The following is a 121,896-nucleotide window of genomic DNA, read 5'->3' as shown; positions in this document are numbered from 1 at the left end:
GGGAATTTATACATCTTTGCGCACTCGTCATAGCGCTAGTCTTTCGGTGTCAATGACGCAGGTGTATTGGTGTAGATGTTCAGTGCTCTCTCAGAAGCACTGGAAGACCTGAGTTGTCGTTGAGGCACGTGTCTCAGGCCTTGATTTTCCAGTTATCTTAAGGCCCTGGGAGACCGTGGTCTCCAGGGCCTTTGGAATGGATGAGGCAGCCCAAACTGCTACCACCAAGGGGGCGGATGGAGTGTAGTACACCGTGCGTGGACCCTGTAGACTCAGGAAACTGGTGTGGCGCTGCCCACTGCCGCGTCGCACTAGCACGGCTTAATTGAGGTAAGTGCCCTATCCTTTCTCTGGCTTCATGAAATGAGATCTTTTTTTTTTACGATGATTGCGATCATTTCTTTTTCTCTCTTCCAGCAAGGGCAATTCCGTACAGGAGCGTTGCCGTTGCCAGATTGATGGTATTGGCACTACATTTCGCACATGTTTCTTTTTCTCTGCATGATTGAGATGCGTGTCTGAACTGTGGCACTTGAAGCACCGCGTCGGCTTCGGTATGAATGGTCGGAACTTTATTTTCAAGTATCATGCGTTCAGTGAACTGGGCACAGTCCTGTACCAAATGGAGTATCACCTGTTTCGAGGTGATCCGTTGGTAGTTTTGCGGCACCGTTATTCACTGCAGCTTTATCAAATTTTGCTTTTCAAATCCCTCAAACAGCTCTTCGTCACTGAGGTTTATGAAATCCTCTTCCGATATTACTCCCCTGCTTGTGTTGAGCGAGCGATGTGCATAGATTGACATAATTATCACAGACACGTGTGAGTTCAGCGATCTTTTCAATCGGATCTTTCTTTGTCAGTTCAGGGAGGAGGTCTCTGCTTCACATCTTTGAGGTTTTGTAGCCTTGTCCAATCTTGTCTGCTAGGCATTTTGACCCAGACACGGCTAAGCTGCGCACTGCTCCCCGCTAGAGGGCTCAGCCTTGATGTGCCCGGATGCGTGGTGTCACAACACACCAAACGCTTGCTGCCGCAGACGTCCCTATGGGGCAGGTATTGTCCCTCGTTATAAAAAATGTCTGTATGACGAGTAGAGGCAGCAGGCGCACACACTGCAATAGAGTTGCAGGCATTCAGGGGTGTTGAAGACATATTATGCTGGCGAGTACATCAGCTGAATTTTGTACTTAGAGTAGTTTTTGAAAGCTGCATTGATTGGATGCGGTCAAGGCATATTTTGTCTTGCCTATGGAGGCTTCTGTCCAGAGCAACTGCCGTACACGCTAAGCGTGTGTGAATTCCAAACATGACCAAGTGATCATGATCATTAACAAGCATGATCAAGTGAAATCGACATTTAGAGTTCGATGCATTTGCGGAACATGACAAGGACGAAAGAATGATACACCGCATTACAACCAGGACAGGAATCCGAGGGCCTGCCTAAAATAGAAGACGTTATCTGGTATTTTTTCTCCTGCATTTTAAACTTTATCTTGACCGACTCATATCGAATATCAGAGGAGGCGCGATCTTCCATGGGGGCTCTTCGCGTGCTATTGAGAGTCAAGCGACCCATACACAAATGTTGACTCTTGTTTTGTGACTCTATTCGCGCAAAAACGGGTCTTCGGAAGAAAAAAAGAGAGTCAAGGTGCCGTGACTCACTTTTTACTCTCTTTTTTCTTAGAGTGCGGAGGTAGAGTGGCACTTACATCGTCCGTCACCTGTGCTTGGGTATCTACAAAACATGACCAATAAAGGTTCCCGAAGTGCTCGGCTTCCGCAACGAAGTCATATGCTCGAAAGCTTTTTTGAATGTGCCCTGAAAAGTATGCGATCACAAATGAAGAACTTATAGAAATACTGTAGTTAAGCCACACCTACCTGAAAACTATGACCATTGGGTGATAGATAAAAAGTTTGCATAGAAACTCGTCGAGTTTCTTGTGCGGCGCAGAATTCGTTGCCTTTGTTTACCTATATTTATTCTATATGTTTTGCAAAAATTTTCCCAAGTCAAAAGAAAGGATTGATGTCAAACTCGTGGTTTTGTATATGGTGGCAATGCCCCAGCTAATGACACCATTGTGAAATGGCAAACAAGATTTCACTATGGTCGTAAAAACTAGAACGACGAATACTCGTCTAGTCAACCAAAGCTCAATGATAAACCACAATTGCATATCCAGCTTGAGATCCCCATGCTTCATGACCACCGAGTACCTGTCGAACAGTAGTACAGAAGGTTAACCTGAGTGCGGTCTCATATTTGGCATCCACCCTCATCCTATTGCTTATAAAGTATTACTTCAGGGCATTAAGTTTACGAGCTCTCCTCATATGCGTCATGCGACTCTTGACCTATTTGCATAGTGGGTATGTATGAAGACTGAAAATAAAACTATACATAATTTTCTATACTCTATCAAAAGAAACTCCCACCAGTATTTGCTTCTCTTTATGTGACTGAAAGAAATTCCGCACCATGTTACACTCCTGTAGCACGTGAATCCTAAAGCCTGCTGCAGACTTAATAATCAGCCGTCTCGAATAATCGCGTTGCTGCTTTCGCAGCTAGAGACGCTATAACGTAAAACTATTCCAAATTTTTCTATTCCAACTCTGCAATCAGCTCACCGCGATTGGTCAAACACTTTTTTGGACAACCCCCACTTCACCTCTTTGTCACGCGACGTCACGACAACCGCGATAGCTCCCCATCTGATGTGACGTGTACACACCGATTATGCGTAATGATTTCAATGAATGTATGCACCCTTCTCTTCCTTTTGCCCAACGCATGTAGCCTTAGTTTTCCGGGGGTATGAGCCATTGCATTTTATGCTTGCTTATGGTGTAATATTCCTTGGTGATGATGGTAGACTGTCTACCAATGCACCGGACGCCGTGTATTTTAAAAGCCTACCGGGGTATGAGTTACTCAACGCTTTAGCCTTAATATGTATTGCAGCGTTCATTTGACGGGCAAATTGTGTGTCGCTGTTGAGTATCCTCCGCACGGTTGAGAAACATCCGCTTCTTTCTTTTCGTTAATTTCTTCAGCGCTATTCGCAAGGTTAACGAATCTTTAGACACGCGCAGCGAGCGCAAGCAGAAGAAGACGACTCCTCTTCGCGCTATGAATAGCGTTCGACCTGCACTGCTTTATATTTTGCGGCAGTTAAGCGACGCCAGTGTCATGTCCATGAAAATACCGAGGGAGACCGAACGCAGCCCTGTCATTGGTGCAACGGACAAACACAGCCGTGATGAGCCACCGATTTTTGTTGCTCCAAGTGCGCGCTGCGATGACCGAGACCCCAAGGCGCTCATCCAAGCCCAGGGTGAGAAACACGTGGCCAAAGGTGATCGTGGTGAGCCCCGCCGTCGTCCAAGGCATCGAAAGTCTAAGATAGATCCAGGGCACGAAATTTCATCTGTGCCGACTGGTGCCTCGAGAATCACTCCTGCAGGCGGAGCGAGCACGACGACTCAGCCGACTACGCTCACTGGCACCACGCCTACCGGCGCCACGTCCATCGGCGCTACCGTCAAAAAAAACCTCACCTACCCGGCCATACCGGCGCCAGTGGACTCATCCGCCACTTCACCAAAAGCGGTATGACGCTATAGCAGCGTGTTTTCATTTATTTTCGGGAAGCACGGCTTAAGTATGGTGAGCAAAGTGCTAAAGCCTCCTCATAGCTTGGACAACGAGGCATCAGTCTTAATAGACAGTTTGTCTGAGACGTGGTACATAACCTTTATGTGGGAAACCTTAGACCCACTGTGCATGTGCGTCAAATGCCACCGATAACCGTAAAATGTTATCGTAGTTCAGTACTCACCCAATTCGCTCAAAATTCGCCCTTGGTAGTTACCTGTTGTTGAGACTACAAACTTCATGATAAGTGAGCCATACATTAGTGCTATCTCACACTGACGACAAAATATTTGCGTTGTTTTGGAAACGTACAGAACTGCTATTACATATGAAGCTGCAAGCCTACTGCTAAGTCACCGAGCCGGGAAATGGAAGGCTCCACTTATTAGAAGGCTCCACAGCTGTATCATTAAAGATGCGTTGAGGATGCTGAACTACCTTAAAGATTGTTTGAACATAGTCATAATGGCGCATTTTGAGGACAGGACAGAGAAATTTAGCACAGAGGACAGTCGCCGAACTTTAACTGCCCATTTTCCCATTCTTTATGTGCCCCGTCATCAAAATGCGCCATTCTAACCATGTTTTATCAAGCCAGCAACCAACTAGCCCATCTCAGTTTCTTAATCTCTGAAAGCCTCGTTTTCACAGCATCAATAACTTGATACTGCACGCTTTAGGAAGTGCCAATGATGGCGGTATTACATTCTAAAGTGTTTATCTGTCGACATCTCAGTCATGCTTCTGCGGAGAAGCGCGGCATGCACAGTTGGCCCAATATATTCCACTAACGTTTCAGGCAACGCTAAAACAGCTCTACGTGTCAGACATGAATCGAACTCATTGCAATAACTGCCTGCACATATGAAATTATGGCAGTGCACAGAAATCGGCATAATCTCGACTTTCTTTGTCATTTTCCACTAGGACGACGTTTTTGTCAACGTGCGCTCTTTTTTTTTGACTCAGTATCACATACCGTTATAGCAATTAAATGTTCAGCATAACCCAACCAATCGCAGGCACAGAAAGGCCAAGGACTTCTGCATGAAGACGAAGCAGACGAACCCTCTCCTCGGCCGACCCAGAATCTGCCCGCTGACGATGATCGGGGTGGCCAGGCTGGCCAGAAATCTCCGTCGTCCCCACGCCCAGTTGTAAAACAAGGCGAATCAGGTGGCAAATCTCTGAAGAGAAAGGGAGCGGCCCCTGGCGGCAACCGGCGCACTCATGCAGGCCAGCAGTCTCCGTCGTCGCCACGTGCCAAGGTCCACTCGTGGAAGGCGCCCTCCCCTAAACACCAACAGAAAAAGGGGGATGCAATGGCCGGCCTGAACGCGCTTCTCGCAAGCGCCAGTGTGGAAGCACGTTCGGCGTCGGTGAGTGCAGCAGAAATTGCGCGGATAGAAATTACGATTCTAAATACCAGTGTATTAGAAATTTCATGAAGCCTTCACTGCCTGCGAAAAAAAGTTTTTGCAGATGAGTCATGGTATATGTAATAAAGTAATTTTACGGAGATAGACCAAATATATTTCCCTAGACCGGCTGCAGCAGTGCGCGCTGGGCGTGCAGTAGTGCTTATGAATGTTTTTTTTTTTTTTTTCAAACCATTGTACAGTCGATTTTAAATGAGCGCTAGCACTAAAATTTAGTGCCATATTATTTTGCTTTTAAGGGTTTTACCATAACGGCAGCCATTATCATCACCAGGAGCAACAGCAGCAGCGCGCGTTTATGTCCACTGCAGGAATAAGCTCGCCCAGCGATGTTCAATCGCCCCTACTTAGCGCTAACTGATTCTAAATTGTGCTTGTAAATTTCATAATTCTATCACGCCGCCTACTACTTTGCCGTCCTCAACTACGCTATCCTAATCTTGGCACCCACTCGGTTGATCTAATATCACTTTTTCTCACACTGTAAACTAGAAGCTTAGCTACCCCAATTTCCTCTCTAATCCACACCGTTGTATTTATTTCTCTTAATGTTACGCCTCTCAATATTCGTTCTATCGCACATTCTTTTCGATCTTCGCTCCTAAACTCAAAATTTCTAATCCATATGTGAGTACTGGCAGAATGTACTAAATGTACATTTTTTATTTGCAAGGATAACAGTAACCTGACAGTTATTATTTCGTAGTTATTGGGTCCCTGATACATTTTTATTATTCTGTTGTGATATTTGTTATTCTGCTAGTAGTTGGCCTAAGTCAGTATACTCGTGCACATATTCTAGAGCCTTACCGACAATCATGCATTCTACTTTCTTACTAGGATATTACACTTGTCTCCTGCATATTATTCGCCAACCCGAACGACCTTTCTCGGCAAAGGTCCTCACTCATTGCTTTCAATTCATCCTCAGTGTTAGTCAACAAGACCTTCTCGTGCGCAAGCTGTAAGTTGCTTAGATATCGGCAGTTGATAAGCGCTCCTAATCCTTTCAACTATCCTATTTCAATCCTTTCAGCGTGTTTACAGGAGGTATTCAGAGACCTGGATTGGGAAAAATTCGGGATAAGAGTTAACGGAGAATACCTTAGTAATTTGCGATTCGCTGATGACATTCTCTTGCTTAGTAACTCAGGGGACCAATTGCAGTGCATGCTCACTGACCTGGAGAGGCAACGCCGAAGGGTGGGTCTAAAAATTAATCTGCAGAAAACTAAAGTAATGTTTAACAGTCTCGGAAGAGAACAGCAGTTTACGATAGGTAGTGAGGCACTGGAAGTGGTAAGGGAATACATCTACTTAGGACAGGTAGTGACTGCGGATCCGGATCATGAGACTGAAATAATCAGAAGAATAAGAATGGGCTGGGGTGCGTTTGGCAGGCATTCTCAGATCATGAACTGCAGGTTGCCATTATCCCTCAAGAGAAAAGTATATAACAGCTGTGTCTTACCAGTACTCACGTACGGAGCAGAAACCTGGAGGCTTACGAAAAGGGTTCTACTTGAATTGAGGACGACGCAACGAGCTATGGAAAGAAGAATGACAGGTGTAACGTTAAGGTATAAGAAAAGAGCAGATTGGGTGAGAGAACAAACGCGAGTTTCTGATATCTTAGTTGAAATCAAGAAAAATAAATGGGCATGGGCTGGACATGTAATGAGGAGGGAAGATAACCGATGGTCATTAAGGGTTACGGACTGGATTCCAAGGGAAGGGAAGCGTAGCAGAGGGCGGCAGAAAGTTAGGTGGGCGGATGAGATTAAGAAGTTTGCAGGGACAACATGGCCACAATTAGTACATGACCGGGGTAGTTGGAGAAGTATGGGAGAGGCCTTTGCCCTGCATGGGCGTAATCAGGCTGATGATGATGATGATAGTATTGGGCTCCAGCTACACGTAACAATATCATATAACAGATTGTAACATATGTTCTGACACTCACAGCAAATGTACCATATGCGTGGTATATAGTCATCTGACGCTGCGTTGAGACACGTGCAGCATAAAGCGAGGTGGAGGGGACGGAAGGACAGCACAATTCCTAAATTCTTGTCGCCTTTTATTTGTTATTGATGCAGTCTGCCACTCCGGTGGCTCCCCCTTGGATGGAATGGAAAATTCCACTGCACGTCAAGGTGCTCGCCGCTATTGTGCTTCTTGGAGTTGTTGCCAGCTTGGTCATGCGGCTCTTCCCTAGCTCGAAGAAGGCGTTGAGAAGGTTCTGCATTACAGAAGACTGCGCGAAACACAGGTGACTGAACTTTCTCCTCTTGATTGGTTAACAGCGAAGCTGTGTACGGCTATGTTTTGATGAAAAATGAGTCCGTGGGCAACAGCCATGTAGATTAATAATTTATCCCCATTCGTGGGCCGATCACGTAGATTGTGCAATACCGGGCTGACCTGCCGCGGAGGTGAAGCAGGCTTTAAGCACTCCATTAACTTGCAGAAATAAGTGTAATATTTCAGGTCCAAGTAAAACCCTTATTAGATATGCGGCTGATAAGAACATATAGTACACACTGACCCGCGTGGGCCTTGTCTATTTTCGCACCGCCTTCTCACTGTCGGCGTTTTAAATGGTTAGGTATCCCCTTTCCTTTCCTTCCGCTCCCCCATGGTAGTGGTTCCGTAAGCCCGCTACAAGCCAGGACCACGAGGTGGAAAGAAATGAGAACCGTGCATGTGGCCCCGATCCCTCATACTTGGAACTTTTCACCGGAGCAATGTTCAGGTTTGAGAGGGAGTTCGTGGGCAACGAACTTTGTACGGCCTGCGTCGTGTGTGACTGATTATGATTTTCGAGTGACTTCACCACCATTACTGCACTGCGGGACATCGACCCATGCGCGATCACTTTAGCTACGGTGAAGCAGTGCGTGCTCTCGGAGTGCGTTAACGTGCCCGTGATTTCTACCTACCGGGATTTGTTAGTAAAAGCTGTCGTGCCGCGTTTTGCAGCATTTCATGGGTATGTGTACCGCCCTGTGCCCCATCGTCTTCCGATGTTCAACATCGTGGAGGAGCGACTGGTCGCGCCTCGCCTTCCATTTTGTGCATGTGGCGTTTGACTCCCTGCAATGAACATTTTGCCATTAAGGGGCCTCGCTGGTTATCCACCTTCACAGAGTGGAATGGCACTGAATTTTTTTTTAGCTGCAGGCGTGTTCTCTTTAGGGCTAGGCGCCATGGTTAGCTTTCTGCGCGACTGGTCGCTTCCACAAACAAGTGCGAGGTACCGACATCATTGAAATAACGAATTCTCAGCGTGGGTATTCGAGCTTGCTTGTGCCTGTAGGCACATCATCATTTCGTCCTTTACAAACCTCATGCGCTGGAGTTTTCAAAGCATCGTGGCACAACTTAGTGATTAGTGACGAAGTTGCGTGCCTAGTAGACGCTGCAGCGCGTCGCTTTCAGTTACGTGGTCACCAAAAGGTCTAACCAATCTCCATTGCTGTGTTTACGCGTCGAGGTTTTATTTCTGGCACTCGTTGAGTGTTCAGTCAGTTGAAAAAGTCCACGCGTCGAATCGCTGGCCAATGGACGGACGGACGGACCGACGGACGGAGTGTTTCGAATAATGGCGCTGCTAGAAAGTCAGTGTATTTGTTGTTTTTTTACATGGCTAGAAATGTATGACATAGTAGTTCTGCGGAAACCCGCAGAAATGTACCACTGCCTGGCGCTTAGTTGTTTATATGGATTCTCGTCTCGAAAGGGGGCCCTTGAATGATTTCCGAAGTTCTCCTATCACAGCTTTGGTAAAATAGTGTAGTATATCTCACTGCTGCCGGAGGCGGACAAATGCTACCGGAGATAACTTACCGTTAAAATAGGCACAAGCGTGCTCCAAGCATAGTGTACAGCAACTACGAAAGTTGCAGACGCTTGCAAGGACACCCACCTATTGGGGAGTAGGTAGCATATGGGACCGCCAGGCTCCTTTTAATGGACGTACGAAGGGGCGGACGGATGAACGGTTGCATGGATGCATAGTGACATCCTAGAAACAGCGTAAAGTATCCTAAGAATATAAACATCATTAAACCTGTCTCAAAATTTGTGCATGTCATGCTGCGAAGAGAAGGCGAATGAAGAACTAGATTTTTTTTTTGTAAGCATCAACTGAAAGCGTCAAAAAATGAAAGCGAAAACATAGAAAGAAATATGCCATTCATCTTTAAGTGAACTATAGAAATAACAATAAAAGATCAATTAAAGTGCTCGACGAGAGAGCTTGCCGCAAGCACGGGTAAAACCCCTGTCTTAGCATTGCGCGTCCGATGGCCCGCAGATGAGCACCAAGGCTGATCGAGTTAAATCTAGGTTTTCATTCCACGATGAGAATTTCATTTTCACGATCTCGATCTAAAAAACAAGCAACTCGAATACAGCCCAAGTAGGGTTCTATAAGCACATAACACATATTTGTGTGTTGATACCACTTAGGTGCACTTTGTTATATCGCTGTCCCACGGGCACTCGCGAGCTCCGTTGACATGAAACTCCCTGATGGATATTTACGGCAACGGAGTTGCGGCCGTGCTACACGGCACATTGCGAGTTTTCGACGGGCACCGCATGGGAGAGGAACGGCGCTGCTGCGCTTACTTTCGCGTGGAACTGCTCATATATACAGTCGCCAGTAAAGGTAGCTTTTTTTAATGAAATATTTATTCTAAATAAAGTCACAGCGAGAGAGTTTGCTGTATGTTACCGCAAGGCTTGTTTCCCAAGCATAGCTAAGTTGAAATCAACGCTGGCATTCTTGCTTTCTTGCACTGCGTTCTTGCTTACGCGCGTGGGTAGCGTGGAACACGTTTTTCGATGAGTGCGCTTTGAGTTGCTGTGCTGTGCTGTGTAATCGTGCGTGTAGGTGTGTTGGCCGCGAGCTCACCTGCTTCCAAATGAGTGACGAAGTGAATAAACAAACAAAATGGCGGAACGACATTTCCCAATGCAGCATGGCGAAACATTGGAGAAGAAGATACCTGCGTTATGTTCTTAAAACCAAGAAGAGTAACTCCCATTCCGCGGCCTGTTAACCAAGGCCATAAAAATAATAATGGTAAAATGTCTAAACGAGCCAGTTACGTTGATATTATTAACGGGGTATTCATCGCAGCTGTAGGTATCTGGGAACGAGAGTGATCCATCCAGTTGTAATGGTCATTGCGGAAATCCTCTCGTGAAAATCTCTGTTTAACTTCCTTAGCGGAAGGGAGATCGTGTGATACGGAGCCCAACCCCCTTGACGTAAATACGAAAGAGCTAAATGGAGTTCGCGGGTGCCCGTGTGACACGGGTATTACATTTTAAAGGGAAGCTTAGATTAGGTAATCTACAGCGTTTGCTAAGTGTTGGTCTGGGTCATCTCGAGTTATGCAGAAACAACGCTAACAATGTGTACACCGCATGAAACAAAAATTCAAGGGTCATCGCATCGATCACGCCGAGTGACCCCTCCAACGCAAGTCTCGCGTCTCCCGGCCACCAACAACAGAACTAATACAACGTAGACGAGAACATTGCGAAAAACAAGGTTCTCAAACATCAACACATGGATACAGCCAAGCCACGCGGGCGTACAGAAGTGTTCGTTGTCAGTCGTGTCGTATAAATGCGAGTGGTGGTGGAACCAGGCCACCAGATAGGTTGAGGCAGATCTCCGGATGAGCTAAATGGAAAGGACCGAAAGAACGTCAGTACCATGCAGCACACAACGTGAGTCATGATCTTGAAGCAAAAACGTGCGCGTAAATTCATCCAGGTCTTCCCACGGTTGCGACAAGTTTGTACGCGCGCGATTTTTGCTGTGCAACTCTTAGGCGCACGTTCCTGCGTTGAACGTCTGCTTTCTCGGTGTAACCGAGGAAACAAGCACAGCGTAGGATGAAAGAGCGAACGTGGAGCTCAGCGGTGATGAAAGACGGCGAGAGCAAGGAGAGCGCGAGGAGGAAAACAGAGGAGGAGGTTGCAGTGGAACCATGATGCGGAAAGCGGAGGAGGACGGTATGGCGAAAGCATGAGAAGAAGAGCGCAGTTCCACGCAATAATGGCTCTACGGCGACTACCGCTACGAGATGGCGCCAGAGTAGCGCGCCGTCGTTTCTTCACCTATGACGCCATCAATATCAATCATACCATCAGTACCGCAAGCGGCGAGTGCGACCACCGATACCATATACCGTACATACTCGACTAAGGGCCTCTCTCCCATAAGGACTGCACCCCCTCTTTAGAGGGCGAATTCGTGGTAAACTATTCGAAGCGTTCCTCCGGAAAGCGAAGGTAGTTGCACTGCCACTACAAGACGCTAGCTGCTTTTCCGTCATGGCTGCTCAGGTCGGTGACGCCGCTCCATTACTGCTTTGAGTGGCGCGTTATCTCGGCTGTAGGGTGCCCTGTTTGGGTCAGTAGAATAAATTATAAAACCGTTTATAACATGTCATTTGTGCCTGTCTTACCCTCTGCTACAGCTGCGGAAACAGCACGGACATTTAGCGGGCCGTCATCGGCCTGATGCGCGTATGGGCCGCACCTAGCGAGGATTTCGGAAAAAAAGTGGGGCCCTTAGACGAGCACATACAACGTGGAAATAAAGCGCTGCATGAGCCCCCGAAGCGCGAATAGTCGTCCTTGTAGTGGTCATTCGGTTGTTGGGTACACTGACAGTAACACTACGCCGTCGTTCGCTACAGCCTTGACGCTTCTTTGGTGCTTAAGCGGCGAGCGATGTCAACGTAACGTGAGATGCTTCGGTACGTTACCTGAATGACATAACACAGACTCGATTGCGTCACACCTGAACTTTGGCTACCATCACAGTGGGCGTTTCCCATGCCTACCACGTCCGCCTAGTCCGAAATCCCCGCAGCGGATGCAAGCAAAGCGAGCGGACTAGAATGTACCGCTTCTCTCTGGCTCACTTCACCTTATATTCTTTGACTAGGGATCAAAATGGTCACGTCATATTCTGTTGGACATAAACAACAATTCTCAAACGTGTTTTCATTGCATGTAGTTTTAGAAAAACACGTGCCGTGACCGATTTTAAAAGGCTTTCACACAAGAAGTTGTGTGTAATTAAGAAATACCTTAAAAAGTACAACTGATTTACGCGACACGAGATAGTGGATATTATGGTTTTAAATATAGTGATCCATTTCAATGCACGCGCTAGAAGAAAAAATTTAAACGTACAGCAGAAAAAGATTACAACGGATTATAAAAAAATATGTTGACCGACGAATGCAATACTCCCTAATGCGAAACTTGATACCAGCTCTATACGAGAAAGAAATATGCGTTTCAATATTTTGTGTTATGATTATATAGATACATGGTTCATATTAGAAAGAGAACGCTTGAGTAACGTGGCTAGCGCGGACGATTCGTCTCGTGGGGCACATTGCAAACGCTGCGAAGTGTGGCGCAACTGCCTGGCTAATCTGGAGATGCGTCCCTGATGCAGCCTACTAAACTGTTTTGTGATTTCTTTCCGCTGCGCCGCTCAACGTTTATGGCGCAGCCCTCTTTTGTCTCGCGCGAAAGTATGTCATATTGACATCGCTTTTGCATGGTTCTCAAGTTTCCATTATCCGTTACTTGTGTTATTTCCGCTAAAGTTAAGCAAGAAATCCAGCACACTTTGAATGTTTCATTTCTAAATGCGAGCATTTCTAGTGTCTTCATGGTCTCGCAAAAATAAGGCGAAGATACTGTATAGCCACCTAACTTGAACAACTTTTTCAACGATATTTCTACCAATTCTAATTTCCAATTTGTGCTACTGCGCCTGCAAAATTCAACCCCTCACATTGAAATTTGAAATCATGTTGTCCGTCACCAAAATGTTTTGATTAACCAGTACCTGGGCAACGTAATAGTGTATCGATCGGATTATATTCCAAACCCGGCATTAGCCTTCTGCGATCGGTCCAAATGGATCGGGCACCGACCATATTCTCATGCTAGGATCTAGAACGATATACCACGCTTACATGTTACCAAAAGGAACAAAGTCACTCTATTAATGACGGCAGCCTAATAACGAGATGGATGGTCGGGCTGGGCCTTAGCCACTTTGACCAACCACAGAGGGACATATTGTCGTTATTTCGACTAAAATGATATTTAGAATAGCGTTATATTGTCCCTGCCCTGGCTCAGAATAATGGTCATCTCCGTGCTAATGCAAAGGTCCTCTCTGAAGTGATTTTATTTATTTTCTGAATAATTTATTGCGGTATTAATTCGCTCTTTTATTGGGATTAGCATGCCAGAGTAACACATGGTCTACCATTGACGCTGGAATAATTTTGACCACCTGGTATCTCTTAACGCGCACCTAAATCTACAGAAAGAAGCGTTTTTGACATGTTACCTCCGAATAAATGCGGCTGCTGCGCATGGTTAAACGAAACATGGACCTAGCGCTCAGCACCACGAACGCCACGGCGACTGCGCTACCGCCGAGGGTATAAATTGCTTCAAGGTTAATATAGGTTTGAACAAAATCGAGCTTTATATTTGCAGGCTTCTCATTCGTCATTCATGGTGACCTTACACACAGAGTGGGCAATTTTCTTTTTCTGGGTTTGGTTACTCACTATGTTGCTGGCATGCTCACTCAGAACTCTGGAATGACCAATGATGGTAATTGTTAGGACGTCCTTCTGTCTCCTTTCTTTTAATGCGTAACACAAATATTTGATATCGAAGACCTTGTGCGATCGCTTAATGGCAGTTTCCCGCAAAATTGTTAACAAGGAGATACCTTCTTGTCCTTGACTCTAATAAAGCTCATAATGGGCTTTGACTTGGTTAGATTTGCACAGCTGATCAAAATCAAATAGCTGCTTCGCGTTCTTTCACAGGCAAGTACTTGAATATCAGCTTGACAAAGCCACTGACCCTTGTGAAGATTTCGGCGCCTACGTGTGCCGGAAGTGGTCACCGCGACGGGAGTTCGCCGGTTTGTCCCGCAGCATGATGTCGGACATGATCTTGTCCTGGCTCAGCAGGCTTCCAGACACGCTGACCAAAAGCGCCGCTCGGCTTCCCGTGGGAAGAAAGGCGGCTGCCATGTTCAACAGCTGCGTCACGCAGGATCGCTCTGGGGTCAAAGTCATCAAGGACTTCATGTATGAGCACGGCCTCGCGTGGCCCGAAAATCAGAACGGGCCCACAAAACCACTCGAGGCGCTGTTCGACCTTTCCTTCAACTGGAGGGTGCACCTTTGGCTGAGGCTCAATGTGCTCGCCATTTCTCGAAACTACAATCGGAGGCTCATAACTGTTTCTCCTAACGATATACTAGCCCTGTGGTGGCAAGTGTTTAGGCAGATACCGGAAGAGCGCTTCAAGACTGTTTATACAGCATTCTATGCTATGTTTGCCAAAGACACCACGATTCGCCCGCGCGACCAGGAGATCAGTAAGACGCAAAAAGGACTGAAAATTATTTTCAATACCTTCCTTCCTTCAGGAAGGTGGAACGCTCGCACGCCAAGTCTCTCCTCGCTGCGAGAACTCGACAGCCACTCTTTTAAGCCCATGGGCGAGGAATTTATGCGCAGCCTGAACTCGGCACTGCGAATCGACCCGCCGGTAACCATGGACGACTTGGTGCTTATGAGCGACGACGCCATCCTCGAGGGCACATTCGCGCTCATCGCCAACCACAGCGAACGCGCCGTTATCAATCATCTGTCGTGGCTGTTTATGCAGGCTTGCGCGGTAGTGGCTGACCCAGCGAGGGTTCTTGTCGTCCTGCACGGAGACAAGCGCCACGCGGTGGAGCAGCGGCCGCGCTTCTGCGCCAGGCAGGTTGAAGACAGCTACAAGCTGATGGTGTCTGCTATGGCGTCCGTGGCCCATTTCAATGATGATGAGCGCCGGCGCATCGACGCGTTCCTGGCCGAAATCAGGCAGGTGAGTAAACAGCTTTGCATTACGTGCTAGTTGTTCAGCTTTCCCTGACACGTATCACACACGGCATAAGAAAGGGATACACACAGCGTCACACAAGGGATAAGAAAAGAGCAGATTGGGTGAGGGAACAAAAGCGAGTTAATGATATCTTAGTTGAAATCAAGAAGAAGAAATGGGCATGAGCAGGACACGTAATGAGGAGGGAAGATAACCGATGGTCATTAAGAGTTACGGAATGGATTCCAAGGGAAGGAAAGCGTAGCAGAGGGCAGCAGAAAGTTAGGTGGGCGGATGAGATTAAGAAGTTTGCAGGGACAACATGGCCACGATTAGTACATGACCGGGGTAGTTGGAGAAGTATGGGAGAGGCCTTTGCCCTGCAGTGGGCATAACCAGGCTGATGATGATGATGATTCAGCTTTTCCTGACATGTATCACACACGGCATACACGTTGGCCAAGCTACCACAGGATTGGATGCGACCTGTGTAGTCTGATGTGGGTTGACGTTATTGCCGTGATGTCGCGAGGAATGAGCGCGTCTAGAATGTGCTAATTGACCAGCGTGAAAATTTGCATGCAGTTTGTATCGTGAAAGGACTTTCAGAAAGCCCTTCAGGCACGAGCTCTACTGACTGTCCTTTTTGAAGAAGTAAAATTCAACGCACTTACGCATTTCGTTTATAAGTGCTCTGATAAGCTGAGATGTGACAATGGAGCATTATGTTGCAGTAAAAAGAGTACAATGCGGAAAGAAAAGAAGAACATATTACACAAAACGCAAATGTACTGGTACAGGGTAAAAAATTTGTGAAAGATTTTTGACTGGTTAACAGCTCCCTCCTCCTCAAAAAACACAACGCTCAGGTTTACCTATAGCGTGAAAACGTGCATTGTAGAGCAGTAAGGACTTATCAACACAATGTTTCTTTTTTATTTGAGCCAAGCAACAACTGAAATATTCGAAACATGTCCCTAGTAATGTCGACATCCCCTTTGCAGGAAGCGCTCGTTATCGCGCTTGGGCTTTATAGGGAACACAGAGACGCTGACGCAGCCTCCGAAAATACTTCTAGAGTTGCCATACAATCACTACCGTAATAAATTGATTGAAAGTGTAGCAAATAGTAATAATAACGTCATTGATGATCTTGTCACTAACGAGCCGTAAGAAGAATAAAGACTGGAGGTATAAAGAACACTTAAAGTACCATATCGCTGCCCATGCCATGCCTAGTATTCCTACGGCAGTTTTAGAACACCTGTCATGATCACCATTAACGTCCAACCTTTCTCAACTAGATACATGCACTTCACCTGTATAATATAGCACCTGTATTTTCCCGTTTTGCTAGGAAGGAGCAATTATTTAGTTTTTCAGCCTAATTACCCAACGTCAAGAGCATTCCAGTGTTTAATGGCGACTGACGTGCGTTTTTTAGCGCACAACGGTCCCCCCTATCCTTAACTGAAACAATGCGTCAACGCACCTAATCGGGGCCAGTTGTGATGTCTTCAACAAGGCCCATGCCGCGCGTAGCTTTCATACGTGGGAGTACTTGATACCTTCACTGGCATTCTGTTTTGTGAACTTTTAAAATTGTGAATATAACGCCACAATTAAGAAAAAATTTTACCGGGCTTCGTAATAAACTGTGAATTCTTAGCAACACAGCGAAGAAAGATGTTATCATAGCCGCAAATGAGAGCTTGTCTCTTTCTTTTTTTGAATTTTGTCCCCAGAGCAATGCGCCCGAAGAGGTAGCTCAGGGACAGTAGCGTTGCACTGCTGAGCTTGAGGTGGCGTGTGAGTTGTTGAGTGCTTCAGCTGCATTTCGATGGGGGTTAAGTGCAAAAAACAAAGCTATCGCATACTTCGATTAGGACTGCACTTTTAGGAACGCCAGCTGGTCAAACCTAATCCGCAGTCTTCTATAACGGCGTGCCATGTGATCACTTCGCAGGTTATCGCACGTGAAACACCCGAATTTATTTGTATTTTTGAAGTCATCGCTTTGGGAGAAGCGACGATAATTGTAGAGCAGTCCTGCCACATGGTCAACGTCTTGACCTTGATCTAGGATAACGTATGTGTGTCAGACCTTAGAACTGTGAGCGAGCACAAAAAATACGAAAAAGGAAAGTCGTCTGCGAAGAGTCGATCCTGCGCCTGTGGGATAGTAAGTACCTTGATGCTACTCTAACATTTGACGAGCGCTGCGGCATTTTACATATCGTACTTCAGCATGGCCCATCGAGCCATGATAACCTCGATTACAACAGATGAAGTTGGCTGCAATATAATGGTTTAATAAAGTGCACATGTGTGGGATGTACGAATGCTGTATAATACCTGACAATCGTCGTACATTAGTTCTGCCAGAACTTTTGTTTATTGGTCATCTGCCCGCACCTCAGTTGCTTGCATTCTGAAACGTGGCGTGTGCGGCAGTTTAGGCCCTTAATTTGAGTCTGATTTAAACCACTAGCACCTACAAACTTAGAGTCGTGGAATGTTCGTGAAACACTTATATATGGGCGAATACCAACAGTTTCGAATATGAATAGTATGTATCGATAATGAAATATATTCGCAAGAAGAATACTTATTTCAGTGCAATTAGGTAACACGCCTTTGCTGGCTGCAGCAAGAAGATTCCTAATTACCAGAGAGAAACGATCAGTTTTAAAGAGCACATCGCTAATTGTCATGAAAAACGGCACGTATAGCCTCTCAACATCTTTGAACCTTCTAGCAAGGAAGCTTTTCAAACCTGACAAGTTCTCAAAAACAATCACTTAGAAGCGAGTCGAGCCACGCAAAACATGTTTAAAAGCGTGTTTTAAAACTTGTTGCAGTAGCTTTACTTTAATTTCCTTCCCCTCATATCTGAAGCCAGGGTAGTCTTCAATGAAGACTGATTTTATTTTGCGCATGTACTATTAATTGAAACCACAACGTAATCGTGCGTAGAAAAAAATCAGATTCCCTGTACGCTTGCCTCAGTACAAGGAGACATACTGCTTACGGGACACGCAACTCAGCTGAATGCGAGCTGATAATTTGCGGAGTCTTGTTGTCCCGCAGATGGCCCTCAACAAGACCTTGGCTGTCACGTGGCTCGACAATGCGACCTCTCAGCTCGCTGCCAAGAAGCTGAAGAACGTGGAAGCCGTGCTGTGGCCGGCCGAGAAATTCCTCACCGCGAGAGGCCTCCACAACGCCTACGCGCAGTTTCCCGAGAGCGGCGCATCGTTCGCCAATTTCTGGGTCGAGTCCCGCCGCCGCCAACGTAGTCTGTTCGGCACCGAGGCCGGAGTGGAGGAGCAGCGTATCAGCGACAGCATGGCACCACCGTACGTGGAGTACGTGCACGGGCTGAACAAGCTCTCGCTCTCTATCGGAGCGCTGGCACCGCCGCTGTACTACCCGCATGGCACTAAAGCCATGCTTTACGGAGGCCTCGGGTACTTCTACGCGAAGGGACTTGTCGAGGCGATCGACGACGATGGCATTAGGGTGAGCATGACTTGCTCTTCCAGGCAGATACTCATGCTATTTTATTTATTTGTTTTGTGATGCAGCATTACCGCAAATAAAAACAAACGCAACATATAAAGCGCAACAAGGTTCTAACAAGCCTGACAAAAACCCCCGCAATGATTGCATAGAAAGAAAAAAGTTCATACCGAGCTCAATAATTCGATCATCAGTTAGATTATTAACCTCGTTAACAACTCCCATTAGAAGTGCTTGAAATGCAGTTATCTTAAGTGTGAAAGTCGCTACTACCCGAGCAATCTTTTTTCTGGTGGCGCATGCCAAAAGAAGAAATTTCGCTGTATCGTCCTTGTAGTGTCCTTTTGAAGCCTGATAGCTCACTTCAGCAAAGAAGAGGTTGGATTAGTCATAAATTCAGCACAATCTAGGATAAAGCAGCAAGAACGCGAGTGGCGGTAAGCTTACTCAATTGTTGGTCACTTCTCGTTAATGCAGGTTTTTCGTCAACTCATTTCGCAAGTGCAACTTATGCCATCATTCATTCTAGTATGTTGCAAATAACGAGTGTGACAACACCTAGGCTACCATTGTGATTACAATGAGCAGAGCAGGATGATAAAATCGTGGTATTTTGCAGCACGCTTATGATTGTTTTCAAGCGGCTGACATGGAGCTGTAGCTCAGGTCGAGCTGAAAATTATGTAAATGCAAAGAGAACAGTGCAGGCTTCAAATGGTGGCAATAGAGCAGGTGCAAGGCGGGAACGATAGCCAGCAGCGTGTATTGAATTTTTTTCAGGCAAGTAAGAAGAAAAATTGGGCACTCGGTGTGCTTTCTTTCCCCCCTATCACCTAATGCATTAAAGAAAGTTAAGGATTTCACAGAGCAATAGAACTTTACTTCAGCTCATCCGCTACTCGGTGCTTGTCAAGGCTTGTCACCCGTTCCCCGTCGGCGCGAAGTCCTCGACGGGGCATACAAGTCGGTTGGTTGTTCTGTATCAAAGCGAACACAGCGAAGTAGTCAGAGTCGGGAGAAAGAAATAAAAAAGTATTAATAGACTGACAACGACACACAATTTAAATGAAACATAAGAACACTAACACATATGCACCTAATCTGTATCAATGATGAAGACAGAAGAGATACAACGAACAGTTAACAGTAAATATAGGAATTAAGACTACACACAACATACTCAATGGTGGTCAACTAAGCAGAATTCAAAATAACACAAATGATGGCATACGCGTGGCCAGGCAGCAGCAGCAAGTCCATAAAGCGTGGAGTCGACGGCAGAGCGTTCCCTAAGAACGCTGGAAAGCCGATCTCGTTGTGGTGGGTGCGATTGCTGGGCTGGGTTTCTCGGGAGTCTAGGTGTGACGTCTTCTATCGAACAGGTTGAGCTAACTTGAGGGGAACTATAGTGAGCTTCGTTACAGACGTTGGTTTGTCGTCTCTTACATCAACTAATAACTCGCAGTTCAGACGTGGCTAGGCGGCCCAGGCGATACTGAACTGCACGAGCTCCTTGACGCTTGTCATCAGAATATAGGCTCAGCTTTTAGACTGCTTAGCTCGGTCTAAAATCTGCGCTTCAAGAACTTCTCCTTTCCCGAGTTCCATGTGTTGTGGAACGGCGGATATTGGTGACCATTCAATCAAGTTCACCAAATTGTATCCCAGCTCCTCCCGAGGTCTTGGACGCGCCCCTTTTAGTTAGGGGCCAGCGAACGATTCATTCCCCCTGCAGTTAGAGGTCGCGCACTTGTATTGCACCACACACGCACACGCTTGATTCCGTGTCGGGCTTCTATTCGTTCACAAACACAGGAGAAACGACGGCATCTGGCCATATGGTGCTATCGCCACGCATACAATGTCAGCAATTCGTGGACACTGGATTGCACAGAGACGCCACATATTTCGGAGTATTCGCACCCCTGCCTTCTTAGCAAGCTTCTCAACGCACGTTTGGGGCAGAGAATAGACAGGGGTTTCTACAAAAAGCCGTCGGGGCGTTACGGTCGCGCCAACGACAAACATTCAATAATCTCTAAGCCTGCCTTCGACTTATTTCGGCCGCTTGCCTGACTGGCCGGCAATAACCGTCTTTCTCGCCGGTTCCTATTCCTACGACATGTTGGCGCCCGTCGATCGGTTATTCGCTGAATAGGATAATGCCGCACCCTGACAGTGCTCTTACGGCGCCTTCCAACAAAAAAAGAAGAAATTGTAAAGGAAGTATCGAGGCTAAAGCAGACAACGTCGACGTACTTGGATGTTCAAATAATTGGATGATGAAATGCTGATTAAATGTCTATACTTCGTCTCTTTTCTATATATAATAGTCATGCAATTTGTATCGTAATCGTGTCGTATTTCATGTGTAATTAGAAAGATTGTCATTCGATCTCCTTGGCCATCCTGCAACGGAGGCGGATCCTTCAGAAATTCCGGCAGCCAGGCATCTGTGTAGGGCTATCCTCTTCCGCTAGGGAACCCCTTACGCTTTCCTGCAGCTGCTGTTGGGCACGATACCAATCATGCATTTGAGGAAGATTTGCCTCGCGAAGTTAGGCGTGGCTGGCGGGTTCGCCATGGCGTGACTGGCGCTTCGTGACTTGGTTAGCACGTGCTCAGCGCTGTTCCAGCCTTTGTTTCGCCCGTCCAACGCGTGAATCCTCGGCGCGATTTAGTTTTCTTTCTTCAGCGTGGACAGCTGTTTTTCGACGTAGTGACATCTTGTGGCTACAAAAGTCTCACACGCAATTTCAGAGGCCTGTTCATAGGTTCAGAAACCTGTAAACATTCGCTTGCTAACCAATGTGTAAGCGCGACATAACACGGATGCAGAAAGAAACAGACACACAGAGACAGCGCTGTCGCTTTGTGACGAAACAAGGACGTAGAAACAAACACAGACAGAAAGACAGCGCTGCCTCTGTCTGTTTCTTTCTACATCCTCGTTCAGTCGCGCTTACACATCATGGATTCTAACCAAATAGCCCGCCAACATGCTTTAACTAAATGAAGAAGCACGGTGCCATGCGCGCACAGCTATACATGAACGCATCTCACTCGGTGAGCGCGCAAACTCTGCCAAAATGCTGGAGTGAGGAATCGTGGTAGCAGCAGTGATCAAATTTACTTTCTTGCACCTACGCTTCAACGCGAACGAAACATCCAAACAAAGTCCATACGAAGCTACCGGCACTGCAAGCATCGCAGATCGCGTTGACGATGCGGCCCGCGCGGGAGCGCACTTTCGCCACAGGGGTGAATCTCCGCATGGCTGCCATTGGCTGTTTTCGAGCAGACGCTCTTTCGACGCTAGCGCGAAGGTCCCCTTCAGTTACTGCCCTAACAGCAGGACGACGCAGAAGGAAAATACCGACGCACATGATTATCTACGTTGTCATGGCAACAGGAACAGCAGTGTGCACCGCCTCCTCTCCCAAACGTTTTTCTTTTCTTTTAGTTTTTATTGTGCCGACTCGTTCTGTTTCGCCCTTTCTCCATGCGGCGCGCGCCGCTTACTCTTTTTTACCTTTACGCGGCGCGTTTTATTTTATCGCGCGTGCTACAGCCCACCACGCGCCAGTTCGCAAGCAACGCGCGCTCTACGCAGCGCATTGGCATTGCTTGCGAGCTGGCGCGTGGTGCGCCCTGGGCTATGCGTTGGCACGCACGCAGTCTTTCCCATACTTATATTACACCAGCATGTGCCGTGACATAAAAAGAATTCCCCTTCCAACACAACAGATCTTTGGTCTCGCTTTATTGACTTCGTTTCCGAAAACAAATATTTTTCTTATAACGTGGTGTGATACACGCTCGAAAAATGAGCAATAGTGAAAGGTGCATGACATATACAATAGTACTAAACAAAAAAGTTCACAGACGGTGAAATAGCAAAAAAGCGCTAGAAAAAGCGAAGACCATTTCATGTATACACACATATAAAAAAAGAAGATTTTTTTTTATGCCGCTCTCAAGACCGAAATGTAGACGAGCTTCTGATATATGCACTAAGATATTGCACAAAACTCGACGACATGTATGACATAGTCATGGCAATTATAGAAAGGGAAAACTCACTGGTAATGGCAAAAACAATGACACCCAAATTACCTAAAATTAGAGTAAAATGCTAACATTGTTTGATTGACAGCCATACAAAGAAAGTTTACTTATAAACCTGCACGAAAGTATATCAAATGCGTGACATGTTCATTACTACTGAACAAATTGAAAAAAAACATGGCAGAACAAGAATACCTATGTACTAAAAACTGAAATACACATTATCACATTATTTTTCACTTGGCCACAACTTGAGTAACGGTGGCAAGGGTACAGAAAGTAGTCGGCTTTTGCAGCACCACATAGAAAACATTCGCAGAAAGGCCTATTCTTCAATCAGAGACCAGGCAAAATAAGCCAACGACACAACCTTTCCTTCGCCCCGAATGAAACGCTTAGCAATAAAATTAAATCACTTAAGGCACTTAGTCGTACCTACTGGGCATTCATTTGTATAATAATCACGAGCTGCAATAAGGACACTTGCGATGCTCATGCTTTCCAGAACAAAAAAAAAAAAAATAGCGTACCATGCCTACACATGAAGGTTGTTCGCGCCGTTTTCCCATCGGCGATTACTGACATAATACACAAACACGAAAAGTAATTTTACAGCTGTTAGTACGTTTGTAGAACATGACACGCAGAAAAAGCACTGAGGGCGGTATGGAAAGCTGGGCAAGTTACTTAAGTAGCAGAATGAGACTTGCCACAGGAAAACACAGGTCATAGAACAGGTCACAATGAGGAGAAACATCTGTCAGCTTTCCCTACCGGTAAAAGGGGAGTGTAGCACAATCAAGACGCAAGGACGTGACTCATGGAGCATACACATGCACAGGGCCGTGCTTGTGTATTGTACGCGCGCCATCTGATGTCTTTGGGTATGCGCGCTCACCTGTTGTCTTTAGGAACCACCAAGAACCTTGCAGGGCTTTTTTGTAGGTATTCATGCACCACTGCACGATGCACGAGCGGTGCGATTCGTGGAACGGGTGAAACATCGCGGAGCGCAAGCACGCAGCCATCGAGGACCCCGAAACTGTCCATGCCAGTCAACGCACAGCAGCGCCCACTAACGAAAGATAACGAAACATGAAACTTCACGCAACGGGCTAAGTGACGCCGGGCCGGCGGGTGCGCGCGGAGACAGTCTATGGCAATTCAGTGAAGAGGGAGGGCAAGGGGAGAGGAGTTGTGAGGAGGAGCGAGAGGGCACGGCCTCTTGGATCGGCGCGCGCGCGCGCGTGCTGTTCCAGGAGGCCGTGCACGGAAAGCGGATTTGCTTTGCCGCCCTCCTGCTGGATAGCGCCAATTACCCCTGCCACCGAAGCAGAATAGTTGCCCAGGCCGGCTTACACAGTCTATCGTGGATTCAGACCAACTAGCCCGCCAACGTCTTTTAACCATGCACTGTGTATCACTTTCTTCCTACGTCATCGTTCAGTCGCACTTTCACACTCTATCGTGGAACAAGGAGCGTGAGATGAAACATGCGAGCCACAAATGTCGTAGATCAATGACAGCGGCCCCTTCAGTGACATGCGCGCAGGAAACTCGTGTCTTGCGGACCCGCGCGACCGCTCAATGCGTACTCGTATCTGGTCTCATACTATCGTCAGCTCTCGCTCGCACTTGTTTGATTTGCTTGGCTGCTCTCGTTCGCACTTGTTTCGAATATCACGCTTTCTGGTTGTTTTTTTTACAATGACGATTTCAGACAGAGACGTCCTCATAAAAAGGTTTTCGGAGACAACACGCCATATTCGGTTCTGTATGACCAAACGGTACCTAAATACAAGGGTGCGGAGGTGACACGCAGTACCTCATTCTTCTTGATTTCAGAATGCGGCGACGTCGCAACGGAAGAGAGGGCACCAATACGTTATGGTCAGTGGAAACGACGTCGTCATCTTTGTATAACATGTGGGGTTCTCACACTCGTGCTCTTCGGACGGAGGAACGACAACGCAGTAGTGCAAACAATCACAAGGGCATTTATGGCACCTTTCATAGATCAATGCCTGCTAGCCGAGTTGCTAGCCACAAAAAATGCCGATGGGCGCGACAAATCTAAGAAGTCCGACTCACCGCGACCGGATAACGAGCGAATATGTTCGCCCCATGCTCGATCCCTGCGTCTGGTCGTTCGCGCATACCGTCACGCGAACGGTAGTGCGTTCGAACGAGGCCTCACGAGACGGCATCGCAGAACATGAATCGGCGCACGCACGGAACGTCCGCGCCGCTTGACGACGTCGAACCAAAGAGTAAGAGCTTTCTCCTTTTCGCGCCCAAGTAACCCCGCCGGTAGGCAGCGTTAGCAGCGCAACACTCGCGCCATCTCTCGTACTGCGCTTCAACCACACCACCGCCGCGGGCCCCAGGCCACGCGGCGAAGCCGCACTGCAGGAGACGGCAGCTATGAGGGAAAAACAACATATCAGGGGACGCGTGAGAGTCGCGCATCCCCACATACATAACTCGCGTTAAGAACGAAAGACGACGAACGTAAACGCACGGCCGGCCTGTCAGCAGACAAAGGAAAAAGCAGGCGACATCTCCCACCTACAGAAACGAGGCGATATTTTTTTTGCTGTCACGTGACTGCCGCAGCTGCTCGCCGATAGCTGGTGTGGCTGCTCGGCCGCAGCTGCGCTTTAACGCCGGCGGTGTGCCGTGCGCGTTTTACCACTACAGTGTATGGGACTTTCTGCAGCGACGACCGTTCCGAGATAGCACTAGAGAAACCCGCGCTGTCAGTTCACTGATGATGTCATCGATAACGCATACAGCGACAGCCGCGACAGCGTCAAAGCGAAGCGCTGCATGAGCGGATTTCTGCCTGCAGCGCCTGCTCTGAAACGCACCCGCGCATCACCCGCACGCTGCCTCTTGCGTTTTCCTGATTAACCAGCCAATATATCGCGAAATACATACATACACTTGCCTTAAAAATTTGCATTAGGGAGTACCGTAATCGTCGTTGATATATTTTTTTTTTCGTCTGGCGAACGAAAAAACTCAGCTCGGTCTCTTTAGTGAACCCGAACTGTAGGCCAGCATTGTGCTGGCCAACCAGGTAGCGCGTGATGCATTCTGGGCTAGCTGCTTCGGCATGAGATAGAAGTTCTGTTCCTGTGCCGGCCCCGGCAAAGCTTACCGAACGCCACCAGTCAAGCTGACTGTGTCAGATGCTGATCTGTACGGGCGCCTGGTTTTTTACCGACGTAGCCGAACTGCTCCGCTCATGGCGCGCGTCCGCGCTCCAGTGGAGTATGCTTGCTCTATATGGCCTCTGAGATAGCGCAAAATCGCATCGCACTAGGGCTTCGTCAAGGCCGTCCACTGAATAGGGATCACTGAGGCCTGCGTGCGATCTGGCACCCGCGCGAGCTCAAGGATGGTGAGTACGCGCACTCCGACGGGCTTCTCCGGCCGAAAGCTCCTCCCTCTCGAAGTCTAAGACGCCTCGATGCTCACGCACCGCTAGACACAGTGTCGAGCTCTAGAGTTGCTGCTATATTCGACGACGATAACGATTTATTGATCGCCCTTTTGAAACGGCCTGTGAGAGATAGTCACCTAACTTGCTCGAGTTAATAAGCTATGCTATACTTGATTTTCATGCTAACATTTTAGTATGCATCTCCTCCTTTTTTATTTTCCTTAGAAGTTTCCTGTCGACCTCGCACAGATACCTAAGCCTTAGCGAATCTGGTCGTATGAACCTCTTTCCTACATTTTTTTTTTTCACCAATACTCAACACGTCTCTTACTTATCGAGTCTGCTGACTGGTTGTGATTTTGTCCATTTCTTGTCTAAGAGCTTCTGGAAAATGGACGTAATTTATTTATTGATTCATTTATTTATTTATAATACCCTTCGTGCCTATTGAAAAGCCTTCAGCAAGATTGGTAACAGTTTCTACAGAACATAAATAAAAGTCAGGATCAACTAAAAATGTAACAAAACAAAGGTTACAAATACTACATTAGAATGCCATTAGAGAATGATATTAAACTATCATTCAGGGTATCACGATACATTTCACAGCTTGACATAAAAGCCATGCGGTCCGGATGATTGCCTCAATGCGCAATTGCGTCAGGCAGTGATGATCAGTTAAATGCCGGCGTTTGCCCGTGCCTGCGCATGAAACTAAAGTTTTTTAGGAGGCTTTGTGACGTGCCCGCAGGTGCCAGAATCGGCAGTCGGTGATATTTATTGATATAAATGTAGCTGCGAAACAGACATGGAAGAGTCATTAATCGGCAAGTATCTAATGACGGAAATGAAACGTATTTTGTTATTCCGGTAATGGTAGAAATGTGATGGCACTTACGCGCAATAAATTTGCCTGGTCTATTCTGTACAGCTTACAAGATACTTATATTTATTTGTTTATAATAAAATTATTTGTTTATCTATTCAGTTAATATCAAGGCGGTGAAGCGTTACGGAAAGGAGTGGTAGTGTGAACAATGACAGTGACAAGAACTTTATTGGATTGTCTTGAGGGACTTGATTCGGCTCCCTATCAAGTTGGTGGCTCCGCCCACGACGGGACAGGGAAGTGGTGACCCTCTGTGGACGGCCTGCAGTTGGTGCGTGAATTCCGAGCTCTTCAGCAAGGGTCCCACTTGCAGTTCTATGGAAGGTCGGAGCCCGCGTTTCATGGGCACAGACAGAGCATGTGATCGAAGGAGCAGCTTGCGTGACCGCATTCGGACGACGACTGCGGGAAGTTGGGGTCTATCCAACTAAGCGCTTTGGGGGGGGGCGGTGATGTAGGATATCGTCTGTATGGGCCCTAAAGTAACGGCCAGAGCCCTGTTAAGTTTCGGGCTGGGGTGAGGGAATTTCATCCTGCTGTGTGTGTAATGCAACATAATTTCGTGACAGGTGGTAGGAGTATCTTTGAAGGTCACGTGGGAGAGCTGCACCGTTAACTCGGGCGTGGTTCGTGAATTCAAGCGCCAGGCAGTTGGCCCGCTCTTTAGCGTTGCAACCCGCTTAGCTGGTTATATCGATCGCGTGGGCCGGGAACCGCGCTATGCTATGACCTCCAATTTCTTCGCCCGTAGTAATACGAAAGGATCTGTTCACCATGCCGGCTGTGCGTTTAGAAACTATAGTGGACGAGAAAGCCCTGATCCCCGTGCGTGAGTTGGGGAAAACTACCGTCGGGTCTTTTGCGGCTTGAAGAATCACGGCTGTAGCGGTTTCCTCCGCCTCGTTCGTGTGTTTAGTACACATTGCCGCGGCGCTGCTAAGTGTTCCGCGCGCGTCAACGACCGAGATTGCAAGCCTGTCTTCACCGCCATATTTGGCGGCGTCGATGAAGAATGCATCTACCCCGTAAGGATTGATTCGTTGACGTACTGTTCCAGACCGCGCTCTTCTGCGACCTTCGTTGTATATCGGGTGGATGTTGCTCGGTACGGTCTCAACCTTTATACCTTCCCGCGCTAAGTTAGACAGGGGGTGTCTGTCGAGAGGTGCGCCTGTATAAGGAGTATACCACCTTCATCAAGAATCTTAATGCCCGGCTTAGTTAACGAAAGCCTAGAGATCTGTACAATAACCTGTGCTTCGATTAATTCGTCTGTGGTATTGGGAACTCTGAGGTCGAGTAGTTTCACCATGCTAGCGAATTGTGGAATACGGAGTAATCCTTTGGACGCCAGACCTGATGGGCGTGTCGAGTTTGTTCTTTTCGATTTTGCTCCATTTGACGTACGGTGCCGTGTAAGTAATATGACTGATGAATAAAGCTTAGAAGACCATGCGTAGGTTGTCCTCCTTGAGTTTTCCCCTTTTGCTTGTGATTCTAGTGATGAGCCTTAGTATATTTTTCGCCTGCGTGTCTAGCTTGTTTAAAGCTTTGGTATTACATCCTTAGGCGTTTATTAAAAGTCCTAAAGTCTTTATGGAGTTCACCCTCAGAATGGGGTGCCCTTGTCGTGTCGTAATTTCGACTGGCAGCGCTTCCAGAGGCTCGAGGTTCATAACGCCCTGCCTGGACTGTCTGTAGAGGAGGAGTTCAGATTTGGTAGGTGAAAGCTTGAGAGCCTTGCATGTAAGACATTCTTCCATTACATCTATGGCCGCCTGGAGAGATTGCTCTAGATCGGCCAGAGATCGCTTCGGGGGACCAGATTGTGATATCGTCAGCATAGGTTGCGTTGCCTATTTTTGGGAGTTCGGCCAGCCTTTCGGAGAGTTTATGCGCGCATAGGTCTGAGCCCTGAGGGGTTCCGCAGTTGCGCAGTTCGTAATGACCGTCCGACATCGTTCCCAGTCGAAGGAGCGCTTTCCTTTCCAATAGGAACGAGAGAGTAAACTTGAAAATTACCGCCCTGGGTTGAGATAGGAAATTTCGTTTAAGATGTGTTCATGAGCCACCTTATCAAAGGCCTTAGCGAGGTCGAGTGCAATGATTCATCCTACGTCCCGCGTCTCGTTCTCGAATGTGGTTCTTTTCAGGAAGAGCATTGCGTCCTCTGTGGAGAGTCCCTTTTTAAAACCTATTAGCTATGCCTAAATAGTTCGTGGTTTTCTGTGTTCGAGGATTCTATTGTGTACTGTACGTTCGGCCGCTTTGCAAATGCACTATGTTAGAGAGATGGTAAGCAGGTTATTTATGTGCGGAGGTTTGCTTAGTTTAGGATTGAGCAACACCTTGGCGGTGCGGCATTCCGTCAGGACCTGCCCCGATCTCCACACATCTCTGCGTTGATCTCTGCCGCTCGGATTTCGATGGCCTTGTCGTCCAGGTCCAGGTCAAGAGCAGATGCACGTGATTGCAAATTTCGTTCAGTTGCAGATTTGAAGGATACAGGGGTTGCGAGGGAAACACCAGTCTTCGTGCACAGTAAGTCGGGTCCCTTTTTGAGTAGATTTCTCAGAATGTACTGAATCTTAGTTTAAGAAAATAAAATTGCACAATTAGCCGATAGTTTTTGTTTGAAAGATAAGTGTCTAAATGACGTGCGCATGCGATAGCTTTAGTGGGGAGTTGCAGCGAAAAATTTTCCTGGAAACCTCTGCGCAAAATTTCCCCCAATCTCTCTCATATATTCTTCGGATTGTTAGCTATAGCTCAGAAAACTAAGTTATTTCTGCGTGACTGATCTTCACAGTGTCTGCACCTAATTGGAAGGTGGTATTTCCGCCTTTGATATCGTCTGAAACGACACGGTGTTGGTAAGCATTGTCAAGAAGTTCCTCTGTTGCTCTAACTTTTTCTCCGACAGCTCACAGTCTAGCACAGAGATCGGTAACGCTGTCTTCTAGAACCTTCAGTCTAGCTTTGACCTCGTTAAGCGTGTCCATTGTTTTGGCGTGATTTGATACCATAGTGTTTGTGAGAGCAGCTATTGTAGCTAGTACGTCTCCGTTGATGTTTGAGTCTAATTTAGGAGGCCCAGGATTAAGTTCGTTGTCGCCGGAACAAACAAGCAACTTTGCAACAGAAACGCTGTCAACAACAATCACGAAGAAAGTTTGTCGGCATGGTACGAGTGGCATATCGCTTACTGTTTCGTTGTGAATAAAGACAACCTGTACAAAAAACCAAATTGGCTTGAGCGTCCTCATTCTTGCATCCGCTCGTCCATGCCCACTGAAGTGCGTATGAGATGGCGCACTGCTTATATTCCATAAGCATGGCGCAGTCGGTGTCGATGTGGGTACCTGAAAGAACGGAGTTCCGTCGAGGCCAGACCATAATAATACCAAGCCAGTCTCGGCATGGAGAGAAGCGCGAGTGGTAGTGAAATGTTTGAAGAAGCTCCTGGTTGTAACCACGTGGGGGGGGGGGGGAGGGGGGGGGCGTGTTCCGGCGGCACCGGTGGCGTGGCCCACGCACCAGAGGCACACAGCATCTGTACATAAAGTTACGTACAAAAAATACGCCTAATATGGTGACCACGGGAATGAGGCAAATTATAGTTGCGAACGGACAAAGGTTAAATATGCTCATTTTCTTAGATTAGAAGATGGGCTACGCAAGTTTTTACTCACATAAGCGAGAGACTTCGAACATCTATAATAGGTGGCTGCTACATGTGTAGCCCAGGAAAAAAACAGCATTTAGAGGTATAAAGTGACATCTCCTAAGATTTGCATCAAGCATAGCTTAGTTAAAGGTGATTTTGGAGAGTAGACAGGTTACCAAAACATTCCATTGTGCGGTGCATAATGAAGTCGTCAGCGAGGATATGTTGGCGGGTAACTCACTAATGTATATTGAAATGAGGAAACGACCAAGCACACTGCATTGGGTGACACCGGATCGGACATCGCAAAGGCTACACGAAAAGTTATTCACTACTGCAAGTTGCTGACGCGAATACAAGAAGTTACGAAGCAAGGATACTCTTACTGAACCTAAACAAAAGGCACACGACGTGGAAATCAAACAACAATAAGGTACAACATTGAAAGCTTCAGAGAAATCAGAAGGCCGTCAATTTGGTTGTTAGCGTTCATGTTGAAGTGAAGGTCAATCTTCAATTGAAATCACTGCGTGTCAAAGGAGTACCTTTTCCTGAAACCATGCTTGTTAGAGAAGAAACAGTTATTGGATTGAAGGTGACAGTAGATATGAGAAGCTATAACATGCTAAAAAGATTTGCAGCACGTGGACGTTGGTGCAATAAGTCGATAATTAATAGGTAAACGACTTAGCCTTCTTCCAGTCCTTAGGCATTTCACCAGATGATAACGCTGGTTAAAAATATACACAATGTGTGACTGGGCATGTCGGTAATATTATTTATCATTTTTTAGTGTATATCATTATCAGATGAAGTAGAAACATTTAGGACTGGTAATTATGTTAGATATTCCTTGGGCAGCGACACTGGTTCGTGCCACGAATGCAAAGTTTTGCTCTAGAACAAACAGCACATTGGAACAATCTTCCTGCGTAAAAACAGATGATAAATATGCTATAAAAGAAACTGGACAGTCTTCATCTGCAAGCGGATTTCGTTTTGTAGCGTGTATCGTAATTTATTTAGTAGAATTGTTAGGCCACATTAATTTCCATATTTTTTAGGATTACTGCTGTTCAGTGAGGGCAAAATGTGAGAGTAATATTAGTGTAGTTGTGCCAAAAGCTTTCGCATAAGCTTGCGGGCTTTCGTTGTATCTATTCAAAGAAAATGCAGTGTTGATACGTCTCGGTTTTTTGTACAAGCGTTTATTTTTATATCGTAGTGATCAAAGCTGTTTACTAAACTAAGGGTTAGCTTTACCATTCCACATAAAGAATAATGGCAAATATTTGTCAACTAACTCGAATATCTCGTGTTTAACATGTCTGAAGTTCCCATTCATGGACCGTGAAGCAAAGCTCAGCAAGAAAGGCCATTAAAACTTTTATTTACATGTTAATGACATCATATTTAACTTGATTATATTTCCGGATAGCTATATCCGTTAGACCTGAAAGTGGTAATAGTAGCATAATTGTGAGGTTAAGGAGCTCATGGGTACTAAAGTCTTCGACATAAGAAACCTGTCCAACCGTGTCCGATGCAGTTAAAACCAAATCGAAAATGTTAGTGCCACGAGAGCATTGGTCAAGAACTTGTGATAAGCTGTAGTCAAGTATTGCAGCGAGAAAATCTACTGAGGAGCGACACATGGTAATGATAGCAGACAAATCAATGGGAAAATAATTGAATTTATCAAAAAGGTGTATTACCTGACCTGCACAGAGGCGTGTAACGGGCGCAGTATATCATACAGTTCTCTAGTTAAAGAAGCATCGGCACTTTGTGGGTGATAACATAATCCTACAATTTAGCTGATAATGTGATGGATGCAGCCCAAATTATTACTGTCTTAAGGTTAGTATAGAAAGGAAACTATGAGGCGGTTTTGATTGTTAATAACGTGCCACCTCCCCTTCAATACGGCGTTTTCCAGCCCATTTCCTCCGAGGATAACCTGGCCCCCCAAAGCGCTAGCGCGTCTCTGTGCACAATCTGTAAAAGACGGAACCACAATGGCCAAGTCTCCGGCAGCACCTGGCAGTTCAGCCGTGGTGGTATTCAACCAGGGCGTCTGTAACTGGTTCGCATTTTCTAAGTCGCCCCGAGGTCAGGTGATGGAATGTCCCCTTGGAGATTCCCAAACCCGTCTTGGCATCGTCCAACTGTTTACCTTGAATTATCGCGGTTGTAGGCGGCTCTGACGAGGACGTTGGCTCGTCTACCATTTTCGTGTTCTGCCTGAGCGAATGGTTTTGCTAGGTACACCGGGCGTTTGTGCTGCCAAAGCCAGAGTCTGTCAATATTCTCTGTGAATCTTTTGTTAACTCGTAACCACGACAATATATCCAATTTTGAGCACAGAACAGCATTTGCGAATGTCAATGCTGGCACACTTACCCCTCTCCTAATTCCACGTACTATCTAATATCTATACTGGCGCCGAAGCGCTCTGTTTTATTACTGCTTCATTCCGCTTCCAAGCTTATCTTAACGGGTGCTTGAGTAAGTCTTTCATTCGTTTATTTAGAGGCCAGGATAATTATGCTCCTTTACTATGGGTACGAATTGCTGTTGTATTTATACCATGTAGTTACCCGTCGCTTCAGTAAAGATAATTCCTCATTACTCTGTGCTAAACTTTAGGCCTACATTTGTTGCCACGCTGGCAAACATATTCGCAGGCGTCTGTAAATATCTTGCATTGGCTTTTAATATAGCACTATGTCGTCCGCATACATCAGTCTACGGACCTTGTGTTGTACCATTTGCCCATTACGCATGTACGATAAATCAAACCATAATTTACCGTCATGATATTGTTGCGTTTAGTTTTATACTGGCAAAAGAAACGAAGAAAACAAGGCCCTGGCAGACGAAGCGCAGCATGTTGAGCTTCGTCGTCAGCGCCCTTGTTCCCTTATTTGTTACTTAAGTTTTGCCAGCAGAAATCTCAGTGCAACGTAATTAGGAACGTGTACCGACTAGTCCCTTTGAATGATTTACCTAATTCAATGTTTTCCCCTGGATTATTTATGGCCTCAGCATAAAGTGCGATAAACAACGGAGACAGAGGACACATCCTTGCTTCAATCCTTCTCAAATTTTCACCACTGCATTACATTTTCGGCCCTCGCATACAATGTGTCACTTTGTCTCCCTTAGTAGCGCTATGAAATCGTCACCTATGTCTTCGCGCTTGCAAATATCTCACAACAATTACATGTGTGCATTGTCGTAGGTTCCTTTCACAGATAGAAATGCTTTCCATAAATGTTTATTCTGAGCTACTGAAATCTGTACGCACTGAGTTAGTACAACCATAGCCTCTAAGCGTTTGTCTGGTTTGAACCCATCGAGAAGTTCCTGCAGTGCATCATCTTATCCACCCAATTCGAGGAATATAATTGATTTGCTTCTATTACAATTCTATATATCACCGAGGTTACTGTAACCGGCCGATACGAGCACGTAAAATCCTTATCGCCTTTGCCTTTGTAGATGAGGTTCAGCTTGCTTGCACGCTATCCAATCAGATTTCTTGTTATATTATCAGTTTCAATGTCAACAGCTTCTATGAAGGCTGTGATGAAAGATTTGGTGATTCGGGAATAAAAGCCATCTGAACGAGCAAGTTTCTCTCCAGCTCTGAAATGGATAGACCACGCGACCTGCATACTCTTGGGGAGCAGGCAGCCTTCGATGAGCAACACAGTGAGCAGAACCACGAGTGAACTCGTCTAGGCCGTGCCGACGCAGCAGCCGGGGCACAAGAACAGGCTCATGCAGCCGAGCGCAAGCAGCAACTGCGTACCGAGGATCCAGCAGCTTACCATCATCATTATCATCATCAGCCTGGCTACGCCCACTGCAGGGCAAAGGCCTCTCCCATACTTCTCCAACTACCCCGGTCATGTACTAATTGTGGCCATGTTGTCCCTGAAAACTTCTTAATTTCATCCACCCACCAAACTTTCTTCCGTTCCTTGCTACGCTTCCCTTCCCTTGAAATCCAGTCCGTAACTCTTAATGACCATCGGTTATTTTCCTTCCTTATTACATGTCCTGCCCATGCTCATTTCTTTTTCTTGATTTCAACTAAGATGTCCATAACCCGCATTTTTTCCCTCATCCAATCTGCTCTTTTCTTATCCCTTAATGTTACACCTATCATTATTCTTTCCATAGCTCGTTGCGTCGTCCGCAATTTAAGTATAACCCTTTTCGTACGCTTCCAGGTTTCTACCCCGTACATGAGTACTGGTAAGAAACAGCAGTTACACACTTTTCTCTTGAGAGATAGTGGCAACCTGCTGTTCATGATTTGAGAATGCCTGCCAAACGCACTCGAACCCATCCTTATTCTTCTGGTTATTTCAGTCTCATTATCCGGATCCGTGGTCACTACCTGCCCTAAGTAGATGTATTTCCTTACCACTTCCAGTGCCTCGCTACCTATCGTAAACTGCTGTTCTCTACCGAGACTGTTAAACATAACATTAGTTTTATGCACAATAATTTTTGGACCCACCCTTCTGCTTTGCCTCTCCAGGTCAGTGAGCATGCATTGCGATTGGTCCCCTGAGTTACTAAGCAAGGCAGCATCATCAGCGAATCGCAAGTTACTAAGGTATTCTGCATTAACTCTTATCCCCAATTCTTCCCAATCGAAATCTCTGAATACTTCCTGTAAACACGCTGTGAATAGCATAGGAGAGTTCGTATCTCCCTGCCTGACGTCTTTCTTTATTGGGAATTTGTTGCTTTCTTTAAGCAGCACTACGGTGGCTGTGGAGCCGCTATAGATATATTTAAGTAATGTTACATACGGCTCGTCTACGCCCTGATTCCGTAATGCATCCATGACTGCTGAGCTTTCGGCTGAATCAAACGCTCTATCGTAATCAATGAAAGCTATATATAAGAGTTGGTTATATTCCGCACATTTCTCTATCACCTGATTGACAGCGTGAATATGGTCTATTGTTGAGTAGCCTTTAAGGATTCCTGTCTGGTCCTTTGGTGGACCGAAGTATAATGTGTGCCTGATTGTATTTGCGATAACCTTAGTAAATACTTTGTAGGCAAAGGACAGTAAGCTGATCGGTCTATAATTTCTCATGTCTTTGGTGCCCCATTTCTTATGGATTAAGGTTATGTTTGCGTTCTTCCAAGATTCTGGTACGCACGAGGTCATGAGGCGTTGCATATACAGGGTGGCCAGTTTTTCTAGAACTATCTGCCCACCATCCTTCAGCCAATCTGCTGTAACCTTGATCCTCCCCAGCTGGCTTCCCGATTTGCATAGCTCCCAAGACTTTCTTTACTTCTGCCCGCCTTACATGTGGGGTGTCAAATTCCTCTAGACTATTCCCTCTTCCTTTATCCTCGTGGGTATCACTGGTAATGTATAAATCTCTATAGAGTTCCTCAGCCACTTGAACTATCTCATCCATGTTAGTAATGGTATTGCCTGCTTTGTCTCTTAACGCATACATCTGATTGTTGCCTATTCCTAGTTTCTTCTTCACTGCTTTTAGGCTTCCTCCGTTCCTGAGAGCATGCTCAATTCTATCCATATTATACTTCATTATATCAGCTGTCTTATGCTTGTTGATTAACTTCAAATTTCCGTCAGTTCTATCTAGCTGCACGGTTAGAGGCTTTCATACATTGGCGTTTCTTAATCAGATCATTCGTCTCCTGCGATAGCTTTTCGGTATCCTGTCGACACTCCAAGAAATGTTTACACCCTTTGGACTGCCCTATCTGCCACACAAAAATAATAATCTGCCTTGATGCGTTTCCTTTCTTTAACACTGCGAGCCCGGTACTTTCCAGTAATGAACGGCATACGCGTTATCAGCATGATAGCATTCCCGACAGGAAAGTAGTGGCCGTGGCGTTTTCAAGAAAGGAAACGCATCAAGGCAGATGAAGATTATCGTTGTATGGCAGAAGGGGCAATCCAAAGGGTGTAAACCTTTCTTAGAGGGTAACGAAGTTACCACCTACTTCTTTTGCACACTCCCTAATGATGCACCTAAGATTGTCATTCATTGCTTCCACATTAAGCATCCCCTTCCTGATTTAAAGCCAAATACCTGCTCTACAGCTTGATCCGGAATTCCTCTATTTTCCGTCTTACCGCTAACTCATTGATCGGCTTCTTATGTACCGGTTTCTTTTGTTCCCTTCTCAAGTCTAGGCTAATTCGAGTTCTTACCATCCTATGGTCACTGCAGCGCACCTTGCCGAGCACGTCCACATGTTGTATGATGCCAGGGTTAGCGCAGAGTAGGAAGTCTATTTCCTGTCTAGTCTTGTCATTCGGGCTCCTTCACGTCCCCTTTCGGCTATCCCGCTTGCGGAAGAAGGTATTTATTATCCGCATATTATTCCGTTCTGCATACTCTGCTAACAACTCTCCCCTGCTATTCGTAGAACCCATGCCATATTCCCCCACTTTCTTGTCTCCAGCCTGCTTCTTGCCTACCCTAGCATTGAAGTCGCCCATCAGTATAGTGTATTTTGTTTTGACGTTACGGATCGCTGATTTCACGTCTTCATAGAAGCTTTCGAAGTCCTGGTCATCATGACTGCATGTAGGGGCGTAGACCTGTACGACCTTGAATTTGTACCTCTTATTAAGTTTCACAGGAAGACCTGCCACCCTCTCGTTACTGCTATAGAATTCCTGTTTGTTACGAGCTATATCCTTATTAATCAGGAATTTCACGAATTAATCAGGAGCACGTCTCTCCGCTAAGCCCCGGTAGCCCAAGACGTGCCCTTTTTTTAGCACTGTATATGCTTCTTTTGTCCTCCTAACCTCACTGAGCCCTATTATATCCCATTTACTGCCCGCTAATTCATTAAATAGCACTGCTAGACTCGCCTCCCTAGATAACGATCTGGCGTTAAACATGGCTAGGTTCAAATTCCAATGGCGGCTTTTACGGACCCAGAGATTCTTAGCACCCTCTGCTGCTAAATAGGTCTGACCGCCGCCATGGTCAGTTGCTTCGCAGCTGCTGGGGACTGATTGCTGGGGACTGAGTGACTTCGCAGCAGCTGGGGACAGCTTACCACGCTGTCGTTAAATGAACCGTCGGGATTAGTCCACTGCTAAACACCGGGGCCACACGTTTCAGCTGAGCTGGTGAACCATCTGTACGGAGTGCTTCGGCGGTGGTGCTTTAACACTAAATTTCAATCCCAGATTCCAACCTTCCTGTCTACAGATATTAGCCAGATGTTGTATATGACATTGCTTATTAGTAAGCACCACAATGTCGTCCACATAAAAGAAACCTGGAAGCTGTGGCACTACTATTCTGCCTGCATATTTGTATGAAAGATTAAGCTCCATATTGATTCCTTCTAGCACCCTTTCCACCTTCATACGTCTTCTTGTTGCCTGCGAGTTGGTACGAGCGCATTTATCCAAGTAATTCCTTTATTAATGTCAGCCTAGCCTGCACCCTGCGCTTGGAATAGATGCTGAGAAAGACCTTTCCTTGCAGGTGGACCCGGCAGGCAAGATTGGGTCCTCGTGGTTAGGCGAGGCTGCAGAAGCCGCCTTCATGCAGCGTACGTTTGGTTGTTTGCCGGGGAACGCCAGAGTGTTTCCCCAGATACCGGCGATCGAGCTGGCCTTCGCCGCGTTCAAGCGTCACCCCGCTGAGAACAACATGCAAATTTCAGAGGTTCGCGGTGGCTGATGCCATTTTTCGTGTATGAATGCTTTTCCTCAAAGCGGCACTTCATAAGTTTCCATACTACGTAAGGCAAAGGCAGTCCTTAATCTAGTCTGCTTCAGCAGTGAGTCCCGAGAGGGAACAATGAGTAGCGCATTGGCCACTTCGAACTTTGTCCTTGTGACCATCAGCTGCAATGTGCTTTCCCATACGGTTACATCACGAGGGATGGATATATTTTTTAAAAACAGTTGCCTTATAGGGTATCATAGAGCTCTTTGCCTTCTTTCTCTACCATTGGAGAGTATTATATACGTAAATGTTTATTATGATTATAAAAATATTTACGCGTAATGAGTGATATCTACGAAACATCTATCTTATACCCAGACAACAGCGCACTGAATATAATTATTGGTGAATCTAAACAACTCAGGTGCACAAGGACACGTTGAGGAAAATATCCCGCAATACTCTATCTCATGATGTGCGCGTCTCATGTCATACTTTCCATTCGCTATAGAGCTGCGGCCAGCCAAGCCCCACAGTTAAATCAGCTCCATTCTTTCTGGTTTATCGCATCGCGTTTTCACCAGCAATGCTGCGTCTTTCTCACTGCGCCAATATCACCACATAATTCCGAGTGCTTCGTGTTTTGCTCGTTTAAGCCGTCAGAACAAGCGCGGGCTAATTCAAGGCGCTCAGTGAACAATTTTCTACGAACGGAGGTCGATACCCTGTCAACGCAGCGCCAGCTAGGCGCCTCCACACGGAGAGCAGCACCCGAAACAGCAAGCTTCCTGCGAGCTCGGGCTTTCAGTTGGGTGGCTGTGCGTTAGGTTCTCAGAAAAGCGTATTGAGGGCCACGATCTTTTAAAACGAATGGATTCCTTGGCTCTTTCGTGCATTTTCGTGGGCCACGGCGGTCGGACTTTCGCCGTCGACACAAGCCCGCATGCTGTCTTGCAACCTGTACTCTATCTCAAAAGTAACCTGCGGCACTGTCATAAGGTATGAGGTGTACCTAGACAACACATTTGCGCAGCGCAACGTGGTACCGGGAGTAACAGCCTCATTTTTGGCGGGATTAGACGGTTTTACGAAACATGAAATGCTTTTAGCACACGCTGTCGGTGACCATCCAGTGACCTTGAGCCTAAAGCCAGAGTCGTTATCCGGGCACCCCAACGAGAACGTCTGGGCAAGTTGCGAAAACGAACCGAGATCATCTGGGCAACCTGACAAGACCACATTACATAAGCTAGTTACTTCCCAAACAAGTTCCAAAAATATTGCTTCCGAGTACTTCTTAATGTTTATTCACAGGGTCACTCTAGCTGTAACTTCTAGTATGCTGAAGTATTATTTGCAATTTCCAATAGTGATGTTCCAAAGCATATACAAGACACTGTGCACTCTGCTGTCAACTTTTGGTGCTCCGTGCTCTTTTCAACACCAGCGGTCCGTGAGCCCCGCGGCGCGTCCGGAGCGCTGGCAGGAACCTATTGCCTCGATATGGACCAGTGCACAGTGCGGCGTGGTGCGGTTTGGTGGGGTAGAAGGCGCCGCTGCAAACATGCACTACACCCATTTTAAGAATGGTCCTGCATGGTACATCAAACGTTGCAGCGCTGTGTTACCAGTTATGCCTTTTCCGCATGCACGTCGATCACCACAAATTACTGCGTCGGCTACCGCCGGTGACCATAATAGCCATCCTAATCGTGAATGCTCTTCTGGTTGAACTCCCTGCCTTTACCGTCCTTGCTTTCTCTCTCTCTATCCCTCTAATCGTGAATATGTAGCACCATGGCCTCGTCAAAGTAGCCTAGACCACCCGCTTCGATTCGAATCACCGCTTCTTTCGGGCTCTCTTCCCTGAAAAGAATTAAATAGTAAAATACATCATCTCTTTGTCTCATGTTACACTGATGGCAACGCATTAGGTATGTTTTGATGCTGTTGTGCGGGACGTGAGCGCGGCTGGAAATCAGTAGAAAGATGCCAGCAATGCGTCCCTGAAGAACAAGCCACAACTGACTTTATTTGTGTGTTCGTCCAGCCTCTACGGCTCGGTTGCACACCCTCGCACCTCTTCCCTTTCCCGCACACTCCGGGATAAGATTTTACGGAGTCAAAAAGTGAAAGGGTGTCTGGTTGCTGCAGTGTGACCGTAAGGCCGCCACATCACCTGCCCTGCTAGTGAGTTAGCGAACGTTCATAGGACGCTTTAAATTGTTCACAAAGCGCCCTGGAGACTCGCCACTACGTGTCCTTGTGACTTGGCGTGTTTCGATGAGTAGAGCTTTGGAGGGTGGTGTCAGAGATGACCGTGCATGAGAAACGGTGTCTGCTTCTTCAGTGTGCGCTGGCTTCAGCCGAGTGAGTGACAACACTCGGCTGACAACACAGTGAGTGCGTAGGCTGCGGTGGCTGTACAACCGTCTTGCGGGATGCCCGTGAAGAATTCTCCTGGAAGGCATAATGTCGTTCCGTAGACCAGTGCGGCCGCGCTGCAGCCGATGTCTCTCTTTACCGCTGTCCGGATTCCCAAGAGGATGACTGGTAATGCCTCCATCGAGCTGCGCTCTTCTGCTGTGGTGAGACCCGCCGTGGTTGCTCAGTGGCTATAGTGTTGGGCCGCTGAGCGCTAGGTCGCGGGATCGAATCCTGGCCACGGCTGCCGCATTTCAATGGGGGCCAAATGCGAGAACACCCGTGTACTTAGATTTAGGTGCACGTTAAAGAACGTCAGGTGGTCTAAATTTCTGGCGTCCTCCACTATGGCATGCCTCATAAGCAGAAAGTGGTTTTCGCGCGTAAAACCCCATAATTTTTGTTGTGGCGAGCGCAGACTTGAGCTGGCGCTGGATACGCTCCACCATGCCGTTGCTAATCGGGTGGTAGGCGGTTGTGCTGATGCGAGAAGCACCAATGAAACGTGTAATGCTGGCGAAACGTGATACTTCAAACTGCCTTCCACGGTCCGTTGTTATTGTATATGGTGCACCGAAACGAGCAACCCAGTGGTGCAAGAAGGCGCGGGCAACCGTGTCAGCAGCGATATCGACTGTCGGTATGGCCTCCGCCCCGCGGGTGAATCTGTCAATGCTTGTCTTGCCAAGAGCATGCCTAAATAGGCATGCTCTTGGCAAGACGGCAGAGATCCGACAATGTCGAGGTGTACGTGGTTGAAACGCGCGTCTGGAGGCGCGAACGTTGCCAACGGGGTCACAGTATGTCGAATTTCGGCACAGTGACACCGTATGCATCCTCTTGCGTAGCAACGCACGCCTCGGCGGATACCTGGCCAGATGAACCTTGCTGTGAGCAACTTCTGGGTAGCTAGGATTCCAGTATGCGATAGCTTGTGAACAGAAAGGAAAATGCGGAGACGTAAATTCGCAGGCACGAAGGGGCGTGGGTTGCCCGTGGTGGTGTCGCAGCAAATCTGTATCCACTGTAGCTTGAGGGCCGTTTTTGTTGTTAGGAGGCTTCTCTTTGGGCGGCCGCCAGTGCGTCAAAGTTAACTCCTTCTGGGGCATTGACGACGTTTATAGCGCTCCGCGACAGGGCGTCAGCAACGACGTTGTCGCTCCCTTTTACGTGGCGGTTGACTGCCGTGAACTCGAAGATGTGTGCCAGTTGTCGAAATTCACGGGCCGTGTGCGTGCCACCGTCCGAACGCATAGAACGGAGAGCATAGGTAAGCGTCTTATGGTCGGTTAAAATGAACTCGACGCTTTCCAACAAATGCCGGAAGTGGTGTATACTCGAGTAGATGGCGAGCAGTTCACGCCCGAAGGTGCTATAGCGGCGCTCAGTAGGTGTCAGCTTCCTGCAACAGTTGCAACACGGCGTCGATGGCTATGTCTGAGGATTCGACATTAAACACTGGGGAATTCGTGGCCGTGGGTATACCAGGAGAGCCGCATTTGCCAAGGCCTGCTTGCTTTGGTTGAAAGCCCTTTTCGCTTCTTCGCACCAAGGCAGGTTATTCGAATATATTTGCGCTGCCTTGAGCAGTCGGTGAAGCGGTTGTATGATGAGCGCCGGCAGAAATTTAACAATCCGATAAATTTACGTAGTTGGCGCTTCGTGATTGGCAGTGGAAAATCTTGTATGGCCTGCACTTTAGATGCGTGTGGCCGTACTCCCGATCTCGAAATGATGTGGCCCAGAAATAACTCAGGCACGTTGACTTGAGTCTTGGACGCGTTGACGATAACGCCGTACCCAGAGAGGTGCCGAAAAACAACCCGCAGGTGTTGTTCATGTTCTTCTGTGGTGGTGCTCGCAATAAACATGTCGTCCAGGTAGGCGTGACAAAAATTTAGGCCCCGTAGAAGACCCTCGATAAACCTTTGGTACGTTTGACCCACGTTGCCAAGGCGGAATTGCATGCGCAGGAATACGAATAGACCAGAGGGCACATTGATAGCAGTCTTGGGGACGTCTTCCAGTGACACAGGTATCTGGTGGTATGTCCGCACGAGATCAAGTTTTGAAAAAAGTTTGGCCCCATGAAGACCTGCCAATATGTCGTGAATATGTGGCACGCGGTACCTGTGGGTTGTTGTGACACTGTTCAGTGCTCGATAGTCCCCGCAAGAATGCGTCACCCAATGATCGCTTAGGAACGATGTGAACGGGAAATGCCCAAGGACTGGAAGAAGATTGGATTTCACCCAATTGCAACATATGGTTGAATTCCTGTTGTGCCACCACCAGTTTGTCAGGCGACAATCGACGTAGTCGAGAGTGAACCGGTGGTCCAGTAGTAGTGATGTGGGGAAACACGTCGTGTTTTACTTGGGATCCCACTTGGCGCTGGTGTGTCCGGTCAGAAAATTCGCTCAGTATGGAAGTGAAACGAAGGGGGCCTGCTCACTTGATCAGCGCAGGGCTGAGCGGCGTATGTCTTGAAGGCTTGCCTTTTACAGCGCTTTGTGGCATTGGGTGCTGTAACCTCAGGTTACGCACGTTGACAAACAGTCCCAAGTGGCGCAGAAAATGCGCCCCGAGAATGGCGAATTTCCCGTCGGCCACTGTGAAAATCCATCGTAACGTTCTCTGCAGACCCAGACTGACTGTTAGTGAGCGGTTTCCATACATGGCGATGTCCGTGTTGTTGACTGCTTGCAAAGACGATCTGTTCAGGCGCTTGCGGTCCGTGGGTGATGCTGGAAGTACGCTCACTTCGGCGCCTGTGTCCACGAAGAAGCGGAAACCGCTGTTGCGGTTGGTTAGCAAAAATGCCGATGAGCCACGTTCTTGCATGGCAGAAACACTGGTCGCCCTCAGCGCCTGCCCGGGGTGTTTCCCGAGAGCTCGCAGTGTGGTACGGATTTGTGCGCAGCATTGTCGAACTTGCGATGGTACCAACATAGTTTTTGGCGTTTCACAGGCGACGGCGGAGCAGTCTGACTGGTTGACCGTGACGCGGTAGGGTGAGTGGCCACGGAATCCACGAGACACGAGATTTTGTTCATCTCTTGAAGATGCTCATGTGGAAACTGTTCGCTTGTAACGGCAGCAACAGGTGTGGGAGCTACCGCCATGAGCTTGTCGGCTAACTCGGCCAGCCTGGATAGATTGTTCTCATTTGAGGCAGTCATCACCATTCTGACGTTAGGGGGGAGTTACTGTAAAAATATTTCTCAGAGCAGCATGCTGTCAAGATTATCTACTTTGCTGCCCAATAATTGCTGCATATGACGCAGCCGCTGGCTGCGTCATAGCAGCGCAACAAAGCAGCGCAAAGCAGCGCAACAGCTTACGAGGAAGGACGAGGAAGGACAGCTACATACCGAGCTACATACGGTATTGTGCCCACTCACTATAGGGACTGAGCCATCTCCTCGGAAATTATGAAATTGGGTGCATATGGAGACGCGCGCCATGAAATGAAAGCAAACTTCAAGCAGTGCTTACATAAAAGCCCATTCGACATATGGAACTCAAATGCAGCATGTCACCTGAGTGCAGCCTTGCACAAACCTTGACTCCCTAGGCAAGAACTTTCTCGGAGAATATCGGCATCAAAGCCCTAAAATGCGCAGCTTTCAGATTCAAGCGACTCACTACAAATGTTCTCGCTACACCGTAGTGTAAACTCACCATAACAGTCGAACGCATCGAGCACATATGCCTGCACGTAAAACACCGCAAGGACTTTATGACTTGAATTTCCTACCAACACCTTAAAAATTATGGGGTTTTACGTGCCAAAACCACTTTCTGATTTTGAGGCACGCCGTAGTGGAGGACTCCGGAATTTTAGACCACCTGGGGTTCTTTAACGTGCACCTAAATCTAAGTACATGGTTGTTTTCGCATTTCGCCCCCATCGAAATGCGGCCACCGTGGCCGGGATTCGATCCCGCGACCTCGTGCTCAGCAGCCCAACACCATAGCCACTGCGCAACCACGGCGGGTACCAACACCTTAGAGGAGTAATTCTTGGGGATATCAGGGATTTAGTATAGCGTACGCAATGAACTTTATTGGTCAGGCTATGATAGGGCAATTTAGTTTGTCGGTAAAGCACTATCTATTCCACAACACCGGGTTATCGGAGACATGAATATGAGCGGCAGGGTTGGTGGCGCCACCTGGTGGCAAACATTTTACCCAAAGATGACAAACAATTTTTATCTAGCAGTTGGCCTTGTTTTACTTGGTTGATGGTATAAAATGTCAACAGTTATGGAATTTTGAACGTGCAACCCCTTTTTATTCTCCTTTAAAAATACAACTACTGCAACGGGACAAATTGTCTAGAGCTTTCTAATTTAAATAACCGTAACAAAACGTCAGTACCTCCATATTCTGTTTACTACGGCACCTGAGAGAGTGACGCCGAAGGGAACAGACTTGCCTATTTGCAGGGCATTTTCAGCGCAGCTGGATCGGTGCGTCCAAGCGATGCGATTAAGGACCAATCGACACATATAATATTGTTCATGCTTTTTAATATCATGGTAAATATGGTTAGATATAAGTAGCTAACCAATAATTGTATGCTACTTTTTCTACAAAAAGGCTAATTTCGTTACTACGCCTTGTTACTGCAACATATTGACTGGTACTAGGAGATGATCACGATAAAAACTATTATTCAGTTTGTAAGACGGTCTGGGAGATCCTACACTCTAAAAAAAGTTTACACACGGTGGGGTCTATATTTGCCACACAACAATAATCGTCATCTGCCTTGCGACAGGAAAGTAACGAGCTGCGCTCGTTACTTTCCTGTCGAGAATGCTCTGTCATTCTGTTAACGCGCATACCGTATGTGACTTGGAAGTACCGGGCTCGCCGCGCTAAAGAAAAGAAATGCGGACAAGACAGATGATGATTATTGTTGTGTGGCAAATAAGGGCGCAACAGTTTTTAGAGTGCATGGGTGGGGCCACAGGTCCTGGCTCCATTGGCCTCGGCTGCCCGCCAGATTTTGTTCTGAAGCGCTTTTTGCATTTCCGAGTCTGAGCTAGTGATCTGCACGTCCCATTGCTCGATACTGGTGGTAATGGTTTACCTAGGTAATTATCTAGACTTCCGAGTTTCCTCTCAAACTCCCACGAAATGGGGTAGACTGTGCGCCTACCTCTGTTCCAAGGAAACGCCATTTGGGTATAACGTCGGATCTAGTGTGAGTAGCTTTAGCCAAATGCGCATAGACGTCCACCTGTACATTTCCAAGATCAACAGCATCGTCCCCCCCTCCTCCCCCCGGAAGGGCCTTGAGGAGTCCCGTATTTCTGACACTCGAAGCGTTCGTTTTCCTGAATTTATGTAGGGTGAAATGGGATATTAATCGCAAACGATGGGTGAGGTACCATCCGCCGTTGCTAGGTTACAAATTTCGCTAGTTAGCGTTTCGGTCCTCTGGTTACCCTCTAGTCCGGCGTGGCCCGGGCACCACACCAAGCGGTAGTAGTGGGTTGGCGTTGGTGTTGGTATTAATAGTGGCGCCGCCGCTGTACACGGCCCGCCGTGTACAGCGGCGCACGCATCCTTCGAGTCTGAAAATTTTACGGGCGAGCTTCCCTAGCTCTCCCGTTCTGTGATGGCCACGTCAATGGCCACGGCCTCTGCCCCCCCCCCCCCCCCGGCGAACTCGTACGCGTCTAGAAGCTCGTTTGCAATAGGAAATTTTGGCCCTATAACCGTCAAGGCGTCGCCTCGGCCACCTTTGTGGTACCTGGCCGCCTCTACGTACGTGGTACTAATGTCCGATTCCATCTGCTTACGGAGCCGGTATACCCTCGCGATTCGTCTTTCTGTGTGCCTTTCGGGATGCATGTTTTCAGTAACGGAGCAAACAAAATGTGGTTCCTGGTTTCTCACGGAAAGTCCCCCCGCGACTCGTCTAGGTCCTGCGGATGTGCCGGGATGCTTGCCCTGCTTAGGAGTTTCCGCTACAGATTTTCGCTGCAGACTGGCAGATCTGCAGACCTCCTCATTTTCCGCTGAAGTGATCCCTGTGCGAAATCAATACCGCCGCTTTTAGCTAGGTGTACGTGTTGTGTATGCCGAGGGCTAGCACTGTCTCTGTCGGCGTGTAACGTGGCAGCCCTATGACAGCTTTGTACGCGTTTCTGATGATGGTATCCATCTATCTCTCCTCGGTCCTGCTGAGCGTGTGATAGGGTAAGCTGTAAGTTACCCTGAACATGACCAATGCTTAGATGAATCTGACGATGTTGCCCTCCCTCATGCCTTCCCTATATTGATACGTGTACTTATCTTTATCGGGCGACCACGTTTCGCCGCTTAACAAATGCAATCGCACAGCGCGGGACGCGCCTGCATGTATCCGACGTTTCGGGAAAGTTATCGATGCTTCTACCCGGCTGTCTGTTGTCGCCGAACCTTGTGTTATCTGATTTCATCGCGTAGCGCGAATGGTGTAGAACTTTGTGGAAAGCACGCGGGTCCAAACGATTAGTCTGGAACATTCGACGACTGCTCTATAACAGCCGACGCGCTTGACCCGCTGAGCAGATTTTCGACGATCGCCGAGCGTGTTCGCCGCTATCGTTGCGCTATAAGTGTAGCCTGTTTTGTGGGCACAGGTTCGCCCAATAAAAGTTAGTTTTCTTGTTCACAGTATTGCTACTGTGTTCTTTCTTCAACGTCACCACCACGTGACATCTGGTGGAGGTGCTTGTGCGTTCATGTACCGAACGCCCCCGCAAAGCCGCGATCCAAGCCCGAAGCCCGAGGACAAAACCGACACCGCCCAAGACCAGCGTGCTAGCAGCAGACTGCAAGGCCTGCCCCCAGAGCACGGACTTCTACCTGAGGCGACAAAGAAGATCGTGGTCAAGACAACCTCAATGGCTGCCCCAGCGTCCCCCGTTATCCTACAACAACCCCGGGACCCACCGACCTTCCATGGAGCAGCGACTGAAGACCCGGAATCTTGGCTGGAGACCTACGAGCGAATCGCGACATTCAACAACTGGGACTCCGACGACAAGCTGCGGCATGTCTACTTCGCCTTAGAAGACGCCGCCAGAACGTGGTTTGAGAACAGGGAGTCGACCTTGACTACGTGGGACCTGTTCCGTAGCGGCTTCCTGTGCACCTTTACAAGTGTCGTGCGCAAGGAAAGGGCCGAAGCTATGCTGGACGCCCGAGTGCAGCTACCAAACGAGAACGTTGCCATCTTTACGGAAGAAATGACCCGTCTGTTCCGCCACGCCGACCCGGATGTGGCCGAGGAAAAGAAAGTTCGCCTACTCATGCGTGGTGTGAAGGAGGAACTTTTCGCCGGGATGGTAAGAAGCCCACCGAAGACCGTCGAAGAGTTTCTTCGTGAGGCGACGAACATCGAGAAGACACTCGAAATGCGGAACCGGCAATTCAACCGCCGTACAAGCTCTACCCCCTACGCAGGAATTCAATCACTGGCCACGGACGATCTGCGCGAGACCATCAGGGCCATTGTGCGCGAAGAACTGCGCAAGGTCTTGCCTTCGTCGCAGCCTCAAGTGGCTTCGATCGCCGACATCGTAAAAGAAGAGGTGCACCGATCGCTTGGAGTTCCTGAGGTGCAACCAGAACCACCGCAGCCTCAGCCGCAAGCGATGAGCTACGCCGCCGTCGCCCGCCGTCAAGGTCCCTTTCCACTACCGCGCCAGGGCCCCGTAACGCCGCAATTCCGTCGACCACCACCGCCGCCGCCAGCACGCCCACCCGTCGCCCAGCGCAGCTACCCGAGGAAGACTGACGTTTGGCGCGCTCCTGACCACCGCCCGCTCTGCTACCACTGCGGAGAGGCAGGTCACGTCTACCGACGATGCCCATACCGAGAGATGGGACTGCGAGGTTTCGCCGTTAACGCGCCGCGTCCACAGCTTGGAGAGCGCCCATGTGACATCGCCGACTACCTCGCCGCTACTCAATGGAGCTCTCGACGACCGTCGCGTTCGCCATCACCAGGCCGCTACCTGTCGCCGCAGCGCCGACCATACAGTGGCCCAGCCCGGGGCCGGTCAGCGAGCCCATATCCGGAAAACTAAAAGCAGCAACCGATGGAGGTGCGGTTGCTGTTCGTCGAACTGACGAAGATCCTCCGCCGCCGACGAAAGCGCCGAAGAAACCATCTCGACGACATAATGACGACGCGCCACCGTCCCGAGGAAGTCAGGAAGCCAAGACTGCACCGACGAAAGACGACTTCACGACGCGACGTACTAGCTTCAATTCAACACGACGCAGCCGTGATCCGACGCCAAGACCCAACTGCAACGCAAGACAAAGAACCACCGACCTCGACGTGCTTCTCGACGGCCACGCAGTCACCGCCTTACTAGACACAGGAGCCGATTACTCCGTTATGAGTAGACCCATCGCCGCACAGTTGAGGAAAGTTAAGACTGCATGGGAAGGCCCTCAAATTCGGACCGCTGGAGGACACCTGATTACGCCGACTGGGATCTGCACGGCAAGAATTACCGTTCATGACCGGATTTACCCTGCCACCTTCGTTATCCTCCAACAGTGTTCACGAGACGTCATTCTCGGCATGGACTTCCGAATCAACATGGCGCAGTCATCGACCTGAAGTCGAAATCGATAACGCTGTCGCAAGATCAAGCGATACCGCCGGAGAGCTGTCGTAGTCACCACGCCTTGAGTGTGCTCGAAGATTAAGTGAGCATCCCGCCGCGCTCCAGCATTATTATTTCCGTCGGCACTGAAACACCCGCTGACGTAGAAGGCGTCATCGAGGGCGACCAACATCTACTGCTCGACCATGACATTTGCGTCGCCAGAGGGATCGCTCGACTCCACGTAGGGCAAGTGGAAGTTATGCTAACCAACTTCAGCCAGGAGTTCAAGCACCTCAACAAGGGCACGACGATCGCGTACATCGAGGAAATTCTGGAAACAAGTAATGCGTTTGTCCTCTCGGATTCCGCCGCATCTACCCCGACGACCATGGTTCCCGAACCAGACTACGACATTAATCCAAGTCTCCCAGTGATTAAGCAACAGCAGCTCAGAAGTCTGCTCCGACGATACAAAAGCTGCTTTTCGACGACATCGAGGATTCGACAAACACCAGTCGCCAAGCATCGCATAATCACCGAGGAGTACGCTCGACCACTCCGCCAAAGCCCTTACCGAGTTTCGCCGCGAGAACGCGAAGCTATAAGAGAACAAGTCGACGAAATGCTGCGCGACGACATCATCCAGCCGTCGAAAAGCCCATGGGCATCCCCTGTTGTCCTGGTGAAGAAAAAGGACGGAACCCTACGTTTCTGCGTCGATTATCGTCGTCTGAACAAGATCACGAAGAAGGACGTATACCCCCTTCCACGGATAGACGACGCATTGGATCGGCTCTGCAACGCTAAGTACTTCTCCTCGATGGACCTCAAGTCTGGCTATTGGCAAATAGAAGTCGACGAAAGAGATCGCGAAAAGACCGCCTTCATCACCCCAGACGGCCTCTACGAGTTCAAGGTTATGCCATTTGGACTGTGCTCGGCGCCTGCAACGTTCCAGCGCGTGATGGACACGGTTTTAGCGGGATTGAAATGGCAGACCTGTCTCGTTTACTTGGATGACGTCGTTGTATTCGCCGGAAATTTCGACGATCACCTTAGGCGGCTTGCCACAGTACTAGAGGCCATCAAGTCATCAGGGCTCACTCTGAAGCCAGAAAAATGCCGCTTCGCTTACGACGAGCTTCTGTTCCTAGGCCACGTCATCAGTAAATCCGGAGTACGCCCCGACCCCCAGAAAACAGCTGCCATCGCAAAGTTCCCGCAGCCCACCGACAAGAAGGCAGTGCGTAGATTCCTTGGCATGTGTGCCTACTACAGGCGCTTTGTCAAGGACTTTTCACGCATCGCCGAGCCGTTGACACGTCTAACTAAATGTGATGTTGAGTTCAAGTGGGAAACGCCGCAGGCCGACGCATTTGAAGAACTCAAACGACGCATGCAGTCGCCGCCGGTACTTGCGCACTTCGACGAGTACGCCGATACAGAAATCCATACTGACGCCAGTAGCCTAGGCCTCGGTGCCGTTCTAGTCCAGAGGAGAAACGGAGTCGAACAGGTGATAGCTTACGCTAGCCGGTCGCTGTCAAAAGCGGAAGGCAACTATTCTACAACCGAAAAGGAATGCCTCGCCATCGTTTGGGCTACAGCTAAATTTCGCCCTTATCTTTATGGCAGGCCATTCAAAGTCGTCAGTGACCATCACGCGTTGTGTTGGCTAGCGAGTATAAAGGATCCTTCAGGACGACTGGCACGGTGGAGCCTCAGACTACAAGAATACGACATCACTGTAACCTACAAGTCAGGACGAAAACACTCCGATGCCGATTGCCTATCACGCGCCCCCATTGACCCGCCGCCGCAAGATGACGAAGATGACGCCTTCCTTGGCATGATAAGCGCGGAAGACTTCGCTGAACAGCAACGGGCAGACCCGGAGCTAAAAGGCCTGGTGGAATATTTGGAAGGGCACACCGACGTTGTCCCCAGGGCATTTAAGCGCGGATTATCTTCCTTCACGCTTCAAAACAATCTCCTCGTGAAGAAGAACTTTTCACCAGCCCGCGCCAACTACCTTCTTGTTGTCCCGTCAGGACTTCGTCCAGAAGTATTGCACGCCCTACATGACGATTTGACCGCTGGACACCTCGGTATTTCCCGGACACTATCGAGGATACAAGAAAAGTATTATTGGCCGCGCCTGACCGCCGACGTCGCCCGTTATGTCAGAACATGCCGAGACTGTCAGCGACGCAAGACACCGCCGACAAGGCCAGCCGGATTACTACAGCCAATCGAGCCTCCTTGCCGACCATTCCAGCAGATCGGGATGGACTTGCTGGGACCCTTTCCGACGTCAACAACCGGAAATAAGTGGATCGTCGTGGCGACGGACTACCTCACCCGCTTCGCTGAAACTAAAGCACTGCCGAAAGGTAGCGCAGCCGAAGTGGCGAAATTCTTTGTCGAAAACATCCTGCTTCGACATGGAGCCCCAGAAGTCCTCATCACCGACAGAGGAACGGCCTTTACAGCGGAGCTCACCCAAGCCATTCTGAAATACAGTCAGACAAGGCACAGGAGAACCACGGCGTACCACCCGCAGACGAATGGTCTTACGGAGCGGCTGAATAAGACCCTCGCCGACATGCTAGCGATGTACGTCGACGTCGAACACAAGACCTGGGATGCCGTCCTGCCGTACGTAACATTCGCTTACAACACGGCGGTGCAAGAAACAACACAGATCACGCCGTTTAAGCTGGTTTACGGCAGGAACCCGACGACGACGCTCGACGCCATGCTGCCCCACGTCACTGACGAAGAGAATGTTGACGTCGCTAGCTATCTCCAGCGAGCCGAAGAAGCCCGACAGCTCGCCCGCCTACGGATCAAGAACCAACAGAGGACCGACAGCCGACACTACAACCTGCGACGACGCTTTGTTGAGTACCAGCCCGGCGACCGTGTTTGGGTTTGGACCCCGATACGCCGACGAGGACTCAGTGAGAAACTACTCCGACGCTATTTCGGACCCTACAAGGTCATCCGACGTATTGGCGCTCTGGACTATGAGGTCGTGCCAGACGGCATTTCGCATTCACAGCGGCGCCGCGCACGATCTGAAGTGGTCCACGTGGTGCGCCTTAAACCCTTTTACGGACGCTGACGAACTTCGTCATTTTGTTCTTTTCTTTGCTACGAGTGCTTTTGTTTATTACCTTCGTTTGTTTGCAGCATCGGGTCGATGCTTTTTAAGAGGGGGGTATTGATACGTGTACTTATCTTTATCGGGCGACCACGTTTCGCCGCTTAACAAATGCAATCGCACAGCGCGGGACGCGCCTGCATGTATCCGACGTTTCGGGAAAGTTATCGATGCTTCTACCCGGCTGTCTGTTGTCGCCGAACCTTGTGTTATCTGATTTCATCGCGTAGCGCGAATGGTGTAGAACTTTGTGGAAAGCACGCGGGTCCAAACGATTAGTCTGGAACATTCGACGACTGCTCTATAAAAGCCGACGCGCTTGACCCGCTGAGCAGATTTTCGACGATCGCCGAGCGTGTTCGCCGCTATCGTTGCGCTATAAGTGTAGCCTGTTTTGTGGGCACAGGTTCGCCCAATAAAAGTTAGTTTTCTTGTTCACAGTATTGCTACTGTGTTCTTTCTTCAACGTCACCACCACGTGACAATATGTAATTACAATCATTCGGGCTATCTGCTTGGAGACGGTATTTAGTGTGGCGATTGTGTGTGTGACCCTGTCATTGCTCTGAATCCACTATCCCAAGATTCAGGCTTTTGAGACTTCCGCAATTGCGTCGCCGTCAACGCTTACATTTATCTCTCCCTTACTTCTGTACAGCGCTGGGAAAGGATACCTTGCAAATGTATCGTGAAACGATACAAGATACCCGGGCCACAAGTATTTGAGACAAGTACCGCTGAGGGGTTTTAGCTTGTCCGCAAACGTATTAAACGTATTACCGTTTACTGAATGCTGGATCACCAGAAAGGTATACAGCTCCAACAACGCTGGTAGCGACATTTTTTCGCGACGCATAGTGCATACAAAGAGTACATAAAGCTGCAATGGCCTTAGGAATTCTACATTTCTGCCTTACCCCTTACTGCATTAATTTTTTTTCACGTGAGAGAATTTCAGTAGGCTTGACTTGTAACACAAACACCCAAAGTAAACTTATTTTTTAAAAATAATGAGCGAATTAGAAATATTACAGCTTTTTCTTCGCGTATCACATATGATACGCCATGCAGTTAGGGTAATTTTTTTGGACGTGGAGAAAAAGACAGGACACGAAGGGAAAAAGGAAGCTGCATTGAAAAACGAATAGAAAATTGGTGAAATAACATTTATTGCACATTGGTGTTGCAGCTTCCCTGAAATGGCATCACTAAAGCAAGGGTGATGATATCATTTGCTTGCATAATTAGTACATCTTGCCTTCCTAGTGAAACGATGCGAAGCAGTTTCGCTCCCTGTTGAAACAGAGGGCCGCATTGCACTTTTTGAATGTTACATTTGTGAGGTGGTTGCAAGAGGGCAGCCTGCAGCGCACTCGCTTGACAAGCCAATACGGCATGTGGTCCATTTTGTGAAGGCGAACATCAGCAGTTGGCAGTGGCGCCAGCGTGGTCCTCTTCTTTGCTTGGATGAGTGACTCGCTATCAGTACTGGGTCTCCCTGCGCGCTTCCTTTCTTGTAACTTCCCTGCGCTGCAAAGTCCTTCTGCGACAGAAGACTTGAACTCAAGCAGGGGGGTCTTGGCACTTTTTTGCCTTCGCCAGAAAAGCCAGGCATTCACCACAGTGAGATCCATCAGGTGAAAAAATATGCGGGGATACCATTTCTTTGACCGAATCTTGATTCGATAGAAGCCTAGCATTGAGTCAAGGAGATGCACACCACCCATATGTGTGTTATAGATCAACACAACATTTGGGCAGGGAATGATTTTGTGTGCTTTTTCTTTTGCGAAGTACCGTTTTACTTCGCCCGCTGATTCACTACCGGCAAACGTGGAAAGCAATGTGACTGTCTTATTGTCGTGCCACGCTACTGCAGACAGCTTGGTCCCCGACAACTCGCACACCCTTTCTTTATATGTTCCTCTCTCTTTCTTTTTCGTTTCTTTCGGGAGCGTGCAGCAAGGTAGACGGTTTCGCCGCCATTGCTAAGGCACTGAATCCCTTCGTTCTCTAAAAATACTTGCAGAGGAATAAAGTAAACCAGTTGTCGAAAAACAACTGGTGACTGTTTTGCCTGGTAATGGTGCGAGACAACCTCACGACAACATTGCTGCTTGCGCCTAGGTCAGGCTCACCTGGCAGCTGCTTGTTTTCCGCGGCACCGCTGAAGACCTCAAAAACGTAGCAGAAACCCGACACCCCACTTAGAGCAAAAATTTTGTAGCCCCAACGGTGTGCTTTCTCCCGATTGTATTGCTTCAGTGAGCTTCGTTCCTTGAAAGGAGCAATTTGCTCGTCGATACACAGTTTCTCTTCTCGCGGAATTATCCTCAGCTGCTCAAGCAATTTATTCAAGAGGAGTCTGACCTTGTGCAGCTTGTCGTGGCCAATTTCTGCCGTCCCTTCTATGCAATCGTACCAATTGAGCCGGAACGCCGGGGATGAGCGCTTCTCGATGAAACAGAGCGGTCGAAAAGGAACACCAGCTACTACAGTAGCTCATAGATCGTGAGGCGATGCTTGAGGGAGTGTTCATCGATTCGGTGCCATGCCACTCTCGCTGACGCTCTGGCAAGGCTGTGCTATGCGCCTGTTCGTTGTCCATTCGAGCTCTGGAGTACGTTCTGACTGCGCCTAAATAAGACCCAACGAAAACGCGCCAAGCGTCTCGACGCGCTCGGTTGCTGACGAGGTGTTCCACAGCTCGAACGAAGCTCACCAGTGTTCAGCTGAACATTGGGCCACCCTAAATTGTCAAGTTGGATGACCCCGAAGTTTAAATTCACCCACCCCCGACTTCAACCTGGCCCATCCTCAAGCTTGCGTTGCCCACCAGCAAAAAAAAAAAGAAGCACGTTAGGTTACCCCACATCAAAATCTAAATTTTCTCCGCGTGCACGTTTAACTTGCCCTCCTCCCCTATTTCAAGTTGGCCCATCCCCAAATTTCAATCAGCTTACCCCCAAATTTCAAGTTGGTCCATCCCCAAATTTCAATCAGCTTACCCCCAAATTTCAAGTTGGCCACGCTTACTAAAAGCTTCCTCATACATATTCTAAGGAGCGCTATCGGTAGTCATTTCTTTTTTTTTTTCAATAGTTTGTTTGTTATCGCTTAAAAGGTACCAGTCATCTACATTTACACTATCATAACGATTAAGTGTCTTTGCAGATTACGTATTTCTGTGCAGATACAAGACATTACACTTTTCGCGTTACAGGGCTGAGCATCTCGCCAAAGAATACTTACGCATTAAAAAGTCGGCTGCGCGCCGACATTCGCCCTTGTTTGCGGGGCCCCTTGTCACAGAAAATTTGGTACCGGCATAGGTGTCGGCGTCCGCAGCCGAGAAAATCTTCCCGAACCAAGTGTAATCTATACGGCACTAAACTTCCTCACATTAGTCTTATGTGCTTTTTAAATGTATTGCTCGGAATTATGAGAATGGCAGCTCCATAAACAAATGCCGTGAAAGAAACACCGACAATGCATGTCTTTTATCGTAAATCTTATCAACATAAAATATCAAAAGTGCGAAGCAATACCACAAGGTTACCCCAAGCAAGAGGCCGTGTTTCTGCCAGAATGTTCGCCTTCGTGCATCGCTTTCGCCGCCAGCGTTTCTCAGTAAGCATTATGGTTACCTACAGGTTACGTTATGAAAGTAATCTGCATTTTCTGGGAAAAAATAGATTTATTGACCGGACCTGAAGAAATGATTAAAATTCTTCAAAATACTCCCCCCCCCCCCCCTCAGCATCAATTTATTGTTGTACGTGTATGCCACGCCTGGAAGGCACCCTGAATGTCCTCGATGAGAATGTTTCTCAGGAACGCTTTAACGTGCTTTTGGATGTCTTCAACGGTCTCCCAACGCTTTCCTTTCAGCGCTCTCTTCATTCGGGGAAACAGAAAAAAAGTCGCAGGGAGCCATGTCGGGACTGTAAGAGGGATGAGGGACCACCGAGGTCTTGCTCCGGGCCAGGAAGTTGGTAACGATGAAGGACGTGTGGCTGGGTGCATTGCTATGCTGGAGCTTCACCAAGTCTTTGATGTCATCCCTCACGCAGGCGACCCAGTGTTTCAATCTCTTCAGCACCTCCAGGTAAAAGGCTGAGTTGACAGTTTCCTCCTGTGGCGCAAACTCAAAATGGACAATTCCTCGGGCGTCAAAGAAGACAATGAGCATAGTTTTATGCGAGACTTGCTCATTCACGCTTTCTTAAACCGGAGGGATGGTTTTTTATACCACTCGTTACTCTGCCTTTCCTACTCTGGGTCGTACTCCAACATCCAGGATTCGTCTCTGGTTACGAAAGAGTTGAGAAAGTCAGGCTCATTTTGAATCAAATCCAACAATTCTTGACAGCGCAAAGCTCGAAGTTCTTTCTGATTCGGCACAAGCTTCGTGCAGACTTTGCGCATTTGCAGATCCTCGGTCCCTGTCTCATGTACCGCACACGTGGACATGTGTAGCGTTAGCAGGACAGAACTCTCACCACATTTCCCGACTAGTTTTACCGCGCTGCCAGGGATATAGGCGCAATAACAATCATGCGCATTACTTTCAAAATGAACGCTTTACTAGCTGCAGCTACGAGGAAGCGTGAGAAGTCAGGAGTCTTTGACTGCTATCACGTCCCTCTCTTAAAGTGAAACTTAAGCGTTCTCGAAGGTTTTTATCGAGACGGCGCGATCGCCCCCACGGGGCTCTGCTCCACCTACAGGGACGCGTAGACCTCATCGCCTGTCCTCGCTGAAGGGCTCTAACGAAAAAAATAAAAGAATGTCGCTGTCTTTAGTTTTATTCTAGTGGCTTAGTGGCAGCAGTATCAGCTGGATAAGCGGAGTTCAGCCCATGTTTATAGTTTCCCAGCGTGTGGTTGCGATAGCCCCCCCCCCCCCCCCCCCAATGTCTAGTGCAGCTCTAGTGCAGATCTAGTGCAGCTGCTTTTCATATTCCCGCTTTAAAGTATGATTGGTCGGTTCGCTTCACTACAGTCGTGTCCTCCACAACGGCCGAAAGCGTTGCCATTGAGGCAGCCCTAAAAAAGCTACGGCTTTGTACGCCTCAACCCGTAGTCATTCTTACAGATTCGAAATCCGCCCTTCAAAGGTTAGAGTATGGGTTCCCTACTGATGCTTTATGTCTAAGCTCCCTACGCTCGGTGCACACTCTCCTTATCAAAGGCTTCTCCATACGATTCCAATGGGTGCCCTCGCACATAGGTATCATAGGCAACGAGATGGCGGACAGCCTTGCCCATAGAGCGCTGTCTGGGAATCCTTTGAGAAAAGTGCCTCAAGAGGACAAGAGACTCTTCAGAGAAGCGGTGTCGTGCCACTTCCACTCTTTGTGGAGCTCACCTCACAAGCCATGTGTGACTAAGGGTCTCAAAAGAAACCAAGCCACTTTACTGCTCCGCATTCGCACGGGCTCTGCTCGTACCCCTGCGTGGATGTGTAAGACTGGCCTGGCGTTGTCACCATTATGTTCAACGTGTGGTGTGTGCGGTGACATAGAACATTACCTTATGTGCTGTACTCTGTATGACGCGGAAAGGAGCGTGTTATTCGGGTCCCTCAAGAGGACAGGAATTCCCCACAGTTCTATACAGGACATTGTTTTCCCGCGCGGGAACCGGTTAGATAGGAAGGAGGTTTCTCGCCTTCTTTTAAATTACCTGCAGGACACGGATTTGGCCTCCACATGGTGACCTTAGGTGTGACTATGTGTAGTGTAGTTGTGAGGTCTGTGTCTGATTTATATGATTTATGTCTTTTAAGTGTCGCTACGGTGGAGCAATTGCCGGCAGCTACTGCAAGGCTAATCCCACCAGTAGCCTACAACCACTCAACTCAACTCAACTCAACTCTTGTATCCTAAGATACACGATACATTCTTTCATGTGTCGGAAATGCAGATACTGATACACGTCTTGCCATACGTATCATGATACATATACAAGATACCGAAATAATATCTAAGATAATAGCTAAGATACATGTATCTTCGAAACTGCCCAGCTACTGTAGTATCGACTCTGCACGCGAATGACCTGCGCCTTTTCCGGCGCGCAGCAGAGGCCGCTGCTCCCGAGAAACTCAAGACCGGCGTCGCAGCTCTCTGCAGCTTTTCTTCCTTTTGTACTAGCGATTCTTTTCACGTCCAAGGCACAATGTCGTCTGTGCACAGCGTGTAGCCCAGCTGTGGGATCTCATATAGAGCACGAGCTCGCCTGCACATCGCGACGTTGAAAAGTAGCAGTGATACAATTGATCCCTGCGACGTGCCATCGTTGGGCATGAAGAAAGTGTGCGACCTCGTCTGTCAAATAGTAATGGTCGCCATCCCACCGGAAAAGAAGGATTTAACGTAGTTGAAGATCCGTTCGCCGCAGCCCATTTCGCTCAGTTCCGAGAGGATGGCCTCGTGTGAAATTTTGTGCAAGGCCGACTTGAGGTCTAAGGCCAGTATGAGGTTTTCACTTCCCACGAAGACTCGACCCAGAACCTGCTCCCTCAGCAAGAGAAAGGCCTCCGGGGTAGAGAGCCTGGGTAGAAATCCAGTCATTGTGGTGGAAATAAATTATCGCGGTCAATGTGCCGCTGGAGCCGGATGTCCACCACCCTCTCGAAACGTTTTCCCATACAAGGGTCGCGAGTCCCGATGGCTGGAAACTTGCCTGGTTTGCCTGGATATTGGCCTCTTTTCAATTTGAAGGGACGAGGCCTCGTGACCAGCACTTGTAGTTAAATAGGGTCGCGATCCGATCTGGAATCTCGTCACCGAGTTTCCTAATCATTAACTTAGTTGCGCGGTCTGATCCCGGGGTCATGTTTCGCTCGGCCACCTGTGCCTCTTCGCAAACTTCGTGCAGCGTTATCGGAGGATCGAGTGCGACGCTCGCCGGACCCGTGTAATTTAAGGTGCAAAGCGGGATCACCACACTGCCGACGTAGCAGTCCATGAGTGCCTGTCGCAATTCTCCATCCATCCCAGGAAAAAAATCTACAGTCTATTGAACAGTTCTCCTCATGGCTGATTTTCCCTTGCCAGCTTCCAGCATGCTGCTGAATAACGTCCAAGTCTGGGCGGCACCCAGAGTACGTCTGAAGAACCCGCAAAACTGTACCCAATCGTGTGCAGCAAGTTTTGCCGCGTACTCGCTTGCCTGTTCCGACACAGAGGTTATGCGCTATTACAGTCATCGGTTGAGCCGCTGCCTCGACCATCTTCTTAGTATGCTTCGTCTGCTCTCCCAGAGGTGGAAAAATTATGGAGACTTACCTGCCAAAATAACGATCTGGTTATGATGCACGCCGTTGTGGGGGACTCCGTAAATATGGACCACCTGGGCTTCTTTAACGTGCACCTAAATCTAAATACACGGGTGCTTTCACATTTCACCCCCATGGAAATAAGGGCACCGAGGGCGGGATTCGATCCCATGACCTCATGCTTAGGAGGCCAACACCATAGCCACTAAGGAACCACGGCGGGTCACAGAGGTGAAGCAGGTGCGGGTCAACCGCGGGCGCCTTGATCATGCGCCTAGTGTTTATAGAGTTTGCTTTGTGCAAGTCGCGAATCGAGTCTGCCCATCCTTTGAAATAGCCCTGTGGGTGTCGCTGTGGATTGCTTGGCGAACCTTTGTGCAATCTATTGAAACGCTAATATTGTTGTGATTCCCGCCCATAGTTTTGTTAGGTTCATCCAAGTCGCGCGCCTGACGTTTAGTGTAAACGTGAAGTGGGGGCTCGTGTCTCTGGGAATGCTGTTCCCGACTCTGGTGGGCGCCAATGACAGCGTAATGAGCGGGTAGCCAAGGCCTGCCGCGCCGCGCTCAGGTGAGAGTCCCTTGAAAATGCTTTGGATGTATCCCTAAGTCATGCTGGGAGTGGTAAAGTCTCCCACCAACAATGCCTGATTTTAGGCGCCCGCCATCCTCTTAACCTCTGCTAAGATTTTGGCAAAAGTTTCACGCCTGTTTTGGGTGAGCTGTAGACCTTCCATACGAGAGTGTGTTTCTTTTCACGCTTTTGCGGTATAATTTTATATAACTGTAATAACTTGACGCTTCGTTTTTATGGGGGCATAATGAATTAGCGTGGCCGTGAGGGCCTTGGAAACTAGCGTCGCGACGCGAGGAAGTTTTTGGTTGTATAGGGTGTAATCTCCCTGCCTTGGAAACTAGCGTTGCAACGCGAGGAAGTTTTTAGTTGTATAGGGTGTAATCTCCCTGCACTCCGGCCTGCTTGGAACCGACTACCTGCAAGCAAATTACATTCGGTGCTTATATGGTTGTGTTTATGAAATTGTGAAGTGCAGCCACTCCTTTGTGAAATGTACGGCATTACTTTCGCCAAATTTCTGTGTGTCCTGGTGGTCTCTTATTACATGACTGAGCCATGTTGTCTAGAGTTGTCGTTGTCGGTACCGTCCGATTCGTCCTGTACGCGATGGCATGCCTTCGGGCGACCTCCCGTGGAGTTCTTGCGCATGTGCGTGTTCAAGGTCTAGCCACTGCCGCTATGGTCTCGTCCGTATAGTATTTTTGTTTGGCGAATTCAGTCGCCATTTGCGGCGGAAATTTGGTAAACTTGCCTAGTACGTAACCACTAAGGTATTTGGTAACCGTACCGACGCTTTTCGTGAAGGCTTCCCCGCTAACCGCGATCCCTGACGGGACCCGGTGAAGCCCCGCGGGATTCTAGAGCATTAAGTCTGCCCTCTAGGGCTGCTATGGCTTTTTGAGAGATTGTGCGCTCCTATTTAATCTGTTCTCTCATCTATTTGTTTTCGGGACTAGCCGTTTATGCTGTCCTATAAATTCTTATACTGGGGATTTTCACTTATTGAAGCATTGGTAGATCCTCGGCCAGCTCTGCTGACTCTGGCGAGTGCCAATGTTGCTCCTCTTGTTGTCACCGTTAGTCACCAGGGCAGCAGGGCTGCTTGTAGCTCTTGAAGACAAGCTGTTTCCTGTCGCCGCTGCTGGCTCGGCATCTCGAATGGGATCTTCTTGCGCTCGTTGTCGACCTCAATCTCGAACGAAGCTGTAGCAGGGGGAGTACTCGTCGTCTTCGGTGTCTGCGTGTAACCACCTCGGACGAGGCGGCTGCTGGGGTGGCATCTTGTTGAGCTCGTGTAGAAGCTTTTTTGAGGCGGTGGAGCCCTGAGGCCCTTCCGGCATTCCTTTGCTTCGGTCAAATCTTGTTCCCCACACGTGCTGCACTTGGAGGTGCAGTCGTGTTCCCGCTGCGGCTCCTTGGCACCGCATAGCTGGCAGACTGGCAGGTACAGCACAGGCAAACGTCCGTGCAGTGTCTCCTCTGGTTGTACATACTGAACTGTACAGTGCTCCTATAAGGATGACAGGCCGGTTCGTCGTCAACGTAGTTTAAGCGGCTACTCCGTGCAGCATGCCACCAACTTTGAGCCGGGTTATGCGGCTAATGGCGTCCACCGACTCTTGGCTGGATGATGAAACAATAATGATGTTAGATCCCGGCTTCGGGCGCAGCAGAAATTGATTTCCGCTAACCGAAGGCTCCGGTTAGAACTTCATAGAGCTGTGGCGCAGTCACGTCTTTGATGGATAGGCCTTGGCGCGGCCGGGCAACAATATTGAAGTCTTCTTTTAGAAGAAGGGCAAAGCGCTTCCACCTCCTCTTCGTCTTTGGCTGGCGTCGACTGCCACAAGGTGGAAGCGGCTCGGGAAGGCAGCTGCTGCTTCAATGCCAACTCCGTTTTTCGATACTAGCACCTTCCTCTGTCGGAACGAAAGGACGGCTTGCCAATCTCCCTCATCTTTTTCCTTATTTGGGGCACTCGAGTTCAATAGAGGGGACCTTTGAATATCCGTGGCTTCGGCAGTTTCGACTACCATGCCGGCGCACGGGCGGCTAAGGCTGACCACATCTACGCTCAGGGCATCCTTTGCGCTTTTATAGGTTTCTGCTTCTGTGCTTTAGGGATAGCGCGGCCGCCTCCGCTTCGGAATTTCGAACTGTTGCCAAAAGATAAAAGTTGCACTCATTGCTTCCAACTTGGTGTTAGCGTGAAGCATTCGTCGGCTTCTTCCGCCTTGTGTCGTCGAAGTTGTGCCAAGTTAGAAGAACCGTGGGAAATGATTGTTGAAAGCGTAACCTATGAGACGGGCGTTCACACGCTCAGGTTCCCTAGCGTTCCTCGCGCTCTAGGAGGAATCCAGACGTACTTTGTTCTGAGTACGAGCGTTTTTGTGCGTCTCTTCTTGCTGCTCTCGAGGCATCGCCTCATCAGTCACTTCCGCGTTCTTTTACGCCAGCTATTGCTAGTGACCTTACGCTGACACAGCGCGACGAACTTCTTCACTTGCTTCAAGAATTCTCTTCTTGTTTTGACTGCCAAACAATATCGCTCGGTTGCAGAACCACTGCTTCGCTCCCTATCGACACTGGGAGCCGTGCACGCAATCGATAGGGTCCCTACCGAGTAGCGGCAACCTTAAGACACGTTATCATTAACCAGGTGAACGATATATTGAAACGCGGTGTCATTCAGGCTTCTAGCAGTCCCTGGGCATCACCAGTAGTCCTAGTCTAAAAATAAAGACGGCTCCATACGATTTTGCGTTGATTATCGAAGGCTTGACAAGATTACCCGAAAGATGTGTACCCGTTGCCACGCATCGACGACTCACTTAACTGTTCACAAGGAGCGGATTTTCTTTTCCCTGAGATCTCCACTCTGGCTACTAGCAGGGGCGCGTGCTTGACGCTGACTCACCAAAACCACGTATGTAACACCAAACGGCTTGTGCGAATTCATTGTAGTGTCGTTCGGTCTTATCAACGCGCCGGTCACCATTGGACGCATGTTGGATGGCATATTGCGCGGCCTGAACTGGCACATTTGTCTCCGCTACCTCGATGACGTTGTCGTATTTTGCCCAGATTTTACGACCCATCTTGGCCGTTTACATCAAGTTTCGACCTGTCTCAGGAATGCTGGTCTCCTGCTTAACTTGAAAATGCACATCTTAGCGGCTCTAAAACTGGCTATATTAAACCACGTTGTCTCCAAAGAAGGCGCTCTTCCTAATCCTGCTTAACCTCGTGCTGCATCCAAATTTCGGAAGCCCACTAACTTGAAAGCACTACGTAGCTTCACTAGCCTATGCTCCTATTTTCGGTGATTCGTTCAAAATGTCGCTACTGTGATGGCACCCCTAAACCAACTTCTCCAAAGCGACAACGAACTTTCTACTTCGTTCGACTGATGATGCCTTTACGACTCTTCGCCGCCCACTTACGTATCCGCCAATTTCGCGCCATCTTGATCCAAACGCACGCACATAATTTTACATTGACGCCAGTTGTGTCGGCCTTGGTGCCGTGCTCGCATAACATAAGACCACTAATGCCGAATACGTGATCGCTTAGGCCAGTTGTGCCCTCAAGAAACATGAGGCCAATTAGTCAGAGAAAAAGAGTGTCTTACCATCGTATGGGCTCTTCAGAAATTTGGCTCATATATCTACGGTCAACTCTTTGACGTGTTGACGGATCATCACGCTCTTTGCGGGTTGCCTAACCTCAAAGACCCACCGGGCCGCCTGGGTCGGTGGGCCCACCGAATGCAAGAATATGACATCCGTGCAGCCTATCTCTCTGGACGCAGATGCTCTGACGTCGATGCCCTCTCGCGCTTCCCAGTTCCTTCGGACCCCAGTACTGCTACCTACAGTCATGATATCGCATCACTTGATATCCTCGACATGGCCTTAGAGCAACAAAAATACACATGGATCGTGTATGATATTTGATGTTTTCTCAAATCCCCCGGCAGCTTTGGCACGTCGCTTGTTACGCCGACAGGCGCAGCATTTCACCATTCGCGACGGACTCTTATGCACCCGAAACTACCCCAAAGACGGCCGCACATAGTTCATAGTAGTGCCCCGCCACCTTCGAGAAGATTTATGCTTCGTTTTTCACTCTGACCTGCAGTGTGGTCACGACGGAGTGTCGAAGACCCACACATGGCTTCGCCTACGATATGACTGGTGCGGGATGTACAACTTTGTCCACAAATGCGTACGCTCCTGCATTGCCTGCCAATAACGCAAATGTGTCCAGCATCTCTCCACCGCACCTTTCCAGTCGCTTCCCTGGCCAGCTCATGTCGTGTCGGCTGTGATTTATACGGACCTCTTTCATCTACGGGCACTGGCAACCGATGGATTTTTGTCGCCGTAGATCCCATGACACGATATGCTGAAACCGTCGCTTTGCCTGCCGCGTCAGCAAAAGACGTCGCCTCGTTCATTCTAAACAACTTTGCTTTCCTCCATGGCGCACCTCGTGAACTGCTGAGCGATCGGGGTCTCGTATTCCTCTCGGACGTTCTGCAGTTACTCCTATCTGAATGCGAAATCATTTACCGCGCCACTACGGCTTATCACCCACACACCAATGACTTAACAGAAGGATTCAACAGAACTTTGGGTGGCTTGCTATCGATGTATGTTGCGTCTGACCATTCCAACTGAGATCTTGTACTTTCCTTCCTTCATCACGTACGCATATAACACTGCCTCTCAAGCCACTGCCGGATTCTCACAATTATTTCTGCTTTGAGGCCGCAATCCATCCAGCACCATTGATACGTTTCTCCCATACCGCCGCACCTAGCTGACTGCTCACCTGTTTCTACGATCGCTCAGCACGCCGAGAAATGCCGACAATTGGCCCGTTCTTTTACGTCTGCTCAACAGTGTCGCCAAAAACAGCGTCATGACCTCAACCCACCCCCTTCGCCCTTCCCCATCCACTCACTCGTGTGGCTTTGGGTCTCACTTGTTGCTGCTCCTTGCCTTTCGTTCAAGCCCATCCTGAAATACCACGTGAATGCTCAACAATCTCCAGTTAATTACGCGGCCCAACCGGTATCGCTATCTTCCGAACTCCGTCGTCGCGGACGAGAGACTGCACATTGACCGGCTTAAGCCGTATTACAATCCACTCACCTCTTCGTAGGTTGCCAGGATGGCTACTCCTTTATTCCGGAGGTGATCGCGAGAAAGACGGTCGGCATGCTGAAAAGCCCTGTTGCCTCCCCCTCCCCCCCCCAATCGCGTGTTTGGTACTCAATTCGCTCTCTGGCGGGCGCCCTACCTGCTGGTGCTGAGTGTGGCGCTGCTGCTCTACGACCCAAATAAACTCCCTTTATGTAAATTAAACACGAACGTGGCCATCACCTTACGCTTGCTCCAGACGTACACCTACCTAAGCCCCGTCGTCTTACATCCCTGCTATCCGGGTTTACGCCCAAATGATGTGTGTAACGTTTGTGGACAGAGAGCAACGCTGCGACACATGCTCTGGGAATGCGCCGGCAACAACGGTACTGAAAATACCTCCGTTCACGACACGTCCACAATCACGGCCGTTGCCAGAGTACGCGAAGGCTCGAGCTCACTTCTTCTCGACGCTGCCCCGGCCGCGGGAGCCACCGGCAACCTTCTCCATCGGCGTCGTCGCTGCTGGGAGGCAGCTCTCAAATGTTGAGTTGGCAGACCAGCTCTGGGCCGTCCGGCAAGCCGTAGATGCTGCCCGAGTCCAAGGACTTCGAGCCGCCACCTGAGGCTACCACAACAAAAACTGCCGCACCATTCTTTAATAAAGTTTCTCCTTCTTCTTCCACAATATATATATATATATATATATATATATATATATATATGTATATATATATATATATATATATATATATATATACATATATATATATGAGGGAGAGAGAGAGATTGAAAGCATGCTTACGCACTATCCGTGAAGTCCCACTAGGCAGTTCCTGCAGCAACTTTTTTACCACGATGAGGTAGTAGTGTGGTATTACAGGCCATGCGTACAGTATCAAACACTAGTTTCCTGACGCGCACATTGAAAAGCACGAACATATGTGACTTGCCGATTGAGAGCATTCCCTGTCACAACGCTGGCGTGCGGAGGAGCACCGGCGGCGGGGACTGCATGTGCTCACACAAATCTTGCGTTTGGTGCGGCCGCTCGTTTTACCATTTTAAGTAAGTCGTGTCTCCAAAGCGCAGTGTACGGAAGCTCGGGGTGCAGGTAACAGCGTGCATAAAGGGAGCAGCATGGCGGACACCATACCTCTCGGCTCGCGCTCGCATGCACGCTCTTCTCCCTGGCACAGGCAGCGGATGCACTCCAATACAAGGCACACCAGTGGCGTTATGCACTCTACTGCGCATGCAGCCACGGCCGGTCTAGAGAAACAGACGTACACTCTCTTCTAACCGAGCCGTAGAGCCATATAGGCCTTACCACGTGACCTACAACATTGGTGGTGCAGGAAACGGCACGCAAAAAAAAGCAAGCACATTTATTTTGTTAAAACCAGCGCACGTGCACAGCTGCACATATTCAGTTTTTAATCAAGAAGACGTACAAGTTTATTACTTAAAATTCGTGTTTTGGGCGACTTGCGTACTGAGTCTTTGGCGTTACCCCATGTTCGCACTGTATAAAACATGCTGCATTCGTGCGTACCGTTAAGTAACCCGGCTTCTGGTACACTTCGCACAATGGGATTTATGTTCCCAAGCAGAAAACCTATCGTTACAACACTGAATAACCTTGATCGAGGGTATACTACAACAAAAAATACAGCCACATGAGTCGCTGTTTGGCTAACTGCTTGAACAATGAGGTGCTGCATAATTTGTTTTAAGAATCGGTCCTTCTGCTTTGTCAGCGTATTTTCTTCTGCTATGAAGAACCAAGTTGCACATTCAAAGATAACCACAGGGCAAGTGGTTGTCTTTTTTGAATGCGCAACTTGGTTCTTCAAAGCAATGTCCCAACTAGCCCAGCAAAAAGTTCTAAATTACTTCTGTTATATAATTTTATTAAAGGACAATTGTCGTGTCTGAGTCGCAGAAAATTCGCCACCTAGCGCCGTCATCGTTTGCGCCACCTGTCCCATAGACGTCAATCATAATGCTAGCTTTGATCGAGACGCTTTTGTGAGTGGAGAGAAGATGGTGAAATTAGCTTTGCACAGCCTATCAACCAATTCTCGAAGAAACGAGTGTAGGTGCTATTATAATAAAATTTCCTCATTTTCCTGAGGACAGTTGATCAGCTAGGCTCAGCTAAGAAATATGCCGATTGACGTACCAAAACCACACAGATCCGACTTGCCTTTTCGACTAGTGCGAAACCATGGACTACAGGCTTGTGCAAATTAAAATTTTGAATGCTTATAAAAACGTTTTTTTATACATTGCAGCGTCTGCTGTTTTATTCTTGTCTATCTCAACTGCTGAACAAATATTACGTGTGTAGATTTGCAGCAACTTATTGATATGCGAATGTTCCAATCCAGTGTGGTCTTTTGTACGCAGGAATTGACGGAAGAGAAGGTATTCTTCATCAGCGTCTGCCTCCTTTCGTGCAGGAGCACGTCCCCGGATGGTCCGTTTGGCAGCGACTGCAACAAGGCGGTCATGAATTTCGCCCCGTTTGCAGAAGCCTTCAGTTGTCCACCGGGTTCAAGGATGAATCTGCCAAAGACGTGCACATTTTTCGATAGATAATTTGACATTCTTCTCCAATTATCTGGCGCACTTTTTGCAAAATGATGCATGTCAGTTCCAAGTCTTGCTGTGATTATTTTTTGCAAGTATTTGTTACCCTGTAACTTTTGTTTTAAGGCTACCAAACAGCGATAACCTGCGTCGTTGCCGTAAGGCAAGTTTCCTTTTGCCCACTGTGGATTTCAACTTGCCTATTTGCACTTCTCTTTTATAACACTTTGCATAACTCTCTCACCCGCTTTGCCTATTTTCAGTGAAACGTAACACAATTTAAATGACATCATTTTAAAATCGCACTGTCATATTTACTATAGTTTGTGTTAACAATAATGCCTGGCTCTGAAAATGGTGCTTAATTATTTCTACTGAAAATGAAGAAACAGAAATATTATAAACCTTATTTACAAACACTGTTTTCTTCGAACTGTGACGCTGTTGCTCATGATCTGTTAGCAGGAGAAGCCACTCTGTAAATTCATACCATCACCGCAACCCTGGTCCACACCGGCTGCGTGTCGCAAAATAATAAATCAAAAGCTTTCTCTGCCAATTATTCCATGGTGTGGCCTGAATCCATCAGTAGTCTGTCAGTGATTCGCTGGTTGGGCTTTCGCTGAGTAGATTCAACCCCACTTGAATAGAATGCGCATCCTCCGCAACCAATCAAACCTGGGCCTGCTAGCGAAGCAGCCCGATACTCCCCATGGTATTAGATATACGGTATCTATTACGATTATTTATTTATTTATTTATTTATTGGCACCTCAAGTGCTCCGTTTGGGGTTTTACATGAGGGGTGGGCATATTTAGGGTATATTTTCAATGAATGCCTTGAACGATGAATTACTGGAGTGGTGCACCGCTTCAGCAGGTAGATGATTCCAGCCTTTCGCTGTTTGAACGAAGAAAGAGTTAAGATGAGCGATGGTGCGAGCTGGAGGGGGATAAACAGCCTTTGAATGGCTATGACGGGATGAAGTTGTATGCGCAGGCGTGATGTCGGTCTTGGGAAGCAGCGAGGGATAAAGTTTGCAAATAGGTACAGTCTTGCTGTTTTGCGGCGGTGCTCGAGGGTTGGAGGGTTCAGAAGTGACTTAAGTTTAGTAACGCTAGTGGGGTAAGAGTAGTCAGAATAAATGAACCTTGCGACACGATTCTGTTTGGATTCCAGTGCTGCTGCCAGGTTAGATTGGTGTGGGTCCCGCACTGAGCATGCGTCCCGCACTGAGCATCAGCAAATAAACAAATCTTAGAAGAACAACCTATCGGTAAGTCGTTAATGTATATTAAGAAGAGCAGTGGCCCCAGGACTGCGCCTTGTGACATGCTGGAGATAACGGGTGATAAATTATACAAGCATTGGCTAGCATAAACGACCTGTTGACGGTTAGCCAGAAAGTTGCGTATTCATTGGAGAACACAAGGGTTAAGATTAAGACGCGATAGTTTTAGGAAGAGCCGTTTATGATGAACCTTGTCGAAAGCCTATTGGAAATCTAAGAAGAGGACATCTATTGGTATGTTTTGGTCAAGGCGCGAGCTTATGTCATTAACGAAGAGAGCAAGTTGAGTCTCGCAGGACGTGCCTTTCTGAAAACCATGTTGATTAGGATTAATGAAATGAGCGGATGTTAGGTAGCTTACAATATGAGAATATATTATATGCTGCATTAGTTTGAACAAATACTCATGAGGGAAATTGGACGGTAATTGTGGCACGATGACGATGAACCTTTTTTTGGTACTGGAATTATCTTACCTAATTTCTAGTCTAGCGGCACCACTCCAGATGATGATTCCTGAAAGCTGTGGCATAAAAACACACTAGAGATGTGCGCAGTGTTCTTAAACATTTTGGAATTGATCCCATCGATGCCGGCCGAGGATACTAATTTGAGGCATTCAATAAGTTTGGTGACACCATATGCCTCGATTGCAATATGCAATCGTAATAATAAAGAAGTAAGACAAGAAAATACAGTAGTAAGAAACATTTCAGAAATTAGGTACATTTTGCTAACAATTTTCTTTTTTTACCTTATCGAAAACGTCGGCACAGGAAAAGGAAAGTGGGGACGTGTGCAAGCATGTGCAGTGTTAAGCGATGTCAATAAGTGAGTGCTTTACTTATGCCGCTTTCTTTACCGTCGCTAGGACATGACATCTGGTAGATGTGTTTTGCGTTCTTGCACCGGATTCCTCCAACAAGCCCTGATCCAAACCTGAACTCCGAAGACAACACCAACTTCGCCAAGGAACAGTGAGGCAGTCGCAGGCTGCAATAATGGCCCCGGAGTATTGAGTTATGCCTATGACGACAAGGAAGATTGTGGCCAAGACAACAACCACAATGGCAGCCCCAGCGTCCTTCATCGCGCTTAAACAATCCAGGAAGCCACCTACCTTTCGTGGAGTTTCGTCGGACGATCCGGAAATTTGGCTCGTTGCTTTCGAAAAAATCTGAGCCTTCAACAATTCGACCTCTGAAGATAAGCTACGCCATGCGTACTTATCCTTGGATAATGTCGCGAGGCAGCAGAACTGGCAGTCCACCATTACAACGGATACCTGTTCCGCAGTAACTTGCTGAGGACCCTCACGAGCGTCGTTCGGAAAGAAAGGTCCAAAGATATTTTGAAATTCCGAGTGCAGCTACCTGACAAGAACCTTGCCATCGTTAATAAAGATATGTGCCCTCTATTGCGACACGCCGACCCTGATATCTCCGAGAGCAAACTCCACCTACTCATGCATGGTGTGAAGCAAAACATTTTCGCTGCAATGACACGAAACCGACCAGAAACCGTCGAACAGTTTCTTGGTGAGGCCACAAGTACCGCAAATACACAGGAAATGTGCAACCGACAATTCAACCATCTCACGCGCTTAGCACATTACGGCGAGCGAAGTTCAATGAATGGGCGCCAAAAACGTACGCGAGACTATCAGAGTGGTCATGCGGAGGAGCACCACAAGTTGTGCCTTTCGACGCAGCCTCAAGTAGCGTCCATTGCTGACATCGCCGGAGAGGAGATTCAGCAGCGCTTACGAGTCCCCGAATGACCGCGTACTCAGCCGGAACTGGTGATCTACGTCGCCGAGCCCCACTGTCACGCTCCCACTGCACTCTCACGACAGGGCCCAGTGACGCCGCAGTTCTCTGGTCCACTACTGCTGCCATCACGCGAATCCGTCGTCACGATCAGCATTCCAAGAAGGACAGACGCGTCGGACGCCCCACGCGTCTGAGGAGAGGTAGGTCACATCTACTGCTGATGCCCGTACCATAGAGAAAAAAATTTCAACAAGAGCGGACACTCTCATAGAGCCCAGTGGCCGAATCGACTGTAGCACACCAAGCGGATGTTGTTGACTCCTTCCGGTTTCGGGCGCGCGCGTTTTGTACACCAGTTGGTACACGCCGCGCCGGCTCCGCTGCTCGACGCGGCATTCATTTCTTTTTTTTTTTTTCGCTTCCGCTGAACCTCGGGTGGCCTTGGCGTGGAATCGTTTCATTATTAAGTAGAAATGATTGCGATTGACCTTTACAAGACTGCGCCGAATCTGTCAGGTGCAATTTCATAAAGAAAACGAAAGACGTCTTCTGAAATGATGAAATGTTTAATTTGCTCTATATAAATGCTCGTTCCGGCTTCTGCATTCATCCAAAGTTGTGGCACCAGGTAAGCAGCAGTCGTTACCGTACGATGCTCCACCGGATGCCATCAGCTGAAAGAAAGTAAATTATAAGCATGTATAATTTCGGTATATTGACCTAACAAGAGTATTGCATGTAGAGGCGAAACGTGCGTAAGTGGTGAATGAGCGGCATTACAGATAAATTCACTTTTACGTACATTTCGCAGCAAAGACTCCTCCCAAACAATGCCATAAAATCTGAACATCCGATTTTCAAGCACCCCTCCTTTCCCGGGCATTATTTCCTGCACTTTGACTGCACATATACACGGGTGACTGCGCGTTTCCAAAACAACTTGGCCTCAGTCGACACGATGGTACGCCAAGCACACAAAGGTGGCTACAACAAAGGCTCAGCCAGACTATGTTACACGCTCGCAGAATGCCTTCTAATCGCACTCAAGTCAGACTCGTGGGTGCAAAGCCTGTTTTCAGTCGCTCAGAATACATAAATGTCATGTTCTTTAGCTCCTCCGTGTTATCTTTTACGCGTCCAGTCGGCGCACGCAACACTCCCGTGTTATCACTCTCGGCAATCACTGGTCGCGTTTTCGAGAAGCGTGAGTGCCGAAATAAGGTATATGTTGTTGCAGGGCTATAAAATGCGTCACAAACTTGTCCCACTAAAATTCAGTACACGCAAAACTAACTCACTATGGCCGGCTTGCTTTTTTTCTAACAGCTTCACAACCCCAGGCGCGGCGAGCAAGCCTCAAGATATCCCAAAAAGTTACCAAATAAATTACAATACTTTTTCGGGTCAGAGGATGCGTCACGAACTTCTACCAGTAAGATTCAGTACACGCGAAACTAACTGCGGCACACAGCCGAGCTGCTTTTCGCTAACAGCGTCAATAAGCCGGGCGCGGCAACCGTGCTTCTAAACTACCCCAAATATAACGACGTTAGTTACAATAATGTTGGGGGCCACGGAATGCGCGAAAACTTGTCTGTCTTAGGCGCTACGACGTAGTACACGCATGTACACGCGCAAATGAGTCACATGGCCGAGCCGGTTTTCGCTTACTGCGTCAATAAGCCGGGTGCGGCAAGCGTGCCCAAAAACTACCGAAGTAAGTTGCAGTAATGTTGGGGCTCATAGAAAGCGTCGCAAACATCTCCCAGGACGAGGCATTAACTCAAATTAACTGCACCAGGAAGGCGGAGCTGTTTTTCGCTAACTGCACCACTCGAACTAAGCCTAAATGTGCTTAAAATGCGCCGCACACTGTCAAACACAATTTCTCACCTTGCCGTAGTCCAGTAGTGCAGTGGTGCCGTGTCGAAATGCAGACGATACGCAAGAGAAGCATAGAGAAGGCCGGGAGCCCCAAAAAAATGGGCTATATTCAAAATAGACGGGTCGCCGAGCACGCGAGCTTCGCACGTACGACCGGCCCCGCTCACTCCTGCGGCTTGTCTAGCGCATGACCTATGCGCGCGCGTCTGGCGTGCCGCTAGCTTGTTGCTAGGCAACGCAACAAAAAGTTGCAAAGCATAAGTTCATTTACACGCAAAACTTTTTCACTTTTAGTGGGAAGGAATAAAAAAAATAAAACGTGGTCTGGAAGTTTATTTCACATTCTTTTTTTCTGATGCTCGCGTCAACTAATGGATGATGTTGAAACTAGGCATGACGTGTTTCCTGTTGCCAGTTTTTGAAGAGTGTCCCCTCTTGTTGAATTTCTTTCTCTATGCCCGTACCGCGAGATGTGCCTACCAGGCCACGCGCCATGTCCGCAATGCGCCACGTCCGCAATTGGTTAGCGTTCACGTGACGTCGCCGACTAATCGCAGCAACTCAGTGGAAACGCCGACGACCTTCGCGTTCGCCGTCGCCAGGACGCTACCTGTCGCTGCTGCGCCAACCATGCAGTGGCCCAGCTCGGGGAGATGTCTGTGGGTCCATATCCGGAAACCTAAAATCAGCAACGGATGCATGTGCCGTTGCTGTGCGTCAAAATGCCGAAGATCCTCTGCCGCCGACGACCACTTTTCGAGATCTTTCTCGACGACACTGCAACGACACGCCGCCGTCTCGATGAAACATTTGAGCCCGGAATACAGCGACGAAAGTAGACCTGACGACGCCACCTCCAGGCCGCAGTCAATGCAATACAGCCGTGATCCGACGACAAGAGGTAACTGCTACAGGCGACTTCGACGTGCTTTTTGAATGAGGTGAAATTTTCGCTCTTGTAGACACTGGAGCCGGCTGCTGTGTCTTCAATGGATTATTCGCCGCCAAATCGAAGAAACTCAAGACTGCACGGGATGGCCGTCAAATTAGGACAGCAGGGGGGCCCCTGATAACGCCGACTGGAATCTTCACGGCATGAATGGCTGTTGATAACCGGACTTACCCTGCCACATTCGGTGTTCTCCAACAGTGCTCCGGAGACGAAATTCTTGGCATACACTTCCTGAACCAACACGGCGCAAGCGCCGACCTGAGGTCGAACAAGCGCTATCGACGGAGATCCCTTACAATCAGCGTTATGGGGAACCAGCGCTGGAGTTTTCACGACGCCTGCAGTGCCACCCTGGCGGTCAGAACATGCACAATGCAGCCGCTCCCGCGGACGAAAATTGCTACTGGTAGCGGCGTTGCGTTTGCTCAAAGTCGAAAAAAAAAGGACACCGACGGTACTGTTGCGTATACAAGTGTCACAACTGCGTCGGAATGAGGGAGGATGTATCCTTCTGCGTCTTTCCATCCAAACCCTACGCACAAGATCGGAGGCGACGTTGGATCCAAGCAATCAGGCGAGCGGAGTAAGTTCCCGTCTTGTCGCCCTGTCAAGCCGTGTCGGGCTGGTTTCTAAATTGAATTTCGCGTGTGTGCATGGTTTATTCAATAGTGAAGACTGTCAGCCGTGGCAGCCAGTACCAAACAGCAGAATCTGCTGTCGGCATTGGTCGGTACATATGCCCCATCCGGCATATATACGAACCATTTATCTTCGCAATACCACCGCCAAGCTCCTTCCAATGCCACCGCACCAAGCGAACGATACAAAAGATAAACAGCTTCAATTCATGACCAATAAGTATGTGGCAGGGAAGCTGCCTTGTAATACGAGTTGTGTGCGCATACTGCCGGCGCACGCGCGACTAAGCCACCTATGCGTTTTTTTAAACATGGGCATGGAGATGAGGACTCGGCGCTGAGATGCATCCGGTAAATTTATGTAATTAGTGCTAAATGTAGCCAGGGTTGTTACGGATCAAGCAGCGGCGCACTCGAACCTTTGCTTCCCCGAGTCAGCTGATGCGATAAAGCTTTCTTCTCCATTGATTTCTGCGGCGAAGTAACATCAGAATTTCTGATGTCTAGCCAGAGAAGTTTGTAATGTCTTCAGGCCAACTAATACTTCCAAAAACATAGAGCAGCAAGACCGGCGCCGTATCTGCTAGATTCGCGAGGCAGGCTGCCACACAAGCATGGGAACGGCACACGGCGCAACCGTTAAATAAACGCATGTGCTCGCCGCGACACAGTGAAAAATATATAAAGCTTAAAAAGCTTCTTTCGTTATTTCTTCACGTGATGGCGCTAGCTTCTTTACGAAAACTGTCCACTTGAAGCGGCGCGAAAACTGAAACATGCGAACTATGAAACGGCCACAGACGTGTCGTCTGGTCGAGCACCTGGAATATGCCGCGTTTCGTCGCCAGGGCGGCGTGCAACGCACTCTTTTCGACGCGCCGCCTATCCGGCGCTGGTTCCCCATAGACGTCAGACTGGAGTTTTGCAAGACGCGTAGCGCCACCTGCCGGTGCGAAGAGGCAGTAGTTGAGTAGTGCGAAGCCACACTCCCATACTAAGTTGCCCATGCAGGTAGCGACTGCGAAACAACGACTTAACCAGATTTTGGTCCATATTGCGAGTGTTTTGCTCATTTAACACCCGGACAGAGAGCTATGAATTTCTCCGCTAGTCGGACGCGCCGCCGAACTGCCATAAAGCGCTTGCTGGCTCACTTGGTTCATTTGTCAGACTGACGGCAGAAACGACGGCAACCTCGATAGCTCCGCGCGCTACGAAGAAACGCCGCCATCGACGCTACGTTGTGTTGTAAATTGCCATGAACGTGAAGGACTGAATAACAACGTTCAGTTTTACCTATTTCCATCGCAATCGTATGAAGGGGGAAGGCGAGAGCGTTGGATACGGGCCGTTCAACCTGTTGGGTAATCGAATTACTTGCATTCCGCACAACGCAGCGGCTCGCATGAGAAAGTGCGACAATTTTCTTCTGCTGTAATTGTGTTGCGTAGCCCTGACGGAGCACCGCGGTAACCAAGCGAAAACTTAAGAATCTGCAGCCGCCACTTCGTTGGTAAGAGAAAAAATAACGTTGCGAAGCATCCTGCGTATGTGTCTTCGATATTTCCACCTTTTAACAGGCGTCCGCCTCCGCTTGACTCAACAAGTGGAACAGAGAGATTTGGCAGGTCAGTTTAACCAAACATGTTGGTTCGTTTATGAATTCAAAATCCTGTTCTAGAGCATCGTTGTATCGCGAGCTCATTTCTAGTTTCGGTATTTTGCATGTCCTGTGCCGATACAACAAGCACGCTTCGCAATGTGCTGAGCCTGGTTGCGTTTTACAAATGTCAGCAATAAAGTTGCTGTAGGGGCACTGGATGACTAAGTGCGATGTAACGCACGTGTGTAAAGAAAAGAATTTGCGTTTATTCACATTTATTTGTGCGCGCTTGTCTCTCGAGGCGTCTGCGAAATGTTCAAAGCTACTGAGCGAGGCTGTAGCTCCTGCGAGAAAGAAAGATTCGGCGCGTAGGCACTGTAGGTAGCTTACTTTCGTTATGTTCGCACGTTGTCTGCTGCCTTAGAAGACGTTTCCAGTTCGCTGCCCTGAAAAAGGCGACGGAAGGATTTACTCTCTGTAAATAATTGCGAGAAAAATATTACGACAAAATGCATAAAAATATAGGAGATACTTAAGGCTTGTGTTCAGGACATTTCAATATGAACCAATTTTAAATGCTTACATTTTTATGCTGATATACCTATAAAGAAACCTGATGCTCTCTGAACTTGCGAGTTGCAGCACGCCGAAATAACACCTGAGACTTCTTTTATATTGTACACGTACTTCGCCTTGCTGAGCTTCCTGCCTCTCCGAAGCATGGACGGGCGGAAGAAGCTTTTCAGCTCCTTAATGTTTGGGAAACGGTGCCTCAACACAACCGAAAGCGGAGGGTCCATTGTGCCCTATTCACCTTCGCTTGCGGACTGCTCTTTTTGCACTACCCAGTTCGCGCCAAGTCTGCGATGGGGGTGCTGGTTACGGGTTTTTCCGTAGCGCCGCCTGGGCAGAGTCTGAGGTCTATTTGAGTGAACTAGAGGACCAAGTAAGCGTCCTGCCTCGATCGAGCGCTGTTTTTTGCGTCGGCAGCGAAACACCCACAGACGCAGAAGGCGTCACCCAGGGAAAATAACGACTACGGCTAGACCGTGAGATTTGCTTACCAAGACGGATCGCTCTACTGCACTAAGGGAAAGCGAAAATGATGTTAACGAATTTCCGCCAGTAGTCCAAACACATAGACAAGAGCACGAGGATCGTATATATCGCGAAATTCTGGAAACCAGCAATATATTTGCCCTCTCGGATTCCACCGCATCTACCCGGACTGTTTCCGAACCAGCCTTCGACATAAATCGAAGTCTCCCAACAAGTAAGCAGCAAACGCTCAGAAATCTCCGATGAAACAAAGACTGCTTTTCGACGTCATGAAGGATTTACCAAGCACCAGTTGCAAAACATCGCATAATAACCGAAGCGTGGGCTCGAGCGCTGCGCAAGGGCCCTTACCAAGTTTCCACGCGAGAACTTGAAGCTACAAGGCAACAAGTCGACGGGATTTTGCGCGAAGACATCATCCAGCCGTTGCAAAGCATCTTGTGCAGTGTTGGTGAAGAAAAAGCACGTGTGCTTCTGCGTCGACTTCATCGACTGGACAACATCACCAAGAAGGACGTGCACCCAGTCTCATCGATAGACAACGCATTGAATCGATTCTGCAACTCTAGATACTTGTCGTCCATGGATCTCAAGACTGGTTACTGGCAAATAAAAGTCGACTAGAGGTATCCCAAGAAGACCACCTTCAACACGCCAGACGGCCTCTATGACTTAAGGTCATGCCATTCGGACTACGCTCGGCGCCTGCAACATTCCAGCGGGTGATGTACGTAGAGTTAGCAGGATTGAACTGGCAGATCTTTCTTGTTTACTTGGATGGAGTCGTCATCTTCGCTGTAAATTTCGAGCATCGCCTTCGGTGGGTTGTGACAGTACTATACACTGTCAAGTCATCAGGGCTAAATCTGAAACAGGAAAAGTGCCGCTTCGCTTACGATAAGCTTCTCTTCCTGGGCCACGTTGTCATGAAATCTGGAGTCTACCCCGGCCCAAAGAAGACAGCTGCCATGGTAAAGTTCCAGCAGTCTATCGACAAGAAGACAGTGCGCAGATTCTTTGGCATTTGTGCCTACTACAGGCAGTTTGTCCAGTTATTTTTACGCGCTCGCTCAGCCACTGACTCATCTAACTAAATTGATGTCGAGTTGAAGTGGTATCTGCCGCAGGCCGACGCATTTCAACAACTCAAATGACGCATAGAATCGCCAAAAGTACTTGCGCCCTTCAACGAGGACGCCGATACAGAAATACGGAATAATGCCAGTAACGTAGGCCGCGATGCCGTCCTAGTACAGAGGAAAGAAGGACTGGAATTGTTGATAGCTCACGCTAGCTGGTCGCTATCAAATGCGGAAAGCAATTAGTCTACGAATGAAAGAAATGCCTCGCCATCATTTGGACTTCAGCAAAATTCCGGACTCACCTATGTGACGTGTCGTACAAAGGCATCAGTGACCACCCCGCCTTGTGTAGGCTAGCGAATTTAGAGGCCCCATCAAAGCCACAGCCGCGGTGGAGCCTCAGACTGCAAGAATATGACATCATTGTAATCGACAAGGCCGGACAAAGACACTCTGGTGCTTAATGCCTATCTTGCGCAATGCACACAGGCAACGCCGCGGGATTACTACAGCTCACTGTTTCAGCAGATTCGGCGGATTTGTTGGGACCCTTTCCTGCATTAACATCTAGAAACGAGGTGATCATCGTGGCCGCCGGCTGCCTTACCCGCTACAGTCCCTTTGTTATTTTGATGTTCTTGCTTTCATTTATTATGCCTAGTTTTTTTTTTTTTTTTTTGCTTCCGTGGCCTCAGTTGCAGTGCAAGGTAATTAACACTTACTCCATCCCTGATCGGTGGGAAAAAACGGAGCGAGGCCTTCCGTTGCGCGTTCACCAGCCCGAGCGCCTCACAATGTACGTGGAGGAAATGACGCGCCTTCTTCAGTGTGCCCGTTAGAGCATGTCGGAAGACAAGAAGGTACGTCGTCTAATGAGATGTGCGAAGGAACAGCTCTTAGCGGCCTTGTTCGGAATTTTTCAATGACTGTTTCGGAGTGCCTTAGTGACGCCACCGCTATGGAAAAGACACCACTTCAGCAAGGTGCAACATGTACAACTAACAAATTCCGCCTCCACTCCAAATACGCCCGTATGTTTTGGGTGCGTCGCTTTGCTTTGCGAACTGATCCGCTCACTGGCTCGCGATGAGCGGCAGAAGCAACACAGAATGTCGCCGCCTCCAGTCAGCTCCCTCGCTACCGTCATACGCGGCTAATTACGGCAGGACCTTGAGGCATCACATTACAGGCAGTGGAGCACTGCCTCTGCAAAGCGAGTGCTGTCACAAGGCTTATAGAGAAACATTGCTCCTCCGCTCCTGAGCTTTTTCAATGGCTTATGTTGCCTCACCAGCCGCGTTGAAACCGGCGCAAGCCGCTCTAGGAATTTTGCTATCGTACTTCGACGACAGCCGAACACCTTCAAGAAAATCGGAGATTTGGCAAGAACCCGATCGGCGACCGCTGTGATACTACTGCAACGAAGCTGGTTATGTGTATCCTGAGTGGCCCTACAGACGACTTGGGCTGCGAGGTTATTTCAGTAGATTCGTCACGACCCAGGTTCGGCCAGAGGCCTCCCGACATCGCCGAATTCCTCGACCAGTAGCGCAGGTCGGGCACATGGCAGCGGCACTCACGCTTACCCTCACCGCGACGTTTCCCTGCTAGTGATGCTGCCTTGAGGACGGCGCACAGGCGGCCAAGTCCAGTAAAACACGTCAGAGAATTTTTTCGATCAGGCCGCTAATATTCGACGCGAGCTGAAAACGTCGTATCCACCCGACTGCAGCACAACGAAAGTACGACGACGTCCGAACCCGTTCCTATAAGGAATATATCACTGGACATGCCTGTCTTAATCGACGCTAGAAAAATGAGCGCACTTGTAGGTACCGGTGCAGATTACTTGATTCTTATTGGTGAACTGGCGACGGCTCTGAAAAAAAGTTGCATGGCCCTTGATTAGGGAGTCAGTTCTCATGGTAGGTAGCCACAACTCCACACCTCTTCACTTATACAACGGTAGAGTAGAAATTCGCGGTGCCGCTTTTCTCGCCACTTGCCGGGTTGTGCGCGAGTATTATCGAGATTTATTCCTATGATGTACTTGCATCAGTAATATAGCGCAATTATTCAGTGCCACGAGCACTGCCTCACTTTCGCGACGAAGAAGGCAGGAGCACAAAGCCACGCCATCGGACGCAGATCGACACATCGCGCTTGGGACGATGGTGTGACCATACCACTGCGTACAAGTGTGACAGATCTGGCCAAGTCCGGCGAGCTACGAGACCGTCAAGCTATTGTAGCAAGCAACAGTTCTCTGCTGCAGACATGACGTATTTGCGTAACGCGAAGCCTTCGTTAAATTCGTGCCAGCCAGACAGCGGTCCTTCCTACCAACTTTACCTTTGAGCATCGGCCCCTTTATTTGTAGAGCTGCCTTTGCCTTTGACGATCCATCAATGGCCGTGGTCGAGTCCTTCTGAATTGGGCACAGACGGCGGTTCACTCAAGGGCATCGATGTAAACTCTGAGCTTCGGCAAGGCCACAAGAGTGCACTGCAGGAACTCTTAAACGAGTTTCATGCGTGCTTCACCCGGTCTACTAAGTTAGGCAAACACCTAATCACCAATCACCAAATAACGAAATTAGACCACGCACACCCTTTCAAAAAATCGCGCTATTGCATCTCGCCGAAAGAATGTGAGGTAATTCAAGCCCAAGTCAAGGAGATGCTACATGATCGCGTCATTCTGTCTTCGCTTAGTTCGTGGTCCCCTCCGGTCGTTCTTGTCAAGAAAAAAAGACGACACTTCGTTTCTGTGTTGATTATAGGCGCCTTAACGACGTTGCCAAGAAGGAATAATAATAATATTTGGGGTTTTACGTGCCAAAACCACTTTCTGATTATGAGGCACGCCGTAGTGGAGGACTCCGGAAATTTTGACCACCTGGGGTTCTTTAACGTGCACCTAAATCTAAGCACACGAGTGTTTTCGCATTTCGCCCCCATCGAAATGCGGCCGCCGTGGCCGGGATTCGATCCCGCGACCTCGTGCTCAGCAGCCCAACACCATAGCCACTGAGCAACCACGGCGGGTGCCAAGAAGGAAATATACCTACTACCACGTATCGATAACTGCTTAGACAGGTTGCCGCAAGGTAAGCAATTTTCGTCTCTTGATCTACAGAGCGGTTACTGGCAAATTGAGATAGAAGAACGAGACTGCGCAACAACTGCTTCCGTCACTCCTAATGGCCTTTACGAATTCAAAATATTTCCTGTCCGCCTGTGTTCTGCAGCAGCAACTTTCTATCGAACGATAGGCACCCTTCTGGTTGGTCTGAATTGTGCAAAGCTGCTTTTTCTACCTCGATGTCATGGTTGCTTTTGAGATGAGACTTGAATGGCACGCGACATGACAGTGGCAAGTTCTGGAAGCCATCAGACCTGCTAACCTCACCGTTAAGCTCAAAAGTGTCACTTCGGCTTGAAGGAGCTCTGGTGTTCGTGTTCAGCGCGGGAGGCGTGAGCCCCAATCCCGAGGAAATAGCCGCTGTAGGCAGGTTTTCAACGCTGATCGTCAAATAGGACGCCCTACGCTCATTGGGTTTCTCGTCATAGCACCAGAGTTCTAGTTTTTCGAATATTTCGGAACCGCAAACTTGCCTCACCAAGGACGGTGTATCGTTCAACAGGAATTCAGCGCAAGAGAGTGCTTTCACCGTGCTTCGACAGCGCTTGATGTCAGCAGCAGTTCTCGCACAGTTCTCGCACAGTAACGTTGGTAGTGGCGCAGCCTTGTAGAGCGGCAGGAAGGCATTCAACTCATTTTAAGTTTATAACATACTTCAGGAGTGATACATAGATGTACATATACAGAAGGAAGTTATACAGAACGAGTGACTGCCTAGGCATGTCGCAGACTATGGGCTTCCCAGACCAAATACACCGCCACAAAGAAACAGTGTTTTGCTGGCTAAATTTGGACCATACCTATACGGCCCCCAACTCAATGTTGTGACAGATTATTAGTTTGTATGCTGACTTGCAAACCTGCAGTGCCCTGCTGGACTACTGGCACGGTGGAAGCTGCATTTGTAGAAATCTATGTTACGACTGTAACCAGTCGGGTCGCATACATGAAGACGCTGAGGCACTCTCCTGCGTCCCCGTCGACATTATCGACCAATACACTCAGGACGACGGCGCTTTCCTTGGTGCCGTAAACAAGAACCATTTGTCCACACAGCAGTGTGTAGCCGACACACTAGGACCTATATTTGAACACCTAGAAGAAATAAACCAATAATACCCCTGCATATCGCTAGAGGATTGTGGTCTTGTTTGTGGCGTGGCGTCTTGCACAAGAATTCTGCTGCCAATAAGAACTACTTCTCGGTCGTTCCATCAGACTTCCTTGACAAAGATTTGTTTACCTGTCATGAGAAGCCTCCGTCTGGCTATTTGAGTGTTACGCCAACTTAGCTAAGAGTGCGCAAGTCCTAATACTGGCTGACACTTTCAGCGTGTGTTAGGTGGTACTTCCAAGCCTGCCGTGAGTTCCAATTGGAACTCACGCAGGCTTCACAGCTGACGACTTCTGACATTAATGTCAGAAGTCGTCAGCTGTGAAGCCTGCGTGATTGCGGAATATGATTGACCCACCGGGTAAACTTTTCGACCAGCTCGGCATGGATCTTTTAGGCCTGATTGCACTGCCATCTTAAGGAAACAAGTGGCTAATCGTTGCCACTTGTTTCTGTGGCTTCAGTGACTTGATTCCAGGGCTTCTGTGGCGCCTCATCGCATCACATCATGAACGAGGCAAGTCCTTTACAGCACAGCTCATAAAGATGTTTTAAACTCAGCTATACGACTCATTAGAAGACGTACTACCTATTATCCGCAGACAAATGGATTGACCTATTGACTGAACAAAATCATGACTGACACGCCGTCTAGGTACATGGATGTACAGCAGAACACGTGGCACCAGATACTCCCTTACGTAACGTTTGCGTACAACACTGCTGCGCTAGAAACAACGCGCTTCACGCTGTTTTACCTCGTTTATGGCCGTGAAGCGCTGACTATGCTAGAAGCAATGGTAGCTTTCGACAACAGCGATCAACTTGATCTCGCGTAAAATGTCATATTTTTTGTACAACGCGTGGCAGAAGCGCGACGGCTAGTGCGAGCGAATATAACTTCTTAACTACAGACCATCGATACGCGCCGTTACATTCTGCGCCTTTGACCTTTTGAGTTAAAACCTGCTGCTCAAGTTTTGGTCTGGATTCCCGTCCGCTGAAAAAGACTATTCCAGAAAGGACTGAAGAAGAGAAGAACGCGGTTCATCGTTCCGCAAAGTAGTTAATTAGGAAGGTAAATATGCCATTTTCAATAATGATTTGGACATGTGTTTTGCTGTTAAGTGAGCATCCGCCTCTGAGTAATCCAGCACAAGGACTAGAACTATGTTATCTACAAGAGGCGGTTTATATATGTTCCAGAAAACGTAAAATTCATCATCCCGTGGAGTAAGTACTGCTAAAATGGGAGAGAAAGTGTTAGAATGAAAATGGTATTGCCAGACATAATAAATTACGTACAAACAAAAGGAGAATATGCAAATTTGACCCACGCTTCCGTCGGATCCTATAAGAAATTCTCGATTTGAAGAGTGGCCATCCGTGTGCCTGAATCTCAGAGTAGAGGCCCCGAAGGAAAGAGTTCCAACACCATGTAACACCTTGCTACCTCAGTCACTTATTCGGTTTTCCCGTGAAATTGCCCCCTTTCATCCGCTTTGCGAAGATGTCTTTGTGAAAGCATATTTAGCGCCAGAAAACAGGGACGGAAGGGAGACAACACCACATTGCGTAATCCTGGCATTGCCAATGCGTAATCCTGGCAATGCGCAAGACCTGGCATTGTGGTGTCGTCTCCCTTCCGTCCCTGTTTGATGGCGCTAAATATGCTTTAAATTACCAACACACCCAACAAATGGCAATGTCTTTGTGCTTGACTTCAACTGTTGTTCCAGTAGTGCCTTTACAACAAGAAATGGAAAGTTTTTGTACATATAAAACATTTATATTAATCGATGGTCCATTTTTATGTCGTGTGATGTAATGTGCTTGTAATTTTTATCTCGCTAGAGATATCCAGTACAGTTTGCTTTTTCTTCTTGAATTTGATACAGTCTCTTCAAAGTGTTAATGAGCTTTGATGAAGCGGAATGCACGTTGGGGGTAAACAGACTTGGCGATATGCCGCAGCGAAAATATTTACACAGTCAAATGTGGAGTATGCGGAACACTAATGAAATACACACACTCTCTCCATTTCCCACACTCTTAGCAATTCCTCGCTGGATGGGTGCCTCTTACTTCTGTCGTCACGTTTCTGCGTAATTTCTCCGCAGGCCCACCTTCATGGAATACCAGAAGTGGCACGCGCACTAGTGATTAACAAACACTCCGTCAAAGGAGCGTTCTCGTCGAATATAAAGTGTCACAATGCTCGCCTCTATGAGCTTATGATGACTTGACTGTTCTTCAGTTGAGGAATTCTTAGCAGCGTCTTTGCGCAGGTCGTACGCGGTGTGAAAAATACTTTACGTTGTGGGTCCTTAGTCGTAGGCATTTAGACCTGGCAAAAGGCGATGTGATATCATTGCTCACCCCCCCCCCCCCCTTTCTTTGCTGACGGTTTACCGATCCCACACTCATGGCTCCCCACTCCCCATTAATCCCCACTCAATAGCTTCATGCGCTGTCAATTACCGCACAGAAAGAGAGTCGCGAAATCGCTTGTATACTTCATGCCTAATGCCTCCTCTTTTGCATGTTTCAGAGATGAGTGGCTTAACAGCTTCCCTCTTAGAAATACATAGGACTGATTTTTGCTTAGTGATACGATAAACCAATAACCCGATTGCCTCATCGAACTTTCAAATTACAAAATGAGATAATTACATTACCAATAAACATGAAACCTGCCAAGAAACAACAAAAGAAAAAAAAAAACTTACGCACAGAATTTGTTGTGGAAGTTATCTAAATGGCACAGAAGCATTGGCTTATGGACCATTTACGTTATGTTTTGTCGTTTTATGCTCCTGTATATCGTTTAATTGCGACAAACGCTGCAAAAGACTATTGAAATAGAGAAACGTAGTTGCAACACCAAAATTTTTATTGAGACCACCAGGACAGGACGAAGAAGAAGCGAGTAGAAGCCATCAGACAAGCCCCGGTCTTCTCCGATGTTCTCTGTCGGCTTTTTCAGAGTTGTCTCTCGCGCGTGTGGTCTTGACCAAGGATTGAGTAGCTGCTTTCTTTATCGATGGTCAACTCTTTTTGTAGTATCATTATTATTTAGCTAATGTTTATCGGACCAGGCAGATGCCCTTTTCATCACCGGGGCAGGGGCTTTCGTGTGGTTCACTTCTGTTGCTCCGCAGTTGTTTCCTGTGGAACTGTTTCTACTCAACGGTGTCTGTTCAGTTAATCTCCAACCAATAACAGCATCATAGGGATCAAGAATGCAAAAGCGATTCAGGCGTATTGCGATCGACGATGCCCCGTTTCCAGAACATCACTGAGGTGCACCAAATTAGAAGAGGATGTATTCTCTGCTTTTCTATGAACCAGCCCAATGTACAAGACCTTCTAAAGTGTTCGCTGTCTGCAGTCAATCCGGTGAGCCCATTTATTCCTCCCCACTTGGCAAGAGTGAAAAGTGTTGTCCGTGGCGTCGGTCAAACATCACAGCCTCTGAAGTACTGAAAATGTTTTCACCGGTGGGTACAATTTCGCTTTATCTTTGTGGACGTGTGATTTACAAAATCAGGATCTCTATTCAGTCTGTCATGCTCTCAATAGCTGGGACGATTTGACTATCAGAAATTAAGGCAGGGCCCCTTATCTACAGAGTGGAATCTCTGTCCCTTCATCCCCTCCGATTTGTCAAGTACTGGCGTCATGGACGCACCTTCAAACGCTGTAGGTCTGGTCCCATGTGCCCAGTCTGTGGTGAGGAAGAAAGCAAGAAAAAAAGTTCTGCCTCTGCGATGACGCGCACTCTACTGAATCTTTTAATTGTCGAGCAGAGGCAGATTAAATGGAAATCCTAGAAATCGTTGAACTCAGACGTCGTTCCCGGAGAGAAGTCAAGTTTCTTACAACATCTGTGGAAAGTTTTTTAGAACTTTCATCTCTTTATTTATGCTTTATGTTTCTTGAATGGAGGGGTAGCACATTCTTAGAGAAGTCGGGAGTTTGTATATCGCCGAGGGTGGCCTCCTTCTTAAGCGATATTTTCTTAGTCGAATTCATGATTGGATTGCCGTTAATTTAGGAATTTGGGCCTTTCGACCTTCGGACGTTGATGATTACTTGATCATCACGGAAAGACAGAATCTAAATAGTCAAGTAGCTGGTATTTTCAACATCTTCAAGGAATACGGTCGTCATCATCATCATCACCCGCCTGGTTACGCCCACTGCAGGGCAAAGGCCTCTCCCACACTTCTCCAACTACCCCGGTCATGTACTAATTGTGGCCATGTTGTCCCTGCAAACTTCTTAATGTCATCTGCCCACCCTAACTTTCTGCCGCCCCCTGCTACGCTTCCCTTCCCTTAGAGACAAGTCCATAACCCTTAATGACCATCGGTCATCTTCCCTCCTCATTGAATGTCCTGCCCATGCCCATTTCGTTTTCTTGATTTCAACTAAGTCGTCATTAACTGGCGCTTGTTCCCTCATCCAATCTCTTTTCTTATCCCTTAACGTTACACCCATCATTCTTTTTTCCATAGCTCGTTGCGCCGTCCACAATTTAAGTAGAACCCTTTTCGTAAGCCTCCAGGTTTCTGCCCCGTACGTGAGTACTGCTAAGACACAGCTGTTATGCACTTTTCCCTTGAGGGATAATGGCAACTTTGTGTTCATGATCTGAGAAAGCCTGCCGAACGCACCCCAGCCCATTATTATTCTTCTAATTATTTCAGTCTCATGATTCGGATCCGCAATCATTACCTGTACTTAGTAGATGTATTCCCTTACCACTTCCAGTGTCTCGCTACCAATCGTAAACTGCTGTACTTTTCTGAGACTGTAAACCATTACTTCAGTTTTCTGCAGATTAATTTTTAGACCCACCCTTCTGCTTTGCCTCTCCAGGTCAGTGAGCATGCATTGCAATTTGTCCCCTGAGTTACTAAGCAGGCAATATCATCAGCGAATCGCAAGTTACTAAGGTATTCTCTATCAACTCTTATCCCCAATTCTTCCAAATGCAGGTCTGTGAATATGTCCTGTAAACATGCTGTGAATAGCATTGGAGAGATCGTATCTCTCTGTCTGACGACTTTCTTTATTGGGATTTTGTTGCTTTCTTTATGGAGGACTACGGTGGCTGTGGAGCCGCTATAGATGTCTTTCCGCATTTTTACATACGGCTCGTCTACACCCAAATTCCTTAATGCCTCCATGACTGCTGAGGTTTCGACTGAATCAAACGCTTTCTCGTAATCAATGAAAACTATGTATAAGGGTTGGTTATATTCCGCACATTTCTCTATGACTTGATCGATAGTGTGAATATGGTCTATTGTTGAGTAGCCATTATAGAATCCTGCCTGGTCCTTTGGTTGACTGAAGTCTAAGGTGTTCCTTATTCTATTTGCGATTACCTTAGTAAATACTTTGTAGGCAACGGACAGTAAGCTGATCGCTGTATAATTTTTCAAGTCTTTGGCGTCCCCTTTTTTATGGATTAGGATTATGTTAGCGTTCTTCCAAGATTCCGGTGTGCTTGAGGCCATGATGCATTGCGTGTAAACGTCGGCCAGTTTTTCTAGAACAATCTGCCCGCTATCTTTCAACAAATCTGCTGTTACCTGATCCGCCCCAGCTGCCTTCCCCCTATGCATAGCTCCCTAGGCTTTGTTTACTTCTTCCGGCGTCACTAGTGGGATTTCAAATTTCTCTAGACTATTCTCTCTGCCATCGTTGTCGTGGGTGCCACTGGCACTGTATAAATGTCTATAGAACTCCTCAGCCACTTGAACTATCGCTTCCATATCAGTAAATATATTGCCGGCTTTGGCTCTTAACGCATACATCTGATTCTTGCCTATTCCTAGTTTTTCTTCACTGCTTTTAGGCTGCCTCCGTTCCTTAGAGCATGTTCAGTTCTATCCATATTATACTTCCTTATGTCAGCTGTCTTACGCTTGTTGATCAACTTCGAAAGTTCTGCCATTTCTATTCTAGCTGTACGGTTAGAGGCTTTCATACATTGGCGTTTCTTGATCACATCTTTCGTCTCCTGCGATAGCTTACTGCCATGCTGTCTAACGGAGTTACTACTGACTTCTATTGCACACTCCTTAATGATGCCCATAAAGAATACGGTAAAGGTTTAAAGTTTATTTTTGAGTTACCTGCCGTAGATGAGCGTCAGTTTCTGGATTTTAGGCTGAAGATTCAGGAGGGCAATTTGAGTTGGACATATGAGTCTCGTTAAACAAAGGCACTTCTAAATTTTTGCTCAGGACAATCTTCAATAGTAAAAACGGGTTTTGTTTAAGTTGCGCTGCGCGCGGAGGTACAGTAGACAAGCGAGCATTCCTTGATGGAGAGCTTCTTTGGCCACATTCAGAGATTGCAAAACGCGAGTTACCCAAAAAAGTGAAATCTTGAGAGCCTGACATAACCCGATTAGGTGGTTATAGGGCACTCGTAAGCTAAAGAGACAACCAAGAGATTCCGCGCACAATGACAATGAAAAAAGACCGGCAGTGGTGCCATATCTGCATAAATTTCGCATTGCTTAACAGCGTGGCTAGTACGTATGGAGTGCGTGTGCTCAACCGAAGGTGTTCCTGACTTCGGCCTCCTCCAATGCGCTACATCTGCAGGCTTGGAGAGACGCCTGACACCGGCAATAGATGCCGAGAGCGAGTGGGGCTATACTAATCCAGGTACAACCAAATTTTAAAGGCCCAATAAGCTTCAACAAAGACACTCCCTCACCAGAACAGGAATTGGCGTCCCTGGTGCAGTATTGGGCCACTCCCTCCCTCATGATTCCTACAATTAACCCACGGCCCTCAGTCCCCAGCTGCTGCGGAGCACCTGACCAAAGCGGCGGTCCGACCTGCAACGCAGCAGATGATGCGAGGCATCTCTGGACCCGCACAGGCCGCGAATGGGAAATGACACTGGCTACCTTAGACAGCAGAACACTGTCGAGTGGGGCTAGCTTAGAAAGACTCTTTGAAGAACTATCATATATTTTGGGATATGACTAGCATGAACAAGGTTAGAATAACTCGTGAGGCTTACACATTGTTGACTAACGGCCATGTCCTCTCCTATAGGTGCCTTCCAGATAAGAAGCAATATGGGGAAGGATTCCTAATCCCTAACAACTCAGCGGGCAATATTGACGAATTCTGCAGCAATAAGGAGAGGGTAGCAGTAACCGTAATCAAACGCAATAAGAGATAGAGATTAAAGGTAGTACAAGCCTACGCTCCAAGGTTCAGCCACGATGATGACAAAGTAGATCAGTTTTATGAAGGGTTGAATGAGCCACGAGAAAAGTGCAAACTGTAGTAAAGGGCGCCTTCAATGCAAAAGTGGGGAAAAGGAGGACTGGTGAACAAGCAATTGGCAACTATTGCGTCGATTCTAGGAACGCTAGAGGAGAAATGCTGGTAGAATTCCCTTAAAGGAATAAGCTGAGAATAACGATCACCTTTTTGAGTAAGCGTAGCAACGGAAAGTGGACCTGGAAAAGCTTTAAAGAATGGCTGCAGATATTCGCATCAAATTTCACGCGCTTTCAAAAGATGCTCTTGGCTACAACGTGAGATACTTTCTTGCGTCTATATGATTTGCCTTTTCTGTGGCCCACTCCCACATTTTCTGGTGTGTTTATTTATTGAATATACTTTTTCTATGCAAACATGCAGAGGAACGTGATGATATTACATAGCGTTATTTTCAATACCCATAAGCCACATCGGAACTAAAGAAATGTGATATCCTCTTTGAAGACTGTAAACAAAAAAATAATATCACTGTATGCACAGAACAACTGTGTAATTTTTTCCAACGTGATCAATATTGTCATCAGAGATTTTTTTTAGTTCAGAGTATTTATGACTGGTTGTAGTTAATGTGTAAAAAGATTCACTGGTATGGGATTAATACTTTCTGATGAAAGGTACATTGAATTTGAGAAATTCACAAAGAACGCTAATTGAGAGAGAGAGAGAGAGCGTAAACTTTTATTTCAAATCAACAAGATTTGAGTACGGCGTCTTTTTAGTGGGTCTGGGCACCCGCCGCGGACGCGGTTCCGAGACCTTGTCTCGAAGCGGCATCCTCGGCTCGCTGGACGGCCCAGAGTAGTGCTGTCAGGTCAGAGCTGAGCAGTGCGGTCATCCACCGTGACCGGAGGCTGGCGTTGGAAGAGACGGAGGGGTCGGCACTGCCCGACTTGTTTGTTAGGTCCCGACATTCCCATAACATGTGATTTAGTGTGGCAACCTCGCCACACGATGTGCATCTGTTTGTAGTGTACATTGAGAAATTGAGAAAAATAATGTTTTATGTTCGGATACTGCTTGTGGATGCGCAAAATGCCCCACGAGAATATAGTTCACTGCTGCCTTTCTTGCAGGTGTCTCCAAAGCCTTTCCTAGTGTTCTTTTTTATCTGTAGTCCATCCTTGCTCTTGGCAGTCATAGAATTCTGCCCTGCACTCTCTTTGTCCATACTGTCGAGGGCAATATTACAAAAACATCTGGGACAATTCTAAGGGCCTCCAGAGCAGCTTTTCGTGCCGAATTACCGTCATTGTAGTAGACTAGAGCATTGTTAGTTGCTGGCTTGAATGTTTAAGCACTGACAAATTTTGTCTTAGGGCAGTGTGCACCAGATGAGTTGGTTTAGCGACTCATTGGTGTACTGTGTTGGTCCATGAAGACAATCGCTCAGAAGACCGATTACCATTGAAATTTCGCTTTCTGTTCTATTTTCTGGATGATCGTGCGAACTTGTGCGGGAGGAATACGTTCGAAACTCGAATCAGAGGCGACCACGACCGTAATAGTTGGAACAATAACAAAGACGAAACACGCTACAACAGTACCACTAGCGGCACATCTGCTATAGAAGGAAATATTTCTAATGATATATGGCCTTGACGTAATAGTTGTGCAGAACCACGCAAGGTGGAGAGAAGTAATTAATCAAGAGAAAAAGAGACATCCACACCATTGTAGCAGTTACTGCAAGGGAAGCCCATACGGGTTCCTCGAAAGAAAGGCCTCGCAGTTTAAGAAAAATTCGTCCCGGACACGAACCCAGGACCGCCGCCGTTCCGGGACAACCACTCTGCCATATGGGCTAAGCAGGCAGCAAGCAGATGGCACGGCGAAGTCGAATTTATCAACAAGTCGAAGCGAAGGCAAGAGTTTGACGTAATAGTTCTTTGCTACAAAGGACTAGTACGTCAAACTATGGCCTTTGCTGCGAGTTGTTGACAAATTCCAATTTTCTTTAAGTAAATATATGATCTTTCAGCACAAATAATTTACTTGCCACAAAAAGAAACCGCGGACGACAACGATAAGCAAACCGGCCTCGGAACTCCGCCCGCCCTTTTTAAACGCCAGGGCGCGCGGCACACATCAGCACGACTTTTTAATCACTTTGAGTGGGTGGTCGAGGTTGCGCTTCCGCACGTTTCTTCCTCATAATGCAGTCGATATTTCTTTGACAAAACTGCAAATTCAATTTTTTGGGGAGTTTACCCCACCATATCCCCTTAATGGCGAAATAAGAAGCGAAATTGATTTCACGCTTCCTGCCGATCCCAGCATAGCGCAGGATGGAGAAGTGATAGGTAGGGTAAAGTGCAGTGATATTAGGCTAGTGAGGACCAGGATTCCCCGCAATTTGAAAGGAGAAAGAGTAAAATTGCTCAAGAAGTAAGGGTAAAAGCAGAAAAATTCAGGCTGGTGCTTGCAAACAAATATGCAGAATTAGAAGAGAGAGGTGAAGATGGCATAGACGAAATGAATGAAGCTATGCTTGTTTCAGAGGCAGCAATACGAGTGAGAGGCCAGGCACCAAGGCAACCAGTAGGCAAGCGCTCCCAATTTAGAAAGGGCCTAATAAAGAAAAGACAAAGAATGAAAGTGTCCAACTCAAGAGATAACATAGCATTCGTGGAGCTGTCAAAACTGATCAACGTGGCGAAAATAGGTGATATTAGAAATTATAAATTGACAAATACTGAATAAGCCGTAAGGAATGGATGCAGCCTGAAATCTATGAGCAAGATATTTGCACAGGACAAACTGAGGTGTTTGGCAGTACCAGGTCAGTATGTTTTTATATTAAACTAAATGGTCAACACACTAGGACACGTCCACAGAAGTAGACGTGTTCAGTCTACTTCTGCTTGTCACCGCGGCTAGATATATAAAATTCTCTCCTTGAAAGTGTAGTGCAGGAAAAGATATTCCAAATACCAGAATAAACCGTTTGCTTTTTCTTTAGCACAATAAATGGTGTGCAGCACGTAAATCGGCAATCGCCCCCACAAAATAACGATGCCGTGTTCCACAATTAAATTTTATTTACACAGCTCTTGCTTAGCGCTGTCCCCTCGATGCCCATCTGCAATGAAATTCAAACCATTGATCAGTTTTAATTTACCGGCCTTCAATTCGCAATCCAGAGAAGAAGTGCTGAGAATTTCGTTTTGTCAACACTGAAAACGTCCTTTCGTTTGAGGCATTTTCTTCGGGCTTTACGGACAGAAACGTATCCATGGCTGTCTGCGAGTATCATTGTGACGCAATGAGAATACCCTGATAACTTACTGATTTATTATATATTATTGTACTACATTCGAATTTAAACTCAATAAAATTTATTGCCCTCTAGTTCGCTGTCCTTTCGAAAACTTGACGTCTTGCTCTAAGAGGAAAAATGTCTCTAATATCAGTTTGTCTACATAATTTCATTGTGCAACTTCAACTGTTCCATCACATATAAATTTCCCTCAGAAACTTGATACCCCAACGCACCCGTCTAACCTCCGGATTCATGGCCAATCCACATTGTGAACACGCACGTTTTTAAAGGAGGCAAACATACAAGCAAGCGAGATCAAGCGAAACAGATGGACAGTCAAAACGGAGAGACCTTCCGCCCAGCACAAGTAGAACCTGCTCTGCCTTATTAATGCGTATCCCAATAAAACTTGTTCAGGAAAATGTACTTGCTTCGGTAGTTTGGATGCTTATCCCAATAAAACTTGTTCTGGAAACAAGTACTTGCTTCGGTGGTTTTGCACAAACGTTAAGCAGTAGTACAGTTCTTCGTCAACAACTATTTTATTCTATGAAGTATTCATGTACACATGCATCCTTACGTCTCATTGAATTCTACGGCTAATGCACAGGGCCTCATTGCAACACCCACAGTGATAAGGCTAACATCAGTATTGATATTTGCCTCCGGCTAAAAGATGACGACTGAAGTAATTTAAAGTTCAGAGAAGCAATGTGTAACATTTTGTGACTTTGGTCATTAAATGTTTTTTTTCTATACATCACCTGCGACACAGCAGCCAGCACCCACATAAGCGTTCATTTGATATGTTTGCACTCCGAAGATAGCCCTTTAAATTTCGGGCCTTCTTGATCAGCCGACAAGCACCCGTGAGCAGCAATAACTTCAGTTAGTACTACAATGTCGTGCATTTTTCTGCCTAGCGTAAACAAGAACTCCACTTTGAATTTGCGTAAGTAAAATCGGGTGTACAATTCTAGTCAACTCTTTCCATGCACATCGATCTGGTTGGCTGGGGGCTCGGATATCAAATATACACGCGCACATTTTCAAGGGTTCACTTCGAATATACGTCCAATTTCGCTGTCTAAAAAAGGAAGCACAGATCTCCGAGATTAAAAATATGAGAGCACATGAATGCCGCTTTGTAAAGGCAGCTGGTTTGGGTATTAACCTCTGAGGGCGTAAATCTGCATCGCTCGCGTTGAAGGTAACCAAAAATACACCGTTGTCACCTTTCGCCTATATGAGCAGCTGTTGCGCTCTAAATATCTGTACGGGTCGCACCTCTCGCTTGTTAGCTCTAGCTAGAGAGCACAAGCTCGTGCACATTGGAGCAGTTCTAATGGCTCTTTTCTACAGAAAATAAAACGGCTACTAACATCACACAACGAATTATAAAAGAACTACAAAACAATTGATTGTGCATCGAATCTTATCGTACTAAAGGCTGCAACGCAGTAGTGGCTAGGATTACCGGTAGCGTACAGGCCGTAAGCAAACAACTTATTTAAAAGGCTTTGTTTCTATCAAGTTCCAATGATTGACTTAGTAGTTTGGGTGTTCATGCGATAGATAACGTTCATGCATGCTCGAAGTTTCTTCCGTTTATTTTGTCGCTGAACCTAGGAACCTATGAACACGTTTTATTTCTGTACTTAAAGCCAAGTCAATGGAAAGTACTCAGGCGTGCTAAAGCATTCGTGATTGTGATTCGGAGGGATCATTATGATGGAGTTCGTGCAGCAGCGATTAGCTATGAAGAGATACTATCGACGCCTGACGAACTGCAAGATGATAATTACAACAAAGTACAACGTCGAAACAGGGAGGGGTGCGCCGAGCTTGAAGGCGGACGTAATCTGTTTCCATCACTGTACGTTGATGCTGAAATCTGATGTTGGAGGAGCAGAACTTTCAGGTGGTTTAAAAGACATTTACCCAAGCCACAGCAAAATACGACTCAACGCGTTTGAAGCATTAATCAGATATCGTATGAAGCTTCCATGAAAAGGCAGCGCCCTCATGTAGCAATTGACATACCGAACCCGGAAGATCATGTTTAAATTCCTCGACAGTTACCTTTAAGAGTGTGACATTCGCTTTAGTGGCTACGGAAAAAAAAGAAAATTCGTTCTCTGACTCATTGTACTTACACCTTTGGTTTTAGAGTTCGAATGAAAGCTTGGGGCATTGACACTTACCACCCGGAAGGTGACGATCATTTCTCTGAATACAAAACTTCTGTTGAATTTATTCTGCGAACATCTGCGAACTTCTGCGAACATCTGCGACCTTCGGAGAAGCACACTGAATTGGCAAAGGAGCTGCACAGCTGTTCGTGGAAATCCTTATGAAATAAAAGTTCTTCGGCAAGCGGGGAAAACTTATCGTTGTCTTTCGCTAACTTCATCACTAAAGAGTTTCAAAGGCCAACATAAAATTTCCAAGCACAAGTACTCAAAACCTCTCTGCACACCACTCATATGTATAATAGGCAATCAAACTACAGTCGAAATAGTTTTTTTTCGCGAAGTCTTGCACTATTAGGCGTACGATCTCGTCAACGCCATCTCCATGAATTACTGTCAATTCTTATCCGCCTAACAAATGTCTGTCTAGCGCCGTTAGCCTTGCATTTCTCTTGTGTATTCTGCTTGGAGCCCAAGATGCTAGGACATAGCTGTCTAATTCGTCCTCACTATGTTGCAAATCTGTTACGTCTCAGCACACTTGAACTTCGTCCTTCGACGACGATACCCAAATTATTAATGTGTTTCTCCTTGTCCCTGTGGCACGCTATCACAAACATTGTCACCTCAATTTGAATGCAGGGACGTCCGTATTTTGTCTGAGTGCAGAGTCTCAAAGAATCCAAGGTCATTGTTACTATGGGAATGCAATGGCCAGAGTACCCGGTGGAGTCAAGACTGAAAATGCGGGGCGTGGGTTGACGCGGCGGGCCATTGACTGGTGCCATCTTGCCAATGACTAGGACACGTCGCTAACCTACACTGATCAGTGGTGTGTACTGCTAAAGTTATCATGGTCAGCCATTCCTAGCTTTTGCACAGGCCAAGAGACGCCTCTGAACAAATTTTTAAGGGTTACGATTTTTACACTCGACCATCTTACAAAGCAACAAATAGATTAACCGGGCCCATTGCAGCCCCTGCTAAAGCCTAAGGCCTAAGTGCTAAACCCGGCCGGTCCGCCGCACTTGGGACAAACCTGCTCTATCCCGAACCTGCGCAGTGCGCTGGGACAAGCTGATGCATGCGCGAACGCACAACTGGTACGCTATAACGTTAAGTTGTAGTTTATTCTGACTTTAGGACATTGTGAGTTTATTGCTATCTCCTCACGTGATGTATACCTATGTATTCTATGTGTATATTGTATACGTAGATATTGTAGACTTATATAAAGTATTGTGCAGGGACCAAGAAGTGTCCTTCTGCAGATGCAGATTCAAATACAGAGACAGAAACAGGCACGCATGCGCAAATGCAAGTAATACGCACACATGCTGAAGGCATGCACATGCTCGTACACAACCTACCTTTCCCTGCTACCTCAGGAAACGTGCTCGTGCAAACAAACTGAATGACACTTGCTCTGCAATTACTGCTAAAAAGTATGGGGGTTTACGTGCCAAAACCACTTTCTGATAATGAGGCACGCCGTAGTGGGAATTTTAGAAATTTTGACCACCTGTGGTTCTTTAACGGGCACCTAAATCTAAGTACAGCGGCGTTTTCACATTTCGCCTCCATCGAAATGCGGCCACCGTGGCCGGGATTGTATCCCGCGACCTCGTGCTTAGAAGCCTAACACTATAGCCACTGAGCAACCACGGCGGGTCAATTACTGTTCAAAGGCCAGCGGTAATAAATCGCTTTACCGTCTAAGTTTGTCGCTTCTCCAAGTAATGTGCCCTCTGCCGAGAGTTTACACAACGATGTGCTCGTGTCGTGTGACATACCGCCCAGCCCTGACGAAAACATTGCTTTAACGCACCACCGATGTTCTGACTAATTGCCTTTAGTGCAGATGTTCTTAGAATGGACTACCCTAATGGCACAGTCAGTTGAAACTTACTGATACTCGTCCAAAACATTTATAATTTTTGTAGAACGTCACCCATTCAGTTACGCATGTGCATTGCCTTGAATTTCCACTGAACAGGGAAGGTGCATTCACCAGAATTCTTTAGTATGGCTGTGCTGCAAGGCAAAATCGTTGTATTTTTTTTCCTTTTATTAATATTTGGTCCAATTAATAAAATCTGACTATAACGGTGTTGTTTAACAAATGAGCAATACATTGCCACTATTAGAAAGGAAAAATAGAACATATGCTAAGTGAAGAGCACCCCTCAAAAACAGCACCACTCCAACAATCCGTCGGAGTCCCTCAATCGCCGCAGCCTCAGCCGGAAGCTATGACGTACGCCGCCGTAGCCTGCCATCCCTTTCCCCTTCCGGGCCCACGCCAGGGCTCCGTAACGCTGCAGTCCGGCCGCCAGCACGTCAACCCATCGCCCCGTGCAGACTTGCAAGAAGCACCTACCTTTCGAACGCCTCCGACTGCCGTGCGCTCTGCAGTCACTGCGGAGCCAATGTGCTTACCGCGAGATGGGAATGCAAGTGTTTGCCATCAACACACCACGCCCGCAGTAAGGTGAACACCCAGGTTATGTAACCGAATAACTCGGCGCTAGTCAGTGGAGCCCTCGACTACCGTTCCGATCGCCATCTCCGGGCCACTACGTTTAGCCGCAACACCGACCATACACTACCCTAGCCTGAGGCTGGTCTGCGAGCCCATATACAGAAAACTACAAGGAGCAACCGATAGAGGTGCGGTTAGTGTTCGTCAGACTGACGAAGAACATGAACCACAAATGAAGACACAAAAACAAGTAGCTCGACCACATGTGAACGAGACGCCGTCACATCGACGAAGCCTAGAAGCGAAGAATGTGCCAACAATAGAAGACCCGACGGCGCTATGTTGACAACAAGGCTCACTACAGCACAGCCGTACTGCAACGCCTAGCTGTAACTGCGCCGCAAGACAAAGAACCACTGACGTCGGCGTGCTTCTGGACCGCAATGCACTCACCACTATAGTGAACACGGATGCCGACTACTCCATCATGAGGGGACCCGTCAGCGCCCACTTGCAGGAGGTTAAGGCTGCATGGGAAGGCCCTCAAATTCGAACCGCTGGAGGACATTTAATGCACGGCAAAAATTAATGTTCAGTACCGGACCTGCCCTGCCACCTTCGTTATCCTTCAAGAGTGTTCACGAGACGCCATTCGCTGCGTGGACTTCCTGAACCAACAGGGAGCAATTATCGACCTGAAGTCGAACTCGATAACGCTATCCGAAGATCAAGCGATTCTGCCGGAGAGCTCCTGTAGTTATTACGCCTTAATTGTACTCGTAGAACACGGGAGCACCACGCCTCACTCAGCATTGTCATTACTTTTGACACGGAAACACGTGCGGGCGTGGAAGGCGTCATTGAGGGCGACCAACACCAACTGTTCGATCGTGAATTTTTTATCGCAAGAAGGACTACATAAAGGAAAAGCTAAAATGATGCTGACCAACTTCAGCCAGGATTTCAAGCACAATAACAAGGGCTCAACAATCGCATACCTCGGGGATATTTTGAAAACCAGCAATGCATTTGTCGTCTCGGAATTACCGTATCTACCACAGCGACCATACTTCCCGAAGCAGTCTTCCATATATATAGAAGCCTCCCCATGAGCAAGCAACAACAGCACGAATGTATTCTACGACGATACAAGACTGCTTTTTGACCTCATCGAAAGTTCGGCAGACACTGGTTTCAAAGCATTCAATACGTACCGGAGAATCCGCTTGACCACTATGCCAGAACCCTTATCGAGTGTTGACGCCAGAACGAGGAGCTATAAGGCAACAGGTCGAGAAGATGCTGCGCGACGATGTCATCCTACCGTCGGAAAGCTTTTGCGCGTCTCCTGTGGTCTTAGTGAAGAAGGATGAAACTTTGCGCTTCAGCGTCGATTATTGCCGCTTCAACAAAATAGCAAAGAAGCACGCATACACCGTTCCCACGGATGGACGACACAATAAACCATCTGTGCAATGCCAAGTAATTTTATTCGAAGGATTGCAAGACTGGTTAATGGCAAATTAGACTCGACCAAAGAGATCGAGAGAAGACGGACTTTTTCACGCCAGACAGCGTCTTCCAGTTAAGTGTCACGCCATTCGGACTTTGTTCTGCGACTGCAACGTTTTACTGCGTAATGCGCACAGTCTTGGCAGGAATGAAGTGGCAGACTTGTCTCGTCTACTTGGACAACGTTGAAGTCTTTTCAACGAATTTCGAAGATCACCTGAGGCGGCTTCAGACAGTACTAGAGGCAATTAAGTCATATGGACTCACCCTGAAGCCGGACAAGTGCCGTTTCGCTTACGAAGAACTTCTAATCTTAGGCCACTTCATCAGCAAATCTGGAGCCTTGCACGAACCACAGAAAACAGCTGCGCCCGCCAAGTTCTCGCGGCGCATCGACAAAAAGCAATGCGCAGATTCCTTGGTTCTGTTCCTATAACAGAGTTTTCAAGTGTTGGGGCTGAACGATTAACGCATCTCACGAAAGCCGACGTTGACTTTTAATGGGAAACATGGCAGGATGACGCATTTGAGGAACTGAAACGACGGCTGCAGTTACCGCCGGTGATTCCACACTTCGACGAGAACGCGGAGATGGAAATCCATACCGACGCAAGTAGCGTATGCCTCGGTGCCATGCTAGTTCAGAGTAAGGACTGACCTGAAAGCGTAAAAGCTTACGTTAGCCGATCGCTGTCAAAGAGGAAAGTGAATTATTCTACGACGCAGTAAGAGTGCCTTGCGGTAATTTCGCTACGGCGAAATTTTGGCTTTACTTATGCGACAGGCACTTGAAAGGGTTAAGCGACCACCACGCCTTGTGTTGGCTGACAAACTCAAAGGATCCTTCTCCTCGCTTTGCACGATGGAGTATCAGACTTCACCAACTCAATATAAACTTGGTGTATAAATCCGGCAACTGCGGACAATTAAGCCGTACTGCAAAGAGCAAACCCGGAGTCACGAAGCCTTGTGGAGTACCTAGAAGACAAGACCAACGCTGCCTCTGTGTTAATTCGGCGTGTATAGTCTTCGTTTTGCATGTGTAACAATGTCATTGAAAAAAAAAAACATTTCCACAGTCCGCGCAAACTGCCTTTTTGTTCTGCCAGCAGCAATCCGGACAGAAGTCATGCGCACCCTGCATGACGATCAGACAGCCGGACACCTTAGATTTTCCTGCATGCTTGCAAGAATAAAAAAAGTACTATTTGCCGCACCTGACAGCTGATGTCGCCCACTACATGAGAACTTGTGACTCTCAGAAACGCAAGACACCACCGACAACGCTGCCGAGTTTACTACAGCCGCTCGAGCCTGATTACATTGTCTCATCATCATTATTACCATCTATGCACAATTTTACAGGACGCCAGCAAACAAGAAAGCGTGATCAAGCGAAAGACCAAGACGATCAAGACGGAGAGATGTAGGATTCCCTTTCAACTAGCGCGCAAAAAACCAAGCCTCAACATCGAAATAGCCTGCACAAGAAGAACCTACTCTGCCTTAACAATACTTATCCCAATGAAACTTGTTTTGGAAAGAAGTAGTTTCTTTGTGGTTTTGCACAAACGTTAAGCAGTAGTACAGTGCTTCCTTAACAATTGTGCTTGTCTATCAAGTATTCATATGCGCATGCACTCTTTGCCTCTCATTGAATTATGCGGCTAATGCGAAGGGCTTCATTCCGATACCCACAGTGATAAAGCTAACTTCAGGGCGGATATTTTCTTCCTGCTAAACGACGACGATTAAAGTAATTTGAAGTCTAGGTAAGCAATGTGTAACACATTGTGACTAGGTTCATTATATATTTTTTTTTCATATACATCACCTGCGGCACGGCAGCCAACAACTGCAAAAGCGTCCATTTGATAGTCTGCATGCCGTAGACCACCCTTTAGCTTTCGCGCCTTCCTAATCAGCCGACAATAACCAGCGAGCAATAATAACTTCAGTTATTACTACAATGTCGCGCACTTTTCTGCCTAATGTAAGCAAGAACTCCATTTGCAATCTGGCTAAGTACAATCGGCTGTACAACTCTAGTCTAGTCTTTCCATGCGTCGCTATCTCGTTGGCTGGGTGCACGGAAATCAAATATATACGCGCACTTTTTAAGGGGTTCACTTTGAATCTACTTCCAATTTCGCTATCGACAAACGTTGCAGAGATCTCCGTGATTAAAAATGTAAGAGTACATGACCGCCGCTTTCTAGAGACAGCTACTTTGGTTATTAAGGGGACACTAAAGTGAAAATGATTTCTTCTGCATCAGTAAATTACTGTTTTACAACACCAAAAACACCACTCGTACAACGATAAGACGTTTGGCAAGCTAGAAAAAGCGCAACAACAAAATACGGGTGGCGACGCCTACTTAAGTTCCCGCACCTGGGGGCTGTGACGTCATGGATTTAGATGACATCTTCTAAGGTATTCTAATTATACATAGCGCTTCAGCTTGACTACATTGTGTTCTAAAGGAACCAAATATTAAAAATGGCATGTTTCGGGAACCTTTATTCAGCCAACGTGGCCCAAATGCGAAAACATACTTTGGAATCCCTGACGTCCCGCTGGCGTACCGGCGCTGAGGTTCCGGCGCGAAATTCAAATACTGATACTTGGACCTACACTTTCTCACCTAATAATCAAACTATTCTTTTTGAAATGACATCGTGCAGGGTTCTCAAACAATGCCTCATAAGTCTAGACTGGTTCATTGTTTCGCTTTAGTGTCCCTTTAAGCTTTAAGGGCGTAAAGACGCGTCGTTCGCGTTTGAGTTAAGAAAAAATAAACCGCTGTCAGCTTTCGCCGATATGAGCAGCTGTAGCGCTCTCAATATCTGCACGGGTCACGCCTCTCGCGTGTTGGCTTTAGCTAGCCAGTAAAACTCGTGCACTTTGCAGTCGTTCTGATGGCTTTTTGTCTCCGAAAATAAGGCGGCTACCAGCGTCACACAAGGTATTACAAAAAATCTAAAAAACAATTGATTGAACATCAATTTTTTTTTCGTACGAAAGGCCGCAACGCAGTAGTGGCTAGGATTCGCGGTAACGTCCACGCCGGAAGGAAAGAACTTATTTAGAAGGCTCTGTTTCTATCGAGTCCCAACGATTCTCCTAATATTTTGGGTGTTCATGCAACTGAGAACATCCATGCATGCCTGAAAATCTATTCTCTTTATTTTGTCGGTGAACTTAGGAGCCTATGAACACGTTTTGTTTCTGTCCTTAGCATCTCGCCAATGGAAAATATTCATGCGTGCTAAAGTAGTTGTGATTTTTTAGACGTGTGATTCGGAATGATTATCATCAAAGAGTTTGTGCTGCAGCGATTAGCTATGAACAGATAACATCGACGCTTGATGAAGTGCAAGATGATAAGCACAACAAAGTAGAACATGGAAAAAGGTAGGGGTTCACCGAGCATGCAGGCGGTCGAAATCTGTTTCCAGCACTCTACATTGAAGCAGAAATCTGATCCTACAGGAGCAGCAGTTCCAGATGGTGTGAAAGACATTTACCCAAGCCAGAGCAAAATAAGAGTCAACGGGTTTGAAGCAATATCCAGATATCGTATGCAGCTTCCACGAAAAGGCAGCGCTCGCACGTAGCATTTGACACACCGAACCCAAAAGGCCAGCTTTGAATTCCTCGCCCGTTTCCGTTAAGAGTTCAACATCCGCTTTATTGGCTACCGAAAAATATAACATCGTTTATCTGCGTCATTGTACATGTTTCTGTGGCCATCGAGACCACATGAAAGCTGGGGGCATTGACACTAATCCTCTCGGAAGGTGACGATCATTTCTCTGAACACAAAGCTGTTGCAGAATTTATTCGACTGCTACAACATCTGCGAGTTACGAAGAAGCATACTAAATCAAGAAAGGAACTGCACAGCTGTTCGTAGAATTGCTTATGAAATGAATGTTTTTCGACAAGCGGCGAAACCATATCGTGGTCCTTCACTAACTTCCTCACCGTCTCAGTTTCAAAAGGCAGCATAAAATTTTTACGTACAAATGATGAACCTATCTGTGCTCCAGTAATATAGATAATCGGCAATCAAACTTTAACATTGTTAATTGAAATATAAACGTATGAAATATCTCACTTTCTCACCCGAGTCACTAACTTCGCGCAAGTGAAGGCAGTCGAAATAGCTTTTCCGCTAAGTATTCCACTATTTAATGAGGGGTACAATCTCGTGAACATCATCGCCATGAATTACTGTCAACCCTAATCTTTTCTTTTGTGTATTCTGCTTGGTTTGGATGGTACTACGACACATCTGTCTAATTCGCCCTCACTATGTTCCAAATCTGTCACGTCTCAGCATGCCTGAACTTCGTCCTGCGGCGCCAGTCCCCAAATGAATTACGTTCTTCTCCTTTCTTGTCCCGTGGCACGTTGTAACTAAACTTGTCACCTGAATTTGAACGCAGGAACTTCAGTTTTTTTATCTGAAATGCGAAGTCTCAATGTATCGGAGGTCATTATTACTACGGGAATGCCATGGCCAGAGTACCCAGTGTAGTAAAGGCGGAAAATGCGGATCGTAGGTTGACGTGGCTGGTCACTGACTACTGCCATTCCGCCACTGACAGGGATACGCCGCTAACCTACACTGATCATTGGTATTTACTGCTAAATTTATCGTGGTCTGCTGTTCCTTGCTTTTGCACAGGCCAACAAATGCCTCTGAACCAAAATTCTCTAAGGGTTACAACTTTTACGGTTGACCTTCTTACAGCGTAACAAATATATTAACCGGGCCCATTGGAACCCCTGCTAAAGCCCAAGGCCTGAGTGCTAAACCCGGCCGGATTGCGACCCTTAGGACAAACCTGCACTATCTGGTGAGCCCGAACCCGTGCAGTGCGCTGGGACAAGGTGATGCATGCGCGAACGCACAACTGGTACGCTATAACGTTAAGATATGGTTCATTCTGCGTTTAGGACATTCTGAGTGTGTTGCTATCTCCTCACGTGAAGTATATGTATATATTATATATGTATATATTTTACACTTATATAAGATATAGTGCAGGGACCAAGAAGTGTCACTGGGCGCTGGCGAAATTATTCCTGCCAAAGTAGAATACCTTCATTTTCTGCATACTGTACACCTTCATAACCTTTCCGAATTAGTAAAAGACGCTACATGAGGCGAGATATTCTTGATCTGGTATTCACTAACCATCCCGAATATGGAAGCGCCCTTGTTCTTGAAGAAATAAGTGACCACAGTGCCGTTCAGTGCACTGTGCAGGTACCATACCCCGACAAAATAAAAGAAATGAAAACAATACTTGACTATGCTCACGTAGGTATTTCCGAAATGAACCACGTATTGACGGCTTCTGTTGCCGAATTCCTGCACGATTTGGCAAGCCGATCAGTTAACCACAACTGTCCTTGATATACATACAACCTTAAAAATGGAAGGTTGCTGTGTAGTAAAATTAACTCTCCCGTCCAAAGCAGACAATCCTTGGTTTACACGTGATTAGAACTGTTAACAAGAACAAAACGGGCGTTTACAAAAGCTCCGACATCGAATACCGATACAGACTGGGCAAACTGCAAAAGGCTGTCAAAATTTTCAGTGACCTGCATCAATTAAGCGAAAGACTTGTACTCTTACCCCATAATTTGCCCAAATTGAAGATTACCGCCCCTGGAAGATTTTGGCTGGCAATAAACCCGAAAGAAAGCCTGACTATTGTACAACTAAAATGTGAAAATGTCCTTCTGTCGATTGAAGAATCTACAGAAAAGTTCAGTCAGTATTTTGCTTCGGTTTTCTCAGACGAGCTGCCGCTACACTCTACAATGCTTCAAGTGTAAGCAATTTCGCCCGAGTTTCCAGCTATATAGATAACAAAAACAGGCGTAGCACGCGAAATAGAGAGACTTCCATGCAAGACATACCTTGAGCCTGCTTTAAATCTGGATCAAGCATTTCGCTTACAATTACCGTCCCATTTTTCTGACATGTATTTTCTGCAAACTACTTGAGCATATCATATACAGTCAAATAATATCTCCCATTGAATCTAATAAATTCGTTTTTGAAAACCAACGCGGCTTTCAGAAAAACAGATCCTGGAACACCCAGCTGTTTCAGCTAGTAACCAGTTTACACAGCTCCAATAATAGGTCATTCTTCATCGATGCGATTTGTATTGACTTCGTTAAAGCATTCAATCACGCCCATCAACAACGCCTACTACCAAAACTATGTAGCCTACCGCTAGATGACAAAGCATCAATTAGCGTTAAGCACTTTCTAACCAACAGACATCAGATTGTTAAAATCGAGCTCTGCGTATCTCACCACACATATATCAAGTCGGGACTTCTACAAGGATCAGTTTTATGACCCCTGTTATTTGTGTTCTGCATAAACAATATATTCACTCAGATGCAGTCTTCTATATGTCTTTTTGCTGATGACTGCGCAACATATAAAGAAATCGCAAACCAGAACGACACTTTAACCCTACCATTTTACTTAATGGCTCTTTCAGAATGGTACAGCAAATGACAGATGACCATTAACGTCGAGAAAACAAAACACGGTAAATTTGTTGCCGAACTCAATTATTTGCCTAGCGTGTACTTAACGAACAATTCTGTTGATGAATATTTACGTCGATCAAATAATTACGTGCCCAGTGGAATTACGATATAAAATAGAATGATCATGTTGAACTAATCCCTAGCAAAGCTTTTACAAAGCTTGGCCTTCTGTAACGCCGCGTATACATTGCTAATTGCGACACGAAACTTCAGGCTTTTAATACGCTAATTAAACCATCATTAGAGCACACATCTAAGAAATGACATCCACATCAAGCTTACCTGACTGACATGCTGCAACCAATTTAAAGTAAAACCGCTAGATTCATCTCGTCCTCTTATTCACGTTATCACAACGTGTCACTCATAAAAAAAGACACTTGGCATTCAACCTCGCATAATACGCAGAAAATATTCATGTCTATCTTTTTTTCATTATGTTTATTACCATGCCAGCGCCTCTTCACACAAATTCATTCATCCTGCAGCCACCATCTCCCATATTGACCACGAACTGAAGGTATGCCCACCTATCGCACGGACTAAACAATATTTACGCTCATCTTTAGTCTTAACAAAAAATTAGTGAAGCGCCCTTCCGTAATTCTTTGCGAACATTAAGGAATAATCTTCTTTCTAATCGGTTTTACTAAACTACCTTTATAAGCAAACCTGCCATACCAGCTGATCGTTTCCAAACAACGAATTTATCCTGCTTGAGCGCCTTACTACTTTTGATTACTGTCATGGATATGGTGCATTATTCTAATAGTGTTGTAGTTCGATCTCATTTTATTGCATTAACTAATCAATACGTCGTACTACTGCTACATGCACGGTATATACTTAATGCTGAAAACAGTTCTGCTCTTTATATGTGTTTTCACCTTGAGGTTTATAACCCCCTTTGAAGTTTCTTGTTATTGCCCGCCTATGGTCGTGCCTGATTTTGAGCCCTTAAGGTAAACAAATGAAATGAGACATGTAACTGCCGACACGTGTACGGGCGGTGGCTCGCAAGTTTTTTCAACAAAAGAGTCAAATGCTCTCCTCGTTTATAGGGGGTTAGTTTGTCTGTTTTTCTTTATTTCAAGGTGGATAGTATTGACTGCGGCAACAGGTTCTCCTTAGAAAACTGGCTTACGCCAGGCGAGGAGCGCGAAGAGCAAACGGTCTCGGTGTGGCCGACCTAGTGCAGTGAAAATTGGTAACCGGGTAAAGAGATTGATGCCGGAGTCGCTGCTTGGTTAGCTCACCCTCGCTTAGCTTCACTTGTGCCAACGACATGGTAATGAGCTGAATTAGGTGCCACTTGTCAAACACACTCAAAACGCTTTGAACCACTCGACCGAGGACATCGTAGACATAAAGTGCTAACCTTATGCGACCAATACAAATTAGGAATAATCAATGATTTACTATTTGCCTGCAACACAGCTATGTAAGCAAGAAACTGTAAAGTTTCATTATATGTTTCACCTAAATGGTACCCCACGTAATTTCTCTGCCGTGGAGTGTTCTTGCAGAACATTGAAAAATGTAGCTATCACTATGTCATGACACTTTCAAAAACTTGTCTAAGAATTTTTTCTGCAAAACGTTTATTTGATCTACGCAATTTGACATTCGCGACACGGATTTACCATATTGGTTTGGTGATTTTTATGTTTGGTATTGGTGGCAATCTTCGCTGGGCCAGCTTTGCGTGCTCAACTTGGAACCAATCGTAAAACTCATATACGGTGTGGGAAAACACGGGGAATGCGGGAGATGAAAATTAAAGACGCTGAGCAAAAAGAAAATAAGATGAAAGCAGGAGCCAACGTTTCTAAACGACGACTTGTCATTTTCAAGGAGACCATGCCTACAGAAACAGCCTACACTCAAATCACAAGGACAGCAGCAAACACAGTCGGCGATCGTTAAAATCTGATCATCGGGTCAAGTGCGTCAGCTTTTGGACATCACTCGTTTAACGTGTTAGTGTAATCGCTGGCGCCCGCGTCGTTTCTAGAAACTACTACACATGTCGTTTCATGCATGCAATCTGATGATAATACAGCATACGGCGAGGACATACGAGACTGGCAGAATGAATGATAACTTGGCGTAACTTCGAAATCATGCAGGGATGACAACGTGTAACATTTGTTAATGGCTAAGAGAAGTCTACAGAGAAAGATAAACAGCATACATGTTAGTGCCCTCCTCTCAAATAGCACTGTCTCGTTGTTGCAAGAAAACATAGGAGCTGCAAGAAAACCTCGAGTGAGAAAGAATAGAGGCCGACAAAAAAACAAAGCTCCTAAGTTCGTCAGCGTGTGTAGAAAGGCTTAAGGCGCGCCACGTGGACGACTACAGGTCATGCCCGGCGTCACTGCGATTGCGAAATGCCGTCTGGCACGACCACATAACTTAGTTTTCCAATATATGGGATGATCTTGTAGGGTCTGAAGCAGCGTCTTAACGGTTTCTTGTTAAGTCCTTGTCGGTGTATCGATGTCCACACAGAAACACAGTCGCCTGGATGGTATTTTACGCAGCGTCATCCAAAATTGTAGTGCCGGCTGTGGGTCCTCCACTGGTGCTTAATGCTCATGCCGGCGAGCTTTCAGCCTTGTTCTTAGCTGTGGAGATGGCCGGTGATGCCGATATCCTCTTCGGCAGTGAATTGTGCAAGGATGGCGTCATGGGTCGTCGTCGTGCTCCTTAAGTAAACCACCTTGAACATGACGCGTTCTTTCTTGCACTTCCATGTTAAAAGCGAAGGTTACGAGCGACAGCACGGCATCCCGAGTCACGTGCTACGCGTGGGCATAGATTGGTAGCATGTCAGCAAAAGTGTTGTGCAGCCGAACAGTAAGGCCAGTCGTCTGCAGGTGGTGGGCTGTTATCCTCCTGTGGCTTATTTGACTGTTTTGCAGGATAGCGTCGGGGAGCTCTGCTGTAAAGGCTGTTTTTCAGCCGATGACCACTTCTTTAGCATCATATCGCAACAAAATGTTCTCGACGAAAATTATCGCCACTTCTGCTGTCCTACCTTTCGGCAGAGCTCTTGTTCTAGCGAAGCGGGTGATGTAGTCCGACGCTACGGCTCTCCATTAATTTTCGGGTGTTGACATCGGAAATAGTCCAAGCAAATCAATCCAGATCTGCTGAAAGGGCCTGTAAGGAGGCTATATCTACTGTATTAATCCCGGGGGCCTTGTTTGCGGTGTCTTGTGTCGTTGACAGTCACTGCATGTCTTGACGTAACGGGAGACGTCGGCAGTCAGGCGCGGCCACTAATACTTCTCTTGTATTCTTGCGAGTGTTAGAGAAAAACCTGAGCGCCCCAGCGGTCTGATCCTCCTACAGGGTGAGGAGGATTTCTCGCCAGAGTGCTGCGGGCACAACGAAGAGGTAGTATGCGTGGACTGGGGAATGACTCTTCACCAGGACATCATTACGAAAAGAGAACACCAATCCGTACCTAAATGCTCTCGGGACGAAGTCCGTCTTCCAAGAACACAGCAAGGCTTTTTACCTTTGGGCCCGCTCGCTTCTTCTCCGCAAAGTCTTCGGCGTTTACTGTTCCTAGAAAGCGGTCGTCATTGAGTTAGTCTAGCAGTGGAAAGTCTGTAGGGGTGAGCGACAGGCAGTCGGCATCAGAATGTTTCCGTGGCGACTCGTAGACTAGGGTGATGTCTAATTCCTGATGGCTGAGACTCCATCGTGCTAGGCGAACGGAAACATTTAAGTTTCCCTGACAACATAAAGCATGCTGGTCACTTACCACTTTCAAGTGTCTACCGTTTTAAGGCCGAAATGTCTCCGCGTCGCAAATAATCGCAAGGCGCAGCTTCTCCGTTGTAGAATGGTGCTCTTCCGCTTATGGCAGAGACAGGCTAGCGTAAACTATTACGCTTTCAACTTCATCCTTCATTTAAACTCGCACGGCACCGAGACGTACATTACTTGCATCGGTGTGGATCTCCGTTTCGCAACTTCGTCGAAATCTGAAAGCACCAGTTGCAGCTTGCAACCATTGCAACCATCATTTCACCTCCTGATGTGCGTCTACCTGCCGTGTTTTCTTTTTAAAGTCGACGTCATATTTTGTTAGATGGTTCAATCGCTCCGCAGTTCTGAAAGAATCTCTTACAAAGCCTATGTAATAGACAAATAGGCTAAGGAATCCGCGCACTTCCTTCTTGTCGACAGGCCGAAGGAACTTAGCGATGGCAATTGTCTACGGGTCGCGACGGAATCCAGACTCGCTGATGTCATGCCCTAGGAAGCGAAGTTCCTCGTTAGCGAAAGGCAACTTTTCCGACTTCAGGGTGAGTCCGGATGACTTGTTCTCTTCTAATACAGTCTCAAGCTGCCTAACGGGAGTCTCGAAATTCCCGCCGGAAGCGATGACGTCATCCAAGCAGACAAAATATTTATTCGTCTCGTCGACGTCTATTTGGCAGTAGCCAGTCTGCAGACCCATTTTGAGGAGTATTTGGCGTCGCAGAGCCGATCCAATGCGTTGCGCATGCATGGAAGGGGGTAGGAGTCTTTCTGTGTGGTCTTGTGGAGTCGACTAAAGTCGAGGCAGGAAAGCAGCGTTCCGTCCTTTTTCTTCCCCGAGACTACAGGTGATGACCACGTGCTTCTCGACGGCTGGATAATGCCGTTGCACAGAATTTCGTTGCTGCGATGACCCTAATATGGGGCAAAGGTTCGTGTACTCAATTGTTCGGTTGGTTCTCTTAGGCGGAGCCTCCGAGAACCCAATTGAGGACAAAGCCGTTGGTTTGAACACACACACAAATACCTTTAATCAAACTAAAGAAGGCTTAAGATAAACAGAAGAAAATAGAAAGCATGCCTAAACTACACACTCAAGCAGACACTGCGGCAAGGAACACACATAGGGCTTGCATGAGGTTAACGAGTGCGCGAGTCCGGGCTTGCCACGAGCACGGGGACGCGTCACAGTCTCGATGCGGCGACGCGGCGACAAGCTGGCGAAAGGAGTGGTGCCGGTCTCACCATAGGTCGCGGTGTAAGCTGACCGACCGGGCGACCGGAGCCCGCCAGCTCTGGCTAGGCGAGGTAAAGTGGGCGGCTTGGTGGCAGGAGTGGACGGCGGCGGCGTTCTGGCCGGGCAGCTGGACGTAGAGCTCGGGCCCGTAGCCCGACTGCTCCTGTCTCGCCCACGGCGCGGAAGCTCGAACGCCGGCCTCGGGCAGCAGGCGGCACGGCAGACGGGGCGGCGTTCTGGCCGGGCAGCTGGCGTAGAACTCGGGCCCGAAGCCCGACTGTTCTCGTCCTGCCCACTGGCGCAGAAGCTCACCGGCGTTGAGGAGCCGGCGGCCCGCTCAGGTAGACGGGCGACGCACAGGAACAGGATGGCAGGAGGCCCCGCTCGGGTGAAGTCCTGGTGGGCTCGGGTCCGGAACCCAACGGCCCGTCTTCAACGCCCGCTCCGGTGGTTGACCTCCTCCTGCCGTCGCTTCCTGGGACTCTCCTGGCGTCTCCCGGCTTCTCCCAGCGTGTCCTCTTGCGTGTCCCCCCCTTCTGCCAGCGCACCACGCTTTTTCTTTTGGTCTGGCCGATTTGGCACTTTCGGATTGGCTGCCCGACGCTCCGTAGTCTTTCTTGATTGGTGAGGCTTTTCTTCTTTTAGTTGTCTTTCATGCGCCGCGCGTTCTCGTGCCGGACGCTCTTCGGCGTCGTTGTTTTCCTTCTTCCACCTCGGCGCGCGTGCACTCAGCGTCGTCTGCTCTCGACCGTCCCGATCACCGCACCACGTCGCGCACCCCACATCACAGTTGCTTAATGTGTTCACGCCCTGGCATCGAAACTCAGGTAAAGGGTCCGGCTAAGTGGTAGAGCGATGCTTTGTAGCGGATGTTTGTCGAATACGCAATGATATCGAAAAGCAGTTTTTATATCTTCGGAGAGCACCATGTAGGTGCTGCTCCTTGCTCATATGGAAGCTTGGATTTACGCCGAAATCTGGTTCGGAAACTGGTCGTCGAGGCACATGTGGCAGAATGCGAGGACAAACGCATTGCATGTTTCTGCAATTTCCTCGAAGTATGCGATGGTCGTGCCCTTGTTGATGAGCTTAAACTCCTCACTGAAGTTTGTCAGCGTCCCTTTCGCTTGTCCTCAATGCAGCCAAACGATTCCTCTTGCGACAAAAATTTTAAGGTCGAGCAGTACATGTCGGTCTTCCTCAATGAAGTCCTCTACGTCTCCGGGTGTTTTGGTGCCCACGGAAATGATAATGCTGGACCGCGTCAGCCTGCTGACTTGATTTTCTAGCGCGCGTAAGGCATCGTGACTGAGAGAGCTCTATGGCGGCGCCTCTTTATCCTCGGGAAGCGTTATGGATTTGAACTTCATGTCAATGATTTGGCCGTGTTGGTTTAGGAAGTCCGTGTCAAGAATGACGTCTCGTGAAGAATGTGATGGCTAACGAAGGTGGCACGGTAGGTCCGGCCATAAACAGTAACCTTTGCAGTGCAGGTACCCGGACGCGTTATCAAGTTCCTCCTTTGGTCCGAATTTGAGGGCCTTCTCATGGAGTTTTAACGTTTTTCAACTAGGCAGCGATGGGTCCACTCATGACGGAGTACTGTCCGCTGTGTCCCCTGTGTCCACTAAAGCGGTGACATCGTGGCTGTCGAGAAGCAAGTAGAGGTCGGTGGTTCTTTGTCTTGTTTTGCAGTTTGGTCTTGACGTTGGGTCCAGACTGCATCGTGTTGACCTGTGGCTGGAACGTCAAATGGTCGGGTAATTTTTGTCGGCTTATTATTTGCTTCCGGGCTTGGTTAGGATGGCTACGTCTAGTTGATATGTGGTCGATATAATCTTTTAGGCGTCTTCGTCGTCGGCAGAGTATTCGTTAGTTTGGCGAAGAGGAAGCGCAACTTCATCGGTTGCTGCTTTTATTTTTCCGGATATTGGCTGACTGACCAGCCCCGCAGTCGGCTAATGTGTGGTCGGGGATCCAGCGACAGGTAGCGCCCTGGTGATGGCGAATGCGAAGGGCGTGATGTCTTGACTGCGTTGTGGCCAGGTAGGTAGTATTCGACACCACGTGGCTGTTCATCTTGCTGTGGGCCCTGGGCATTGACGGCGAAGCCTCGCAGTCCCAAGTCACGGTATGGGCATCGGTAGTAGACTTCGTCGCAGTAATAGCAAAGTGCGCGGCATGCTGCGGCGACCCAAATGTCCGTCTTCCTCGGATGGTTGCGCTGAGCGACGGGTGGGCGTGCTGTCGGTGACGGTGGGCGACAACGCAATCGTGCCTTGACGTGGCCCTGGCGCGTTCGCGGAGTGGGACCTTGACGGCGGGCGACGGCGGCGCACGTCATGGCTTCCGGCTGGGGCGGCGGCGATGGCAGAACCTCGTGTACATTCAGTGACCACTCAAGCTGTTCTTTAACTATGCTAGCGATCGAGCCCACTTGGGCCGTCACGTTGACCACAACTTCTACAGCTCTTCCCCCCCCTCTAATCACCTGACGCAGGCTGTCGGCGCCTAGCGCTTGAGCAGCGGCGCTGCTTGGAAACGCGCAGTGGTTATATTGGTTGGTGCGCATTTGAACCGTGTTCTTCATTGTTGGGGCTTCCGAAACTAATCCTGCGGCTGTCTTGCGCGATATGTTTATAAATGCGGCGAATAGTTTTTCTTTCACAGCCCGCATCAGGAACTCAACTTTCTTTTCTTCAGACATGTCGAGGTCAGCGGCCTGGAAGAGCTGAGTCACCTTCGTGATTATCGTAATGTTCTCGGGCGGTAGTTGCCCTCTGGTATCTACGAGAACTTCGGTTCTTTCCTTTCATACCACACTCGTGAACGCTTTCACGAAATGCTCGTAAGATTGGTCCCCCGTCACCAGGCTCTCTATTCTGAACCAGGTCCGAGCGGCGTCACCTGATGAAAAAAGACATGGCGCAGCTTGGCATCGCCGCTCTAGTTGGTGAACGTCGCGGTCCCCTCGTATGTCTCCTGCAAGGTTTCAGAGTCTTCAGCCGTTGATCCACGGAAGGTCGGTGGGTAGCGAGGTTGTTGCAGCAGGGTGGGTTATGTCGGGGATGCCATTATGGACGCTGGCTTGGACTGATCTCTTCGGTCTTCTCGGGAAGAGCTCCTCATTCCGGTAGCAGTCCTTGTTGCCAACGAGTAGCTCGCTGGTGCTTCGCGACGTTGGTGTTGTCCTCAGGTTTCATGCTTGGATCGCGGCTTTGCATGGGCTTTCGGTACATGAACGTACCAGATTTTACATATTAGCGATATTGAAGAACACGGGAGAAAACCTCTGAATTAGGACTCAGTTTTATTGGGCAATCCTGTGCCATCAACAGGCTACGCTCAAAGAACAGGGATAGCAGCAAACACAGTCGGCGATCGTCGAATACTGATGAGCGGGTCAATGGCATCGGCTTGTAGAGATCACTCGTTGAAGGTTCTAGTGTAATCGCTTGGGCCCAAGTGGTTTCCGGAAATTACTACGCAATTCTGGTAGTGCATGCAATCTGATAATAATAGATTCGTCGAGGATCCCACAACACGTATAACGAACTTCCGAGTCATGGAGGCGCTTCTTGCGCTGAACGATAACGTTTTTCTCTTCTTAGCCTGTGAACACCAGTCACCAAACAAAGAGAAAGAAGCACACGACTAAACATGAAGAACGTGCCTCGCAAAGTTCACCGAGAAACTGGGAGAAACCAACTACATGCCCAGTATTGTGCATAAGGTTTAGGGGAAGACCAGTATTCTTTACTATTTCGCAAAGCAGATCTTTACACCCTTCAAACTTCGAGTACACGTGGTCCATCATGTGACCCCTATTTCCTCTAAATACAAGTTTTCCGCCGTTTCCGCTCCTACAATGAGATGAAACTGCGCCAACTTTTCATTTAAATTCCCTGAACTCAGCAAATATCAGTGTTTAGCAAGTGTGATTTGCGTTCTTTTCGACAGACACATGTCAACACTTGCCTGGATAGTGCCAATAACATTCGCCACATTTCCTTTAAACACAAAGTGCGTGTGTAATCCAGTTTTAGAGCGAAGTTCCTTATGCGGACCCTGCACCATCATTGTCGGACTTCATTAAAACTATTTTATCAGCAATGACTCGAGCCTCGTCGTCTTCCACAGCTGGCTCGTTGGCGTGCAACGGCGCGACCGCGGGAGAGCGCTCGTGCCACTGCTCCCGCGTTCGTCGTCATCGTCGTCTTCTCCGACAGTTAGCTCCATTCCCGCTCGTCATTCCACTGTATAATTTCACATTTCTTCTCTCCTCGTAATGTGGAGGCGGCGATGACAGGGGTATGAGCCATTGCTTAAGGGGGTATGAGTCATTGATTGTCTTACCTGACGGATAGATTTATTTTGAAGCAATTTAATTCTGGAGAATCGCATTGGCAATGCAGGGCGAATGCTGCTAACCACGCTACAACCACGCTACAACGACATTGCGGCTGTTCTCAACAAGAGGAAAAGAAAGACAAGGGAGGCTCGTGCAACGAATGAGAAGGGGCTCCCGCAACGGAGGTCGTTGGAACACCGGCGGGACTAGGGCCGCCGGGTCTACGGAACCCACATCTACCGGTGAGGTTCGCTTGACCGGGCGTCCGTCTTCAGCACAGGGAACGCCTCGGGTCGTCGCACGACACGGGACCTCGGAGCGGCCTGCTGCAGCCTCGAAACCGCATCTACGCGCGAGGTTCGGGAGAGCGAGCATCCGTCATCGACACGAGGAGTGCCTCGGGTCGTCGCCTTGCACGAGGCCTCAGGTCGGCCTGCTGACATCAAAGAACCCGCTTCTACGCGCGAGGTTCGGGTGACCGGGCGTCCGTCATCGAAATGAGCGCCTTCGGCCGTCTTCTTGCTCGAGACTTCGGAGTGGACTATTCCCTTCTACGGAGCTGTGGAACGCGTCCACGATTTCCGGCCCCGTGGTGCTGCGTCTGCTCTTCCACGCCGGTCATGACTCTACGAGCGAGTGCTCCACCTCAAGGATTCTGCATCTCACCACACTCCGGACTTCAACCGCTACCTCGTGAGACTACATTTTACCTATTTACGAGCAACCTTGTATGTGTGGGTCTAGTTGAAGATATTCATGTTTATGTGCCGTCTAATATAATTGTCGTGTGTTACTAAAGATGCACCGTCTCCTGCACCTTGCTCGCGTCACACGCCTTACAACGTGACGATCCTAACCATCACATATCTGGCGTCCGCGACAGGACCGCTCTTACACTATTAAGAAGAGCATCACATTGCATATGCGTGTCTGACGGGTGAGGATGGACACAGACGAGCTTACGGCAATTGGAGAAGAACTGGGCTTGCCTGGCCTGGCACTGAAACAATGGGTCGACGAAAAGCGCGCACGCGAAAGAGAAGCGCGTGAAGCACGTCTGGCTGAACGCAATGCAGCAAAAGAAGCTGATGCCGAAGCGCTAGCAAGATTAAAGGCAGAAAGGGAAGTGCTCGAGCTCAAGTTAAAGTTGAGGGAGTTAGATGCGACAGCGGGTGCCGTGACTACTGGGCAGCTTACAGAGAGTGTGCACGTAGGTGCTACCGAGAGCTACCAAAGTGCGCACAAACTAATCCTGCAATTAACGAAGAACGCGATGAGTTGGATACATACATTCAACGACTTGAGCGCGTCGCAACGAGCCAGGAATGGCCACAAGACAAACAGGCCCTATCGCTGAGCCTCTGGCAGGCGTAGCCCTAAGGGTTGTCGGCAGGATGGCACTGGATCATGCCATGGAGTATGCGACACTAAAAAAAGACGCCTTTGCAACGCTTCGGGTTCACGGAGGAAGACTACCGGAGCAAGTTTCGATCGGCGAAACCCGATAATTCCGAAATTGGTAGACAGTTTGCCGGTCATCTATTGGGATATTTTGATCACTGGCAAGAAATGGCCAATACGGACCGGACATGTGATGCTCTGCGGGACAAGATTGTCTCAACAGTTCCTGTTGAATTGCCATGAGAGACTGGCAGTCTCTTTGAGAGAAACGAATTGTCAAGGGCTTGACAAACTAGCGGAAGCTACTGATCATTACCTGGAGGCGCAAGGGTTAGTCAACCTTGGCAAAGGTAAAAACGAGAGAGAACATACCAAGCCACCAGGTCAAGCTCGAACTCCTGAGCGACAAGAAGAGAAGGAAAGACCACGCTGCTTTCTTTGTGGTAAACGCGGTCACAGAGCTGCTGATTGCCGGACCAATACGAAGGGTGCAAATACAAATACATCTTTCTGTGGAAACTGCCGCCGCACTAGGCATAACACAGGTGACTGCCCTAAAAACCCAACAGTACTGAGAAGGCTTCGTGCTCGATGCTGCATGTAGATGTGTCCAAGGCAGTTAACGAAGAGTCGCAGACTTTGCGTCGAGTTCCCGGAAGTTCGGAACGCGGGAGAAACCATACGCATAAACGATACGAAAAGTCCATGCCTACAGCCGAAGGTGCGCTTAAAGGACATCCCGCTACGGTCTTGCGAGTTACGGGATGCGACTCTATTATTGTCAAAAGGTCCCTCGTGCCAGACAGTAAGCTGACAGGAAACATTTCCTCGGTCTGTCTTCTGGATAGAAGATTGTTGAAGCTGTCTGAAGCAAACCTGGAGATCGGGTCACCATCCTTCACAGGCAAGACTCGGGTCTTATGCATGGAAAATCCTTTATATTATGTTGTCCTGGGAAATGTGAAAGGTGTACGGAATGCGTCCAATCCTGACAATGAATGGAAAAGGCATCTGTATACATTGAACGCTGCGTATGAATCATTTAGAGCAGAACTGGAAACCGTTCTACCAATGAATCCATCTCTGCTGACACTTTATCATCGGCTACTAGAGAAACCAGGAACAAGTCGGAAGTGGCAGCGACAACCAGACAGACAAGATCAGGTTCTCATATTCTTTACCAGTACCAGCTATAAACCCTCTAGACATCAGCCCAATCGACTTAGGAACCAGTCAAAGGAGGACAGTAATTTACGTAAATGATTTCAAGCAGTGGACAAAGACATGAAGACTAGGTTCGCCGACGTCCAGTTCTTTGTAAAGGAAGGAACTCTTTACCGAAAATACACACTGTGGTCAAAGAAACAAATAGAACAGCTTGTCGTGCCCAGAAGCCTTCGTCATTTTGTGATGAAAATGGCTCACGAACGAATCCTTGCAGGACATCGGGGAATAAAGGGAACCACAGACCGTGTGAGCGAAGTGTTCTACTGGCCGGGATTTCAATCAGACAGCACGCGATTTGTTAAATCGTGCTGTTAGTGCCAGAGGACTTTTCCCAAACATTCAATAGGTGGAGCAACATTGGGAAACACACCCGTCATTGATACTCCGTTTAAAAGAGTTGCCATTGGCATTGTGGGACCATTATCTCCCATGTCAGGAAATGGAATAAGTACGTTCTGATAATGGTCGATATGGCAACGCGGTATCCTGATGTTTTGGCACTGCCTAGCATTTAGACGGAAAAGATAGCTGAGGCACTTCTGGAGATGTTCTCTCGCGTAGGAGTCCCACATGAGATAATCAGTGACAGAGGCACATCATTCTCGTCACGCCTGATGAAGGAGCTAAGCCGGCTTCTCTCTTTTATGCAGCTGCCAACAACTCCATATCATCCGGTGGCAAATGGCCTTGTCGAGAGGTTTAACGGCACCCTTAAACAAATGATAAGACGAATGTGTCAAGAGAGCCCGAAAAAATGGGACCGGTACTTGGCACCATTGCTCTTTGCTTATCACGAAGTTCCTCAGTCAAGCTTGGGTTTTGCGCCCTTTGACTTGTATGGCCGTTATATCAGAGGACCCATGGTGATTTTGAAAGAATTATGGGCAGATGATTATGTTGATGATGACGCAAAAACCTCACACGGGTATGTAGTTGGGCTGCGGAAGCGTCTTGAAGACACTTGTCGTATAGCCAAATATGAGCTTTAGAAAGCAAAACTTGTACAGAAGAAGCACTATGACCGGAAGACCAGACGACGTCATTTAGCTGTTGGAGACAAGGTTCTGATGCTGCTCTCTTCGGACAACAACAAATTGATTCTTACGTGGAAAGGGCCATTCACGGTACTTGAAAGGAGAAATGACGTCGATTACCTTATTGACCGCGGAACAAGGACGACACGGTTCCATATAAATCTGCTGAAAAAATATGAGGAACGGCCTCCTATACCACCGCCGTTACCGGAAGCGTCAACTGCTTGTCAGACTGACGACACCGAAAATGACGATCGACCATGCGTACTGTTTCAAGGGAAAGAATCGGCGGCCGACGTGAGTCTGTGGGTATTGCTCTCTCATGGTGTTTTAAACATGGTGTTTGAACATGGTGTTGTGAAAGCATGCGCTTCAAACCGGTTCAACTATAATATAGAGCAACATTTTATGCTAGGTTAGTTTGTGGATTTTTTTTCACCCTATATCGTGGTGTTGTGTCTTGTAAATGCTGTCGTTATGCTGAGTGTGTGGTTCTCGGAACTGTAGCACTGGGGTAATTTTTATGTGTACTCATACGTACCGAGTGCGCGGTGCGCGGAGCTGTAGTGCTCTAGTACTTTTTATGTGTACTCATACGCACCGAGTGTGCGGTGCTCGGAACTGTGGTGCAGGATTAATGCTCTTGTGGTGCCTGTGTGCTACGGTGAACCAACGCATATCAAGTACCCTCAATTTCTTTGAACGTAAGAACTTTCTTAAGGGGGGGGGGGGGGGGTGATTGTGAAGAAGTACTCACAATGTACGGAGCACCAGAGCAGACGGCATTGCGGTTGTCCTCAACAAAAGGAAAAGAGAGACAAGGGAGGCTCGTGCAGCGAATGAGAAGGGGCTCGCGCAACGGAGATCGTTGGAACGCCGGCGTGACTGGAACCCACATCTACAGATGAGGTTCGCTTGACTGGGCGTCCGTCTTCGGGACATGGAACGCCTCGGAGCGGCCTGCTCCAGCCTCAAACCCACATCTACGCGCGAGGTTTGGGAGAGCGAGCGTCCGTCATCGAGACAAGGGGCGCCCCGGGTCGTCGCCTTGCACGAAGCCTCAGGTCGGCCTGCAGACATTTTGGAACCCGCTTCTCCGCGCGGGGTTCGCGTGACCGGGCGTCCGTCATCGAAACGAGCACCTTGGGCCGTCTCCTTGCTCGAGACTTGGAGTGAACTGTTCCCGTCTACGGAGCTGTGGGACGCGACCGCCAATTCGGGCCCCGTGCTGCTTCGTCTCCTCTTCCACGCGGGTCATCACTCTACGAGCGAGTGTTCCACCTCAAGGACTCTACGTCTCACCATACTCCGGACTTCAACCGCAACCTCGTGAGACTATATTTTTTCCTGCTTACGAACAACCTTTTATGTGTGGGTCTAGTTGAAGATATTCATGTTTACGTGCCGCCTAATATTGTTGTCGTGTGTTACTAAACGTGCACCGTCTCCTACACCTTCCTCGCGTCACACGCATTGCAACGTGACGATCCTAACCATCACACATGGGAAGACCATCAGTAGTGCGTATTCCTGAGAAAGTAGCTGCCTACCGCGACCGTCAGCGACAGCTGGCTCGTCAACGGGCTCCTAATCGTAGGGCCGACCCCGAGCGTCGCGCCCGAGACGCCGATGCTATACCGCAGCGCCTAGAGGTCGGCCTCGAGCTGCGTGCCCGAGACGCAGAATTGCTCTCATTATTAAGAGATGGGATATGTCTTGAACGTACATGGTCACACTTTCATTCTTCCTTTGGTTTCTTGCATGAAGAGCAGCTTCTGCCCTCTCTCACGGCCCGCGCTCGGGTACGTAGTGAGCAGTTCCCAACCGAAGTCATCCCATGGTGACAACGATTCGTTGTTTTCAAACCACTTGCGTGCAGATTCCTCCAGCTCGAAGTAAACATAACAGAGCTTCCTGGTTTCGTCCCAAACGTTACCTCTGGCGGCACCCTTGAAGTTTTCGAGCCAGTCCTTGGCATCATCGAGTGTGCCTCCGTGATAGGATTCTGTCGTCCCGGCTGAGTCGACAACAACATGAGCAGGGGTCACATGAGTAGCCAAATTCGGAGAGCACAACTCGAATGCGACGACTTGCGCGTTGGTGGATAAGCGTTAATTCTGTTGGCGCCAACCTTCGGGGATCGTGGCTAGTTTGCCTGACGTGTGTGGGGCTTGGAATCATGCACCGCACCTCCAACCAAAATGTAACCAACGTCTACGCCCCAGCCTTTTCTAACAAAAAATTTAATTATTCTTGGCAAACCTGTGCCCGTCGACACAAGAGCTTCCACACACAAAACAAAAAAATAGGCTTCACTCTTCGATTCTTCGAACGTAGCGCGCTTCTCCGTCACCTCCTGTCTCGTGCCATCCATTCGATTCTCGAGCACGAGCTGGCGGTCTTACAGCATGCGATGTGGGCACGTGCGGCACAGCGTAGCCTTTCGGTGCCTTGCTTGACGCTTGTGGTGTGGCCGTTCTTTGCGACACAGCTAGGATGCGGCAGGCGTTTTCTCGTTATGCTGGCTGAAATGTAGACTCTTTGTGAAGTTTGAATCGCATGGCATAACTCTTGGTGTGACTAACACAGCTTCGCAGTTTGACCACGTTCCCGGAGTGGAAGGGGCTGTGAATTTGTTAAAAAGATAATTGTTTGAACTGGCATACGGGAACTTTGAACTCCTTTAGTCGCATCAGTACCTGCGCTCTGAAATAAACACAAAAAGAATTAACAGACAAAAGATCGCCGGACTGTCTCAACGCCAC

General features: G+C 47.8%; 1 protein-coding gene and 1 pseudogene across 1 annotated transcript; one reads left to right on the top strand and one right to left on the bottom strand.

Annotated features, from left to right (window-relative positions):
- Positions 1-7,490: 7,490 nt before the first annotated feature.
- LOC126534959 (U2 spliceosomal RNA) lies at positions 7,491-7,672 on the bottom strand (annotated as a pseudogene).
- A 6,344-nt stretch (positions 7,673-14,016) lies between these two features.
- On the top strand, positions 14,017-68,762 carry LOC126534838 (endothelin-converting enzyme 1-like). Its single transcript, XM_050182066.3, has 4 exons — positions 14,017-15,069; positions 18,157-18,588; positions 38,190-38,372; positions 68,018-68,762. Exons 1-4 carry the CDS (start codon positions 14,125-14,127, stop codon positions 68,207-68,209), a joined length of 1,752 nt encoding a protein of 583 aa, XP_050038023.2. The 5' UTR covers positions 14,017-14,124; the 3' UTR covers positions 68,210-68,762.
- Positions 68,763-121,896: the final 53,134 nt, after the last annotated feature.

Source organism: Dermacentor andersoni, chromosome 7, assembly GCF_023375885.2.
Source record: "Dermacentor andersoni chromosome 7, qqDerAnde1_hic_scaffold, whole genome shotgun sequence".
Taxonomy (NCBI): Eukaryota; Metazoa; Arthropoda; class Arachnida; order Ixodida; family Ixodidae; genus Dermacentor; species Dermacentor andersoni.
This window is presented reverse-complemented; position numbering and strand designations above follow the sequence as displayed.

Coding starts and splice junctions, on each gene's coding strand:
- LOC126534838 (XM_050182066.3), top strand. CDS start 14,125: ATGATGTCGGACATGATCTTGTCCTGGCTCAGCAGGCTTCCAGACACG. Junction 15,070..18,156: donor TCCTGGCCGAAATCAGGCAG/GTGAGTAAACAG, acceptor GTTGTCCCGCAG/ATGGCCCTCAACAAGACCTT. Junction 18,589..38,189: donor TCGACGACGATGGCATTAGG/GTGAGCATGACT, acceptor CTTTCCTTGCAG/GTGGACCCGGCAGGCAAGAT.